Genomic DNA, 144,179 nt, shown 5'->3' with positions numbered 1-144,179 from the left:
GTTCTTAGCGACAAAGTGCTGAACCTAACAAACATGGAAGTGGATTCATATAGAGACTGCAGGAGACTACAGATATTCTGATTAAAAAAAAAGAACTCTTCAGAAGCCTCAAGGTCAAAACGTGTGTTTTAATTGGAGTGGTAGCAGCCCTACGGTTTGCCCACTCTCATTGGGTCAGTACCCGGGTGCCATGAACTCCCTTCTGATGAGCGTGTGTTTTGGAAAACTCGGCACGCAGTAAGGTCATTCTTTCTAGTGTGGCTCTATCATATAACCTTTCATGCATGAGAAATCCAATACATCATCTCTTCTCTGAGGCATGTACCCCCGAGTGTGTGCATACCTACCTTCCAAGAGATTCTGGGATTGCTGGTGCAAGATTCTAGTAAAAAACCAATCATCTGCTTAACACACTACTTGTTCAGTCAAAATACAGGTTAATGTCTTGTCCTTGGCCCTGGTCTTGTGAGCAGCTGATTTTGGCAACAGAAGAGGACACGCAGGTCTAAATTTTCCTCACTTAACTTAGGCAACCACATCACAGGTATGAGTTAGGTCTGTATCATGTACCCATGTATGGACTGCCTGTATGGATAATGCATAGACATTTGCAGAGATCGGCTCCACCCACTGGAGATCCACACATGGGCCACCATGGCATTCCAGTTTTCATGAATTTATACAACAGCAGCTTCAAAACGTCAATGCAGGATTCCTAAGCTGGACACAGATTCCACAAATAGTCACAGAAGGCCAACCCACAGAGCCCAATGGATATTTCCCAGCTGCTGGAGCCAGCGGGGTCCCCCGCTGCGGTCTCTGCCTGTCTCAGCAGCTGGGAAGGAGCTTCCTGCTGCTTCAGGGGCAATTGGTCCCTTTTTCCACTTTTAGAATGGAAAGAATGAAAGATCCCTTGAACATTCTCACTATCTGAGAAGGGTCCCCAGCCACCAATACTGCAAGGAGGCAGTAGGTCTTACTCTTTGGGTGAAGAACCAACAAGGACCTTCTGTTATATTGTGCTGCTTTGATTTGATTTAATGGCAACACAAAAAGAAAAATGGAAGGGAAAAAAGAGGGTGAATACTGATGGTACTATAGAGGAGCTAACACCTACATTCAAGCATCCTAACAAGTTGAGCGAATTGAATAAACCATTTTTTATGACAATCATGAGTCAAATCCTGGAAAAGCACATTAGCAGATATATTTATGCCAGCATAAAGATGTAAGTAAAATCACTTTGTGTTATTACCATAACGTTGCATTTGAAGTGAAGTAGTTAGAAATCAACTTTCAAAAATTAACCCAGTTATTCTTAATGGCAATTATGGCTTTTTGCAACCACAGTCACATAAGTCATCTTAGAAATAGAAATATTTCTAATTAGCAAACTGGTAATAAAAGACTTTGTGTGTTAGGTTAGTGCCTGGAAGTGTGTCTGTCTCTCAGCTCTGAGAAGACTTTGCCTTGCCCCATTAGCTTCCAGAATGATTGCATGTAGTAGCTTGCCAGGAGATTTGCTCTACGTACAGTTGTACAAGTGCTTCTGTACTCTAGAAAACAAGAAATGACAGGAATATGTTGTAAAAATGTGTCCTCTCTGCTGGGAGGTTTTTTATTACACATATATTTAGTCCAAATAATTTTAAACTTACATTTCCACCAAGGCTCATCTTTGCTTTAACAAGTGGTTTTTATTAACTGGAATGATGGGGTTTTAGTTTTGAACTGAAATCTCTTTTTTGTGTTTTCAAAAGGGCATATATCCGAAGGCTTATTTTTAAAGCTGAAATGTAATATGTTTCAAAAGCAGTTGTGAACTCTTTTTCTGTAATTGAAAAAATACACGAGTTAGGCTTTAAGGTGTGAAGAAGGACACAGCTACTATCTGTGCTGACTCAGGCCAACTTGCCTCCATGCTGGTGTGACCTTCAAAGAGAGTTAGAAAAATCACTTGAGGAGAAGAGAATTGCTTGCTAAAAATGTGAATCAAAACTTTTCATCACTGCATGCAAAGTATCAAGTGTAATCCATGTTATCGTTTTGATCTTCATGTAGCTTTGTTCTAATATTAGCAATATAGTCTGACTACATCAGGATCCTGAAAGAATACTTTTGGTTTACAGTTGGAAATTATGCAGTAATAAATTCTTCTTTCTTGAATATATAATAAGAAGCAAGTGTCATTGCAACTACGTTACTATAACACGGCACACTTTTGATTCTGTCTGGCTCTATGTTGGTAATACCCAGATCCAAATGTATATTTTTCTCTATGCCTAAATAGTACTTAGGGATCAGAATGGCCCTAATATTGTGTCCAGTTGTGGCCCCTCAGTTCCAGCAGGACAGGGAACTGCTGCAGAGAGTCCAGCGCAGCCACCAAGATGCTGCAGGGAGTGGAGCATCTCCCGTGTGAGGAAAGGCTGAGGGAGCTGGGGCTCTGGAGCTGGACAAGAGGAGACTGAGGGGGGACTCATTCATGTTTACAGATATCTAAAGGGTGAGTGTCAGGAGGATGGAGCCAGGCTCTTCTAGGTGACAACCAATGGTAGGACAAGGGGTAATGGGTTCAAACTGGAACACAGGAGGTTCCATTTAAATTTGAGAAGAAACTTCTTCTCCGTGAGGGTGTCAGAGCCTGGCCCAGGCTGCCCAGGGGATTGTGGAGTCTCCTTCTCTGCAGACATTCCAACCCGCCTGGACACCTTCCTGTGTAACCTCATCTGGGTGTTCCTGCTCCATGGGGGGATTGCACTGGATGAGCTTTCCAGGTCCCTTCCAACCCCTGACACTCTGGGATTCTGGGATAATGATCTGGATGGTCACAGGAATAAGTAAAACACCTTTATTGGTCAGACCACAGCTTTGATCAGTTTTCCATGTGTTATCCACACTGACTATGTTCAAAGGATGAATATGGCTTTATGTTCCAGTATTGTCCCTGCGGGTCCCCAGGTCAGCCAAGAATGACAGCTAGAGAGCTTTGCCAGTCTGAAATGGCTTTAGGTGAATTTCCTGCCCATGCTCATCTTAGCTTGATTTAACTTGGTCAAAGTCAACCGTTTCACTGATAAGCAGTTTACAGAAGAAATGTGTGCAAATGACGCAAATGTACAGTTTTGAGTAGTGTATTCATTAGGGAATGGTCATCTATTTTGACAAGTTAAGTAGGTTATCTGTAGAATTTTTACTGAGAGGGTAAATTATTTAATTTCCTTAAAGGAATAAGATGATGTATCAGTTAGCATTGTTGGCAAATATGCTTAAAAATAGACATCTAATTGATGATTGCCTGTATCTTATTCCAGACATGCTGGAGAGAAGGGATAGAGCAGCTGCAGTTCCCAAAAACTTCTTCTCAGCCATGGCCCATGGTGTCCCAGTGTGTAGGGTACATCTTGTGGGCAGTTACTTGTCCACATGTCCTGCGTCTACAGGTGCCGTGATACTGTGCCACACGTGAGGGGCTCTGGGCATGGGAGGCAGGTGATCTGCTGCTCAGCTGCAGGCCGTTTAGAGCTGACCTCAGGGACAACAGCGGGCATGTTTGGGATTGCTTCTTTTTGTTATACTTCGTGTAGTATTTTACCTAAGCTTTAAAGTGACTGTTCTTCTCTACTGAGCACTCTTTATGTAGCTCCTTGCACTATTTACCTAACGCGCTGCCTCCTGATTGTTGTAATTCCCATCTGCCATGCCTGTACCTGTTTGTTCCTGCAGGGAACCAAGGAAGGCACCGAGAGGCTAGAACAAGCACTGTGATTGTCCCACTTGCCTTTCACAATCTCCTAGTTTTCAGGGGTCATTACTGATCTTTCACAGATATTTTGGTACAGCTCTTATCTTATCGTGCTGGAAAAATGGGGCATTGAAATTCCCAGACGCTTCACTACTAGTGTGCATTGTTGTTGGACTTTTACAGTTCCAACGAAGGAAAACCAAGAAAGATCACATTACTTATGTACTCCAGAAACAACACAAACTTAGACACTTGTGTGACCAGGACCCCAAGTGATTCCTCCAAGTAAGCAATAAGGAAGGATGTCATCATCATCATCATCATCGTGCTGTACCTAAGACCACACCATCTGTTTCCTCAGATTCATACTCCATAATCTAACGATCAACGTGCATTTATCATTTTGCTAAGTTGTCTGGACAGCTGAGTGAGTGACATAATATATCCCTGCCAAACCCCTTTCCTGATGTTGGACTATTTTGTTTCGTAGTACCTTTTATTATTTTGACTTCTGTTTTCTGCTTATAATAGAGAATTGACAAAGTCAATTCGCTAAAGAACTGTTATGAATGTCGGGTTCCAGCAGACTGGCGAGCTGCATTAAAGTTGTATAAAGCAGTTGTTTACTCAGCAGCTAAAGAGCAGGATCGCTTGCTGGGTAAAATTTGTTCTTTTTCATTGATTGCTCTGCAAGAGAACGGTGCTGTTGTGTTTCATAAGCGGAGTTCTGCAGATAGTATAAACTTCATTTTGTGAAGCTGTATACAAGTAGTTTTTTCCGCAGTCCATTCCTCTCAAAATGTTCCTGCAATCATCTTTTCACGATCTCGTTTTAGCCCAGTGTCGCCCTCATCTATCATTCAGCATAAGCTATGTGTCCTGATGACACTTTCCAAACTGTTGCCCCTCCGTTTCTGCAGTGATGCAACAGCAGTGCACATCTTACGTGTACCTTCACACACTCCTCTTGCAGGTATTTGTTAAACTTTGGACACACTTGTGCTGTCCTTTGGGCTTTTTCTTCCCCATGGAAGAGGCATTACAGAACCTTCCAATGTCAGGTTGGAAGCAGAGAACTTCATAATCTCCTAATAATTTGGAATTCTACCTTCTTACCTGATACAGCTGTACAGAAACCAGTGCAGACAGCATCTTCAGCGGTAGGTGGTTCTGTACCCCCTCGCTAAACTACTATCTTGGTCATATGTTGCCAGTCTATGGGAGTCAGAGGCCAGAAGTATGTGAAGCTGCCATGGTGATGCCTTGCAACCTCCCGGTAAACCCTGCCATTTAAGCCAGATTTTGGTACACTTGATCAAAAAGGCATGCAAGTCTTGAACTTTCTTCTCCCTGATTGTCCTTGTTCATAATTCGGGCCAGAAGCACTGGCTGGTGGCAAACTGTTCTGACCATACAGGCATAGCTTCTGTTCTCACCTCAGATGGAAGAGTCTGAAACCACCTGCGGTCAGTAGCACAGGATCCATGGTGCAAACCTTTGAGCTGCGCAGGAATCTGATGGCTGTGCGCAGTACCTGACTGCCTCTAAGATCTGTGTCATTCCAGATCAGAACGGCTTTTATTAGTATGTGCTGGTTTGCCAGACAGAAAAAGGTGATTCACTTGGATTGTGAGGAGAACTACAGCTCTTCTGTAATGAATTCATTATTAACACAGTGAGAGACAGAACCAGGCAGTTTCAAATTCACAAATCATCTGTCTTTTTACTAATATCTGTGTTTCTTGGCACCCCGAGAGCAGGCCCTGTCCCCCCAGAGAGGCTGTTTCATAGTGCTCAATAATGCATCTGTTATTATGAAAAAGATGTTGAGACTTTTGAACACAGCAGCTCAGCTGAAGCAGCTGTTGCTTCAGAAACGGCAAAAGCAGAAAAAGTACATTTAAAATTTTAAAATATATGCTCCCATGTGGTCTATTTCTCCGCCAAAAAGGGGCCTTTGCATTGCAGCTGCCACCTGTCTGCGGTGGGGAAGCTTTCCGAAAGCTTTTCCTGGAGCTGCGCTTGGCTGCCCCATTGAGCCCGCAGCCAAAACCAACTGTTAAAAACCATTGTAAAGAGTGAATTCAGCTATCCCTCCCTGCTTCGATTTCTCATGACCCTGATCTTCCCCGGGGGCTGGCAGCTGGAGTGAGAAACATGGTCAATCTTGACCAATGAAAAGCCCAACAGTCACCAGAAACAAATGTAATTACCTGGCTGACGACAGGTATTTTATCCCAAGTGCCACAGGAAATAGCAGTTGTGATTGCACAGACAAACGGAGTGTTGGTGAGCACGGCAGCGGTCTGGGTGTCAGCCGGGGCTGATCCTCACCCTGCAAAGGGAGCTGCTGTAGGCGTCTGTCGCCGGTGAGCGGCTCTGCCTGGTTGACTATGACAGCACACTAAGGCTGGTTAACAATTTCCTTGAAGGGTGTCAGGAGAGAATCCTGTAGATAAGCTGTGTACATTTTGCAAAGACTGTATGTTATTTTACACAAGCTAACTGCCATGTTTTATACCTACCGCTGCTGTTTCTGAATGGCAGATATTTACCATTTAGATTCTGCCTCTCTCTTCAACCCACTTTCTCATATGAAGTAACACCACGCTCCTTCGTGAACACAGTGCACTCAGCTGTGGCTTTTAAGGAGCGGTGAAAAGCAGTTCTGTAGGAAGTCTTGTTTTCAAAGCTGTTTTATATAAGATTTTATATCTAGCTTCTTTAAGTATGGAGTGGAAAAACTGACCCATCATTCATGCCGTAGTTCCCTTTCTCTGTGTTTTGAAAGTGTAAATCAAAGGTAAGAGTTATACAAATAAAACCCAGCAAGTGCCTGTTAACACAGAGAGCGTCAGAATTCTGGATTTGCCACACTGATGTGCGGAGACCCATGGGAGTAATGTAGATTTTAATGCATTTCTAGTAATTTCTAGGATTCAGGAGCAAGTATCCTGTCCCTATTGCATATTATTTTGTTTCTCTTCCTTGACTTCTCCAATTAACACACATCGCCGTGCTTGAAGTTACGGCTTTTATAGACCCATGTGGCTTTATACTGACACAAATTGCAGCTCAAAGGAAAAGTTAGGGAAAGGAAAATTTATAGCTCAGCTCAGTACTCATGCCAAAATCTAAAAATGGTTTCAGACAGCTCCTTCAATAATTGTACTTCGAACAGCACACTCGGGTTCTCAGGCCAGACATGTTAGGCATTCTTGTACTTCCCCAAACTCTGTGGAAATAAATTAAGTTTAAAAAAAAATCATAAGCAATTATTGGGGGAGATGCTGGACAATTTTCATCCAGTCTCAGAGCTGCCAGTTCTTACAACATTGAGATTTAAAAAAATAATTCCAGCTCCTAGAGCATGAGTTACAATAGATTCCCAGTTCTTATTTTATTTTTTAAAGGTAACTTCCTTGTCTTTCCGTGGAAAGAAAAATGTAAACGGGAGCCCTTAAGGCTAAAGAAGTTGAAAGCAAATTTCATAGTACTGTTCCAGACCTGCGTTGCTTAAAGTTAACTCCTTCATTTTGGGAACCTGACTCATGACGCTACAGCTGTGCAAACACTGCTGTCTGGCTTAAGGTAACAGGGACTCTTCCCACATCAACACTGCTAAATAGGATAATATGTTGTAGACAGAAGTAATGCCCAAACTGAAGTGTTTTTACTGCAGATTCTAGTGACGTTTATGAGAAGAAAACCAAACCTATATAATTCTGTACGAATACATACAATTTCTTGCAATTGCCCTCAAAAGAATATTTTTAAAAATCCTCTAAACAGGTCAGACAGTTGATGTTCCAGAAGATATTACAGGCAAAAAGAAATCTGTGGTGGTTTAAGACCTTCTGCCCATTGAAAGGGCTTGAGTTACATTTCTAGACAAACATCCCGTGTCGCTACAAACAAATCTTATAACATTAAAGCACATGGCATTTTTGTGTCTCAAATTACACAGGAGTATTGTTATCTTACCAATAGGAATCATATGGAGACTTAGTGTAGATTATTTCACTACTGTTACTAGTTTTGATTAGGTAAGCAAATGATGGGTGTTATTAATGACGGAAGAAATGAATTAGCTGTGGAAGAAAGGTCTGTTTGGAATATCTCTGCATTTAATGGAGCTGCACAGGCTGCATTGTGGGAAGATGGTAAAATGCAGTTTCCAGGACAGGTTGATGTCTGCAGGATCATATAGGCAGCCCATAGCAGGTGTATGTTTCATTCTATCCGTGCTTCGGCTTGTCACAGCCACACTGACATTGCGGAAAAGCATTGGAGAGAGTTTCTTTTTCTGCCTAATCCCTTCTAATATTAATCTATGTTAATACCATGTATTTATGGATTTGAAACATGGGTTCTGAGGTGCTATGTAGCTCTGGCTCTCCACTTTCTCTGCTTCTTATGATATTTATTTTTACAGGTGTGTATCTATTCATACAGACATATAAATATTTATGACATATAAATATTTATGAATACAGAAATATGTAGGTCTGTATATATATCTATAAATATGTCTGTATGTATACATTTCACTGCTGTGTGGTTAGATCAAAAGTACCTGGATACATACCTATATGATTTTTGCATGTTGTGTACACATCTTTCCTTACAAAGGAATGATATCCAGCCATACGTTTGTGTATGCACAGACACTAAGAATGTTGCAAAATTAGGTACCATAATTTTAAAAATAAACTGTAGACAAGTCAGACCGCTGTCCTAAATATTTTTTTATAAAATCTAAATACCTTTGTGCAAAAAATTATTTTGCCATTGCTGTAGAGATTTATGCATAGGCTTAAGTCAATAAACTGCGGATAATCTCATTATGATCAGTGGATTGCTACCAGGATTTAGTTAAATGGGAACCCAAGTCTTTCTGGAATTAGGAATATATATCGAATTATAAAGAACAGACATTTATTTGGAGGGATGTGCACCATACTGAGAATATTTGGTCATATTTTAGCAAAATTTGATCCTTTTTCTATGTGGCATTTAAATCCATTGGAAAATGGCCTTACAGTTGAAACCCTGGCATAACTCTAATGCATCGTGTAATTGTTCGTTCTAGTTAAAACCGAGAGTTGGGAGGGTTATTTTGTTTTGTGTTTTGCCTGAGGATTGTCTAGGACTTAATCAGACTTGCTGGTTTATTTCCATATCAAAGTAGTAAATATTTTATTAACAAATGTCTGCTTCAAAACTTCCATTTGGATACCAGCCCTGAATACAAAGTCTTATAACAGAATAAGAATTCTGTACCGCAATTATGATTGTCATTGTTCTCAGACAGGAACCCACCAGTGCCCCACATATGGATGTTCTTACATATTTCCTCCAAGGAATAATTGCAAAACAATTAGATGGAGTTCAGAGTTGAAAACTGATAAATCGCTCTTGTCGACATTTTCCATCAGTGGTTGATTTATGATATGACCTCGTACTGTAATGACACAGGGATTCTAGTTTGTAATCATCTGTACAGTAGAACTCAACAGAATGGGAAAGCAAAAAAGCACTTTGAGATGAGCTGCTGAACTGTGCTGAAGGAGAACAGACCATAGACAATCCCTCAAACATTGCAGAACGGGGTTTTACAAGACAACATGCGGAAGAACTGTTTGTGTTCCAGTAAAATGGATGATAAGGTAAAAATTCAGTTACATATTATTAATAGTTGTGGTCCATAGTGGTAATTTCAATAAGAAGTACAGGATCTAGCAGAACTGGGATACTCTGGGATAGCTGATCTTACTAGTTTTACAGCCTTACTACCCCCCTGCGTGTGGTGTACACGGGAGCACAGCTCTGGTGTTGGGAGGCTGTCTCAACCAGCCTTCCAGATCAATTCCTTTTCAGAGGTGATTTTCCTCTCTGAAAACAAAGCAGCATCCCCTGAAGAAAAAATGTGGAGCCACCTCAGTTAGAGATTGCAATGGCCAGTTAAGTCATTTATTTCAAGCTTCTGAATAGAAGCTGATTTCATTCTCTGTGAATGGAGATTGATTCAATATAATTATCCTCTCTAAAGCTTTAAACAAACCAGCTTTAAATATTTTAAGTGATGTGGCTTTTATAACTTCCTTTGGACAATATTTTCATTGTCTAATAGATCTCACTCTGAATTTTCTTCTGATATCCTGCCTAAACTACTTAACCACATATCATTATCTCTGATTCTACTTAGTTGAAATTCCTTGTAACAAGCCCCGTCAATTACTGTCGCTGGAGCTGCTGCTTTCAATGTTTCAGCAGAGATCATACAGCTAAAATCTTTCATTGAAGAAGGCATTCTCATAGGTGTTAAGGCATTTGGCCTTAAAATATATATATATATATATATATATATATTTCACAGATCATCTCGATTTCTAAGCATATAAAATAATCCTTAATTAAATTATAAGGACACTGTTCTTTATAAGCAATGCCAAAGTGAAATTTGATCTAATGATAAGGAAGATATGCTCGTCTGGTAGCACTGTGGGTTGGGGTGGCCAGTGGGAAAACCTCCTGCTGGCTATTGCAGCATTTGTCACCAAGTGCCATGATTCTTTTATTGTGCTCTGACAAGTCCAGTAATGCCTTCCTATGGAATACTTCCTTATGAATACTTTACTGTTAAACTAAATCAGTTGCACATCCTGTTCAAGAGATTATCTCGAGGGCATGTGGCTAAAATGGTTAAATTACTCAGTATAAGAAATGACTGATTTGCTGAGGAGTGAGCAGTTAGATAGCGGTGTAGGACAGGAGACAAATGGCTGATTATGTGAGGAAATGCACTTTTAGTGCAATGTTTAAGGAGCCAAGACAGTGGAGCAGCCTGTTTATTTCCAGGCAGTTTCAACTCACTCAGCAAGAAGAATGAGTTTAGGTCCACCCTTCTTCAATCCATTAAATGTAAGAGATATAAGAATGTATGTAGTCCCATGTAACGCAAAATAATAAAAATAGTATTTTGAAGATTCTTGCTTGCTACTGAGAAAATAAGAGAGCACACTAATCACTTAAGAAGTATTTTTTGCTACTACTACATACAGGCCTTCTCACATCCCAGCCTTATATTCCCATTGATAAAACGAGCTCTCTTTATTGTGTGTCCCACTGCTGCCAGTCAGACGATTTCTGTGTCACGTGTCCCTTGAAACTCAAGTCCCTTCAATTTTAAAGCTTCACATCTGTTTCTGAGTCTTAGAGTATTTGAACTAAACCACTGAATTAGTGTTTGCCTTGAAAAAAGCTTTTGTAATAGTGTGAATGAAGAGTCTTTACTCAGTGTTTAAAGAACAACAGGCAGTGTAACAGATTGTATTTCTACCTTCCATAGCAGGCAAAATTGTGAAGTTCAAAAGTCAGAGGACAGAGAGAGCTGCACGTATCGTCTTTAAAAACTGATTATCTTGTGTTTGGCTCATGGTGGCTTTAACAGCTGGGGCTGGCAGAGGCGGCAGCATGGGGACTGCATGGGGACTGCACACCTCACAGTACCAGCGCTCTGTTACAGCTTTTCACTGGGGAGGTGCTAGTGTAACACTATTATGTTAACCATAGCAACGACACATGGAAGGCTGGCTGACGCCAGAACACTGTGAAGTGTAAAAACGGGTCAAAGTACTTCTCTTCCATTATATATATTCCCAGGGTGGAGGCGAGGAGGAGAGCATAAACAAACGAACGCTTGTGCTCAGCAATGTAGAGTTAGCGTAGTCTCAGGGAGGACAATGAGAGGCAGAGAGGGAGTCTGACCGCACGCTGAGCTGCTGTCCTACCCAACAGCCAAGTCAGCTGGGGCAGGGAATACACAAAGCCTCTTTCTTCAGTTGTTTGAGGTCTTTTGCATTGTAATACGCCCCGATAACCTGTCTAAGACCTTGTGCTACTGTCCAACAGAACCGACTAACTCTGTATTAGCAAGCAGTTTAGAATAGAAAAAAGACTTCTAAAAGAAACATCAAAATTATACTGTCTTCATGCAAAATACTCTGGCTTTGCGGGCCAAGTGTAAGGCCCTGTAACGATCCATAGAACAAACAACAGAATTGTAAATAACTGACTGAAAGGACAAAGCTGACTACAAATAACATCACAAGAATAAAAGGGACACTGCTATAATTCTTCCTCCTGGCTTTTTTTCTACCTATCCTGCCACATGGAGGGAGAATTAATATATGCACACCCTCCACGTTGCTTCAGCGCTGCGCTTCCATACACAAAGCAGCTGAAATGCAGATCGTATATATTTTGCTTCTGCTGGCAGCTCCTCACATCCCATCAAAGGCTAGTAAGGCATTTTGAATGCTTCATCTCGTTTGTTATCTTCCTGAAGGCATTATCATTCCAGTCAGATGGACACTGAATTCAGCCACCTCGCAGGTCACCCAGCACTTACAGCCGTGCTAGCAGGGAAAGCACATCCAGAATTATTGTCCCCCTGCAAGTTCTTCCTCCTGTTGCTGTCTCCACAGACGTAAACTCCTTTAGAGACTCTGTGTAGCGTATTTTTATTGAAAGAGTTAAAGTAAAATTGTCGGGTCAGCTGTTTGTCTTTCCCGGTCCTTGCTGTAAGGGTGGCCTTAGCACACTGGGAAGGCAAGGGCTCACTCATTTTACATGCTGCGCACACAGGCTGTGTTAAGTAGGCTCCATCTGACAGCATGCAAACACTTGGATTTACACATAGCTAATGCTCCACCACAGTATATGGGCCTCTTCTTCTGATAGCTGCTGCAGAACAGCGCCTGCAAGAGCACGGTATGACCACTCACGGACTAAAGCTGCCCACTGCAGGGTTGCCATGCCGAGCTTCAGGCTGTTCTTTTTCAGCACCGGCATCCATCCTGACTGCACAGCAGGCTTTAAAAGGGTGTAGAAATTGGTACCAGTCTTCCTAAGATGCCATGCCTGTAGGATTATTTATTAAAGGATTTATGTCTTGTTAATGATCTCAGAACCACCCACGGGTTGTTGTGTTTTAGATCTGTACTTGTAAATCGATTATTAGGAAGTAACACAAGAGATTTGTTCCAGTGAAGCACTATTTTCTCTTTAATTAATACAGAAGTTTCAGGGGAAGACACTCTCATATCTGTCTCCTTGAGGGGAGAGTGAATCTTCACCCCAGCATCAGGGAACTTTAAAACATAAGCACTCTTTGGTCCATGTGTATTATATTTGCAAGTGTAGGCAATCCTGGTGATTTGTTGCTGGGATTCTTTGTTCCTCATCCTCAAAGATGGCAGTGAGCTTCACAGATTTGGACAAAACAGAGCTCAGGGGCAACAAAAGTGTCTGAGCAAAGAAAAAGGTTTGTGAGGGTGAGACTCGATAGTGGACCAGGTAGATGTCACGCTGCTTTCATGTGGTAGGCTCACTGTGAGGAACGGCACTGGTAATTGTGTCTTGAGGCTGATTAGAGAAAAATAAGAGATCACTGCTCTGTGGATCTTGCTGTAAGATAACAGCGTGATCATTAGGCACCCTTCACAGCCTAAAAGTGTGACAAGGATTCAAATTCAGGTCAAAGAAGCCAATGCTACAAGCAAAGTCCTAGATCAATGGAGACTTATAAAAGATCCAGCTCTGGTGGACTAGAGGGGACTCCCGTGCCTTTTGCTTGGTAGATATTTATGAGAAATTAATCTCCTTGGGTGCTGCAGTGAATTTTACTAGAGGCCATAGCTGGACCCTGCCACAGATGTGTGACTTAGCATGCTCTAAGGCCATGTTTTTCCACACTATTTGGACTAGGAACCTGGCAGGATCACACAGGGACTCCCTTTGAAGACCTTGGCAAATTCTCCTCCCAGACAGAAATCTAATGAGAACCGTACCTTTCTTCAGGTGCTTAGTTTACACAGGTTGCAATCAGCTTTTAGCTGCTAAATAACTGCCCTCTCAAAGAGATCTCTGAGACGACCCATCATGGCTACAGTAAAAGAGACAGAGGATTCAAGTATTAGGACAAATCAGTTTTCATGTAGTGAAATATATGTCTGGTGAACTATATGTTTGGCAGACACTTCTGTGTAGTTAGTAAAAGTAAGAGATTTAAACCAAGGTTTTGGAGGTGGTAACGCTGTGTTCTTCATTTTCTGGGGATCCAACTTGAGACATCTGAGCTAATGCTTCTGCTTTGCAGATGTGGCAAGATCTCTGTTGCATTGACATCTGTTCCGAGTCGAAATGTGCTATACATTGTAGTTGCTTTGAAAATCCAAGCACTATGCTTCCTAAATGAGGCAACCAAAACACCACAGCACATTTGGCAGTTATGGAAGACTCATGGATCTGATGAGGTGCAGCAGGGAATGCAGGAGGTTGTGCACTGAAGGAAGGGAACAACACAAAATAGTAAGCATTGTCTGTTCTGGTACAGGCATATGGCTGTATAATGAGTCTGATGTTAATACAGACAATTGCAGTGGAAACCTTAATTCTGGTACCTCCTAGTTGTTGAATCCTTACTTCACAAACTTAATGTCCTTTTGTATATAAGTTTTGGGAAACTCAACATCATTAAATTGCAAAGCAGAACTGTCTGAAGGTAGGAGCTAATTGCGTCAGGCACTGTGCAAACCTATCAACAGGGATGGACCGAGGGTCCCGGGCCAAAGAGTTTGTAATTTAAATAGGACACGTACTTGATGGGTGGATCTGAAAAGCATCTGAGAGGTGCTGAAAGAAAAATGTATCTCTGAGATATATTATAGTGATCTCTCCTGTCTCACGTCTAACATAAAATGCAGCAATTAATTAATAGTGGTAGAAGATGTTCATACATTGTTCAGCGCCAGTTTTGTGCTGACACTGAAGAGGTTAAAGATCCTTTAATCATCACAAGACAGCATCCCTTTCTACAGTCATATTTTCTTTAATAAAAACTATTTGTATCATATTGGAAAGAAAAAATCACCTCCTACTAGTTCCCTGGAAGCAGGCAATAACGTACCATAGGGTGCCTGCTACAGGGGGCTCTGAGCCTGGAGCCACCCAAAATTCAATACAACTGTCCTACTAATAGCTTTGAAACCAAAGATTCTTGAGAGCATCTTAAGTTTCCCTGTGAAATCCTGCCGTGCCTTTCCTGCCCAACCAAAACAACAAAGCACGAGTCCGTACAAGTCAAAGAGCTGCAGGAGAACCTGGTGCAAGTTGAAAAACAAAAAGCCCAATGTTGGTGGGCTTTGGAGCTGGACTATTGCGAACTCTGTGGAAATCTAACAAAGCAACCCCCTAGCGTTCACATAGGACGTGTAAACAGAGAGCCATGGCTGCTGCGGTTGGCCTGGCTTGCTTCTGTGGAGCTGATATTGCTTTAGCCAGACCACATGCACGACGAGGTAAAACATTTATTTGTCTTTCCTCAGCCTTGCTTCTTTCAGAATTAAGTGCAACGTGAAGCTCAGCTTTGGGGAGGTGATGGACAGAGCTGCATGCAGGCTGCTTTCTCCGGTGTACTCACCTTTTAGCAACAGAAGTAGTAAAAATTAATGATATTTGTATTACTCTTCTTCCCCTAATCCTTCTTGCCCCAGCTTTATGCCTCTTCAGTGAAAGGTCAGGCTTCTAAAGCATGATTTACAATATGCACCCATACAAAAAGAGGAGCAAAACCACACAGATCCCGGATGCTAAAAATATGCTCATCTGTTAACTGTGCATTCCTCTTGTGTGCAATACATACCCCTTGCTGAGGTCTTGTATCTTGCTTTATGATGTATCTTTGATGGAAAGAGCTCAGAGGAGCAAATGAAGGAACTAAGATCCTGATAATGTTCTTCTACAGGACAACTAATGAGATGGAGCCTTAATTAAGATCCTTAAAATGAGAGAAATACTTCAAGAGTACAGCTTGGGAGGGTATAGGTTGAATATCTCCAGATTCCCATGGATCTGCTGGAGGAGATCTATGTGCTTTGCTGCTGCTTCCCTGATAGCGCGGAACAGCTTAGGCCTCAGGCAATATTCTCCTGCTGCTCTCAAATCTCCACTTTTAACAGTCCCACAATCGGGTGCAGTTCAGAACAAAAGTCCTGTTAGGCCATAATAGCATTTCACGGCGACCCATGAAAGCGCAGGACTGCAGCAGACTGCCCCAAGGCACAGGTTAGATAATCGGTACACTGAACGTTCAGCAATAACAAAACTGAGTGCATGTAAAATGCGGACATTTCACTTCTCACAGAGTGCAGCATTGCTTGAGGCTCGGTCAGACCAAACCCCTGGATGTGGACACGGTGACTAATGTATTTAATGCTCAGCAGTTCACCTCTGGAACAGCTTGAAAATGGAGAAGTGTTAAGGAAGGGTGCCACTCTGCTTTCTTTCACCATCATCCTCTGTAGGAACATTCCCTTATCCTGAAAGCCCTGAGTGATCTGTAAGACAAAACTATGGGCAGACGTGTGTGGAAGAGTAACCGCTGCTACTGAAGCTTCTGCAAACACCCGGGACGTGGGCAGGAAAGCTCCCCTGCCCCTCTGTGCGGGCAGGAGTCAGTAAAGACAAAGCTGTTGCTCGCACACAGGCTGTGTCGCCATGAACCAACCTGTGTGCTTTGCACTCACATTCATTAGGTTTAGTGACATTGTGTAATATTCTTAGTGTGTAATAAAACACTTCAGTTTTCCAACTTTGTATCCACTGAGGCATTTAAAAATCCTGTTAATTTATCTCTAGTCATTTGCAGGGACATTTTAATGGAAGAAGAGACATTATTATAGATTTCTTTACCTCTAACCACAGGGAAGCAGGGCACCCACTGGCAAAAAACAAAGCCAGAAACAAGAGAAAGATTCTCTAGGGGACCAGGAACATACAGTTCTGCCTAGAGATAATATTTTTTATTTAAAGGCGTTATTGTCTAGATTTTCCAACTGAGGCTTCTGCTGTGTGAGAATGGGCCGCGTATTGTGTCGGTTTGGTTTTTCGCTGTTGTTTTCCCAGGGACGTTTGGCGTCCTAAAGGAATATGCAAACTACAGATGGTGCCCAAGGCCAGGAAATGTGGAATGTGTCTGGGAGCGCCACAAGCGGAGCGCCGGAAAGCCTCCTCGCCTGCTTGCGCGGGCCAGCCCAGCAATGCGGGGTACACAGACCCTTTACTCCTATCGTGTTGTATTGAACTGTTTGCTGAAACACTGTGCATTTTCCTTTTCTTTCGCTCTGTCACTCAAAAAATCCAAACATTTAAAAGCCCACTTTTAATAGTGGAATGTGAGGCACATTCTTGTCCTGGCTGACAGAACAATGTCTGTGCCATGGGGGATTGCTGAGGCAATTCTTTATTGACCCTGAGTAATTCGGGAAGCTTATTGTATAAAATTCCAGTGAACGGTATTGTGTCAAAACTATGCTTAATTTAATGTCTAATTTAATTAACTTTTGTGCTCCCTCTGCTAAAGAATACTACCATGGAAGATCACCTCCCGGGATATAGCCAATGCATTTCATGGGTTACACTCTCTCCGGTGCTTTAAGCTCTTTTTAAACCGTTTTTTGGGGTTTTAATGTAAGAGTTTTTGCATACACTTAGAGCTCTCTTTTAAGCAGTGGTTTCTCATATTGTTGATGAAAATTAAGAGTTACTGTGTCGTCTTTGATATTTATTTCTTACTTTCGCTTTCACGTGTCAAAAAAAAGAGTGTATTGTCTAAATGAAGACATCACAATGCTAGTAAGTGCAGGGGAACTAGTTGTGGTTGTCTGTGGTCCCATTGACCATCTCCTCTGTGCCAGGTTCATCTGCACCACGGCTGCAGCAAAACAAACACACACAGCTGACCGGTACATACGTGCCTTATCTTGTAAGAAATATTGAGATTACGTAGAAAAGAAACACTTTGGATCAAGATGGACGCATCAGCTATTCATTATTTTGAAGAAACTAAATTCTGAAAAATACATGGAGTTTTCTCTAAAAGTTGTTTCAAAATTTTCAATCAGATTTTTCTAAGGTGAGACGTATCCACATGGAACGTTCAGACACTTTAATACCTAGTTGTTTCTGTTTCATTAAAGAATCTGTTGGAATGGACAAAATAGTCACCTATCATCACAAACCCTCTTTCAGAACCCTTAGTCTATAATGGTATATAGCCTATACCATTATGCAAGGCACCAGCTTATTTATTCTTCATCAGCTGCAGCGACAGTGATTCATGGCTAAAAAAGGTCAAACAGGGCTTGTGATGTGATCCAAGCATAGATATTTTTCAAAATGTATATATTCGACTTCAGAAGACGTTGAAGCTGTACAATATTGCTTGCATATGGTTGAACACCTATGTGTTCAACGCAATGAAAGAAGAAGCGAGTGATTTACATGCAGTTAGATCATGAGGTTGCTGATGTAGCAACGGCATTCCCGTATCTTGAAGATGTACAACTTCTGGAGTACAAGTAATCAAATTTACTGGATAATTCAATTCAGATGTTTCATGGTTACTGGAAAACAAACAAAGACCACAAACGGAGAGAGAGGCCTAAATATCCTTTAATGATTTATTAGGAAAACTTTCAGCCTACGTAAGTGGTCCTATAAAATTGACTTAATAACTGAGATACAGAACACAGTAAAATCAGACATTTTTGTCTTAGAGTTCAGTGTAACCATACCCTACAGCGACATTCGGAAAGCTCAAGCAGATGTTCTTTAAATAAATTGTTTCATGAAACATGCCGCTGTCTTCTTTTGAGAGGAAATATCTTTTCGGTTGGGCTGTAATGGAGATACTTCAGTAGATGGCAGAAAGAAAACTATAACCATATTGATGAAAGCAGACATTTGTAGTTCTAAAGCAAGAATAATAACAGATCTGAAGACCTTAGTGAGATTACATTATTCCTTTGTCAGTGTGGACGACTGTGACTGCATGACCAGAGCAATGTTCCCAAACAGCAGCCCGCCCGCGGTGACCCCGGGCTGGAGAAACCCTCGAGCGCAAAACCTGAAGTCACAAAGTAGCCTGGGCAAAACTCTTGGCTTTTAATGGGGATTTTGATTTAACGAATTAATCGGCTCTTCAGATCCTTAAAGATCTTACCGTGCTGAAATGAACAACTAATATTTTAAGCAATTGGATCTCAGTCAACTGATTTCTTTGCTACCCTAATGTTCAGCTCCCTTGAGAAAGACTCTTCTGTGACGTGTCCTATGGGAATGGACAGTCTTCTGGGTGTATGCACATGAAAATATTGTGATTAGACACTGAAAGACATAGTAATATTAATCACTATTAGTAAAGGATCCTCTGCTAGGCTGGAAATGTGGGGAATACTCAATTTACTCATCAAAAGAGGACATTCACAATTATGATTAAGCAGAACATAAACATGGATAATTTGGTGTCAGGTTGCCTATAAAACAGGTGATATCACTAAGAAAACTCATTGTCTTGATATGTATAAGAAAGTGATAGATAAGAGCTATGTTATCAGAAATTTATTTTCCCTTTACAGTACCAATAACTTAATTAGTACTTCAAACATACAGAACTACTTATCTCATTTTTCAGTATACACTACAGTTTATAACAGCTATCTGCATATACCCCTGGATACACCTCTGTATCTTCTTCATGTATTAGTCCTTAGACAGTTCTTGCTGAAAATGTCTTGACATTGGGACTGTCCTTTGCCTGTAAGCGTGCAAATTTCCATTTGATTTTGGTTATAAAAAAAGCACCAAGATGGCTTAGAGTGCTGACTTATTTTATATAGAGGCTGCAATCAAAGAAAGCGATAGAAAACCATTTTAGAGCCTTGCAGAGAGCAGCAGCCACAGCGTGCTGCAATCATTTTCTCTGACATTTGGTGTTACCAGTTTTTGAAACAGGTGAAGCCCACCCTGGTGCGGGAGGCAGTGGAGCTCCTGCTCTTCTGCATTAACTGGTTCTGCGTGAAAGCCCCAGTTGAACAGCATTACAAGAGACTCAGTGCGTTATCTTGGCCCAGCACAGCACAGGTATTGATGGCACCAGCAGTGAGCAATGTGCTTGGACTGGCGAGGAGACCACACAGAGGCTGTGTGAACACACAGATTGATTGCCCTTAAAATATTGTGTATGGAGCACAAAGAGGCTGTGGTTACAATTCCTAGTGTGTTGGTTCACATAATGTGTCTGAGTGGGAACATGTGGCTCTAGTGTTCAAGAAGTTGTGCCTGCACATTCTTTTTATTATTCCAATGTACAATCTCCTGTTTGCTTATGCTCTATATGATTTCCCTCTGTATCTTTAGTTGGAGTGAACAAGCTAAAACTCCTTGCCATTTAGCTGGGATCTAGTCGTCGTTTCTGCCTCAGGGATATTTTATATTTGGTAACTGAAAAAGTTTTCAGCTCCAGGAAACCTATTCAGTGATGTCTCTGTCTGTGATGTAGGAGCATAGACACGGCTTGAATATAAAACCAGGGGATTCCACTGGAAACAGTTGTTGTGATAGGTGTAGAATGGGTCAGTAAATTGCCATCAGCACCAAGGCTGCCCCTGGCAAGCTGCTGGAAATAAGGCGAGAAACAAGCATCTATCAAACCCTGAATTCTTATAATGAAGGCACTTCATACAAGTATTGGTATTTGCTTTTTACTTGAGAGATGAATAGAAATTACTTGCTTGAGTTCATCAGGAATGCATGTTATAAATGATGTACCAAACACCTGCATCTGTGCTCAGTTTTGTAGTCCTGTATATTTCAGTGGAGTTATTAATAAATGGGGCCTTTTCTAGCAGAAAAAAATTCCACAGATCCTTTTTTTAAGTAGATGCAGTAATTCAAGTGAAGGCAATTTCAAAGACACCCCCAATTCTTGTGTATAATGTCACTGATAAATGGTACATTTGTATTTGATCTTTTGAAAACAACTTATGAGAAAAAGTTCAGAAAGCTCAAAAGAGTCTCAAATTGTTTCTTCCAGAAAGAATCCCGCCGGTTTGGGGGAGTTGTGTGCTCAGTCCTCAGCGTCAGACATCTCTTTTATGTGTTTGGCAAATCGTTGCCTTCCTTTTTCTTTTTGATTTGATTAATTAGACCACAACGAAGACATTGGAATAAAACGGACTGGTTACTTCTTCCTTTGTTTGAAAAATAAACATCTGGTTTGAGATCACATTTTTCCACTGGAGTGCATGAGAATATACTTCCATGGGGCTTGAGTTTTGAAGATTTATTTGCAAAATGTCAAACATATTTTGGTTTAGCTTTTTAAATTTACAGTTATTATTTCTTTTTTATTAATCTTTATTGTTTGAACCATGCTCATATTCTTTTGAATATGCTGTTTAGCAGCTTCCAGCTACTGAGCCCTCTGTTAATAGGATGATGAGAAACTTGTCAAATCCATGAGGAAAAAAGAAAGGAAACTTACTCTTTTCTTTCAGCAATTTTAAATCTTTCCACCTCATGCCACACAACTTGTCCAATTGTTGAAGAGTTCTGAGACTTAACCACGCGGAATTGTGAAAATATATGGGGTGAGACTATTACAAAGTGATGACAGCAGATTCCCAATTTTGTCATTCATTATATTTCTTGTCTTTATGAACAGCTTGAGGTAAGCTGATCTTTGTGGTTGGTATATTCATGGTTAACATGTTGCTGTATTTCTTGAGACATGTGTACTCTGCAAAATATTTTCACCAGTGGAAGCGCCTGTCTGAACTGAATAAAATAGGGATAATTTAGGGCATGCAGAGCCCATGCAGAAATCTCCCTTCCTCTCTTCTGCATCCGCACATGGAGTGAGCCACGTGTCGAACCGGGCAAACGAGTTTGCTGATGCTCCGTCTGCTCTGTCTGCAGGCCTGCTGGGTGAAACGGGGAGAGGCGGAGTGAAAACACACGTTTACATTGTTCACCTGTTTTATCTGCTCTGTGAGTCAGACTAATTCAACATTGTCACTTACGGAGTCGGAGAGGAGCTAATGGGAAAGCCTCACCCGTGCTCCTTGACATGCCATTTGCACTCCACAGTAACGCAACAACTTCAGTATTTGTTGATAATCAAAGTAGTTCTCCAAAGTCTCCTTCCAAATGCTCTTTGCTTGCTAGATTACACCTTAGCATTGAATGATAACCTGTGATCAAATACCGAAATAACAGTTGAGAATGGGGTTGAAGTCAGCTCTCCATTGTTGGTGTGTTCTTCTATTATAAGACTTTTTATGGATTTTATGGTATGTGGCAAGTGTTTCCACATTAACATTTAAATACTTAACTTCCTATCTCTGTAGTTTAATCTTATTGTTATATCTTTCAGCCTTTCATGACATAACAGTTATCTGATAAATGCACAGTTCTCTTTTTCCTTTGAAGTAGTGAATTATTACACAGTATGGACTAAATTATCTGTAGAATCTATGCATCTACACTTTAGACCACAAAATCCAAACAGTGTGAAAATTCGTGTTTCCTATAACATCTCAAAATCCAAATATTCTGAAATAAAGGAACAAAAAACCAAAAAAGGAAGGTGTTTTGCCAGCCAGAAGGCTAAATGAGGGAGGGGTGTTGTCTGAAGACGTATGAACCCTGTAATTCTGCGTGTGGCTCCTGTTAGTTGTTTCCTCACAGGGCATCATCAAACTCTGTGATATTCACAGGGGGTGCAGAGACAATAGTTTTGAAACAACTAGCAATACCTCCACTGTGCTCTTCAGCCTCCTGTTTGGGAAAAGTGTTCTGTCTGCATTGAGCATAATGGTTCAGGTTTCCTTAATGAATATCTCCAGCAGACTGCTCTGCTCTTCTTGTGCTGGGCGAGTGTTTAGAAGCTTATGGTCCATGGCCAGTTCCTAGTAACTTTTTCCACTCGGGTGGTGCCCTGAGGAAATGTGTGATTCAGCCATTCCAATTATCTTTTAATTATTAATTTCTCCTCTACATTTATATTTCATTGAACTGCAGAAAATCTCTAGTCACCACAGTGCCACTTCCATCTCTTAACAGCCTGGAGTATTTATTAAACTCATTAAGCTCCGGTCTCAGTAGCTAATTACAACAAACGTATGTTTATGGAAACAAATCTAGCCATGAAGATTAAATTTAAATGAGTGCTAAAAACTCCTTGCCTTCGGAAATTTTTGTTTTTCCTCTTTTTAATTTGTCATGCTGATTTGTAAAGCTTCCTAATTATTCTGGTAACATTAGCACTGTTGATAATAACAGACACTGTTTGGCTTGGAGAAGTGCCAGCATTCTAAGTACACATCTAATTTGTCCAGACAGTTTTAAAGTCTCTTGAATTTAAATTATAAGTTTAACCTGAAGAGTTACAACAGCTAATTACAGATTAAAATTTGGAATGAGAAGTTTTCAAACAAAATGAACTACTAAAATTCTTTGAAGTTGAGGGCACTGAACAAGTTCTACCCCTTTTGTATAACGAATGTCACCAACCTATGTCTTTGAGCAGGGCTCTGAGAGGATGGAGCATGTGGCCTTGGTGCTATTTCAAGGTTTCAACAGACCTTGTGTAGCTGATTTGGAGGCCACCGCCAGACCTAAACCTGCATGTTATATTTACCAGGGTAGAAAAACACTTTGCCATTGCTGGAGGCTCTTCTGGAATGCTGTCCCTTTTAGACCTGAAGGACCATCTTCCTCTCCAGCAACTATAGATATACTACTGGGATGAGCTCTTCAGGTGGCGATAGTGGCAACCTAGAGTAGTCTTCAGTCTCAGGGAGTATTCTAGAATAGCCTTCTAGAATAGTCTTCAATCTTAGGAATCATTCTAGAGTAGGCTTCAGTCTTGCACTGTCTTCCACAACAAAATCCTCAGTAATGTATTTTTTCAGCAAAGTCTTCCTGTGAAACAAGAAAAGGGTGTTCGGGCTGCCATAGCAAGTGTTAGCTACTTGAATACTAAGTCTTACTCACCAAGAGTGATTGTCTTCATTTCTACTTAGGAGCCTTTCTGTCCTCAGAAGTCCCAATGGACCCATGCAGTGACTTTGTCTTCTACATTTCATGTCCATTGAGTTCAGTAAATGACCTGGAAGGAGCTAGAGAAGAGCGTGTAAGCTGAAGAGAGGCACGCGGAGCTTCGCTGCTGGCATCTGCTGCGTGGAATTACAGGTTTCCTGGAGAAGGGAATTTGCCTTGACTTGCTTCTTGGCTGTGATGGAAACAGGATATAAGATGCTATGATGGTGTAGAATAGAAGAATTTCTTTATGCATATACTAGGCTTAGCATATCCTTTGGATGTGTGTAGCAAGCTCCACCGTTTCCACACTGACTGCTCTTCAGGCCAGAGCATGCAGAGGGACTCGATGCTAAAGTCACCAGATAAGTGCTTCGGGGTTTGTGACTGCCTGAATCCAACCATTTTAATTTAGAAAAATTGCTTGGCATTATTTTCATACTGTTTTAGAAATATTTATGGGTGTGCTTTAGTTAGGTTACTTAGATAAGTTTGGAGTTGAGCAAGGAGTGTCCCTCTAGCACTGGATGCCTTCATGAGGCAGATTTTAGGGAAAAAGTAGCCCTATTTTTTTTTTCCAAAGAAACAGGAGTCAGCTAAGATACCACAGCTTGACAGCCTTGAGTGTACGCTGCCAAATGAAGTCAGAATTTGTCGTAGAGTGCTCCTCTAACTGCCGGTGGGTGAGGGTGCCGTGGCGCTGGGCAGGGGGCGCGCGGGCCTGCAGACAGCACGGCTTTTGGACGAGCGGTTGTTCGGCCATCCTGGAGGTTCATGTTGGGCTAACTGTTCCAAATGAGGTTATTTCCTCGAGTATACTGAAATGTTCATAGTACATTGCTGAGGGTAGAATTACTTCATCTTTTCACTTCCCAGTTTTATAGTTCGAGGCAGGGAATGTGCGAATGTACATTCTGGAGTTCCGAGCACTTCGGTTACTGAATACAAAGCACCGTCTTTCCTCATCTGAGGACTGCAGAGCCTGTTCAAACTACAAATTTATTGGAGTGCATTTCAAAAAGTGCTTAAAATCTGTGGTCAAGGTCAAGATTTTTAGTGTACAAGAATCAAACACATCTATTAGACTGTAAAGAAAACAGCTCACTGGCCTTTTAATATTTCAAGGAGTATCTCTGTCTTGAACACCAGCACTTCTTTCTGTCCCTCTACAGACAGGGATGGACAATGACATATTTTTCTAATCTCTCTGCACTGAGCACTCAGGGCAACAAAATAGCATTGTCCATTTCAAGCATCTATGAATTTGGTTCTTTTTTTTCTTTGAGCTGGTATGAATGATATTTTAAGATGTATTTCTAATGATACTACTAAGCATATCAAATGAAATTTGTGCTTACGCAGATTACTTAGGACTGCATCTGACTTTTTACAGGTACGTCCTCTTTTTCTATCTGGATACTTTGTCCAGGAAGAACGGAGGTAATGTGATGCCTGTTCAGGACTCTGATGAGGGCTATATGCAGACATATCTACTGCATACGGTCAGATCTACGCTACAGTGTATGAACACTGGATGCCGTGCATTCAGGGTGCAGAGGATCTAATGTGTGTGCACTGAATAGGTGACCTGTGTTTGCACAGTAAATCCAATTGACTCTGAACTTACTGTACGTGTATAAATCAAGGACGCATCCCAGACACATTAGTCTCACTGCATTTCATTTCGTCTGGGAAAACATGGACAGAAATATAGTAGCCTTAAGCTTCCTACATTCCACGCTCCACACACACATGTAGTAGGTTGATGTCTTGAACCCTCAGTCTGTCTTGGGCTTTCCATTATTGTTGATACAACACATAAATCTCAGGTTGTGTTCCCCTGACTTTGCAGGTAGTTGCAATTTTTCTATAGGCCCAACAGTCTTTAAATCCTTTGAGTCACTTATTAGACTTCTAGGTAAGAAATAGCAGACACCCTTTGATTTAGCTCTGAGGATGGTTCAGTAGAAATCCCTTCTCTTTGTGATGCCCTGGTACCTGACAACCCACTCCAAGTGATTTTTGCAGATGTAGGCATTGTTCTCTTTGTTTAATGGTCTCTGTTGTTTTCTTAGCCAGGTTACTTTGGTATTTATTAGTTGGGAGTTGTAAGTAGTTCAGTTAATCTAACACTTGATCAGCAATTTCAAATCAACGTTTGAGAGGGAAGGTGCCCTAAGGCAGTTGATATTTATTCTGGTCAGGTAATTCCTTTCTAGGCTGTTTAAACGGCACCATGTTTTCTAAGGCGACACAACTTAGGGAGGGAGTCGGCAGAAATCTGCCTTTCTGTTTCTTTAAAAGTTTAACTAAGTAGAATGCGTAGTGTCATAATAATAATCAAGTATTAAGATGGGCAGATAGCAGCATAATTGGGAGTATGCAACCTTGAAATATAAAGTCTAGGCATCTGGTAAGGATTAGATTTGCTGGTTATACAAAATAATGAAGATATAAACCATTTTGACAGACCTGATAGGGAGAAGAAAGATGAATACATTACCATTTAGGCTGCTCTTGTAGCACTAAGAAATCCTGTAGCATTTTCCACTTAAAATATGTCAACATCAAAAGCGAAACATGTGGCTCTCAAGGAAAAGTTCTCATATTTACATGTATCACCCATTGCTAAATTCTCCCTCAAGCATTTTAAGTATTTTATTTCTCTGTGGAGGAAACATCAACTCTACTGCTCTTACTTGGATTATACAAGGCTTCTTTTCTCCACTCGGAGTTTTGGAGTACGAGTAAGTCTGACTTAGTATTCCAAAGAAGTCCAATAGTCATGAAGCTCCATAGCAGAGTTGCTTCCGGGCAGCTCATAAGGAAGAAGTTAGAATAATCTCACTGAAATATGAAAAACTGAGCCATAATAAAAGCACTGTGATAATTCAGGGGCTAGCATGTATAAGCTACGCTTGTAGTTAATAAACAACCAAGCTTTAATCACTGCGAGTAGATTGCTCCCTTTACACCTATAAAAAAGTGCTTTGAAAGTTAAGCAGCACAGGCACTTAGTGCAACTCTGACATTACACAAGTTATAGCTTGGCATGTTTATCAACAAGGTAAAGCCAGAACACAAGCCTTCATTCTCCCTTTTCTTTCTCCTCCCCAGAACACCAACCTGCACACTACCAAAGCCTTAAGCTCTGTTTAGTCAACTGTTAGAGCAGGTTTTTCCTGGGCCCGGTAAGGCAAGTGGCTGCAGCTCCAGAATAAAGTGGGAAACTGAAGAAAGCTTTCCATTTCAAACATCTTTCAGTGAGGAATTAGTTTTAAAAGACATACAACAATAAGCTATGAAATCAGTCCAGACACCGTAATTCAGGGATAGACGGTGCTCTGAAACTGGCAGGCGTCCAGGCCAGAGCCAGGTGCCTGGTTTGGATTAGATTCAAGTGGCCTTAGGCCACCTACGGAGCTTTCAGGTAAAATCTGGAAGCCGCTCACCTCGATCTGCCCTACCTTCTTTCTATTTCAGGTACTTGTGAAGGGTTCCCAGATGGCTGGCGCTCTTCCAAAGCAATATGCTTTCAGATTGCGTTGTCTCTATACTGGGATGAGGCAGCTTTCAGAAAAAATGTATCTGGAAAACAGAGACTTAATAAACTGCCTGTTTTCCTCAGCTTGCAATGAGAAAATTTTACCCCTGAGAACAGTATTTATACGTTCCTGCTCTTGACACCCTTAGTGTGTGGTTGCAAATGAGCAAGACAGCATGTATATATGATCAAATGGACACAAAAGGAAGATCCTGAAAAAAATAATCTTGCAGCTTTGACTGTTACAGGTCATAAAAAATAAAAGTACTTTGTCAATCTGATTAGTATTTTATCTGTTACATTTTTTTGTTTACTTTTAATTCCACTTCATTCTGGATCTTAAAAATAGGCCAGGGTAACTCAGGTTGTAGAATAGTTTTTGCTTGACCATGGCTAAGTCCTGTTGGCTAAGTCTCTTATTGTAATATACCTAAAAATCACTTCTGCTGTGACTCTCCCTTTCCGTGTCTGCTCCATACGCGATTCCTTCCGTAGTCCCTGCAAGAGCCCGTGCCCACCGCAGGGCACACTGTGCCGCGGGAGCTCCAGCTCCGCGCTGCGGGGCAGCGGGCAGCGCTGAACTCAGCGCGTTTCTTCTGCTAAATGCGATTCAGTGAAGTCATCCTGCCAGCATGGCTGAAAAATAATCAGGTTACTCCCAAATCAGTTTCAGTTTCGGGTTATGAAGCTCCAGCACAATGTTACAGTGTCTGCATTACCAGGAAGGTTTAAATCTCATTTAAATCCAAGCTAAAAAAAAATGCTTCTCTCATTAAAAGTAAAGTGATTGAAAAGGCCATGAAATCACTTTTGTTAATGTTACACTCCTGAAGAGTTCATCCATGGAGCAACACAAGAGCACTTCCACAGTATGTTGTAGTTCTTAAAGGAGAGGAAGGGAAGGGTTTTGATTCTAAGGCACCTCCCAGCGAACATGAACATACCCGGCGTTAGGCTCCTGTGTAAGGGTTTGCCAAGTAGAGCTGCAACTGCATGACTTTGATTTTCATAAATATTCTATTCTACATTTCTCTTATTGTAATATGCCTAAAAATCACTCGTGCTGTAGCTCTCCCAGCTACCTTTACGCGCCTGCTCCACTAGAGCTCGTCTTAATCTTAAGTTCAGAATTGCAACCATAAAGGTAAGATGCTACCTGTACTGAATTCAGCTAAAGAGGGGCTGGAAATTCCAACGTTACAGGCATACAGCCTAAAATGATTTAATTCAGTTTTCTTCCCAACATCCAGCTCTATTGAAATCAGACAAAAATCAAACCATTTCCACTCAATATGCACACAGAGGAAGATATTATTGAACGTTGTCACGGCAACCAGTGCAACACTGAGTTTGTAAAACAACTGACTCCTCAACATGCTGAAATCCCTTTGGAAATCACCACCACGGTCAGGCAATCATGTTGTTTGCAAATTAGGGATGCAAAGAAGGCTGTGGTTAATTAAAAGCTGTGAGCTGAGCTTTTGGGATAGGGACTCGTTTTCTGTTCTGCATGTGTTCAGGACCTGGCTCGGGGGGTCCTGTACACTTACTGCTACTATATTTTTCATCTTTTTTCATCATCTTTTGGCAAGAAAAATAGTGGCAAAAATGTCCTTATTCACAGAAAGTAAAAGGTGGGTCATGAACGCCTTGTTTTTCTGGGGAAGGAGTATAAAGCAAGTTAAATATTTAGAGTTAATACCCTTACACAAAACTGTGAAGTGATTGCTCGCTGCCATTGTGGTGCAAAATAGCCTACAAGAAGTGAGAGTCTTGGTCCTCAAAAAACACAGCTTTGCAATGTCTAACACAAACCCCACTCTTGTTATCGTACAAGAGTTTGAGGTCTTTCAGTACACAGCAAATAGAATATCTATGCAGATTTATGAGACAACGCCTTCTTTGTATAGTATTGCAGGGTGCTGTAAGCCCTTTCTTATAGAAGCAAATATGGAACAGCTCCATAATTCTGTGGGAGACGTTTTCCTGTTTGATTGCCAAGCTGTAGTTAAAATTCCCACCGAGAAGTCCGTCTTGAGTAAGAGAGAGATGAAGGTGGTGGGGCTGGGCAGACAACTACGAAGGGAGGATGAACACGCTGAACCAGCAGCTAAAGCGCCCAGTTTTCATAGGAAACGGGAAAACAAAGTATTTGTGGATATTCTGCAACTGCTACACCAAAGGACTGAAAAGGCTCCTGGACGACTTTGCAATCTAAGTTCCCAGCGAGAAGGCTGAAGTAACAAAGGCTCATTGATGTGAAAAGAGGGGGAAGTTTTTAATAGAGGAATCCCAGGAGCCAGCCAAAGCAGCATTATCTTGTATTAAAAAAATCTGCAAATAATGAAATTCAGAGGAGAGAGAAGCCAATTTTCTTCTTTGCTTGGCCCATGAAATTAGTAGCAAATAAAAGAAGAAACACATGTAAAAAGACCTGGAGACTAAATCTTCCCAGCAACACTCTTTGCAGGGCGTGTTGTTCAAAAGAGTACAGGGGCTGATGGTCAGAAATGCTGAGCAGGTTGGGTTCCCCTTGGTCTCAAGTGGAGCTGTGAAATAATGAACTCCCCAGAGCGCATTTGAGATTCTCACACCAGAGCTCAGCCTCCCACCCTGAAACTAACTGGATACAAGCAGGAAAATCATCATCAGAGATCTTATCTTCCAAAGCAATCCAAACTGCTGCTAGCAGTTGTGGGAACCACTCACATCCATGGAGTTACCTTTCCCTTCGAGAAACAGAATGAAAAAGCAAGATAATATGTCAGGCTCGGATGAGGTGAAGCAGCACTACTAGGAGTATGGGAGAAAAAACCTTTGAGCCTCTGTTGGACGAAACAAGTATTTTATATTTTGTTTACAGAGATGAAAAGAAGCAGCAATAAGAAATGAATGAGGTGCTATTTCATCCCAATGCCATTTGTTCTGGAGGGGGGGGGAGTAACCTCATACATTCCTATCATGGAAGACAGAGGTTGAAACCTCCATAAGGATTTTCTTTCTTGGCCTGGTTTATCCTTTTCTGGGGCGCAGATGCTGGCTGACTGGAACAGAGACTGGGCTTTCCTTCCTGCACGTGATGCCAGAATATGTCTGAAACCAATACTAGTGTCTCAGAAATCATTTGCAGGGGGTTTAAATGTGTCTTTGTGCCTCTGCGGGCTGCCCAGCCTTGCGGGTGTAGTGCCTTTTCAAAGTGGATCTTTGAACCCGCCGGACTGCACGGTTTCTCCCATGCCATTTTTGATCCATTGTATAAATACAAATTTTGGCACGTGCGCAACATTATAAACGGCATAATTGTTTTTATTAGAGTTCTGTGAGTTTGGAGGTACCTGTGCTTTAATTACACTTGGCAAGTTTCCAGGAAAACTCTTCTAAAATGTAGTGCTTGCAAAGCCCGAGTCGGGCCACCCACAATGGCAGCTTTCATTTCTCTTCTATTAGTGATGGCCATTTTCATTTGATTCTGGTCTGAGTGGGTGACAGAGCCCCCACGTACCGAGCTGCAGCTTCCACCTGCTCCCTTTCCAGCCACCGAGTGTCGGGACAGTGTGGCAGCAACTTGTGACGTTTGGATCCGGGCCGAATGAACGCTGTCCGGGGAGTTCTTAGGTTGTCTATCTCGCTTCCTTGGTCTCCCTTCCCCCTTTTAAAAACTGCTGGTGACACCAGAAATGCAAGTCAGTTAATCTCCTCTCCAATCTAAGCAGTAGCCTCCAGCACTGACCGCAAGAGAAGCGCAGAAGGTTGCTGTGCGAGGTGCCTTTAGTTCCGCTCCTCAGCCCAAAGCTCTTGTGTAGCAGGACACAGCCAGTACAATGGTAACAAGTCAGCAGGATAGCTGGAACTCCATATTCCATGCCAGAAAGTAGGATGTCCAGCTAGCACAAATAAATGTGTAGAACTAATCAAATTAGGATGGACATGCTGTGCAATACAGAGAAATGCATGTAAGCAGAAAATTGTGTTTAATATTTGTAATCAAAAGCATTTATTTGGGACTATAACGGCCCAGCGCTACGTGCAAATTGGGTGAGGAAAAAATGTAAACGTTGTTTCTTTGATTTCGTTGGGAGCTCGGGTACAGCAGGAATGCTGGATCGAGCTGCTTTCCCAGTGGCTGTGATTAAAAAGCGATGTGAAATGAATTTAGGGGCGTATTGACAGAAAATATTACTGTAAACGGTGGTGAAAACCTATTCCACAGAGATTACTCTTTATTACATGGAGTTTGCCAGAATTTATAGGATGCAAACTGAAAACTGTGGGTTTAGAGACTCTTTGAGGAAATAACTTGGGTCCTAACACCACGTTTGGAGGATCCTGCAGAAAGCAGAATTTAATACAGAAACTGGTGAGACAGTGGAATGTTGTTCTGTGAACTTTTAGGCCCTTAAGGAACAGGAATTAATGGAGGAACCACACTAAGTCAACCGGTAGATGTTTTTGCTTCTTATACAGTTTCCATGTCAGCTGAAATATAGTTGCCCATAAACAGAATAACCAGTGACACGCCGTAGGCCATGCCATGTGTCACCGAAGAATGCGATTAGCTGTCATGCAAAAGCAGCTTTACTACAGTAGCTCATATTATAAACTGAACACTGGTTAGAAATGCAGAAAAGTGCTTTTGGGAATGCACTAGGCTGGCATTTTCCACTCCTGAGAATACTGTGGTCAGCTGCAGATTTCATGGAAGTAAACAAGGAAGTCCTCATCACTTCTTTTTATGAGAGTAGCCTTTTAAAATCTGGGGAGGGGGAAGGTTATGGTATAGGAGTGGACTTGCTGCTAGTGGGCATTGCAGTTCAGTCTGGTGCTTTATAAGCCTACCCCGTGGAAGTAAGAGCAAGTGCTCATGCTGTTCCAGCATCGGTCCGTTGGGCTGGGTGGTGTTCCGGCCGTGCCCCTGTGCCACGTGCGAGGTGCTCCCTGCGCCTGGGGTGTAACTCACAAACGCTCTTTGTTCCCAATCTCCTTTGTGCACAAGGGATCTTTCTGGCAGGAAGGACACAGTAGATGATCTTCTCAGGTTCTGTAACTCAGATAGAGGAGCTGTGATCGTTTATGCCAGCTGAAAGGATTTGGCCTTATCCTAAACTGTATGATGTTGAGTGGGTTTAGATAATGTACGCATCTCCATGCAAATGTCATTTGATAGCAGATGAACATATCCCTGCAACTACACTTAATCTATATGAACCCTTCCACAAGTTCATTTTCCACTTGCTGGTGTTTTCTTCATCTAGAGGTTTTGTCCTGCTACAACTGAGTTACAGCTGCTGAACAATTTAGACAAATTATATAAATTAACAAAATGCCTTGAGATCACTGAATGACTAATACCATGCTAAAGAAAAGCTGCCTTAGCAGTTGTGGTACATATGGAGCATAACCAGCGTTGGAGCACAATTTCACTTTGGAGCCTCTTGGAACAAAGATGAACTTGATGTCTTTTGAAAACTACCAGCTCATTCTAAAGACGGGCTTTTTCTTTTGTAAAAGGATTTCCATGAAGACTTCTCCCCAGTGAGTTTCACCCAGTATGTGGTTAATCACCGCTCACTATAAATGAAGGCAAAGGACTTCTGTGTGTCACGAGAGTGAAACATCTTCATGAGGATAAACACAAAGGGACAAGAACATCCAACGTCTTTGCATGTAGACATCAAGACGATGGACACGTTGCATGCAGGTGTGATCTGTCTGGAGCAGGTGGATGAAAAGCCCTGGTGAACCTTGGGCTATGCTCTCCTGAGCCTTGGTGTGGTGATGAAGGTGAAGCTTGCTGCTGGTACAGAGCGTCAACCCCCCTACTTTCTCTTGCAGATACAAGAGAAATCCTGACTTCATGAGTCACGGTACATCATCAGTGATCTCTCTACATTGGAGATCCCTCCCCAGAAGGGTATTGGGTGACAAGCTTCTGCTGGGTCCTCACACTTTCTTGCATTCACCAGTAATGGAGCAGTTTCTCATGTAGGTGGAATGCACTTAAAACAGGTGGATACAAACAAGTAGAGGAAGAAAAAGGTGTACTGAAAACATGACAAAACTGATCAGCGTCAAAACGTGGTAGCAACATCCAACCTGACAGCTTAAGGAGAACAGAGAATAGTGCAGTAACACACTGCAGCATGGGAATGTTTATGGCTGAAGGAATATGTGCTTCCTGGTCATCTGAGGTGGGAATTGCTAGGGAGTGGGGGGAGGAAAAGGCCTCCCTGCATTGTTTGCCACACCGTGGACTGCGGAGCTTTATTTCTCTAATGTTTTGCATGGTAACTATGTTTGCACATGGTAACGAGCTGCCTGCAGGATTCTCTGATGTTTATGACCATCACTGCTGGGATCTTGACTGACTCAGGGAGCAAAGTACGATATTGTCTGAGCATGTTGGCTGGTCAGTGTTGCTGCCTAGAGGCCTGGGAAGGTTGGGATGCCCTGCCTAATGCCAACTCAAATTTGGATGCATGTCATTTATAGTCACACAAAGGAGCATCACTGTTTTTTTTCTTCTTCTTTGATCATACTCAGAAACTATAAATCTCCAGGGTGAAATCTTAACTGCACAGAAATCAAGAGCTGAACTCCCTTCAGTAGTGTTAGGCTTATGGTGAAAGTTGTCTTTTTCTTTCTTAAACAGTTCTTGTAATTGCTAGAGAACTGTATTTATTTCCCTCCCCTCTCAGTAGATAAAATGTCAGTCTGCCCAGTCAGGTCACCTACCGAAAACAGTCAAGTCTCTTCAGGGTGTTGGGGGCCGATAATAAAATGACAGCCCAATAATTGTACATTTTTCTCTTCTTATCAGCAATGCACAGCATGTTTGATGTGTTCTGCTCCACTGGGACCATTGCAAATCTGTACCCAGCTATTTCGTTTGAATATACTCAGTGGGCAGTGAGAGGTACGCTATTCGAAAAAGATCTTGAAAGTTTGTCATGATATTTTCAGCAAGGTGATATTGTGAAACCCGCTGGGAAATAGAGAGGTGAAGGAGAAATTCCACACCTGGGAACTTATTTACTGTTTAAAGGCAGGAAATGCTTTAGAAGGGAGAATATCTCTGATCTGTCTCATGCACTGCCCCAAAGTGGTTACCACAAAACCCGGGTGAAGGAGGTAGATGGAGACGATGACCTGCAGCTCACCTCGGCTTGCGTGGGGCTCCCCAGCCTGTGTGCCAGCTGGAGCACTGAGGCACCTTCCATTGACACAGCTACTGTTTATTTTCATGGTGTGGCGCTCGGACAAGGGAGGTTTTGAGTGACTTTGGACTGAGACATGTACTGCAAAACTGTCTAGCACAAAGGGGAGATCATGAGGTGAGGAACATTTCTCCAAGTGCAGCCAAAACCATTCAGAAACAAGTTCTGTATTGATTTCCAACCTGGGCTGCTCCCATTCACTTCAATACTTAAGTTTCCATACAGATTATTTAGATCTTTGATCCTTTCCTGAAGTTTTCTGTAGAAGGGAAAGTGTAACCCAGTATAATAGACTGAGACCAGAACCTGGTGCTGCATTGGGCTCAACACACGTAAAAGTATGTGTGAAAGGCCGCTCTTTTGTGGACATCAGCATTCAGTATTCAGGAAGTGGTCTTGGCTACCACAGCTGTATTTTCTTCCCAGGCAACCCCATCTTTGATTTGTTTATTTGTTTATTTTCCCATGAAGCTACCTTTAAAAATAATAGAAAGTAACAGCATATTCTCTCCAAGCGAACGGTGTTTTGGAAGCAGGATGGCTGATACAGGACTCCACTCCTCCTCCCAGCATCCTCACGAAAACTCTGGTCCTGTTGACTAAGCCCTGTGGGTCAGCCCCCCGTTTTTGCGCTCCCCTTGCCCCAGTGAAGGTCCCCGCGTCTCTCTGCAGGTCCCCACAGGTGTGCCGGCACCGCCGCTGCCTTTGCTCGGCCCAGCCGCTTCTCCGCTTCCCCCGCGGGCCGGGGGGGCCGCACGCCACCCCCTTTCCCAGGTGCCTCCCCGCCCGCGAGTCCCGGCCCCGGCCCGGCCCCACCGCCTCCCCATTGGTCCCGCCCGCTCCGCTCCGCGTCGCCCCTCGGGCGGCGGCCGCGCCGAGACGCGGCGCCGGAGGCAGCGCTGCCCGCGGCGGCGGCTTAAAGCGTGCGCGCCGGCGGCGGCGAGGGCGCGCTCACCTGGGCGCCGCTCCATGGGCTCCGCCGCCGCGCACGGCGGGGCTGCGGCGCTGCGGGCCGGCCGGCGGGGCAGAGCCCAGGTGACCATGCGGGGGATCCAGGCTCGCCCGCCGCACGCTTCGGGGAGCAGGTAGCACACCAGGTGCACGGCGGAACATGGACTGTCTCCTGCTTGTCGTCTGGACTTTACCTGTTGCGATTCTCAGCGGCAGCTCCATGCAATTCCCGACCTTCCCGTGGCTTGGAAGCGCTGTAAAGGCAGGTCGAGAGCACTTTATTTTGCAGTCACCTAGTGTACTTTCATACCAGGTTACTGCACGGTTTCTGGTGCCTTGTGTGCCTTGTCTTTCTGCCTTCCCGTGTCAAGTACATCTCGCCCAATACTCCTTTTCTCTCTCTCTTTTTTTTCTTTTCTTTTGCAGACCCTTCAGCTGTGCTGCCTCTGTTGCATGTCTCATGCAGCAACTTTAACCAGTGACAGCATCAATGAATTGAATCATGGTTTGTATAGCTCTTTCTGTGTCTGTGTATATGAACATTTGCATGGATGCTTTTTTTTTTTGTTCTATTTTGTTTTTGGTGGATTGAGCATTTAAAGGGAAGAAACCACAGTGTTTGGGGAACATGAAGTGAAAGCAAGTTGGCTGCTGTAAAATACCTAATCATGAGCAGAGATTAACTTGTTAAGCCCTGTGTGGAAAAGCTAACAGGAGCAATATGTAACAGCAAACCAAATGAATGAGATGGTGAATTCGTCTGTATTTACCTGAGCGATTAGAAAGATGAATGTGCATGTAGCCGCAACAACAAAACCTTGTGTGTCTGTTAATGAGACTGAAGTAGTGAAAAGACTTGGGTGGGAGAGCGGAAGAAGCCGTGCAATGCAGGTTAAGGGAAAACAAACCTGGAGAGCAAGGAGAGCTCAGGAGCTGTTTGTTCCCGGGTTGCAGAGACTAACACTTGAATGCTGATGACTTTGGGAAGTTTGAAGTGCAGTATGTGCTTTTTATTGGGTGCGAATGGAAACAAAGTACAATAGAGCAGCACACCAGGGTGCAGAAAGGAAAACCCTCTGGCACCCTGTCTGCTCGCTGGGGGATTCCCTCTCTCCAGCAGCTGCTTGCATTTTTTGGCCACCAGCCTACTTAGCGTCCTCAACTTCTGCGGTTGATTAACACCACTTGAGGAAAGTGAAAGCTCTTGATGTATTGTTTCCACTAAGGAAAAACAACCTATCACTGGTTATGTTTTCAGCTTAATGTGTGTCCAATAAAGCCTATTCAGGCAAAGAGATTGATAGTTTTAGCAACATCTGTTACAACACAAGGAGGAAGGGCTTTTCTTCTTTTTAATGGTGTTATTTCAGTTTAGGAAGAGAAATGCATTGTTTTGCTGTCAAATGCATGGACATGTTTAAGTGTTCACAGAAGAATACAGCTCAAAAATGAAATGGGGTTGGGAAGCAGTTTATTCAGTGTAATTGCTCATAACCAGGAATAGGTGCAAAGGTCCTAGTTCAGCAAACAGCTAAAATTCAGACCCAGCTTCCAGGATGCAAGTAATCCCTGTAGGGCTGGATCAACAGCACTGCTAATGTATTTCAATCTAGGCACCTGCTTATAGAGCCAGCAGAATCATGGCCTCTCTATTTTCCTCTCTTAGGTGGTTGTGAGTAGATCTTGGTCTTCTCACCAATAGTTTTGTAATTTTTCACATATTTTATCCAAAACAATAAACTTCTTTGACATGCAATTAGCAATGGCTGACTAAAGGTTATTAGGTAGGATGTAATCTCTTTCTGCTGAAGGTCAGTTACAATTTGAAACCCAGTCTAATCAAGTCACTACAAAGAGATGAGGTCTCAGTTAAGGCATTAATAAATTAATCCTTTAATCCATTTGAACAAGTGGTACAGTTCTATGGAGTCTCAGTCATGGTTACCCCTACAGTGATATAATATTTGCTGCATTCTTAGGAAGGAAAAAACTTCTCCGACCAGAGCGGCCTTCACATTTGACAGCAATTAATACAGGGGGAGGGGAAAAGTCTACAGATCTGCTGGTGATGACAAACGTCTTCAGAAGAGCGATTGTGGGAATGTTCACAGCTATGCTGGCCGGTCTGTGCCTCTCAGTGGGGCAGAAAGGAAACAAACACTGCTTGAGAGCCTGGGTGACTTGCAGGGCTGAATTCATGCAGTCAGTCTATACACACATGGCCTGCAGGGCTTTCAGGCTGCCCCCGAAATGAGGGGACGGTTCATGCCATAGTGAGAGCCTGATGCTTACTGTGTAAAAATGATGCTTGCCTTATTTTTTGGATACAAAACCTGATAGCTGACTTTTTATCCTTACAGATTATGTGTTTGTGACACCTGTCAAAGTGGATTCCAGTGGATCATACATTTCACATGATGTTTTGCACAGTACTAGGAGAAAGAGATCAACTCAGAGTTCAAAGAGTTCCTTGCACTACAAATTTTCAGCATTTGGACAGGAACTTCACTTAGAACTTAAACCTTCGACCATTTTAAGCAACAGTTTTGTTGTCCAGGTACTTGGGAAAGATGGAGTCTCAGATTCTCAGGAACATGAAATTGAGCAGTGTTTCTACCAGGGATTTATAAGGAACGATAGCACCTCTTCGGTAGCAATATCTACATGTGTAGGCTTGGTAAGTGTTTATTTACAACAAATCAGCATTCAAAGTATTTTCATATGTGGAATAGTAGCTGAAGGTATGTCCTTCATATAATATTCAAGATACCATACACCATTTGGTGATATTTCCTAGTACTGCTAGTTGCCATTGCATTTTAACAAGCGGTTTAGTTGTAGCCGATGAACCGCATCACACCCTTTGTATTTTTTGATCACAGTCTTTCAGGAAACAAACAGGAGGCTGGCTGGTAGCTCTAGTAATTATCGCATAGCAGTTTTTATTTGTTATAGTTTGTGATGGTTCATACATCTTTGCTTGCTCTTAAGTAAATGTTCTTCCTGCCTTTGTGAACTTCTATGAATAAAGAAAAAAAGATCAATCCATAAGCTTATGAGAAAAAAAATACACCTGGGTTTGTCAGTTCCTTTAGGGAAGGGTGAATTTCCTAACTCAGCGGGAGTTGTGAACCAGTTTCTCTTAGATTTCTTTGACAATTCCAGCCTGATTTGGGTTTATAAGTTTTGATTAGTTGATCTCTTCTGAATGTTTTAAATATTATCATTGCATATTTTCCACTTATGGTTGTTATCCAACTTCATGAAAAATTATCACTCGCAAATGATTTTCTTCAAAATCCATTTGACGGTGCTCATTGCCTGCAGAGAAGTCTTTACTGAGTCATCTACAGAATTCATAGTTATTGATGGTTTTTAGGCTTTAAGCCCTTGCACTTGCAAAGCAGCCTCCTATGGATGCAGATTAAAGCAGTGACATCTAAGTGTTGGGTGTATGAAGCTATTTATCTGTATGCTTTGTGGTTTAGGTCCAGAGGATATGTTGGGTTGCCCTCTCGAAGTCTGTTTTGCAAAGGTACTTGTCCATAAGGGCTATTAAACTGTGTGATGGGACTGAAAAAGGAGCACTTGAGACACCCAGTGTTTCCTTTGAAATACTAATCAGTGACTGGAGAAGAGGATGGTTCGTTAGGAAGAGCTGTTGAGCACTAATAACTGCTTGAAGTAGTCTGGCTTGTATTTTGAATGCTCTATTTTTTTTCTCAGCAAGTCAGAGGAATTAGTGTCTTACAGTTCATTGGAACAGTTGCAGATGTGACTTTGGAGCTGGACTGAAGTTGTTGTTGTGTTTGTAGTGCTGAGCTGTTAACATCGAATGTGCTCAGTGGTTTATGCGGAAGGTTCGTTTCACAACTGCTGGCGTTTACCATATTTACCCAGAAAACAAAACCAGAAAACCAACAGTTTTATTGTGGTGTTTGTCTTTTCCTCGAAGAGAAGTGCTCTACTCTACAGACGCCAGTTGCAGTTTGGGCGAGCTCCCCTGTTGGGTCACGGTTTGGTTTTTAACTTGCTTTCTGAGCTGAGTGGAGCTAGGCTTGTCAGGTCTTGTCTGGAGAAGGAAGGTTCAAGTCTGCCTCAGGTCACAGAGACACAGAATGTGGTGATCTCAGCTGAGGCTGAAATGGATCTTTTACCACTGTCTCGACATAGAGGTTGTTATGACTGGTAAACCTCACTTAGAAAAGATACAACAACTGATCAAAAGAGAAGAAATATTGTGGCATGAACAAATTTATTATGGCAGAACCTTCTTCAGTACCAAGATTGTGACCAATTAGAATTTCTTTCTCTTTAATCAGTTCCAAGTTTCAATAGATTTCACTTTAAATTGTTATTTTAAACTGGCAAATGAAGTAAACCTTTACTTATAATAACCTCCTGCAGAGCAGGTATCACAAAGTATAATTGTTCCTTTCTTCCTATCCATTTATTAATGTCAGTGCACCTAATGAATCCCAGGCAAATTATCAAGAGGATTCTTAGTCTGAGTTTGCGAGGCTGCATTCTTAAAAATGTGTCGTCAGCTGTCTGCAACAACAACCACGTCATTTTCGCTGTGATCCAAATTCAGTAATCATATGTTAAGTCTGGATGCTGTGCTCTCATCAAGAGAGCCTTGTGAATAGCTTCTATATCCTCTTTGCACCAACTGCTTTTGTCACTTGGTTACCCTTCTTTCCTATTTGCTTTGTTCACTGCAATTAAACCGAAAGTGGTGTTTCTTCTATATGGTTGGTAGCACTAATCTTTCCATTGTTCCTTTCATTAGCAATAGCTTCTCTACAACAAAACTGCAGTGACCCATTCTTTCAAGCCTGGAACACCACAATGTGATTTGGAAGCAATTGCATTTCAATAGACTACAGGGACTCTTTGATCTAATTTTTTGGATGACCTAGAGTATTCAGTCATTCAGCTGTCTGTTATCTGCCATTGCCTGCAGAGCAGACTTTTGAGAGAGTCTATGTGAAACGGTTTGTTAGGCAGGATGACCTTAACACTGGAAAGGAGCAAGAATTTGTTGCTTTGGTATAGATCTATTAAGAGATGTGTGTATCTTAGTTGTGTCTTTATAGCTCAGTTGACAGTAAGGCCCCACATTTTTATGCTAATTTGTTGATTTGAGAGCAAATGTTTTAATCAGTCAACATAATTTTCCTGATGTGCCAGAAGGCAAAACTGGATCTATGCTCTTTATCTGAATATGCACTCTAATACATTGAGTTAGCATTCTAGGAGAATGTGGATGAGTTTACTATGAGTAGTGTCTCTTGCCTTTTCATCATCCAGGTTTTTAGGTGCTTTGATTTTTCAACAGAAAACTTACTTTCTTCTGTCTCCTGCCCTTTCCAGCTTAAGCCACCATCAGTTACCGTCATTTACTTGCTGGAGCATCTGTTATGCAGCAAGAAAGTTGTGATTTATTTATTTATTATTATTATATATTTTTCGTAGTGAAATTAACTTGTATGCAAAAAACCTTGTTTAGATCTTCCTAAGTGTCTGTTTCATCGTCAGGCATTGAGTAGCAGCATCATACTTGCTTAGTGATGAGAGTGTGACAGATTGATTAAAATTCAGGTTTATGTTCTACGTCACATAGATTTATTTTTTTCAGTCATTTTATCAAAATGCTCACAGACCAATGTACTTTGTGCACATTCAGAAAAATGTGTTCCTGACTGAAGAATATGATACGTTCCCTCCAAAGAAATTGTGATGTACCTTTTTCATTTTCATGGATTTTGTTAATACATTCTCACTCTCAGGAGAGGGGACTTTTACAACTTTGGGTCAATGAGGCTATTTATGTGAGTAAATACAAAACTGGTTTCTATCTTCTTAGTGTGACTCAAAGAGAAATGAAGGCAAAATCTTCAACCTTTCTCCACTGATATTCCTTATTACTTTTAATGAAACTCTTCTGTTACTCAACATGACTTCTTGGAGCTTCCTTCAGTCCCTGTGCTCTCTCAATGGATGTGTCCATGCCACTGGTTTGCCTCGTGCTTCATCCTCTCTTTACATTCTCCAGTTCAAGCTGCTCATTCTGCCTAAATTATTTCTTTTTCCAAACTCCTAACTTGAGCTAATTCTTACTTATTCTAATTATAAGTTTTATTACTATTATTATTTAGTAATATATTATTACTTACAATGGCCTTTAGCTATGTAATTGGGAGGCAGACTGTGCCAACTCCACAGAATGCAGGGGTTTTTCAGTTTTGCTGAGGGATACGGTGCTGCCCACTGTTGGAATAACAAATAGTTTTTAGGACTCGCTCAGTGTGGCTGTATCTGTTCCTACCTCATCCACACGTTGTGCTATCTCATCTGCGTTAAAAAGAGATATCTGTTGTAGAGTCACCATCTTTAACTCCACTTTCATGATCAGATTGTCTCTAAAAGCCTTACTACTGTATTCCTAGTCTGTATATACACTGTGGTGTTTGTCTCGCTATATGCTACTTTTTGTTTCCGTTCTGTCTCCTTATGTGCTGCTTGTGTTAGGTCAATTTATACCTAATCTCTTGTACAAAGTGAGTTGTTTGCAGTCACACAGTAAATCAGGGCAGAATACAAGAGAACTCCTGAGCTGTCAGTGGTCCGGTTGTGTTCTAATTTATAACTGCATTTAGGAGCAGAAGTCACATTCCCCTTGTGAACAAGAACTCTCTCTTGCAAAGTCAAACCAGTTTACACTATAGCCCAATACACAACATAGAAAACAGTCAACATAATGCATGAGTAGTTTACTGTATAGCATTTGTGGGGATGTTGCTGGTATTTGCTGGAGGAGGCAGGTCAGGGTACATAACAAGTACAAAACGTGTACCCAGAGGAAAGAAATGCACATACAACATAAAGGAACCCATCACATCGTGAACAGTTCAGGTCCTTTAAAGCCATATGATCCACAGTTTTATTGTTGAGGCCAAATTCAGGCCTAAGCAAACGCACTAGTGCAGAGACCTGAGAGGCTGCACCTGGGCCATTCCCCCCCTTTTATTGACGTACCTCGGTTGGGAGAGTGGAGTCAGCTTCATGCACCAGCTAGTGCCCTCCTTTGTTTTCCATAATATGTGACTGAATCTTTCATTATAAGGGGCCTCTTTCTCTTGTCTCAAGTTCTGATATGTTTGTTGGTGTCTAGTCAAGGGAAGAGAAAGAGGAGGGAAGGGTGAATCATGTTACACTCACTGAGCTGTCAGAGGAGGCTGCGACTGGAGAAAGGGTTAGATGCAGCACTGAGAGATAGACAGAGATGCATTAATTCAATGGAGGTTGTGTGTGCATGTCTGAGGGCAGTACTTTGCTCAAAGTATCAAAGAAGCCACAAAATTAAAGCTTCTTAATGCAGTCTGGCCACCTAAGAGGCAGGCAAGGCAACTCGTGTACCCATTCTTTGTAGTCATTTAATTGCACCCTGTATTAGCGTTATTTAAGTTCATGCTAACAACAGCCTCTTATTCCTAGAGCTCACACTTCAAGTCCAATTAAATATGTTGAGACAAATCCCAGGGTTCTTATGCAGACAAGCTCCCATCAAACTCGGTGAGCCAGGCTGCTGGTAAGAGTACAAAATAATTGCTGTTTGCAATGAGGTTCCTTTAGAAACCTACGGCTGGAAAAATAGGACAAAATCTGGCCCAGTGGGACCTTGAAGAGAAACTGGTGATGTGACTCATTCTCAAAGCTATTTTTAGTCCATCCACAAGTCAATATACAAATCCTACATTTTCTGCCATTATACCAGCACAACAGGAACAGCATCTGGCACGTGAGTTCTTTGGCTTTCTTCACACACCATTGCATCTCCATCCTTTATAAAAGACAGACTGCGTTTTAAAGGATCATCATTTTGTCCACTGTTTTGATGGACATTTTGCCATTATTCACTCCATAATATGGTAAATATAACATGAAGAAAAGTCTTTCCAGGAAAATGAGGTGACGGTGGGGAAAAAGCTGTATTCTTTCAGATATTTTTACATTATACTAGACAAACAGAAGACAGTGTTTCTGGTCTCAGCCTTAAATTGACTGCTGATGGGGAATGAATTGTGTGATTAGATTATTGATTGCCCTTCTCCATATCTGTCTGATAAGCTTTCTGTTTAACTCCGGCTTTAGCTCTGCAAGACAAAGCCACTGTTATCCCAGGCATTTTGACCTGGCTGATTCCTCATGGGCAAGAAATGGAAAAGAGGATTAATGATGGAGAAATAATCTGGGAAAAGTAATCGAGGTTGCATTTCTTCCAATTTTCATGTTGAAAACTCTGGACCCCTTGAACCTACATAGAGGAAATGTTGTGTCGCTGAGGGCACTTTGGCTCCGTCAGCCTGACACGGTGGGCTGTGGCCGTGGAACAGCTCTCAGGAGTGCCCAAGGAGCTGCTTCTCTCGGTCGTTGTTGCTCAGTGGGCAGTACGAGCATTGAAATTGTTTGTGGGTGCGTTTCGGACCAAAGTTCAGGCTGTTGGAGCAGTGCTGCTTGCAGCCTTAAAGCAGCTCCAGGAACAGGAAGCCATCCCGTTGCACACAGATAGGCAGTTCATCCTGGCCGTTTCTTGTTAAGCAGCAGTCCCATCATAACTTCTAAAGCAATTAGTAGACTCTATACTTGAAACATAAGCATTTTTCTTGCTTTGACAAAGTCTTTCCACAGAGCTTAGTTCCCACACTTTCCCTCGTCCATTAGAGAGACGCTTATAGTCAAATGCCCTCCTAAGGGTCAGGAGAGGATGACCTGTCTGTGCAGACTTGACCTCTTCATAACAGGATGTCTTTGATGTAAATGAGGATTTTTATTTTAAGTGCCACTATTTTCATTTGGACCATACCATCTCTGCTGCCAAGATGCAGCATGTTATCTTCTTCACAGCTGCAAACTGCTGAACAGCCAAAATATTTCTCTTTTGAGATGCAGATTCTAATAACTAATAGCTGCTTTTGGTCAATAATAATTCACCTAAGCAAGGTTTTATTTCTGTCTTTTTCCCCTTTTTCCTCCGCTTCAGAAGTGGTTGAGGGAGATACCAGGTTTGCAGACCTGGACTGGAAAGGCTTTTGTTTACCCAAAACACAATGACAGTCTGTGGAACTGTAGTTCAAGTCCAGGTCCAGCAGCCCAGCCCTGGCAGCGGAGTGAGTGGAAAGCACAGGAGTGCTTTGGTTGTGCCCTGGCCCTGCCAGAGTCCATTAATCTCTGCAGACAGTGGTAGCAAAACTGTTCTGAAGCTTTTTTTTAAATTTTCTTCTTTATTTTTTAACATTTTCTTCTCCACCAGCTCACTTTCCTTTTGGCCTCTCTGGACATCACTAGTGTGGACGGCCACTGCGAGTTTGTTACCAGCTCCATAATTCCCTCGGTCATTTTGGCACCTACAGTTTGTGGTTGTCACAGTTATGTTTAAGTCTACAAAATATTCAACATGATGGTTTTGAGTTTGCAACTTTTAGGGAAGGGTTTGTGTTTCTGATGCCCAGCGTATCTCATACTCTTCAAAAGAGACGGTATTTTGGTCATGGGACTGCTATCCAGTAGTGCCCACAGTGAGAGGAGGACAGAGGTCTATAGGCTGTTCTCAGGGTCAGTGCTTTTGAGATTTGCAGGACATGGATGGGGGCAAGATAAAAGCTGGGGCCATACTAAACAGGCATCCAGAGCTAGGAGGCCTACAATATACTGCTCAATCGTTTAAGACAATTTCAGAGCTATTTGCAACTGATTTTGTTCTCTCCTGCGCAGGAGTGATGACTTACAGATTTATAGCTCTCTAAGGATTTTCTAGAAAATATCTCCTTTCTGTTTTGCAAGCTGCAGTGTCCAGGGATAACCTGACAGTGGCCCCATTAAGGTGAGCAGCCTTTTTAGTGACCAGAAGTGTTCCCTCTGTCTCAACTCCTGCTCGCACACAGCAGGTGTGAACTCTGTGTGCCTCACTGGGGATGGTCTCTGCTCAGTGAGCTGGCAGGAAAGGGTTAAACTGGGTTATCTCTGCGGTGAGAGCTGGCAAGGGACCTGCAGTGAGTTACACTGGCTGGAGCTCAGTCTCCAGTATCTTTTTTTTTTCTAAAAACCACTCATTTTGTGTTAGGAAGGCTCTGACTAGCCCTTAAATGGTATCTGAATTGAACTTTAATGGATAATTACATTACAAACAAGGTTTTCCTCTGTCTTTTTGATCATGTCACTGGGAGCAGAAATGTTGGTTCTTTCTTGCCTTTTCTTATCCCATTTTAATCCTAATTCTGTTGCTGCAGGTCTACCATAAATTACAGTATGCTAAAGGAATTTCCTATTGATTTGCTCTGACAGGGATTTGACCAGCTATGTGAATAGCTGATGGAAGCAGAACTTATCTTTGGTTCAGACAGTAGAGCACTGAGTAAAGCTTCGAGGTAAACATTTACAGAAGAAACCTGCAATCATAATGCCTTGCAGCTCAGCACAGTTTACAAACATGTATTAATTAAGCTTCAATACTGGCTTTACTGTGTGTTAGATGAGAACAGCATCCTGGCTCATAATAGGTTGACATCAGTAACCTTTTATTGTTTATCGTGCTCGGAAGTCACTGAGAATGAGGGTGAAGAAATGTCAAATAATCAGGTCATATGCAAGTGAATGAGTCTTGATGGTTGAAGCTCAGTACCGTGGGAACCATTATTGTCCGGAGTAATTTCTGGAACATGCAAGTCAATTTCTTTTAACAATGTTAGTTCATAAGCTAGGGAAAACTACAAACAAGTCATACAGTCAGATGGAAATCCTTTTCCTGAATCTTATATCTGACTGCCCAGCTAGTTCCTGCCAAAAATTAGTCAAAGAAAAGTCTGATGGCAAGGATAATGGGTCTTGAAGTTATTCTTACTGGAATAACAAGGTCCAGCACAAACTTGCTTAGTAGAAGAGGAAGCTGAGGCAATAAAGTGATATTTATTTGCACAGACAATCGGGTGTTGCCTTTTCACTCTTCGCGGCATTAGCGTTTCTAGCTGCCCCTCTATGTACACAGCACGCTCACGGCTTCACTCTTTGAGGACTGCGTCCTTGCTGCTCACAGTGGGATCCCTTGAATGCCTGTGCCTGCCTGCCTAATGTATGTTAATTGAAGGACTTTTGTGTCTCAACATCTTTATTAATATTAATGGCTGAGATTTTTAATGGACCTATACAAAATATGCTTGACCTAGCTTGAGCCCTCACTTTTGTTTTTATACTCTGCAGCACAGTGTGGCTTCCAACTAATTTAAGAACGTAATATTATATTCTGTGGCAGAATACACAAACTAATGAAACATGGATTATTCTTCAGATCTGCAGTTTCTTTGCCATGAGAGATAAAATTTATATAACACCAGAATATAATTAGTTTGTGTTTTTTTTTTCAAGTAATGAAATGAGAAACAGATTTCCTTTTTCTTCATGCAAATTATTGCACTTCAGTGAAAAGAGGGAGCATTTAGAAATAATTCTATGTTGAGCAGGCTTGTATTATGCCACACACTCATCTTTAAGTTTTAAAAATTAGGCTGGGCTAAACCTCAATAAATATTTCAAGTTAATATTCTAACTGAAGCGTAAGGCGGTGCTCTAAGGGGTAGGTATCAATGCCATAGCACAGTGTCAGACAAGAAAGCTGAAACTTTTCTAAGAATGTGGCTCCTCAGTTTCCCTTCATGTTAACAGCTGACAGAAAGTTATGCTCTTTGTTTTGGTAGATGCAAGTATAACTTAAAGACTAAAATACCAGTCTTGGGATAGGGCCGAGATAAATGTTTTGCAGCCCACTGTGGACGATTACAGTACTTTTCATTATTATTACGATTGTGTGCCATAGATGCCTGTGAAATCAATGTAGAGACCAGCCTACCACGACAGTTTCTCCAGCCTCCAATGTTTTAATGTGTCTCTTGATGCTAGAAGCCATGCTGAAGACCATATGGGTATTTTTTGCACTCTAAACGTCACGTACAGATGATTGGATTGTTATCCTACCTCTAACAGCAAAAAGCCTGAGCAAAGGGATGGAAAAAGGGCAATTTCTAGGCTGAGGCACAAGTGAGCAGCTGATTCCTGCAGCACAGTATTTCCCCCTCACATTGACAAGTGTTTGCTGGTTTATGGGCTTCATCTGAAGCTTGTGGTGAGTTTTATGTTGACTGGTTTGGATCAGAACTTGCCCTCAGGAGAGATCTCTTTCCTTCCTCCCTACATCATTTTGGCCTGAGTCAGGCGCCACACCATTCTTTGGGACACATTACTACAGTTACTGTCTGGTTTAGAAAGACATATTTCAAATGGAGAGTGACCACTTGCTCATCAAGAAGGTGAAGCATGTCTGTTTCTACTGGCAGACCCCAAAACACATCTTGAGGTGGAGGAAATGGCTTACTTGAAGAGCAGAGAAACCCATCTGCAGGCTGCCCCATGCTCTTCTCCTGGGCTGCTCGCACCAAAACAACCAGGACTGAAATGCAACAGGAGTTCAGGTGGTGTCCCATAGAACCAGCTGCTGCTACTGCTGCTAGAAAATGCACCAGAGTGCTTGGTGTCCAGTGCCTGCAGCTGCCCAATGTGTTTCAGTGTACTAGCGCCAACTCTACTCATTCTGCCATGTTGCCACAGTGTTATGACAATGGAGAAGTAAAGGCCACCACAAATACAAATTCGAAAGTAAATGTGAAGAGGTGACTTGACCCAGTCCCACTCAAGTCCTGATAAAGCCAAGTCTGGCACTGGGAGTTAAAGAGGAAAGTAGCTTTTGAGGCTTGTTTCCCTTGAAAGACAGGAGATGGGCTTCACAGTTTTTGATCTACCAAAATGTGCAAGGATATTGAAGTGGAGAAATGAACTTAACAGCAGAGTATTTCTTCATTTCAATATCTCTTGTCATCCTGGGAACAACCTGTAGGAGGCAAGGCACCATTCATCTCCTGCTCTTGGTAGGAGAGCCGAGTAACTGCAGAGATGGGAACATGTAGTCTGTTACAAAAACAGTGAATGGCTTCTGTTTGCTGTGATCCCTCTGCTCACCAGAGTGTGCTGGGTGGTCACTTCCACTGCCCGAGGCACAGAGTCCTGTGGGTCTCGGTTAATGAAGACCATGCGTCAACCCAAGTACGGGGTGGGAGCTGTGACAGAGCAGCATACAGTTGGTGCCAGGTGTCATTGAACATCAGACTGACGGTATGGTGACAAAGGCTGGCGTTCTCCACCAGCCTGTGTGACAGATGAAATACCAGTGAAAGGGCAATTCAGACCAGAAGCCAAATCAGAGTGGCTGATGACCCTGGGCAGTTGAAGCTGGGAACAGAAATGTGTCAGACTTTGGTCTTGGCCGATGAATATTACACCAGCTCTATTTACAGGTTCTCCTTGGGTTATAGTACCATGGGAAGTTTATTTTTGTTGTCATTTTCTAAGCATTTCTTGAAAACTAGCTTTCTGGTGTGCAGAACAGCACTGCAACACTAAATTAGTTGGGAATAGCTTGAGGGCTGAGAGGATAGTATATTTTTTTTTTGTTGTGGCTTTTCACATGGTTTATTTAATAATTTTTAAGATTGCAGTTTGGGAAAGTCAGGAACATGCTCTAGTGTGAGAAACAAAACAGAAGGAGATTTATTCACCCAGAATGGAGGTCTGTCTCTGCAAAGCAGCGTCTGCGCACAGCAAAGGTCGCTGTGCCTCCACAGCCCCGCGCCTGTGTTGGGTTTAACAGAAGACGTGGGGGGTTTCCATGTGGGGCTGCCTCCTGCTCTGGGTGGTGCCCATGTGTTCCAAAATGCCCCCATGGATGTGCCGTGTGCCCTTAATGGCAGCTTAGCCTCTGCACCCAAGCTTTTGCATTTTACTTGCTGATAAAAAGTAAGATAAGTTTATATATACGTGCATACGTATCTATACAATGCGCTGAATTGGTGCCAATCCTTTAATCTTCATTTTACAAAGGACAGTGCAATTCAGTGTCAACTTTCTGTGAAATATTAGTATATTTGTGTTTCCGTGAATTTGCACAAGGCAGTCAGTGCTTTCGAGGTGGTGTTTCTTCTGCCATTCAATGACTGTATTATGCACTAGCAAAACAGTAATTATCATTTAAATCAACTTTTTTGTGTTTCTTCCAGGAAGGGACTTAAATTTTAAAGAAAAGTTTGATGTGATGTTTCTCTGGTTTTTGTAGTAAGTGATGGACGTAGGGTTATCGCAAAAAATGATAATGTTGAGGATGTATAGCAGTCTTGCATGACTTCCATCATATGTTAATATACGTTAAGGGAATAAGTCAGTATAAATCAAACTATCTTACAAAATCTATTTGCTCTTGAAAAAAAAACAAGTTTATTTGGGATTGGTGAAATTTGTGAGAATTAGTATAAATAATTTGAAAAACAATGAAAGTTCAGTGTTCTATTCTTGTCCTTTTGGGGGTTCGGTGGAGGTGTATGAAGAGGCGCTCTGGCCAGGCGTGGGCAGATGTGGAATCTTGGGCTGAGACCATTCCAGCAGGGTGTGGGGTGCACGCTAAACCCTCTCTTATCTTGCCGGGGCTCTGGTGCACACCAGCTCTGCACAGCAAGGTGTTTGATTGATTCATAGCAACTGATGGGCTGTTTAAAATTACAAAGCTTTCAACTTCCTTGCTCCTGACAGATAAAGAGGGTGGGCATTTCCTGATTATATGGTATACATGCAGAATATTCAAGTTCCCTATGGTGCTATTTGTGACTAATTTACTTCCATTAACACAGCTGGTTTTAGGCTGTGGGAGGAGTGTGCAGCGTAACACGCTGTGAAGAGAGGAAATGTTTCACAACCAGAGGTCCTTCTGCCTTTTCCTCTGTTTACGTTACCACCTGGAAAGAAGAAAAGGTGGAGCGAGTGACTGATGATCCAGATAGGCTGCTGGAACAGTCACAGCTTTAGCCATGGCACGTGAAGCTGGGCAAACTCACACTGAGAAGGGGCCGGATTGCGCTTTGACTCCTGGAGGCACATGCAGGAAAATGTGTGGGCACAAATAGGCCCTGACTACCGTTGTGCCAGTCTTGTGGCAGGCAGTGCCTCCTCAGTGGCCAGCGAGCACCCAGGTTATTTTATGGGAGAAGTCAGGGACACCCTCAAGCCAGGGGCTTGAGGGCAGGTTCCGACAATGAAGTTAGAATCTGAGAATGGTCCATCAGTGGCTGTGCAAGCAACACGGAGCTTCAGAGAGACTCGGAATGGGAGGACAAATCATCAACAAAGATGATTAAGGGAGTGGAGCACCTCCCTTATGAGGAAAGGCTGAGGGAGCTGGGTCTCTTTAGTTTGGAGAAGAGGAGACTGAGAGGTGACCTAATTAATGTTTATAAATATATAAAGGGTGAGTGCCATGAGGATGGAGCCAGGCTCTTCTCGGTGGCAAACAATGAGAGAACAAGGGGTAATGGGATCAAGCTGGAACACAAGAGGTTCCACTTAAATTTGAGAAGAAACTTCTTCCCAGTGAGGGTGGCAGAGCCTGGAACAGGCTGCCCAGGGGGGTTGTGGAGTCTCCTTCTGTGCAGACATTCCAACCCGCCTGGACACCTTCCTGTGTAACCTCATCTGGGTGTTCCTGCTCCAGCAGGGGGATTGGACTAGATGATCTTTTGAGGTCCCTTCCAATCCCAAACATACTATGATACTGTGATACTGTGACCACAGACAAATTATCTGTTGTTTGTGGGAGCTGGTGCACTTTGATGCACTGCTGGTTTGACTCATGCAGCACTTCTCAGCAGACCAGATGCGCCCTGCTTTCTCAGGAAGGGTGCAAGGTGTGAGAGCGACCGAGCTGTGCAGCACTGCTCTCAAGTCGTGCCCGATGCACACGGAACAGCCGCTGCCCGCGCTGTGGCTGCGAGCAAACTCAGGTCCTGTGTTCCGCGGTGTCGGGACAGAGCAGAGGCCACAGTGGGGCCCTGGGACTGGGAACTGCAGGTGAGGTTGAAGTGTCTGTATTTCACACGGGTCCCTGGTGTCCCAGAGCCCTCACAGCACATTCCTCTTCTTGGAGCCTTTTGCTTAACCTATGTTTAACCTGATCTTTGCTTAGCCTACTCTGCAGTAGATTCATTGCAGAAAGAAGGTCAGGCTGCTGAGGAAATTTTGCATCCTAAATGTTCTCCTGTTGTTGTTGTTATTTTTGTGTTTTGTTTGTTTGTTTTTTAACCATCCTTTTGTAAGTTTGCCGCGTGCTGAGCTCTCAACAAACGCCATATAATTGTGACTTCCTTTACTGTATTATTATTTCAATAAGAAGGTCTATAGTGTTTAACATAGTGGCAACATCTGTGGCAATAGATGTTTAGATTTCTTGGACAAGTAAGTTTAAGGTAAAGAATAGTTCATAGAAGAAAAAGTTGCTTTCAGGCACAACCTTCCCTTTGTCGTTCTATCTTTCCCATTTCTTGAGATTTCAGAGATCATCACAGGGTTATTTTGATCTTCAGTGCTGCACAGACTGTATTTTGAGAGCCTAATATGTAAGGTAGTGCACTGAAAACACTGCTGTGCAGATGCTTTCGTGAAGGAATATTGTGAAGGCAGGTTTCATGGTCATAAATGGTGCCTACAAAGATGAGGCTTTTTCATGACGTGGAATATAGATGTAAGTTACTACATTTATCTTAGCAAACAGCTCACTGCTTATTTAAATGTCCATTGTAAACTAAGATCTGGATGCAAGGATGTTTGTAGGGTTATCTAAATGCTTAACAGAGCTGCTGTTGTAGAGGTTTCTTAATGTTATGAAAACCAGAAAATCGTGAGGTCTTATTTTAACTCAGTGGATCTTTAGATGCTGCTGCCCTGTTTATAGTTTAATAGTATGAATTGCATTCAAGGTTTTACTGATTTTCCATGTAGTGGGGGGAAAAAAGGTGATTTAGACACACCTAAGCTGCCGCCCTATTTCAGAGAGGTGATTACAGCAAAGGAAGAGAAGACGCAATTTATTCTTTCCTGCTCCTCCTTTCACAGTGATGCTGAGCAATCCCACGTTCCGCATGGGCAGTGGAAAACAGTGTTACAGCAAGGGAGTTCCGAGTTATGAGCAAACTTCTCTGACCCCAGTGAATGCGACTGCAGGTTTCTGGGTCACTCCCCCTGTAACGCTGTTGTTCCTGTGAATGGGGTCACCCAGCAGTGATGTGACAGGGGACAGCCCGTGGGCAGAGCCATGTCTGAGGAACGTGTCTCGGAGTCCTGCTCGGTGCCACCATCCTGCCTGTGCTGCGCCGCCCGTGCTTGGCGCGGCTGGCGCTGTGTCACAGTCAGGCTACTGAGTGCAGCCCCAGCCTTCGGGATGTTGGTTTGTAGCGAGGAAGATGGAGACGTTTTAATAGAACAACCCAACTGGGGTCAAATGTGAGCCTTCGAAAGTCTCTCTTGAGCATTTACTGGGTTGAGTACAAAAGCCTGCCTATAAAACTGAGAAATAAGGAACAGGCTGAATTGCTGAAAACCAGGGAGTTTAATCCAGATAACCCAGGCGCCAGCCCAACATTCTCACTTGTGGGCCATCTTTGCTTCTTGTTTTCCATTCCCTTAATGGCCTAAGCTCTTTTGTTCCCCTCCCTTTCTCCTTCCCACATAGATATTTCAGCATATGTATATGTCTGTGTATGTGGAATATCAGCAAAGCTGATACTTTGCTCCCTACAGAGTTCCTTGTGACCACTCTCTCATGTAACTAATCCATAGCAATGTATACTCCAACAAGGAAAATTAAAAGGTTGGGAACCACTGACCTAACTTCTTAGTAAGCAATACAGCTGGCAATCAGATGTAACCCGAGCTCCTCGTTATTGGAGCTGCCCGAGCTATTCATAGCAAAGGAAAATTGCTATGGGAATTGAGCTGGATTTATTTTGTTTGAATGCAAATTATCCCAGGTCAGACAGGCTCAGATCTTCTGCCCCCTCACATTCATTTGCATCAGCTCTACCAGGCTGAAGCTTTTATCTGGGGGATCTTCGCTGGGAAAAGTGGGTATGGGTGGCGAACCGCTGCTGTCTAGACCTTTTGCTTTGGGGCTTGGAGGCGATCAATGTAAGTCACTCTGAACCCAAGAGCTCTGAACAGAGGGGAGGGTCGACCTTCGGCCAGCCCTGTGTGGTGTCCAAGAGCGCTGGGTGTCTCTGTGTTGGCTGCAGCTTCAGCAGGCTGTTTTGTAAGGGAGAGCGAGCCTTACAGACTTATCTACCACTCTCACTCATGATATAGAATGTTCTGAAGGCTCCAGCTGCCAAGGTCCCATCATCACAGGAAAAGCTGTGTTTTCACTAGAAAAACCCCCCAAGTTTGATTTTAGTACAAATGATCATGAAGGGTAAAAAAAAACCTCTTAAAAAGGCAGTTGAGAAGGGTTTGAGAAATCAGAAAGAAAATAAAACACCAAAGCCCTTCAGTGTTATTTTAAAAAATCTCATAATTTATAGTGTTGTTTCCTGCAAGGCCTGATTCATGACTTTTAATGTTTGCAGTTGCATGTCTGATAAGGAAGAATGTTCCTGATCAGAAACACTCAAGCAAGCATCTGTTAATGCTAAGTACCTATGGAAAAGAATTTCCAAGTGCTGATTTTGGTTATCTATCATCAGTTATTTTTTTAACTATTCATTTTCTGTATCACTATGCCATAATCTCGTTGGTTTAGCCTTTATCACAAGTACGGGAGTGGGAGGTTCATTAAGTAGGCATATTCTTTCCCCAGAATATTAGTACATCTGAATTCCATCCACATAAAATCGATTAACTGTACACTAAGGAGGAGGAGAATCTTGCCAGAACGTTTTCATTGCACCTAATCCTTTGAGCAGCATGAATAATTCAAAGCAAGCCACCCTTAGGGTGAAATTCTGCCCTGTCCAAAGGCCTGGTAAAGATCTAGGCATCTTGAAGTCACATTTCAGAGATTTAAGAGGAACGTAAATGGTGCTTTTATTTTGTGCTGTTGCACAGAATAAGAAGGCAGAGAGGCCTGCGCTTTCTGTGATTCAGCATTTCCACGAGGTGACCTCTTGTCACGCTCTAAGGATGCTCTTAAGCCGTGCACTGGGTTCCATGGGCACTAGATTAGGTGACCGACTGAACTACCTTCCGAGGTTGGTTTTTACTCTCGATTTACCGTAAGTAACAAATCAACTGTAAGACAGCACGTGAGGAGGAGTGGGCTGCCTCTTTTTAGGAAAAGTGAAGCATAAATATGTTCATAGAACAACCCCGCTGGTTTCTGTTCACTTTGGGATGGATTTCAGAACCGTCGTAACTAGTAAAATGTCTAGATTTTATCTTGCAGTTGCAGGGATTTGCTTAAACAGGCCATACCCAAGCGCTTATACAGCTACCAAGCCTAAATTGGAGCTGTTGGTTTTAGTTAATTGCTTTCCAGAACCATTATAGCAAACCATACTGATGGAATCATTAAAGAAGTGATCTTGACTGCAACTTGGTAAACGTTTGGCACTTAACTGAAATATTATTAGTGTATAGTTATATATATATATATAGTTATATAGTGTATAGTTAGTGGCATAACGCTGTAATTTTTCTCCTGTTCATTTATCGCACCTACTCCTGCTTTTGTTAAAAAGAAAAGACAAAACACACACAAAAAGTGCAGTGAGGGAGCTCACATACTGACAAGCAGGGATTTAATCTGTGGCAAAGCAATCAAATTTGTGTTAGTTCTAGAATATCTCATTACCCTGCAATAAATACCAATTTAATACATTTAAATACCAATGTGACTGGTTCAATTACCTTAAGTGGAGGAACAAATAAGAATATTTCCTTATTTGCCATATGTTGACAGAGGGTTTCATAAAAATGTTTTAAACAAGTTCAGTCAACTGCAGAAATACAAAGGCACTATTCAGAGATAACACTGTCTTTGTTCATATGGGAATAATTAAAGACATGAAATTTGGTTACCTTGTTTTAATAATTGCTGAACGTTCTGCATAGCACTTCTTTTGAGCAACTGAACAGAGTCGTCTTTCATTACTAACTCAGCCTGGCAATTTAAAAATCGCTCTCTCCTCCTGTCAGATCCTCAGATAGTAAAATGCTGTGTTGTTAAGAACTCTTAACGTTTTACCTTTGTGAGAAATCTGTATTATGTTAGAAAAGAGAATCAACTGAGTTATTTTTGTCACTTAGGATCTAAAGGAAGAGATGATCTGCCATACAATTCTCAAGGCAGAATAGACAACCAGTGATTCTAATGCTTCTGTCACGATAAAAATATTTTAGTGTGTGTGAAGGCTATTAACTGACCCTAAACATTTGCTGTGGTGCTGAGCCAGATATTCCAATCTGGTGAAAACCAGTGAAGGTCTGCTGAGGTTATTTTCATCAGCCAAGGACCTGGTCCAGTAAAACATGACATTTTACTTGCCTGACTCCGCACTAGTCATCGGGAACTGCCCGTGTACAGACTCAATGCTATTCTGAAGGATGGCTGAACTTCTTTGGCAGACGTAAAAACCAGGGAAAAGTTTAGTTAACTTAAATTCTGCCTTTCATTTAGTGTGTTTGCATGCCTTCGTGCTGCCTGCTTTGGGAGAGGATCAAATGTGAACATGCTCCAAGTTTTACTCATGGGATTTCTGACTACAATAATACATGTGTATTATTGGAAACCTCATGAGAGTCCATTCTCACTAGTTTCCCAGAACATTTTCTTTCCCAAGTTGGTATAAATGCACTCTGGAAATACTTGCAGAGACAACGTTCAGCTCAATGGGAGCTCCTGGGTGCTTAACACTCTTTAAAAGTGTTTATTTAACCACCTGTGTATGGGTTTAGGGTCCAGACCTTTCACTTTTGTTGGAGATTCATGGATTGTGTCCCTGTCCCTGTGCTTGGGAAGCCGGGTTAGTTGACCCAGCGCTGCAGTAACGTGGGCACAGGGGGCCAAGTGCCCGCCTGGGGGAACAGAAGCAACATACGGAGGCAAAATCTGCCTCAGCTCTTTAGCTGCTGCTGTCCCGTTTGCAGTCACCACCCAGGCAAGGGGCTGTAGGTCACAGCGGAGACGGAATGAACTTCTTTAATTACCGTGATTTACTGCCTTTGGTTTGGCTGTTTGCTCATGATGCTTCCCAAGAGTAAAGATATCTTTCACCTCAGCAACCCTTTCTGCAGTTTCTGCTCCTTCTTTCTGCTTCGCCAGATATGTTGCTTGCCATTTCTTTTTTTTTTCTACCTAATTTTACATCTTTATTTGCTCATTTTGATTATATTTTCCAGAGCATTGACATTTTGACCCTAACCTGAGAGGTGCTCAATAACCCATCTCTCAGAAAGTCAGTTAGTTGTATCAGGTATCTCCAGTTCCAGGTCAGGCTGTACTATACTGCTGGCTATAATTCTTGGAAGTAGTTTTGCTTATGACTTTAGCAAGGTTATAGTCTCACATATTTTTCAGACTACCAACTTAACCCATCCCAAGAGGTGAGTCTACTTCATTACACGTTCTCTAAGGAAACAATAATTTATTTAAACTGCTTACATGAGACAGGATTGCTTTGAACAGCCTCATACTAGTATTGGTTGAGTATCTCTGCTTTGGAGGAAAGAGGAACCCATAAGATGAGTGTTGACAAACTTAACAGGACCTTATTCTCCTTGTTATTCTGTGGCATGTGTGAGAAAACGGTAACTTTACCCTGTTTACCAGGATTGACCCCAAACCCATTCTAAACAGCCAGCACTTTTCCTGCTGTCTTGACAGGGTTTTGTATCAGGCTGCTGGTAGATGCACAGTGCGCAGCCATCTCCACATGCGTTTCTCTCAGTATGCATTTGGAACAGATCTGAAATCACTGTTTCTATTCTCCAAGCTTCTATCCGTGGACTAGATGTTACAAAATACCATGTAGACACATAAATGTGATGTTGTGCTTGGGCTAATAACCCAAACTCTCAGCAGCTGCGTTGCTTCTGGTTTGAGCTGGCTTGCCACCAGCTGCCTTGGCGCACGTGCAGAGTGAATGAACGGCTGATCGCAACATGAAGATCACTTGTGTACTTTGTGAAGGCACTACCATTATCTGCTTATAACGCCTGAAGAAAGCGCCCCATCTCCCCATAGCCTAGGGTGGAATCTGAGCAGAGGTACAGGAGTTATGGGGAGACCTCTCCCTTCTTCTAGCACACAGTGCGGTATGCTGGTACTTGAAAATTGCCATCTGCCCAATTCTAGATGCCAGTCAGGGCCCAAAGGCAACTTTTGTCAGGTAGCTCTAAGTTGTGTGAGTAGCTTCATGTTCTATGATCTGTATCATACTCCCTTTCTGCTTCTAAGATGCTCATTATTCCAGTGTGTGAAATATTCTGGCAGACAAAGCCCCAGGTGGGACATCTGAGCTACAGGAGCCTCTCCTCCAGCAGTGGAGTTCTTGGGTGGCAGAGACGGGTCTGTTGTGTTTCCTTTATGATGCCAAAGTGCCAGAGACTTAGCAGAGCATCAGGGCGGAAAGAGGGAGTTTGATTAAAATGGACTGCAGCTATGATAACTTCATGAGACCTCACTGCAAAGTGAATGAGGAAAGACTCCGATATGCTGGGACATGACATGGTCCCAACAATATTGTGATGTGAATACTAGATACATAGACATCTTTGACCTCAGATACTTTGAAATAGCCAGCAACTGTAGTTCTTAGGTCATTAGTTCTTCTTATTTTTTGTATTTCAAGGAAGTTCTTAATTTACGTTTTTATTAGTTTCAAGTAGAACTAAAACCTGTACTTTATGTGTCTGTACTTTACGTGCTGTAACTCTCGTCAAGATGTGTTCGAATCAATGATTTGTGTTTTTTAGGAGCTGGACAGTTGGGAAATATCTCAACAGAAGTCTTTGATCAATGTCCACTGCAGTCTGTGGGAAGCTTTATGCCAATTTCAGTTGGCGTTTTGTCAAGTCTTTTATAACTTTGCATGAATATTTGGAACTATTTTAATGGATGTGAAACTACATTTAACTCCTCCTCTTGAGAGATTTTTCATCTTGAGTACATGCACACCCATCTGATCATACAGACTTCATTGATTTCTGTGGCCATTGTTTTAGCTGCCATCAGTTAAGGCACAGTGTTTCGTTTAACACCCAGTTTTAGGTATATACTCATAACATTGAATAAAGTACTCTAGATATAAGTAGTATTCCTTAGACAATACATGCAAACTTCATAGTGCTTTAGTTGAGATAGTACCATCTTCCTACAAACTGTAATTTAACTTTGCTTTAATGAGTATTAAGTAGTTATGTTTAGCAGAGACATTGCAATTCAGTTTTTCATGTGTTTTAATTCTCAGTTTCACTTCATTGTGCTTCTTACCTCATTATTTGCATCTGGTTTATGAAACCCTTGTAACTTAAATATGCATATGGCCAAGCTGTTGCCTTTAATTTAATTAGCATGTAATGAAAATGCCTTGTATGCAGAGAACCCACAGTCATGAGACTCTTCCTGTTTAGAGCAAGAGTTTGTCTGCTATCTCAAACTTGGTTTTGTTAAAATATAGGCATGAAATGTAAGTTCTGAAAATCCTTCACTTGCTTTCACCGCTGTCTTTTGGAGATGCTGAAACCTCGAGGTGAATTAGGTTTACAGGCTGGTGAGCTGCCAAAGGCTGCACTCAGAGTCTAAGAACTCAGGGGGCAAATGGGAGCAGCCTTTGTGCTGTCCCAGTCAGAGGCCAATGAGACCTGTTGGAAGCAGGTATGTTAGAGCATGGCTCTCAAAACCATTCCATGTGGGTCTGAAGTCAGTGGGAGATTTACCTGGTTTTGTGTAGTTAAGGTGACATCTCAGTGGTTTAAAAAATTCTCTCATTTTTCAGTTTATAGCCTAATTTCAATTTTAAAAAGTTCTTGGAGTAGATATGTTGTTATTTCCCTTGTCCAGATTTCATTTTGCGACACACCAACAGACCAACTGTCTTACCTTGGTGATAACACCCTGATACTGAGGAATTTCCCAGAGACATATTGGATCTGAAAATTCCTTTAGCCCAAAGCTAAGCAAACATTTAATAACAAATAATAAGTGGGAGGAATGTGGCCTTCTCATTTCTTCTCAACTTTTCTGCAAACAAACTGCAAGTTCCTCTAATTTAGTGATTCAGAAATATTTGCTAGCCACACAGCTCAACGTATGCCTTTCTGTCTCCTTTCCAAAGGCGTGGAACATCCCTTACAGGACAGCAAATATGTGTTGTGAGGGAAGAACAAATTCCAGCTGAGCAATCTCTTGGGTTTTCCTTCCCACCATATTCTCACAATTACTACTATTATTAGTGAGAGCCACAGCGGGAGGGAGAGGGAATAGACAGGAGTCCCTGGTCTTTTTCATGCTGTGTTGTCTAGACTTAGTAAAAATGTTAGATTTTTGTCATCCCTCTTTCTCTCATGCTGTTATAGTTGCAGAGAATCTGAAATTAAAATGGAGTTTTGACCTACCTGACCCTCTCCTTGGTGGGTCCCAAACCCATCAAATGAACGGAAAGACATGATTGAGTTCTGATTCAGGGAAAATCACGCATATACTTAAAGCTGTGAGAGCACTCAGAAAACCAAATGCATACATTTCTGTGACAATTTTTGACAGTATTTGTTCACCTCCTGTAATATTTGAGCCAGATAAACGTATTTTATCTAGCTCACAATCACAGAGATGGTTCATGTATTTATAGAAAAAATACTTAAACAAACAAACAAACCAGTTCAAATGAACCAAACCAACCCAAATGAACCAAACCAAGACAAAAAGACAAAACCAAAGTGAAAAACCCCCAACACAGTCCCCAGGCTCTAGACCAGCCAAAATCTGGCCTTCAACAAACCAGAGTTTCTTAGCAGTATAGAATTAGTAAGGATTATTCTGTGCTAGCATCGTGCCCCTGTGCGCTGGCATTTCTGAGCTGGCCTGTGTGCCAGCCACCGTGGCCATAGCTGTAGCCCAACTTTGCTGCACCTAAGGCTAAAGTTCAAGAACCTACAAGAACAGTTCATGGCCAATGCTGCCCAGAGGTCTGCACCTCTGTTAGAAGCCAGGGCAGCATTCTCAGCGTTACTTTGAAGCTACTAATGTGAATGTGAATCCTTGAATCCATCTTGTAGCTGGAATAAATGGCAAATGATGGGTGGCTGAGTGAGTGTTGAGACCGTTCTGTGGCAATCCCCCTTTCTTCTTGACAACTTCATAAAACTGGATGTTATCAAATAAAGGCAGCTCTCCTGGAGAGAACGTTTTTGAATTTGGAGAATGTGTCTGATGTAGAACTCAAAGGGAAAAAGTCTGATTGGAAATTTAAGGTCATTGGTGCTGGAAAATAGAGTGCAGTTGTAAGGCCTCCATCGCTAGAGGCTGCGTGGAGGTGCAGCAGCATACGTGCAGAGCGGAGCCCAGAATTGGCTTCGCTTCCTCCCACCCCCCAATTCTCATCCCACCCTTATAATGTTAAATAAAGGAGGAACATTTAGGGCTGAAACTTGGTGTACATCAGGGACAGTTTCTTACAGCAAAAATGTAGAAACCCCTTTGTTTCATATGGTTTGAATCATTTACAAAATGAATCCTACAGGAATAGTTTCAGATGGTGAAACCTTTAAAATGGGGAAATAAAAACCAGATTCGCTATGTTTTTGTTCTCCGGCTGAGAAAAGAAGTCGTTTAGCAGTGTCCAGTTATCAGGGCACTCTAGTAGATAAAGATTGCATCTCAGAACCATTTTAAATTGTGTGATGACACACATCATAGGGATTAAAATATTAGTCTTCTTCCTTAAAGGAAAGTACTTCGTCATGACCAAATGTGATCTGACATTTGAAATATGCCAACTTATTGCAGTGAGCAGGCAAGTTAAATTCTTGTCAATTATTTAAAGCCTGTTTCTTATTGACAGAGCCAGTTTTAACCTTCATATAGAATGTTAGGTAGATATAGGCTGAGACAAGTAATTATGAATTCATGCTGAAGAAAGGAGAGGGAGCAAATTGATAATCAGAATATCATCTGTGTTTGTTTTCATATTGTTTTTCAGGAGGCAATTAGACCCTCCCAATTCATAATATGGAATCTCTTCTATTCTCAAAATTAAGATGACAGTATGATTTGACGAGTGCTGTTATTAGGCCCCTGTGAAAGATGCCCAGATTAGGGGGTGCTGCGAAGATACCTTTGAGTTGGAAAGACAGAAGTGAGTTTCCATGGAAAGGACATAATGGATGATTACAGACTGCTGAGGACCTGTACATCTCTGAGAAATCTTTTCAGCCAGAATAGACTTAGAGTCAGTTTTACCATTAGCTTAGTAAACCGTTAAAGATGTGAAGATTTAATGTGTAACTTCTATTTTCACTTGCTTTTAATTTTCTGTTTAGTTTCCTCATGGGAAACAGTTCTGAAAGTGCAGAGAATTCCACAAGTCCCTAAGAAATTCAGTGCTTACGTTAGGTATTCAAACTCCTCTGTTTCTGATACCCTTGGCATTTGGTCCTTGGCGGTCAGGCTCAAGGAAAGCATCCGTTTCAGAAGGGCCCAGGGGATACATGTCCAATGGGTGCATTTTCAAAGAGGTGGAATCATGATCTGGGAGGACTTAAGATGTCGGGCAGGATGGTTTGCAATTGACATTTCTTTGTCTGCACATATTTTTCTGGAGCATGAGAGATCTGTAGTCCTCGTGGGATGTCAATTTTGGCAGGAGGGTGTTGGCATATGGTAGAGTCTCACTCATCCAAACCAAAAATCTGTATCTAGTATTACGTGTATATATAATGTAATAGAATTACCTGATGAAACTTCTTCTTGGTTTTTGACTTTGTGAAAAAGGGTGTTTATTACAACATGTTTTACAAAACCAAGAAATGAAATAAAATCATAACTGATTAATGAGCTGCATGGAAATACTTCCTCAGTGCCACCCACATTTCCCTGGCCCTGATCCTGGAAACACTTCATCACATGTGCAGTATTATGCACAGATACTATGTGAAAAATACAGCATAGTTTTCCCATACTTACTTCTGTCTTTCAGGGATCCAAGAAGGAAAACAATCAGATACTTGCTTTCACTGATCAGTTTTCTCTTGTAGGAGAGCATAGATTTTAAATTGCCTTTATGATGATTAAGTTGCGGTGAGTTGATTACTGAGTGATAGTATTAAAATGTTCAGACGCTTCAAGTGTGTGCTGCTGCACCATAATCTGCTCACGTTTCTGCTTAGAGTGAGCCTGTCTGGGGTTCTCATCTGAAAATACTTCGTGCTGCAAAAAGCCTGAATCTTAATTCAAACAGTTAATTTTACTAATATATGCATTTATTAGAAGTTGCATTTTCCAAAAGAATTTTCTTTTTGTATGAGACTGTATATCCTGCGCACAAACACACAAACAAATCTACATTGTGAAGAATGGATTAATATTGCTTATTAACTTATTCATGCACCTGTGCAAAGGTGCTATGCTGCCAGTTCTACAATGTTCTCATTCTGTGTGTTACCAAACACGAAACCTGGTCACCTGCAAAGTGAAACAATACACACTTCAATTGTGAAAACTATCTGGGTTATATCTTGAGTAAATGTAACTTAGAGGAGCACAATTCAATGTCTGGGCTTTGAAGGGAACTCCCTTGAAGAGCTAGCATGTTCCAGCTCCCAGCCTTGACAGTCTTTTCTCTAATTTGTGGTGATGTTTCTTTTTTTAGTCAGGTTTGATAAGGACACAGAAGATCGAGTTCCTTATATCTCCATTACCTCAGCAGCTAGCACAGGAGCACAACTACACGTCACCTGCTGGACACCATCCTCACGTGTTGTACAAACGAACCGCAGAAGAGAAGGTGCACCGGTACACAGTAGAGTCCAATCCCAAATACTTTTCTTTTGGTCATCACAGAATTCCCAGTGCCCACACGTATCATGCTCAAGCGAACGGTTACCACCACGGAAGGTTTCAAAAGCAACATTTTTGTGGACGTCGCAAGAAATGTATGTAAGGAAACTTTCACTCCTTGTTTGATAGAGGCTCTTAGAGACTATGTGGTGATTCTGAGGTGTGCTTCATTGTCATGGTTGTGATGGAGACATCCTACGTTTAAATTACACATTTCTAAAGTGAAATAGACATGAGAAAATTCCTTTAAGTTGATGTGATTATCTGTTTTATTAAGCCATCAGAATCAACGCTTAGTTTTCTCATTTTCTACCTAGATTAAAAGATCCCTTGCCTGATTTTCTTGACATTCATGTAGTTTTCAGTAAGGAATTCTGGTTTAGACTGCTGCTTTTGCACAGTGATGGATGCCAAGTCCCTGAAATGCTCTCTGTTAGTTTGAGGAAATATAACTAATTAGGCTTGAAGATGGAGAAAATGTCTTCCGAATCATTAATTTCTGACAGGACAGAGAATAAATCTTTCAGAACTCACCATGTGATAATGAAATTTTTGGTAACTGACATCTTCAAAAAGAACCTCCCATGTAAATTGTTTAAACAAGGTTTCGGAGCCACCTCTTAAAAAGCATATTGGAATATATTATCTTGCCAAGGTCTATTCTGAGTCCTTCATTAGACCCAAGGAATCTTGCTTGGGTGTGTGTCTCCTTTCTGTACTGACGGTGGACATCTGTTGTGGAAAGGAGGTTTTTTACCAACTGCTGTGTAAGTAGCACGTGTCAAACCCCTCAGGAAGTTATCAAAAGGAAGGAAAAGAAGTTGATATTCTGTTAAAAATTCTGTGTATATTTTTTTGCCACAGATGCTACTGTTTTATTAGATTAATTCCTTATTTTAAGCAGCTGATTGCATACGAATGTGGTTCTCCCATTTCCTTCTCTCCCTGTAGCCACTCTGCCCTCAGGAATGCATCAGGTCTTTTTTAATAAATATACAAGAACTTGGCCATAAGTATTAAATCACATACTGTAAAAATAAGCTGATGCTCTAAACCTGTGATACTACATTTGCTGATGAAACTGTTGATGGGCAATCTGAACTCTTTCCAAACTGAGTTTTATTTCCTTCTAGATGCACCCAAGCCACCCACAGAAGAGACGTACATTCGCTCGGATGAGTATGGGGCTTCTGCAAGGTACAAAAGATCGTCTGCTAAAATGCAGAAAAATGGAAGTCTAAATGTTGAAACCCTTGTTGTGGCAGATAAAAAAATGTTGGAGAAACATGGCAAGGAAAATGTAACAACGTACATCTTAACAGTTATGAATATGGTAAGATGTGGTGTAACCGCAATATGTTTTGCCTATGGAATATTGTTATGTCAGAATAGGATCTTTCATTAGACAGAGAGTAATACCAAAAAGAGCAGGGGCACCTTATGCAAGCCTTTCTTCAAGCTTCATTGAATGTATTACTGGCATCAAAAAATGCTCTTTAAAGATACATCCCCATGTTATCATAGCTCTGGCAATAGTACCGTAGGTTAAAAAAACCCCCCAAAACAAAAAAAACACTATTCTCAAATATTTCCTGTGTAGTACAAAAAAGGCAGATACTGTGGAATTGAGGCTTTAATTCCATTTAGTATCATGAAGCTTAGTCAGTTTTGCCTGCTGTCACTCCTTGAAATGAAAATTATTTGAGACGACAGAAATTTATTTTGAGAAAAATCGTATAATTTCACTAGAAAGATGTTTTCCGTTGTGGCTTTGCTCTTTAGTTCAGCATTACAAAACCTGAACTTTGAACTTGATTATACTTGATCCAGGAGAGCAAGGCCAGAGCAAAGCCCATTAAAATCAATATAAGGTCTTCAGGCTTTTTGAATAAGTATTTTGGTTTGGGACATAGTTCTTCTGGGTTAAGCTCTTTTGGATTAATCCTATAAGGTATATAACTCCATTAATTTGTATGGAAAATTGAAGCCCAATGCAATAACTCAATAGGCTAAAGAAAAATACATGTAGATGATATTTCCTCTTCCATAATCATTGCAGGTGTCTAGTCTGTTTAAAGATGGAACAATTGGAAGTGATATAAACATTATTGTTGTGAGCCTTCTTCTTTTGGAACAAGAGCCTGTAAGTTGTGTCGGAATGTTTGTGTGGTATGGGCTTCATTTGCTTCTGTTCACAGGGAGCACCGAGTGTCCCCCTGTTATGTGCATGAACTTCCATTAGAGGTTTCTTAAGATGTAAAGCATGACAAGAAGATTAAAATCACAAAACCCTCCAAAATCACAAAACCCTCCAAAATCACACTTTTCTGCATTTCAGTGCTTCTCGGGTTTTGATACTGGAATCTTCATTTCATATAAATGTTCTTTAGAAACACTGAAATGCTTCTGGTAAGATAAAACCTAACAATTTCCAGCATTTTCGTGAAGAGAAATGGCTGGAATGAGAAATGTACTATTTAAATAGATAAAATATTTTGAACAGGGCTTTCCAGGATGTGATGATCAGAAGGGGGAAGGAGTAAAAAAACCCGAACTGAAGATAGAGTGTGACAAAAGGTGGAGGAGGAGCCGTTTCTTTTGGCAAGGGTGCTGAGACAAAAGATGAAAAGTAATGTGTGATGAGTTGAGCTACTTGGACAATACTTTTCCTCCACTGAAATCTCCAAACATTTTAATCACAAGGTTGGAAATGGTTTAGTGTTTGGCTTTGTCAGGAATCAAATGTATTTGTAGGCTGTAATTCCAACCACTGACTTCGAAAATATCTGAGAGAGGTGAGGTTTTATTTTACAATTGTAAAAGATTTACTCATCACTTGAATTGATCATCACAGATAGTTAACATGGGAATGCAGAAGTTTATGTAGAATAAATATGAAAAAGTAACCCCTTTTCCCTAACTGACTCTTATTCTTACAATCACCTTTCTCAAGACTGATGGAAGCACCCTGTTTCTGTGTCTGAAATACCTACAGGGCGGATTACTGATTAACCACCATGCAGACCAGTCGCTGAACAGCTTCTGTCAATGGCAATCTGCGCTGGTTGGGAAGAACGGCAAGCGCCACGACCACGCCATCCTGCTTACGGGTTTTGATATCTGCTCTTGGAAAAACGAGCCCTGTGATACCTTAGGTATGGGATGAAAACACATTCTAAAAAACTTTCAGATAGCAACAGCAGCATCTTAATTAATAGATATTGAAATGTTTTCAAATTAAAAAGCCCAGTTTTGCACATAATGTTACCCTTCTCGAAGAGGAAAGAACAGTAGTATTTGTACTACTTTGCCTTTGACGTACCTAGCAGAGAGAGAGTATTACTGGTGTCATTGCCCCAGAAGTGGTAAAATAAGCTATGTGATGTAATCCTTCTGGATTGTCACCTCTTCAAGGAATATTTTTGATTTTGAGAATATTTCTGAACCACTCTTTTTTTTATTTTTTAAATTTTTGTGAGTAGGTGCCCTTTTGGAATGGGATTCCTCCCTAACTTGGGAGAATTAAAGGCATGAGGCGGGGAAAGAATAGTCTTTACAAGTAAAGTGTATTTTGGGAGGTTAGGTTTGATTTATACTTCTCATACAGGAGTCCCTTTATTGTCACCTGAAAGTGTACTGTAATTGTTCCATGATAAACCTGATGAAGTAGACAACCATCCTCATGCACCGCAATAGACTGACTTATTAGGACCAGTGGAGATGATATATGTGTTCGGAATTCTGTAGAGGAACAAGCTAATCTACTGCGTCCTTCCCTCAGGATTTGCACCCATCAGTGGCATGTGCAGCAAATACCGTAGTTGCACCATTAATGAAGATACAGGCCTTGGACTGGCTTTTACAATTGCTCATGAATCTGGACACAAGTAAGTTTCAGGAGTCTTACATGCTCCTTCTATAAATAAATATGTAAGTGAATGGAAACATTGCACCAGTTAATATAAATTAAATATGGGTTGTTTATAGAGAGCTATATAATGATTAGCATATAGACAGCAATCCAGTTGATGCATTTGCCTTATTAAATGTTGTCTCTACAACAATCATAAAAAGAACTACTGTGGGATTTTATTGATTTTACTGTCATAGACAGAGGGACCTTATTCTGATTGAGGTACCTTACAGCTTTCTAATTTGATGGGAAACTATAGGCGATTTGAGGGCAAAGAAAGTCAAGACTGTTCCCTCAGAGGTGTGTCCTTCAGCGTGAAATGGTGAATCACCTGCCCAGGCTGCTTTCCTTTTCTTTTTTGACATTTTATATGTTCCAGATGATAACCAGAACAAACACTAAAGCTGACAGCAGTAATCTCTAAGCTTCTCACACTGCTGCCATGTTCTGGTAGACAAATTGCTTCTAGTATCAGTGTGGTTGCTCCAGAAAGAGAAAAGGACTCTGCAGCTTACGGGTTGGAGCAGTGATCTCTGAGTCTCCTTGAGGTCCCTTTCCCAGCAGGATCTGGGAGCCATTCGTGACATGTCCTTCTTGGTTCCCTCTACCTATATAATGCATGATTTGGCTAAAAATATCCTTTGTGGTGATTTCTGCCTTTCTGTAACTATATCCATTGGATTTCCATTTTATTTCTGTGGTAAGAAGACTGTAATTTTCCTAAGAGCCTGCTGTGTCTCAAACCAAATCTGTAATAATCTTCCATGGAGCTTTAGCTTTTCTCTGACTTGTTGAATTAAACCTAAAGAAGATGATTAGGTTTTGCTCTCCTGTTTTTTTTTTTTTCCCCAAATACTTCTGAATTACTTTTTCCCAACTATTGGCATGGCTCAGATTTTCAGATTTAGCATAGCTGAAGCTGCAGTCTGCCTGACCGCTGCCTCTATAGAAGCGTAGATTATCTATGTGGTACAAGCCTGAAATCAAGAGTCGGATAAAACATGGGCACAGGATCTTTATTTTGTGCAGCAACATGACTGCACAAAATATCTTTGAAAAGCAGCGGTACTGTATTCTGCTGTTTGATCAAGGCATGAATCCTTCCGATTCTGCATGACTGAATCAGGACTATTTAGTTTTCATTGTACAAATATGCTCTACAGTATATACTATGACCTAATGTCTACATGAGTGACCCTTTCACAGGTTTCTGTACATCTGAAGGCAAACAAGGAATTAAAGAATAATCCAGCTACCAGTAGAGCCCGTGGGAATTGTGCCAACACTTTCAATGGGACCAAATATGTAAAATATGTAGTGGCAGATCATCCCATCACGCGAATGCAGTCTCACTGACCTCAGTACATTTCTAATGCTCTTCGATCAGTATTAGGAGAGAATCAGGCCATTAGCTTGTTTTTAAAGAATTATCCCATTTAGTCTCCTTCCTGTTTATTTTCTTATTTGCTTTGACCGAATGTGCTTGGAAATATTTTACTTTTTTAATCTTTTTTTTTCTACCACTGCCTTTGATTCTCATGTGATTCTTCAGCCTTTCTTTGGGATACTTCCATACTATGTCCGATAACATGAATCTTACCTCCTGGAAAAAATCTGTGCCAGATACAACATGTCTTTATTACAATCTGTTTGTGTCCATGTTCTTAAGACAATTTACTATGTGAGGAAAGACAACAGATTTTGGTCTGTGTGACACAGAGATTCCTGGAAGAAAAAGCTCTGTGCCAGCCTCAGGGGTGCTGAGCTCTGCTGGGAATATATTAACCTAAGGATTTCGTAGTAGGAGAATATTGCATACTGTATAGGTCACACTCGGTGATCCACCGAGTAGCTTCAGTTTTACGTTTTTATGGTTTTCTTTAAGTCGTTTGTGTTTTTACCTGAAAGCTTAACAGGAGTTCAGAGCCCGCTGTGTCAGTGGCCGTATAAACTGTGCGTTCTTCGGCTGCAATGCACGTGAATAAAGTTATTATTTTATAACTGATTCTAACATACCAGCTCCGTTGGGACTTCTTTTGTCCATTTATAGAAGGAGCCATATACTTTAGCAAGTTTGGAGCCTCAGCTGGTCGCAATGCATGTAGTAACCCTGATGAGCCTGCAATGATTTATAAAAGTGGAGGATTGAGTCCAGTAAATCAGATATTCCCTGCATGTGCACAGATTACATCCATAAAGTCGCCAATGTGCTACAACGTCGAAGTAACAGATTATGAAATTTCTATTCAAAACGCATTGAAATCCACAGATGTCCTGTACAGTGAGTAAATATAAAACCGTGAAAGGAAAAAGACTGAAAATTAGCTTTATTATATCCATAAGCTCCACCTAATTTATAATTTTTAACATGGTTTTTATTAATGCTTGTTATTCTTTATATTATCCTCACACCTCCCCTAGGGAAAGCAGACTTTGCAGACCGAGCAAAGCACCCAATAAGGGGCAATATTCCCACTGAAGTGGTTACAGTCTAGACAAAGTGAGTGACAGTGTCTAACAAAGGAAAAGAAAGTGATTTGCCTGAGATAACATAGCAAGTTGGTGGCTAAAATGAGGAGAAGAATCATATTTTTATATTCATACCTTGTATTGGATTCGTTCAATGCCCCTTCTTTTGTTACAGATTGAATGAACCTATGTAGTGCTTCCTCCTATGAGGACCACAGTTACCTGCTATTCTTACAGCTGTGTGACACTGATATTCCCCTGGGTTCTGATCTCCGCAGCTTTCACGTTAACAAGTGTTATCGCTAGGCAAAGAAAGGCTCAGACTGCATGCGTGTTTCGAGCTGGTAGAGTTATAGGCAAGTTCAAGTGTGACTGAAGATTTGACCCACTACTTCCATCCATCTCACCACCACAAAACATTTCTCCTTCAGGAACGATAAATGGTTAAACTGCAAAACTTCTGATGTGCTTACGTATCAGTGTTTTGTCAGTAGCTCCCGTTGCAGAGCTCCTGTGCAAAGTATGGGTCTTTCTGGAAAACTGACTATCTTCTTCTCATCAGATAAGTGTATGATGACAATAGAATTTGAGTGCTGTTAATTGGAGCTTGTTTCATACTAACAGTCATTTGTATAGCGCATATGTCTTCATCCCTTTGTATTGAAAGGGATGAGTTCCACGTTCCCCGTGGAGTTCAAGCGTAGAGCTGTCACCCAGAAAGTGTTTCTTTTGCCCCAAATTTTGTCTCGTTTGTGATTAATCTAGATTTTCACTCTCACACCTGGTTCTCTTTTCAGCTTTGGTATGATTCATGATGGAGAAGGAAATCCTTGTAGGAAAGCTGAGGGTAATATTATGTCTCCCACACTCACAGGGAACAATGGAGTGTTTTCTTGGTCTGTATGCAGCAGGCAGTATCTCAACAAATTTCTCAGGTAGGTCAGATGTAAATCTGGGCTGGTGCCAGGGAATGTATCTTTATTAAATGGGCTTGAATTCTTGAACAGACATAAAAATTAGTTAAGTGTGAAATTCACCTCTTTTAACATGTGCTCAAACCAACGTACTATTTAAGCCCACACACTTGGACTTAGGAAGCATAGAGGTGGTATGGCATGTAAGTGGTTTTGTCCTGCCTCGTTTCAGGAGTGAATTTCACCCTCCGTGAATATCCTACAGTAATGGCTGGCATATCATTCTTTCCCAGGCATTCCTGTCAGCAGCTGAGTTTAGCAGAGAATTAGTAGGAAGTGAACACAAAAGAGGGCAGACACAGCGGTACCAAAGTCATTACAAAATGTGAATTAACATTAGTGGCCTTGCTCACTGGAATTTCTCTCCTGATCTAGCTCATGTCGTAAGGACATTTTACACTTTTCATAGACTCGTTCTGGGGGTTGTGAGGGAAGAGGGAAAAAGACAAAGGTGCCAATTATTTCTCCAGCGTGTTGGCACAATTCAATGATACTTTTAAAGGAGCTGGTTTTTGGTCTATGTTTAATGTCATCAGAATTGCAGTCCTTTCCTGTACAACTTTCCTTTTATTTTGTTTGTCATACATGGGTAGACTATACATGATTATTAAAAAATGGGTAGGCAGTACTAACAGCCAGACTCGATACAAGCCGTTTAGATGTTAATTCCTTAGAGTGAGAATTGAGTAACTAGATAGTTCTGTGGATCTGATCCTTGAACTCCCAGTTAGTATCTTAGAGCAGTGGCCAGAAGAGGTGGCGCAGTTCTGGTGATGTTTTTCTCCTGCAATGATGCAATATATTCTGAATACACAAACCAATTGTAAACTAAAAAGTCACATAAGACCTCCAAGCAGCAATATGTCCCGAGACACTGACGCTCGCAAGGTAAATCGGGCATGGAGTGGCCTTCTGCATACATGGGTTCTCAAGCACATACGAATGAAAGAAAACTAGACCATGGGGGTACCTTTTGTCTTAAGGTGGATACAGGCAACCCAAAGCACGCAAGCTGCTGCCGCTGTCTATTTGTCAGTCCACACAATGCAAATGCCAAAATGAGACAGTGTGCCTGTTGAGTCCTTGTTTTGGGAATACATTTAAGGGAAAGAAGCAGACCAGATCACCTTGCTCTTGGTTACACAAGATTAAAGGGAGGAAAAGAATTTGACATCATTCTTTCTTGTTGTCACAACAGTCCTAAAGCCTGGAAATTCCTGCTTCCTTTAAAGCTTCGCAGGTCAGGCTGCCACCAGGATTTCAAGATCTTTAGGCTCCTGCAAGCAGATATTCTCATTTCAGTGCATATCTCTAAAGCTAGTTAAAGGTATTGTATGCCATATGATGTGGTTTTGCTGGTCTGTAACAAATTTAAATATTTTTATACGAAGATCATAATCATGATTAATATACATTCTCATTATAGTACAGCTCAAGCTGCCTGCCTGATTGATGAACCGAAGCAAACAGGACAGTACAAATACCCTGACAAGCTGCCAGGGCAGATCTATGATGCTGATACCCAGTGCAAATGGCAATTTGGAATGAAAGCAAAACTGTGCAACCTCAGCTTTGTAAAGGTACCTACTGATACACTTTTGAAAAGTTAGAATTACACTAAGTAAGTGCAAGTCATATGGCGTTCTTCAGAGGTCTGGGCTATTTCTCTACCTTATCTCACTTGGCAATTAGCTTTGAAGGCACTGGCCTCTTTTGGGGCATGTCCCAGGGGAGCTGCAGAAGGAAATGTGCTCTTTGCAGGAGGCATAAGGAGTGCAGCTGAACACATGAGAGCCGTGAGCCCTTCCCTGTTATGCCAAGGGAAAGGAGCAGGCACTAGAGCTTTGATCCAAACTTGTGTGGGGTAAGGACAAAGTTTCTTAAGATTTTGGTTGATCTTACGCATTGACTGCAAAGTCTGGAAAAGATCTATAGGGTTGTTTTAGAACAATAAAAACAGAACTTACACCTGTGACTTTGTGACGAGGGATTGATTTAAATTAACCCATTACTTTAGTGACTGCTGCACTCCTGGCTGATCTCCTCAGAGAAGACATTTTACTAAATAATCTGGAGTGTTCATTCTGAAAAGAAGTATTATCATTTCTTTTACTGCTGTTACTATCCTGGACTATTTTGATTGATTTTATACTAACCACATTTATCAGGTGATGGCAGCTCTGTTGCTTCTACACCTAATAACCAAAGAAGAAAGAGTGAACAGCACTGTGAAGGGACTGTTTCCAGATATCTCCTGTGTTTCAGAAAATCTGGTATCTCCACAGCATTATAGTCACTGTAGACATCAAAATTTTAGCCTTAAACTTCTTAACACAGTTTTTATTCTATTATAGTCTCACACTCAAAGTAGATTTTAAGAAATATATAGTGAAATGGTGTATAACCATGAAGGCGATATACAAGATGTGGCTGTGCTATGAATCTTAAGCTGTGGATTTTCTAAAATCAGAAAAGTTTATATGGGTTTTATGGTAGCAAAGGTTTATATCATTTTTTACTCTTTCTAAACACCAGGAAAGAATGGCAATTATGTGTGTTATAGCGAGTACTCTTTTCTTTTCAGGATATATGCAAATCTCTCTGGTGTCACAAAGTGGGTCACAGGTGCGAGACAAAGTTCATGCCAGCAGCGGAAGGAACAGCTTGTGGAATAAGCATGGTAAGTCTTTTTATAAAGGGGACAATGTCATTCTAACTTGGTTTTAGACTTTATGGGGTCAAATACCAGCTCCTGTCAAAACTGGTGTTACCCAGATCCCTCCGGGTTTGCTCTCACGGAGTTCTGGATTGCTCTGTAAGAGACCGAATTGTGATGCATAGTCAGGACTGGTCCTTATAGTGGCATCTATGTGATGGCAGGGAGTGATGCCTCTCCCATCGACCTGTGCAATAAAATATATCTGGTAAATCTAAATCAGTAAGAAAATTAATTAATTATAATAGAAGTTAGATGAAGGCTTGAAATCCCACTGCAATATGAACATTCCTTAAGCCGTAATATTTGCTATACAAAGGCCACCATGTCTATTATGGTCAGTAATCAGTACCGAAAGAGCATGGTTATTGGTTTTAGCTGAACCTTCTAATTCACAGTCATCTACACTTACCCAAAATATTTTATTTTGCTGTAATGTTTCTTCCAGTAGAATATTGGTTTGATTTTCAAGTTACTGACAAATGTTCTATTTTGTTGTGTTTTTTTTTTTTTTCTCTTTGTGTAGCATTTCATAATTAAATTTTAAAAGGGAGGAATTGTAGCAGAATATTAGTGGGCTATTTTTACATTACGTGGGAAGTTTCGAGGTTCTGACAGCACAGGACCAGAAGTTAATATGGGGAAGATTAAGCCAAAAAGATACTCTCCAAGAGAACAGAATTGAAAATTTGTACCTCAGAGATCTTCAACTCAGAACTTGGACACATTTTAGGACATTACTTGTCTGTACTGTTGTGTGGGTCCGTGTCCTACTTCAGGTCCTTGTTCCACTGCGAACTCTCCTTGAGTTCAGTGGGTGACCTCATGTTTATTAGAGTTAAGCACTGGAGATTTTGAATGTAGACCTTTTGTTTTGTGCATCTAGTAGGTGCCCCTAACTCTGGGATATCTTTGGCATTCTTTTGGCAGTGGTGTCGAAGAGGACAGTGTGTCAAGTACGGTGATCACGGACCCAAGCCCGTGAACGGCCAGTGGTCTGCCTGGTCCGAGTGGTCAGAATGCACTCGCACTTGTGGAGGTGGGGTCACATATCAAGAAAGACACTGCAATAATCCAAAGTAAGACATAGATATGAAAAGGTATTATTTTACTATTAACTATTCGAATTTATGGAACAAAGAACATACCAGAGTCCATTTCTGTAGGGAAATAGTATGTGTGAAAATGTTTCTAAGGCATTTCTTTCATGTCCAGTATGACCAGTCAGTAGCTGAAGGACAGAAATCTGTCCCGATCCTAGAAAGCAGTGACTGTCTGAAGATTGCTACAGCACTAGAACTTTTACAGCCCGGCCTTCTCAGTTTATTTTGTGACCCTACGGTTTATCAAATACCTACAGAAGTTACAAAACGCCACACAGACATGCACACCTAATAACTTAAGAGCAAGGGAAAAAAAGTCTTAAAAGCTATTAAGACTTCTGATGAGATTGTATTATCCAGGACAATAAATGAAAAATGTTTAAAGTCAATATCAAAATGGTTGCAGACAGATGTCTCTGTATGTCTGTCATGTTCTTTGCGTTCTTTTATGTTTCACAGGTCAGAATAAAGGTGCTGAACCCTAGAATTTTATGCTAACTCATGAAACATTTCTGGTATTTTCCTCTAGGGAACGTGTTATCACTGTAAATCCTACTATTCCTTACAATACTGTTTTGAAGTAGAGGTAAAGCGTTATCTGACCAGCGTCTTTCCCGAGTATTCAATTAACTTCAACCTACAAGGCAAAAGGATTTCACTGTTTTATTTCATACACAACTTCAACAGGCATAGACACATGTATTCCTCATCGCACACAATAAAACCAGCATTTACATGGCAGTAATAAAACCAGAGAAAATATGACACAGTTTATATGAGGCTGTAAAGAGGCCTCACACCTACTATACAGTGCTGCAGTAATAACAGCCACGCTTCATATACTATGTTATAGGAAAATGTGAATTAGTTAAAATAGTCTTTATTACCCTCAGTCAAGACAATTTTTGCAGATCCACAGCAGAGCATTTTCTCAACCTTTTCTGTTGTTTCTCAGTGTATTTTGATAAATAAAATTACCTGGATAGTTTCCTTTATTAAACTATTTAGCAAGAGAATGCAGAGTCTGCATTACAAGTCATATGTATATTTTGGTCTTCCTGCTCTGGTCGCTGTTTTGCCTGCTAAATCTGTGTGTATGCACACTGTTCTCTGCATTTATTCGTAAGCCTTCCCTTGCACTCCCTGTGTGACAGAACAGTGTCCAGTGATCAAAAAGTTTCAGTTTGGTGCACTGATTTCAAATGGTCTCCAAAGAGAAGCTCTTTGACATGAGTGTCCATCACTGTAGCATTTTGCATTTAAAACTGGCATTCAGAATTATTTGTCTGTTGTAATTAAAGTAAGACTTGATCCAAGACTTGATGTAACCAAGTAAGAAAGACTCGATACCAAAACTGTGTCACGTTAATACTAAATTTAATTTCATTATGTTAGTGATAATTCAGTTAGAGCAAAGAGAAGATGCTTTAAGTCTGTTGGAGTGATGAAATGACAGGACTGTAAATAAGTGGTGTGTGGAAATGCACCCAAGTAGCTGCATTTCCCATCATAGCATTTTTATATAATGTGGATTCATTAGAAAAATGATACTACCCATTTTCAATGTTACACCACATAGAATGATTTATAACCTGGTCACTGCTCACTGTTCACCTCTATAAATACACAGAAACTAAGAATAATGATGCCTTTCTTTTTGAACTCCTGAAATATATTTCAGATGTTTATATGTTTCAGTGCATATCTATATATTATTTCAAATAGAAGAGATTTATTTCACTTTCCCTAATCCAGATTTGTGCAGGAGCTAATGTTTATTTTGTTCAAAAGCTTGATGATTTGGGATAGCAAAATTTTGAGAACGACAAAGAATAAAATGTGTTTCTGTAGGAGATGAGGACAAGGGGCACAGGTCTCTGAAGCAGTGACTGAGCTCTGAAATGAGGTTGTTAAATAAGCAGTCCATTTTTCACAGAAACTGACTCCTTATGAACATTGAGGGCGATTTCTATGTTTCCAGTGATTTTAAAGGTGACGCATCTAATTAGGAGCTTAAAGACAGGTGAAGAACACAAGTTCCGGCTACTGCTTATGAAAATCTCATTGCCTGTGTTTGCATGTGAAATTCTTCTCTTGCAAATAATATCCAAGCAATTCACATCCCTTTCTCGTGACCGGTCCCGAACAGCTCTGCAAACGGCTTCTGAGTTACCACCTCGCTGAGGGATGAATCTGCACTAACACACACCTGGGAGCTCAGCTGAGGAACATACAACAACGCAGATTTGCTAAAATCATTACGTTTCTGTACATTGTCACAGTGTAATTTCTTGGATCTGGTTTTCATACATCACGACATTTTACAGTTGAGGTACCTTTCCAAGATAGAAATAGATTGCATAATTTAATAGTTTAGCTGGGAAAGAACGTGAAGAGTGCCCGAGAGATTTAAATTAATACCGAAATCATATCTGTGGGACTGCGTCCTGCCCACTTCACAATAGCGCATTGTTCAGCAAGAGCAGAGTGGAGTTTTAGGCATGTATGCAATCAAATTGCTTGAACACATCTTTCCAATCTTTTGTGTACAACAAAAATTTCAGACAATGCAGATGAAAACTGATATGAATTAATTATGCTGTTTAAAATACTGATTAAAAATTAAGACCATGAAAAACCTTGTAGGCCTTTCAAAATCACGCGGAATAAAATAGTCCAGCTTTGTGATGCTATGATAATATGGTCATAACATGAGCAGAAGTGTTATCACTTGAATCTAATGATTACAAAACATGAAGAAATAGGAGTCAAGGATTTTGGAGACTAATTCCTTTTGTAATGCAAGAAATACTTTCCTTGATCAGATTAATTCCAGCATTTCTCACTGTGTTGCGTTGCAGTGAACATCCATAATACCTTTGCCATAACACCTGGTGTCACTGTAGCTAGTAGGTGACCTCAAGAAAAGACGCTGAAGTTGTGGGTGTTTTGTTGTGGGTTTTCTGTTGTTTCCTTGATTTTTTTTTTTGCATTTTGGTTTGGTTTGTTGTTATTGTTGTTTTCCACAACACATTTTGCTGTGTTTTAAATAGAGCAACAAGGTGTGTTTCCACCTCTTCCTTTCGAAGACTGTTTTGTAGCCCAGAATTCTGAAAAAGCCAGATATTACATACATTCAAAGCTGCTTCAGAACATAAAAAACAAGCCCCATCATGGTCAGAGGGTTAGACATATGAGGGCTAAAATTTTTAATAAAGCGAACAGAAAAAGCACTGGGATTTTCTCCTCCGTGTTGCACCAAGCTGTCTCCATATTGTTCCAGTCAGATGCATGTTAAGAGAAGATGCATGGGATACTTGCTGTGGGGAATAATTATAACATAGTGTTTAGGGTTTTAAATATATAAGTCCAGGCTAAATTGTTGCATCTGTATATTTTATAGTGTTGTTAATAGTTATCGTTAGTTAATATTATATTATTATTGTTGGGTAGTCTATTTTTTCCTTTATGTGTGTGTAACACGGGCAAGCTGTCCACTGCAAGATCATGGCGTGTCTTCCAAGCATGTGTATTCCCTAAGCTGTTAACAGTCATTATGTAAATGTATGCAAATGCAGCAGTGTTACATTTCTTTCCATATGATGAAAAGAAAAAAGTATAGTATGGCAAAGAGTGCTCCAAATTCGATGTTTTGAAGGTTTGGCACAGTACTCGCAGGTGTATACCTGAACATTGTGAAACCACAGAAATAACACCCATGAATTCCTATGTAGATCCATAAGGAATACAGAAGTGAGTGAATACATCTCTCAGCAGCTTGTGAGACCTCTCGGTCACTTTGAAAAGAGCAAGTTGTACATTTTACATTGCTTTGCAGCCGTGTGCATAGACCAAACAGTTTAAAACTATTATCCTGATAAGGTACTATTAGTAGCAAAGTAATAGGATATGGTCTTTTAATTCTGGCCAAAATTAAAGAAAATGCCCCGGTAGGGTTTGCTGAAGTGGATGTGACATGTTTAAAGCTCTCCATGAATTCCAAAACACAGAACAACTCTGCGTAGTTCTTGTTTCCTTTGACTGGTTAAAAGAACATTTGTTCAAAATGCTTTACAAAACAAATGAGCAAGCAAATGTAATTATTCATTCTGTTGATGTTTGATCGGTGTTTTGTTATAATTTATTAACTCTTATTGTGATAGGTAATTCTTTGCACATGTTCATTCCTGGGTTACAGCAGAGTGAAAATGGCTGCGTAACAGGATTGAAACCAGGCAATACAGAATAGCCCTATAAACTTAAATTACTGAAAACACGCCTCACCTCTAGACAGTTGCATCTTTGCTGAGTTTGCAGTGATGCAAGCAGATGATTCATGGCAACTGCTTTGCTTGGTTTTAGAAACCATGAAAATTAATGGCCCATTTAAGAAATACTGATGTCCTAAGACAACACGCCCTCTCCTTTTCTCTGTATTCTCATACACGTGTAACACACCAATCACATAGAAAGTAGGTTTTGCCAAATAATTGTTTTGTATTTTCTTTTGTAGGCCACAGTACGGGGGTAAATTCTGCCAGGGTTCCAGCCGTGTTTATCAGCTGTGCAACAAGCAGCCGTGTCCAGCGGATAGCTTGGACTTCCGTGCTCAGCAGTGTGCGGAATACAACAGCAAACCCTTCCGAGGCTGGTACTACAAGTGGAAGCCGTACACTAAAGTGGAAGGTAATTCTGCCACGGCTCTCATGGGCAAAAGCCATTGCAGGAAGCGAGCTACGAGCTGTAATTCATCCATACTCTTTGGGCAAATACCACCCTGATGTAAGCAAACAGAAACTCAGTCGGCTTGTTTGAGACGTGTTTGCTTTCCAGCGTAGTTGAATCCGGCCTCCTGTGCGATACTGCCTGTATGAACACGCAGAGTGGATTTCAGTTGTGAGTTTAAGTCTTTCTCCCTAGCGTGACTCCCTGGCTGTTGCTACCCCCTCTTTCATTTTATGTTACATATCAGTTAGTGTAAAACCAAAACAAAACAATTTCCATGGCTTCTTCATCATGGGCAATGTGAGCTCCCGCAATAACACTGCTGAAATCCTCCTTCCTGCGGAATGTTCTCAGATTTTGACAGGTAACAATAAATCAACCTGTTGACTTTTTTGCTGGTATAGTCCCATGAGAATTGGAAAAACAAACCATGTACTGGCATAAATTTTTTAAGTCATCCTTTACTAAGAGATCTTTATAAAGTTCAAGTCTCAACAACTATTTATTTTGTACAAGCAAAGTTCATTTTTACTATACGTATCTTAATTTGGCAGATATTTGGAATCAGCATTCATTTTTATCAGATACAGCAAATGTTTTCTGCAGTTTGAAAGCAGAGTTTGTAGCTGCAATTGCTACTGCTTGAGTAGAAGTGGCTGGATTATGTCACATTGGTAGCAGCTTCCTTTAGTGCCTGTTCAAATGTGCTTGTGATGGTGAGTGTGTCATTATATACAGATATAACCATACAGGTAACTTTCATTCATAGCCTGATTACATTTTCTTCAAAACTCTTTGCAGACATTTTTGTGGGTATTTAGAAACCTATGTCCTAATAGCCAATGTGAAGAGAGGAAAGAGGAAATACGGTTTCACAGCATGAACAGTGGAGGTTGTATAATAGGGAAAATAAGCAAAACATACCATCCATATAGAAGAAGAAATTTGATTGGCAATGGTTGGGATTTTTTTTAGACAAAAAGTGCTTTTGTTAGGGGAAAATCTGAGCCCAGTCCTAGATTTCAGGTGAGCCGATCATTTGTGTCGTCTTATATAACTAAAAATTAAATAAAATTATTGCAATCTCCCATTTCTCATAATAAAAATGAAATTGGAAACCACAGAACAGTGGAACTAAAATCAGGGCCACATCAGCAGAGCTAATGCAACGTGCATGCTTTCACACTGGTTTTGAGTTCTAATTTCTATGTGTGGACAGTCAAAGCCACATGTTCTTTAAAAATAGCATAATATAAGCTACTGTATTTGACTATATTTCTTCCCATCTTGGGGTCCTAATATCACAGAATCCCAGAGTGTCAGGGGTTGGAGGGACCTGCAAAGCTCATCCAGTGCAATCCCCCCATGGAGCAGGAACACCCAGATGAGGTTACACAGGAAGGTGTCCAGGCGGGTTGGAATGTCTGCACAGAAGGAGACTCCACAACCCCCCTGGGCAGCCTGGGCCAGGCTCTGACACCCTCACTGGGAAGAAGTTTCATCACACACAATTCATGCTTGTGGCTTATTGTATAGGATGCAGGAAGAAACAATAGCAGGGTGCTAAACCAACCAACCAACCAACCAAACAACCAAACAACCAAACAACCAACACAATAAGTGTGCTGCAGGTCTGCTCATTCTTCCTTTTTTCTTTTCTTTTTTTTTTCCAGAGGAAGACAGATGTAAATTGTACTGCACAGCTGAAGACTTTGACTTTTTCTTTGCAATGTCCAGCAAAGTGAAGGATGGAACTCTGTGTTCTCCAAATAAATATGATGTTTGCATTGATGGAATATGTGAAGTAAGATGAAATTAAGTTTCTTACAATCCTAATGTCAATTTTTTTTATGTGAGCAATTGACTCCTTTATGGAAAATGCAGCTGTTTCTTCAAATTCCCTTGTGTCTGAGTCCTTCACTTGTGCCTTTTGGTTGCAGCAAGTAGGGTGTGATCATGGACTTGGTTCCAAAGCTGTATTGGATGCTTGTGGAGTTTGTAAAGGAGATAATTCAACGTGCAAGTTCTTTAAAGGCCAATACTTGATCCAGCACAAAGCTAATGGTAAGGAAAGCTGTTCCACATGATCATCAACTCATTGCTCTGCCGTACCCCTTCTAATATATATGGCTCCTTGCTCATTAGGGCAGTGGCTAAAAGTCCAGATGTGAACTGAAAATCACAGGGAGAGTGAGAGGAGAGTTCACAGTTTCCCTGTTTCCTGGTAACAGGAAAGCTATGACCATAAGTCTTGATTAGCTCATTTGCAAGCATTCCTCTTGTTTCTTAAGCCACGTTTTCCCTTTACGTGTGAATTTCCTCTTAAAAGAGATTTTAGGGTTCAGGCAAGTGAAAAAATAGCTGTCAGCAGCTCTGACTGGAATGGGCTTGTAGAAGATATAAAAAGCAACACACAGCATAATGCCAAACATGACAGTATTTCCATGTCCGATTTCAAATGAAGTTGCCTGGAAGCTGTCCAGCTGATGCAGTGGATGATCCAGTAACTGGGAGGTGGACTTTGCTTTAGTGGACTGTCACAGGCTTCTTGTGAAATAATCTCACTGTGCTGCAGTTTCTCAGGCATGAAATGCAGATAATGTTTCTTTACCCATGGGGGTACCTTGAGGATCCATTTACCGTTGATTACAAGACAAGTCAATACTACAGTGATATAGGCCAGGAAATTGTTTAGGATATAATTGTTTAGGATATAATAATACCCTTACTTCTCAGTGAGGGTGACAGAGCACTGGCCCAGGCTGCCCAGGGGGGTTGTGGAGTCTCCTTCTCTGCAGACATTCCAACCCGCCTGGACACCTTCCTGTGTAACCTCATCTGGGTGTTCCTGCTCCAGCAGGGGGATTGGACTGGATGATCTTTTGAGGTCCCTTCCAATCCCAAACATACTGTGATACTGTGAAGACAGAGGTACAATGCTAGAAAAATAATCTAAAGGGAATGCTCTGCAACACTAGCTGTGTGCGGTGTAAAATGGCGATGGTCAGCGGTATCTCATCTGGCTGTGGGATGAGTGAGGTTTTTCCATGCTCAGAGTGGCTCACAGAAGGGGGATCCAGTGGAGTATGGGAATTCGGGAAAGCTCTCTGCACCCCAGTGCATCTCACCCCAAAAGCCTTGTCCATGATGTAGTACCTTCCAACTACTGTAGGGCACTACAGGGAAAACATGGTAAAACAATTACAGTGAAACAACCATTAGTCTGTTCTGCATTTTTCTCAGGTGAACTTGCTTTTTCTTGTCTTTAATCACAAAGAAAAATTCCAGAAATTGAAGTACCTCTGAGTTACTCTGATTACAGGCTGCGTAAGGGGGTTGAAATCAGGACTGGTTTCTCCTTGTGAAAATGAAGTAACTTGGGTGGATCAGAACAGCTGTCTGCAATAACTGCGATGTTTTCACATTGGCTCAGAAGTGATAGACCAGCTCTGTCTGTACACCAACTGCAAAAATGTTGCTTGCTTCTTTCATTTCAGACTACTACGCCGTGGTCACTGTTCCAGCAGGAGCACGCAGCATATGGCTCCACGAAATGGAAATCTCCACCAGCTACCTTGCCGTGCGCAACCTCAGCAAGAAGTACTATCTGACAGGAGACTGGACAATTGACTGGCCAGGAAAGTTCTCTTTTGCTGGAACAGTTTTTGATTATCAACGCTCTTTTAACCATCCAGAGAGTCTCTACGCAGCCGGACCGACTAATGAGACGCTGGTCTTTGAAGTAAGCTTTCTTCTGTTTATTCTTCCCTTGATGTCTATTACAGAATTAGTAACGACAGCTTTAGCTCTGCACCGTAGCTCTCAGCAAGATTAAAGAATAGCGTTGAGTCACCATAGTATTCAGACTTAATTGTGTGGTCATGCTAGATTGAAAGGCCTTTCACCAGTTTATCAAGGTCTGAAGTTCAGTAAGCTGTCACAAATTCAGTGAAAAGGAAAGTGCCTTAAACACACCATATAGCATTATTTCTCAGTTGCTGCACAGTGGTAATAGAGATTATAAACACGTCCCATAAATGGTACACAATAAAATCTGGGGATGTAAAAATGGAATGTAACATCATGGCAAGGCTTAATGGTAACAGTTTCAAATAATGCTGCTGAAACAGCAGGTGCATGGAGCCCCTTTTACATCTGCCTGGGGACACAAGTGGTCAACGAACCTCACATAGGCTGCTCTGTAATTTCTGTTGATTCAGCTTCATTTGGCATAGGATCTCAAATAATACACTTCGTATATGTTTATCTTCCAGTCAGATTTGTGTCACCTGCTCTGTATGCTAGGTGTACTGTATGGAAAATATAGTTACTAGGAAGCAAATTTGGTACCTACATGGTTTGTTCCAATTTTGCAATCGGCCACTAATACTTCTAAGAAAAATCCCTTTCTGCATTAGGTGACTTTACTAGATTTTCTTTCAAAATGCATCAGGACATCTGAGGGTCCATTTCTGGCTGAATCGCCAAAGTCGTTGCTCCCTGTTAGCTGCATTAGTTTCCTGCTTTGTTAGAAAGCTCTAGCCAGTCTTTGGCTTTGTATCTCCTCTGTGACGCCTGTTTGATGAACCTTTCCCCCTGTGAAGGAAGGAGCCCTCCCCAGAAGGGATTCCATCCCTTCCCACACCTTCCAGTACAGGGTTTATTTGGAATACTGAAGAGCCTTGCTGCTACTCATACTGAGTAATGTACTTAAACCTAGCTTTAAGAGCCACTGAAGTTCATGGACCGTGAACACATGTTAAAGTGCTTTAGGGTGAACACATGTTTTAGAACGACAGTTTCTCGTCGGCTAAGGGCGTGTATTTTCACAAATGACTATCATGATTGCAAAGCCTTTTAAAAAGCTGAAGAATTTTCATTTTGGGTATGTGCATTAATAGGGAAGCTTTAGGCCAGGGAAGAGTTTGGTCTACAACTCACAGACTTCCCTGCAAATCATCCCCAAAATGACCTTACACCAAAGAAACAAGCACTCTTATAAATACTATGAACTAAGCTGAACTCTCAGGAATCTTGTCATAATACAAAGTAGATTGAACTGTATTATTATAGAGCTAAAGTATGAATAATAAATGGCCTGCAAGATGACTTACTTGGCTGCATGTCCTGCACATACTTTGCAGAAAAAAGATTAAAGAAAAATGTTTTAATGCCAAATAACTCTTCTATTTTCATCCTATCAAATTATGCTAAAGAGTTTTATTAAGATTTAACATTTCACTGGAGGCTATTGCTCCTTCGAGAGCTTATTTAAACTTCCCTTGTATTTTTATTGAAATACCTCCACCACTGGCCTTGGTAACTAGGGATTCTAATGAGTGAAAATGTTGCAGTTACGTATTCCCCAATTATATAGATATATATCTATGAGCTGCAGTTAAGGTTTTTTTCCTTTCAATAATTTAACCAACATTCAACAAGCTGAATTCTGAAAAAGTGCAAAATTTTGAGTGTTCAGAGATCTGCATTATTTGTGATTTACCAGTTACTCTTAAGCAGCAAAAATGCCAAAGAAAACAAAAGAAATGTGCTTTTATGAGAAAACACACATATTGCTGAAGGTTACAATAAACCAAATCCGACTTCAAGTGGCAGGAACTGACAGGAGGCTGTAAGGAGAGATTGTTTGCCATGCTTCATGGTAACGTTGTGTTTATCTGTGATTTTCAAAGCAGCATACAAACAAAGTCCTACCAGCAATTTAGTATCCAATTAAGTTGCTTTGCAATAAGATAAGGCTTTCCAGGGTTTAGACCTCAACTTGCTCCTGTAATCTACACGTATTTTTTTTTCTTCATTTTTTAATTAGGTTCTATTCAAAATAGAGTTAATACTTCTATTCTAGATGAGTGTTTTTCCAGTGCGAGCCCTTGTAAAAATGCGCACTGTAGGTATCGAGGAATGGAATGAACTGCAGGCATAAATGGAGGAACTTTTATTATTCCGTTGGGCAGAAAATACAAGGTTTTGTAGGTGTATTTATCGCTATTCTACTATGATCTGAAAGACAGATTAACACACCTCGTGCCTGTTTAATTTCATGTTCATGGATTTGCTGGCCGTCAGTGCGGTGACTCGGGCAGGCCGGGTTGGGGCTGTTTGTCAGCGCGGCTCAGCCCGTGGGGATCCAGCAGGTTGGGGTTGTGTGTGACCAGAGCTCCTGGCCAGCCTGTGCTCAGGCGATCTGCCTTCAAACGCACTCACCCACCAAATGTGATCCTGGAGGAGACATCTGCAGCATGAGTTAGGAGAGGAGGAGACCCAAGTGAGGAAAAACAAACCCAACACAACACACACACACCCCAACACACCAACCAAACAACAAAACCTTGTATGTCAGTTCAGCTTGCAGTTCCATGAAAAGTTTTGTATTTATAGCTTATTGTACAGTATCTTCCTACACATCTGTTTTTCTGTCAGGTTTTTCAATAGTTCAGCTGAGCTTGTATCTTTTAATCAGGTTTTGCTTAGAAATGCATAAGAGACAAGAAAGAAACTGATAAAGAACTTTTTTTATTTACCCTGGAATGTCACAAAAGAGAAATAACACATATATATATTTACGTGTATTAAATGTATGTAATTTTGGGAATAAGTCATACCAAAGAAGACAAAGGGCAGTGAATCTGTAATTTAACTAGCTTGTGGGACTAAAAATACAAACTGCAATGGCCAAATGTTTTCTGAGGAGGAGACGAATTCTGTGAGAAGAATGTGGAATTAGGAGGACTAGTGTTTCCTCACCACAACTACTGGAAGTGTAAATGCATGATGAGATGTCAGAATTCATCAGAACCCTTTCTGAATTGTTCAAGAACTAATTTCAGAGGTGGAGGGAAGGCGAAGGAGGTGACCCAGTAACCCAGTGCCTTCAGGATTTGTGTCTCTGCATCCTTCTGAAGCTGCAGTTAGTATTATTGATACTTTGGTGATTGCGGGTATGTAGAAACAAATAAAAGCTGAAGTGAAAAATATTATTGAATTCAGAAAGCAGTTCCCACAATGGTCAGATTTGGCTAGATGAAATAACAGACAACGGGGTAGACATATGATAGCTAAATGATAATCTAGGATCAGAAATTAATACCATGTTTTTAAAGTGTGGTTTCTGTAGCATAATTGTCTCATCTTAAATGGGAACATGCTAGATTGTTTTTAAGGTAGTTGAATATATTCAGCTCATTTGTCTGTCATTTGGTCATAGGTAATCTAAGGTCAGCACTTTCAATTTAAAGACCTTGCCAGTGTTTTTCTGTTAACTGAAAAATGTTTAACTTCAGGAGAAACAAACAGTAAATTCATGATTCATTTATTTAGCTTTGCAAATAAGGGCTGCTGGTGAGAACCTCCAACTGCTGAGAACACTGCTCTGTGGGCTTGAAAAATAGTGCATGACCAGGGATTGCCAGACCAACTTAAAGACACAGGAGTTCAGTAATTTGGTTTTCCAGTCTGTCAATAAATGGCTGGAGAAGTGACTGATTTGAAAACTCAAAGCCACTTTGAGAAAGCACTGGGAAGTTTTTCAGATGGAGGGCCAGTGCCCTTGCTGAAGTTCGTCTCAAACGTGGTGAAATGTTGAATCAAGGAATTGTGAAAAAATATTGTTTCTTTACATAGAGCAGCAAGTGTCAGATGGAAGGATGGTTTGCAGAAAGACGGACGTGCACTGAAAGAGAAGGAGAATGGAGCTTCAAAATAGGAATAGGTCTAAAAGCAATAAATCACTTCCTCTTTATCAATAGGGGAAAAAAGAGAAAGGAGGCCAGGTGGAATGGCTTTGCTGATGATCTCGCTGCCGCTGGGAGGAAGCCAAGCTGCAGTTAAAGCATTACATTTATTATTAGCTACTAGATCATAAATTTGTACTGATTTCCCCTAAAGAGAAAGTCAGCTAAAGAGAGGTAAGATGCGCTTACAAGATACAGATGTTGATTCAGTAGAGCGGATAAAGGGGTTCTCCTGTAGTTAGGAGAGATTAGCTGGACAGTATCCCTGATGGTTGTACATTTAATACATTTAGAGAAGATAAATTTGAAACAGCTGAAGCAGATATGAGATCATACAGGACCTTTCTAGGATACTTTTTTTTCCTTTTAATGACCTTTCTTCAAAAACAATAGTTTCCTTTTAGTTAAGATTGTCTTTAAATTGACTGTAGAAATATTGAAGGAATAAAACCCCTTTTGTTTTAAGGTTTGGCTTAAGTAACCAATGGGTAATTCTTCCTTCACTGTTTCTTTCCAACAGGTGTTCTCTCTCTTTCCTTTGAAGCTCCTGGTATTAGGCCCTGTTGAGGATCCCATCCATTAAATGCCCATTCAAGACAACAATCTTGTTTTAAAACTTGTTTTAAACAGGTTTCCACCAGCATCATATGCTTAGATTTACCCTACTGAAAACAGAGTACGTTCATAAAAGTCCATGGAATTAATCTTGAGTTAAGAGAGAGAAAATGGAATCTGACTTAGGATGGTGGATGTTTGTTACACTATTCGTGAAAGCGCATGTAGAGTCATGGAGGATGAAAACTACAGGTCTCCCAGGCATAACACAGGCAGGCACTCCTGTTCCACACGAACTCCTGCCCTACTGGGGTGACTGGTGCCTCACTGCAGACCCCTTCACTGTTACATCCACCTACAGAAACTACCAAAGACTTACAGAGCACGGGGGTGGCCCAGGAAATGTAAAGGCAATCTGAAGACTCAGATCTCAGCTACCATGTTTGATGAGATTCAAAGTTTGGGCCTGTTTTGTAAATTATGCACATGCAGAATGAGTAACGATGAAAATACATGAAGCACATATGGGTCAACAGCAGCTATTCCTTTACCTGGCTTTTTCTCTATGCTCAGCTTCACTCTATACATGATTTGTAAATGCCTGTCAGTCCTTCACAGAGATAATGAGTTATTTTTTCAGCTTGTTCCATGCCAGGCATTAGGATGCTTTCCCGTACCTTGGACAGAACATTACAGGAGAAAGAAGAGTTTATCTTGTGTAAATTAATCTCTTTTAAGTCAGCGTGTTGCAAGTAGTTTCACGTACACATCTTACAATGAAAACCACCTGAAAAGCACAGTCAGTCATAACAAAGCAATGTCGATAGGCTCTTTTAAAATTTTACCTGCAAAATGGTGTATTGTATTGGAAACTTAGGATAGCCGTGGGCAAAAAAACAGTCTCAACAAAGGAGCAGAGGCACAGCTAGTTTAGAAAGTTTATTGGTTTAGCTTTGAAATCAAAATCAGCAGCAAAGGGAAAAGGTTTGGTACGAGGGAGAATTCAATTTATCCATTGTTTTAACGTTTTGTGCCCACAGTTCTTTTTCTTCACAAATAGATGTGGCGGGTTCCAGCCACCGAGTCTGTGGTTTTCAAACTCAAGAAGCTGTAAATTTTATAACTCTGTGCCCTGCGGTCAGAGCTGCTGAGTGTTGTGTCTGAAGTCAGGTGGCTGCTGTGTTCAAGGTAGACATTAAACAGTTCTGTTGAGGAACTGGAAATGTTTAAGGAGGTTGTTTGCCAGCTGTAAATTTGGGAGCAAATGCCAGTTGGCTGAAGAGATGCTGGAATGCATCCAGTTAAGTAGACTAGCACTGGAGGTCTTTCCAAATTTGTAGGTCTGATAAGTTGGCTGTATGTGCAGACCTCCGTTATTGGCTTGTTAAGGAAGGACTTTATAATGAATGTTTGAAAAATCCGATAGAAAACTTTTTATACACTCATTACCTTGGCAAAATTGCAACTTTGCAATAGTATTGCAGTCCTGATGAAAACTTGGTTGAACATTAGATTATACTATTTTTCAGCTGAGTGCCAGGGACTTGAATGTATATGGTTTTGTGCCCGACAATATTTTGTCTCCACTACTTTCCCAGAGTTTGATGTTGCCCTTTTCAGTGTGGCTGGGGTGATACGGGAGGTGACAGAGCTGACCGGGATGCAGCTCTTGCTCTGTTAGCATTCTCTCCGGTGGCTGGGTGGGTGGGAAGGGGCTCTGGCTTTGGCTGCTAATTAGGAACCACAGTGGAACTTTGCTTCTCGTGCCCGTCACCACTGTGCCCGCTCTCCGAAGTGCGAGAAGGGGCTGGGGCCACGCAGTGCAGGTGAGCGTGGCCCGGCCGGGCTGCGTGCAGCTCTCACCCCCAGCCTGCGAGTCTCTACATCCCTGGGTGCTTGTTCTCCGAAGCGATAGATGCGAATGTGTCTTGTTCTGACTCGTCCGAGATCATTTCCTCTTCATTCCTTCGCTCTGCTGAAGCACCAGGAGAATGTTGCTCTAACAGGAGTAAAACTGGTTGCTGCTTTTCCATTCCCATCCTCTCGTGTTCTGAATTCTGTTGTTCAGGATGCATTTGTTCTGTTTCTTGCCTCTACTATAAAAACGTAAAGAGCGCTTTTAGAAAACAAGTGTTCAGTCTAATGCACCGAGATATTTTTATTAGAGAAGTTTTAAGCTTTAATGTTTTTTTTTGGCCGGTGACACAGCAGAGTTTTATGACAGTTGTCAGAATCAAATGAGACAAGGGCTAACCCTTTCACAAGGTCTTGAGGAAAGGACAAAACCTCCTCCTTTTCTGACTCTTGACTTACTAAAAGGCCAGATAGAATTTCAGTCTCTACTTGAAGGAACACAGAGCACCTACTGAAATGGGAAAAAGTGCCTCCCCATAGGACCATGAAAGAGAAATCTGACTTTGTTCATACATTAGCCAGATCTTTTCTAAAAGAAAGGAGAAAATAAAGCTGCTCTTTGACATTGTTTCTGGCTGCTCAAGATGCTGAGATCTGTGCTAATACCTTGGACTCATACACTTTTGAATGAGTAAAAGCAAATTAAAACGTTTTGAGGTCTGCTCTGTAAAAAAGAACCAGAAAAGGAATTGGTTTAATTTAGGAATAGTTTTCCAGGGCTCAGTTCTTGTAAGGGTTAATGCACCGTATTTTTTCCTGAAGCACCTGTTTGGAAACCTTACACATTAGGTATTTGTCTCAATTTGTCCTTAAGAGAAGGACAGTAGAGTGAACACCCATTATTGCAACCTGGTTTTCCTAGAAACTCTAATGCCCATGGACTTGATGTTCAAGATTCAAAGTGACTGTAAACAGCTGTTTTAACAGAGTTGGACTTTTTGATATCAGCAGTTGGACAGCTTTGTAAGAATAAAAATGTGTATTGAAGAACCATTTTCCTTCATCTGGAGGGGCTGTTAAATCTTATGAAACATTTACATCAGATAGTGGTGAATAGTGAAGGAAGAAGAAAGGTCCTGAAAGACGTTCCGTTGGTAACAGCTTGAACAGAGCCCACAAATAGGGCACAGAACCACACATTGATGAATGAGCATAAAACAAACTATGGACATTCTGTGAGCGTGGCAGAGGCTTTCTGGCAAGAAGGTACGAGATGGATCTGTGATCTGTGATCTGTGCAGGGCAGCGCAAGGTTACACAGCAGCCTCAGATCTAACGTCCTATAGTTTCAGAGTGTTTGATTTTAATCCGGTTGTTGTAAAACAGTTGTCATGTAAACAGACATATGTGACTCACCCCTAAAGCAAATACAGAAATACTATTTCTATCAAGAATATTCAGGAAAAATACAGAGGTCAGTAATCACTCTCAAATCCGTTCCTTCCATAATCCCACAGGTACTGTGAGGTGCTCACGAGTTGTGCTTGGATGGGTGAGATGAAAACCTTCACATCAAAGACTTTAATGTATTTATGCTTGGAAGCTCTTCTAATGTGACTCTTCCAATGAAAGGGCACAAACTCTCTAAGTCTTTTGGAAGTACTTTGCCTTTTAGATTTCTAATTCCTATATTCTCAGTTTGGATCATTATTAAGGTCCACTGACTGAAATAAAAACTTTGGCCACTAAGAATGACAAATATAGCATCCATTTTTCTTTCTTCTAGCAAAGCAAACAGTCCGCAGCCCAGCTCCTTCCTGTGTTCAGCGTTATTGAGCTGCAGGTCGTGTAAATTTGGTCTGAATTTTCACTGTCATGGGTAATTTCGTTTTTCCTATAGGTACATTTTCAGAATACTTTAAAACCCTTGGCTGCATTTCAAAGTGTTATTATATTTCTTGGTCTTAAATGACAGAAGTGCAAGTTGGTTGCTATTTTATGAAACCAGTCTATACAGAGTTCAGTTGTACCTACATGGATTGCTTAAGCCCTCACTTAAGGTTAGACAACATGTGAACTTAATTGATATTTTATTAATATTTTGAATGGTATTCATTAACATAGGTTGGAATTGTACTTGAAATGCTAGTGCTTCTCAATAGCATATTTAGGAACCGAGGTTAGCTACACCTGCTCTTTATATTACTAGGACCAGGCTGATATTGGTGAAGAATTAAAACTTAGCAGAGCTCTGTAACTGTAAACTTTGCAATTCTTTTATTAAGCATGACTATAAATGCACTTTGCTGCCAAAAGTAGCTTCTAAAAATGTTTTTAAAGAGAAATTTCTCTCCAAATTGAGTTATATGTCAGATGGTCATGCATCTTGCATTGATTATAGTTCAGACTTGAAATGAATACAGTAAATTCTAGAAAGTAGCCGAAATGAAAACTGCAATATAATTGATCACTAAAGCAGAGACCCGCGAGCCCCAGCTCCCTGAGCTCAATGACACAGATTGTCTTTGCAGTCAGTAGTCACACTTTCTATCATTTTTTTCTACACATTATGCTAAAATAATGAATGAAAGATTTTTTCCAATCCTTTTTCCCTTGTAGCTACTCAGGGACGGATCCCTCCTGGACTGAAGCTGTAGGAGCTTCAGTCATCATGAGAAAAATACCAGCTGAGGGTCTTCCAAACAACATTTCTCACCAATTTGCAGAGAAAAATATTGTTTTACAGGAAAAAATAAATGAACCTGTTTTATACCCTCAGCCTGAAGAAGGGAGGAAGCCATCTCCACGCACCTCTGCTCCCTCCCCGCATCTATACTACTTCTTTGCTCAAGCTTATTTCGGTAGAGCATGAGTCTTGCTTACCTAATCGGCAAAGGGCTCTTTGTCCACAGGAGGCCCTGCAGAAGGACCCCCCCGACTCTGCCTGCTGGATGGGAGGCGGTTTCTTGCCCTCCCTGATCCCTTATGCGCCCCGTTATGGGACACGCTGGGGCGGGCGCTGGCACAGCCCTGCTGGAGCCGGCCCTGCCAAAGCCCAGGGGTGGGCTGGCACCGCCGCCGCGGCACCGCTGCTCTGCCAGGCACTCCAACGCCGTCCGATCTGGCGGAGCGTGGTGCTGAACTGCTGCTCTCTGCTGATACACGCCCTGCAGGTGTTAGTCCGAGCACACGCTTTGCCGTTTAGGAATGACTTTGATGGTTTTTAGTTTATCAAAAAATAGGTCTCCTGCCATTTCTTAAACAAATATGGGGTGTGTAAGTATATTATGTGTCTATTATGTTTAGCTTATCTTCCTTCAGAATAACAGAATCCTTTTCTTCTACTCCCTCCCCCCCCCCCTTTTTTTTAAACAAACCCCAAATACCCCTCTATAGATCCTGTTACAAGGCAAGAATCCTGGGATTGCTTGGGAATATACATTTTCCAAAACCAACCATGAAAACAAGACACCTGTCAGAAAGCACAGCTACTCCTGGGTGACGCTGCAGTCGGAGTGCTCGGCTACTTGTGGTGGTGGTAGGTGACCTTCTGAGGGCTTTTTTGCTTTTTAAAGCATCGCAAACATTTCAGCTGCTTTTAATTTTGCAAATGTGTATCAGTACATACAGGGGGTTACACTGAACACCTGGACCTTATTTTTTAATCTGCCACCTTATAGATGAAGGACCTTTGTGCTTCCTTTGTGGTAAAAATGTCATGGCACTCTCGATTCCTGTCACTTACGGTGACTCGGTCATTTTTCTTTAGGTCAATCCATATGCATATGATATCTTGCTGTTGAAGTAATGCGGGGATTAAATATGTCGTTTGATGTTGTTGTAATTTGAGAACGCAGAAAGATACCAAATAATGAGTAAATTTATCTTATCTGTAGAGAGTAATTGAAGACTAAAATATTATCAAGACCTTTACCGACAGTTGCACCCTGATCCTCTCACTGTTTAATTCAAACTATTGAGTTCTGCCAGGTCAAAGTCTGAAATTCTGTATAAGCTGAGGATTTCTTAGTACCATATTCCTCCAGGTGTTCACTTTGTGCAGACCGTTGCTTTGTTTTTCTAAATCCAGGCTGTTCTGTCAGTGCAAGTAATTCTGGGGTGCAATGAAAGCAGAAAACTGGCATCTGGGGAGTCCTACAAAGAGCTGAGAATTTAAATTTTAGTGGCCTTTAAATTGGAACTGGGTCATATAAATAAGATAATATGATGCAGTTGTCTTTAATATCAAAAATAGGAATGGCTGACCAAGGAAATGCCGTGTTATGCTCCTGTATTGGCAAAAAAGTCCGGGTGAAATCCAGGCATATCTTGCTAGGGTGTTGTCAAACTGTTTATGGAAGAAAGACCCACCAGCAGCACTGCAGATATAAAACACACCACCTGTATTTTTCTTGTTTCCCTTTGAAACAAGTGAAGGTTGCGGCATAGATACAAAGATGATGGAAACAATCCTGTTTCCAAATACGACTTGCTGTGCCCAGTGAACCACATATGAGGTGAATGATACATCTCACAGGATGAATCTATCACATCACTTCATCTCTTAAGGCATTTGTAGTCTTCTCTGTGATGTGTCCTGATGTTGACACTAGATAGAGTTCAGGCACAGGAACCCGTGGAATTCTGAAGCATGTAAAATATACTGTAAAAAGCTGCAGAATGTTCCGTTGCAGTTCACATGTGCATGAGCAGAGCTCCGATCAGGTGCTGCTGGTTTCTGCAAGGAATTAGGATTTGAAGAGTGACGCATTTTTGCTGGGGGAAGATTCTGCAAATATGCTGTTTATAACTAAAATGTTTCATCTGACTTCAATAGTAACTGTGTTACAGAGAAGGAAATTAATGTTAAAAACGTGTTGGCAAATTAAATCCTATTTTATTTAGTTCAAGTCAGTGTAATTGTACGAGGGATGAGCTTGGGCTTGTTGAGTTAAAATTCTTCCCTATTACTTTTTCTCTTATAGTTTGAGTAAACATTTATTTCACTGTATTTCTTTCTCCTGCTTCCATAGGACACATTACAGCCAAAGCAATTTGTTTAGAAGATCATCGTACACGAGTTAATTCCTCCTTTTGTGGCCCAAGGACGAAGCCTTTAAGTGAAACAAAACCATGCAACACTAATCCCTGCCCAGCGTTGTGAGTTCTCTTTCTTTTTTTGTACTTTTTTGCTATGCGTTGCCACAAAAGAATTCCCCTCCGATAGGCACACAGAGGTGTATGGCCGGCTGGATGAACCCGCTTTATTCTGTAATGTAAACCAGTAATTGTTTAACAATGTTAGTTGTGTAGGCTTCTGCCCAAGGATAATAATGAGGCGGTACTTGTAAGGCTGCTGAGCGAGACGTCCCGCGGCGGCTCCGTCACCGCGCGGGGTTAGCTGTGCGCTGAGCAAACCTCAGGCACTTGGAGGCCTGTTCTGCCACCTTTGCTCACCTTGAAGCAATAAGGCCATTTCCCGAGTAAAGTGGCACTCCCCGCATGGAGGCTTGGCCCTGTGGCTCAGATTCCACAGATTAGATGAGCTTAAAAGAATCTTGTGAAGTGTAATTAGTGATTTTTGGACAAAATGCCCCACAGAGTATTATGATACCAAGGCGAGGACTATCTAAACCAAACAAATCATCACTGTATCACACAGTATCACAGTATGTTTGGGATTGGAAGGGACCTCAAAAGATCATCTAGTCCAATCCCCCTGCTGGAGCAGGAACACCCAGGTGAGGTTACACAGGAAGGTGTCCAGGCGGGTTGGAATGTCTGCAGAGAAGGAGATTCCAAAACCCCCCTGGGCAGCCTGGGCCAGGCTCTGACACCCTCACTGAGAAGAAGTTTCTTCCCAAATTTAAGTGGAACCTCTTGTGTTCCAGTTTGAACCCATTACCCCTTGTCCTATCATTGTTTGCCACCGAGAAGAGCCTGGCTCCATCCTAGTGGCACTCACCCTTTATATATTTATATATTTATATATTTATATACTTATATACTTATATACTTATATATAAATATAAGTATATATTTATATATTTATATACTTGTATATAAAGTATAAGTATATATAGTATATAAAGTATAGTATATAAAGTATATAAAGTATATAAAGTATAAGCATACATTTATATACTTATATATATATAAGTATATATTTATATACTTATATACTTATATATAAATATATTTATATATTTATATATTTATAAACATTAATAAGGTCACCCCTCAGTCTCCTCTTCTCCAAACTAAAGAGCCCCAGCTCTCTCAGCCTTTCTTCATAAGGGAGGTGCTCCCAGGAGCAATGCTCCTGGCGCCCACAAAAATAAATATGGTGACATTGGCTATGTGAACAATCTTAATTTCTGAAAAAGAAAAGAAAGGTGAGATGCAAAGGAAGACATTGACGTATAGATAAGCATTTAGAATCCAGCTGGTCTAAATCAACAGAGCTCCTTTAAAAACAAGGGAGTTACACTGATTTATGGTAGCTGTGGTAAGGGTCCTTTGGAAAAAAAATGTTGTGTGCTCACATAATTAAACACAGTATTAAGTGGCTTAGAATATAAAGAGGTAGAGTTAAGGACACATTGGACATCTTCTGCTGTTTTTTTCACTTCTGGATTCCTAAGTTTGCAACCTTAGCATTATTTTAATTTTATATTAGAGATCAGAAAAGCTGTACTTTGTTGGACGAGACATTTTGACTTCCAGATCAGGAGATTTTTCTAAAGATGAAAAATATTAACGTGTTTCAGTGGAAAATAAAGACAGTTGGAGATGCCTTGAAGCGCACAGGCAGCAGAAGGCAGAGGAGATGGAGGAAAGCTCCAGCCCTGGTGTCATCTCTGGGCTTTGCTTTGCGGTCATAAACGCAATGGTCTGTAAAAGCAATTGGCAAAGTGCCGCCGCCCATACTCCATAAAGTACCACATTTAATGAAGTTTAATAGGAAGCATTCCCCATCTCCCCTAGTCTGGAAGAGGATGATGGGGCAAAGCAGAAAGACGTATATGTTCTACAGTGGTTTTGTTTGTACTTAAAAATCCATAGATCGTAATATGTTGAACACACTAGAAAATAGTCCAGTAATAGTTTGGAATTTCCTGCAAAATTTAAAAATTACAGCAGAGTACACAAAATCCAAATGGCAAATTATACACTGTGACCACAAAACAATAGAGAGAAAATTTAAATAACTGTAAGATGTGACGTGGGAGCCCCAAGTTCCTGCTTCAGCAGTTTCTTTAGATTGTGTTTAGCCACATGATTTTCTCAGTATCAATTTTAAGTAATGTTTGTAGCCAAACACAATCTGTTCATATGCGACTTATCTTCTGCCAGAAGTATTTTTATCCAATGAGCGCAGTATCATGTCCACAGAAATGTGTCTGTCATGTTCCCAGGAGCCTTCCTGGGCTGTTGGTGGACACCTTCACTTTGATGCAGCATTGCTATGCTATAGAGCTTCACCAAAATCAGAGTCAGTTCTATTGACCACACACACAATTTCCCATTTCTATTAGCCAGAGATCACGGTGTATTTTGAATATTCACTGATATTGAAAAGGCTGAATTTTGACTCACAGGGAAATGTTTTTATGCTGAAATTGCTCTGATACTCTTAGGTTTACTACTTTAAAACAATTAGTGAGTTGAACCCTAAAATGATTACAGAAAGAAAAACTCTAAAATCCCCGAGCCATCTATAGGGAAAAACAATTCAACTCGCTAATTAGTTATTTTAAAAATCCTTGGGATATATTCATGTATGGAGGATCTATATGTGGGACTGTGTCTTCAGTTAACAGATTGCCGTTCAGCTGAGTGAAACTATGCTAGAATATCTCTGCTGAGTGGTCTGCCCAGAAAGTCATGGCATGTAATACATCCCATAGAACCAAGACTGCCAACAGCAAACAATGTATTACTAAATACCACAGAGGAAACAAAGAATACTTAACAGCCAACAAATAAAGCAAAACAAAATATGGTTAAGAATAATAGGCAAGGGAAGGAGGTGAATAGTAGATGAGACACAAGCGTGTCAGTTTTGTGACATAAAAGAGACTGCAGACTTATAAAGGTCAGAGAGGAATAATTGCTGCATAAGAACAAAGACTTATTAGTCTGAGTAGGAACAAACTACCGTCCCAACAGTAAGAACACAGAGAGGCGGCAGAACTGCACGCTGTTGTTGTTGGATTTCAGAGCTGCCAAATCTGGTCATAATTATTTGGTTATTTGAGCTAATGAAAGATACTCTTGGATCGCAGCCCAGATACTCTTGGAAAATGGCGGTTTACTAGAGGACATTCAAGTAGGTTTATTGCTTTCTCCTCTGCAAGGAGGGGAATGTCCTGGGCAGTTACAGTGAATAAACCGTTAGAATGAACACTTCTGGTTCTCTACCCATCACCATTGTGAGAAACATCCAGGCAAAATAATTAAAGCTTGTAGAATGGGTTAAAACAACAAGTTTTTTCTAGAAGTGTGTATTGCAATACTCCAGATATTTATAAAACAGACGAAAAGGAAACTTCTGTCGTGTTCTGGAATTACATAACTACTGACTATTCACATTAATATGTCTTTGTCCTTAAATTAGCGCTTTTTATATTTCCCACTGCTTTTGGCAGTTGCTGAAGTTACTAGACCGAGAGTTGGGATTTCTTCTGTTCCCAAAGGGATTTTCCCGAAACAGGCTTTTTATATGTTTTTCACAAACAAAAATTAGCTTTGTTTTCAGGCAGACATGAAGAGACAGGCAGTGGGTTTAATTTCACAGTTGAATTTGAGATTAGAACCTTTTAGTGGCAAAGTGCTGATTTAAAATTAAATTCAGTCCTGTCTTTGAATAAGAGTTCTCAACTTGAATAATAATTTAGTCATAATCTCCTTTGTTTCTTCACTTCTGTTTTCCTATCATCTCGTTGTTATTTATGGTGTTCCATTGTAAGCCTGGAGGACAGAGACACTTGGTTGTAGGTTAGCAAAGTGTCCACAAGGTCTGGGGACTGCTCAGTGTGTCAGTAGTAGAAATACTGAGCAGCTATTGGCATTTCAAACATGAGACGTTCACAATAGTTCTTCAGACTTTGTGTAACTTCAGTGCCATGACACGTAACTGAAGGGTGCCTGGGACTGGGGTAGATTTGCCCAACAGCATTTGCTTGTTAAATTTCCTCTCTTTTATTTAGATTCCGCATCATCTCTCTGCCCAATTTATTAGACATTTAAATCCTCCAGACAGGAATGACAGGAGTGCTGATTTTAGAAAGCAAGTTCTTTTAGAGGCCAGTGAGTTTTGACATAAATAGCCCTGGATGGCACCTTGTTGCCAACGCTGGGTGCCCTGTGTAAGTGTAACTGCACACAAATGCATTGGGAGGTGCATGTTCAGCTAAACTGGTCCCAGTCCTTCCCTGCCATGCCCCTTCTTCCCTTATGTCCGCTTAGGTGGATCTTCCTCCTCCACCCTGTCTTATGAGAGGGATGTAAAAAGGAAAAAAATATCATAACAAAGGGCAGAACTTTCCAATAATGAATCTCATGGATTTATTGAACTCCTCTCCATCTATCTGGCTTCTTTGGCCTCAGGCCTGTTAGTGTGTTTAGAGGTCTCTCCAGCAGGTAAAGTGACAGAGGATCGTCCTTCTTCTGTTTTAGAGAGATTTTTTTCAGTTAAAAGCCTAGATGTGGTTAAAAAGGAATGGTGACTTGTTAGCCAGACCCTTAGATCTTCTAGATATCCCACCAGCCTCAACAGCAGCATCTCTCTCAGTCCCTGTGGAATTCCAGATTGGGTTTGCGGGCAAGTCGGTTCTGGTAGATCAGAACTGTACGTAAGTAATACTGGTTTTTCTAGTTGTGTGACTTCTATTTCATCCCTAGCAAAATGCTCCAAGCCTTAAAGATAGCTTATGTAACTGAGGCTTTTTGATTGCTTGAACAGATATCAGTGCACCCGAGAGCAGGCTGAGCAGAGTCCTGAGCGATTCACATTTGATAGGTGGCTCATGTGTATTGGTTTTTCCAAAGCTAAATGGACGTATATTTTTCTCACTTAAGCTGGTCAACAGGTGAATGGAGCGAGTGCAGCAAATCCTGTGGAGGAGGACAACAAAGTCGTCTCGTTCAATGTGTCCAGAAAAGGGCTTTGCAAAGAGAGGAGGCCGTGGCGCACTCGCTGTGTCCCGTCAGCACCCCTGCGCAGGTGCGGCTGTGCAACAGCCACGACTGCCCCCCCGAATGGAGCCTTGGTCTGTGGTCTCAGGTAACCTGGAGAAACACTTACTTGTTTTTTCTGCTGGCACAATGAAAATATTGCCCAAAACTTTGCTCAAAAGGAATAGTGCAAACTTTGTGAAGATCAGCATTTCGCAAGTGTTCATTAAGATGATACATAAGCTATGTATATATTTTAACTCGCCTTCGTAGGTACCAGGACAGGAGCGCTTGCCAGAAGAGGACACATGGTGTCCTTTTTGGTACATACAAGTAGATGGATAATTTTTTCTGGTTTCATAACTTAAGGCTCTGTGCATTCTTCAAAGCCATTAACCTCCCTCTGAGACTACTTCCCACAGCAATATTAACTTCTCTCAGAAATGACAGGCAGTCAAAGGACGAAGAAATAACTGGGGTTAGATTGCATATTAAGGCACACATATGTGTGAATTGTGGGTTGATAAATTTCTGGTTGACGTTCGCTAATCTCTTCTGTATTGTTGCCTTTGTTAGAGCAGCTATTCCCCTGCAGGCAGAGCTCGGCTGCAGTGAGTTGCCATGGGGGGCACAAGGCCCCTGGGCAGACTCTGTGTGCACACACCCTGCTTCATGAACCTCCTGACGTTAAACCAGCCCCAGTTTAACCACACACACGCTTACACAAAACTCATCTCTGCCCTTTTGTCATTACTGTTGATGCCGGTATAAGCTGTTAATGTAAGGATAAATGAGGTACTGGGAAATCTGGGATTTAAGAGAGAGCTTACGGTACACTTATATCAAAAGGAGCTGCATTATTTTTATTCTTCCACCTTCATTTAGTGCCATTCAATGTAGATTTAAATTTACTGGAACACCTATTCCTTGTGTGTACAATTCTTGGTACTGTTACTCTTTAGGCGTCCGAGAACACCTTGACCTAAGCGTTCCCAGCTGAGAAGCGCAGCCGCCTCTCCAGGGCAGCGCGCTGTAGCGTCCCATGGCAGATGAGTAACTACTCCATAGCCCATCCTAACAGCGTTTGAACAGCCAAAAAGTGACTTTTTCTTCCAGTGTATGTGAAGGAAACTTTAGTGTGGCAGGAGATTATAAAAACCAGGTATGATTAGATACTTAGAAAGCAACAGCTGAGTCTTTAAACAAACACATTCAACTTTCCTTCCTCTAAAATTAAAATAATACTAAAAAAAGCTATTTTCCTTCCCTTGAGAACGTGTACAATTCAAGTTGGGATTTTCAAATAAGCCTATAAAAATTAAGTTCACAAGTCCTGCTGAAGTGTAGTGAACCGGCCTATCGCACGAGTTAGTGAGGATGTTAAGAGCTGTTCTATCAGACTCAAAGGAGTTAAGAGGAAAAAAAATGCAAAATAGCCAGCCTTGCTGCACAAATGAGAGGAACTTTTAATGAAAGCAGTTCTGTTTGTTTGGGGGAAAGATTAAAACCACAGCTTTTCAGCATGCAGATGTTTCTGCTGCATCCTCAGTACAACTCTGCTTTCGTTAAACTTCAAAAAAACAGCTGGGATTTAATACAGAGGGTGATAGTGCAGGATTCTGTTTTGGAATGTGCACCTTAATCATTAGTAACAGGGAGGACAATTAGAAAAGGATGCAAGAAGGTGTAAAGCTGGCAGCATTATTTCAGGACTGTTTATTCCTTCATTTCATCAGAAATGGCTCATTTGTGCGTTTTGTTGTACGCTAAGGCAATGAAAACTATTGAATGTCTTTTCAGCTGAACCGAAGTGCAGCAATGTGTGTTTATTCACTGGCAACTTGTCCTAAGCCTCAGTTGTAACCTTGGCAATTGAAATACATCTGGTCAAACTTCTTAACCATTGTCTGTATCAGATTCTGTCCTGTAGCGAGATTCATTTGGTGAAGGATTATGTAGAGATTCCCCAGGTGGTTTTCTCTGCCTCTGGCTCATCCCTCTGGGCCAAGGTGAGGACAAAATAACAAATAGCTGAGAACATCTTGCTGTGGGAGATTGTGCGATGGGAAGTCAGGACCAGCTTTCAACTACACCGTCCAGGGAAAAAAGCGTTTTGCTCACAGTCCAGCTTTCCTCATCTGCGGAAGAGAGAGATTGCTTTTCTGTCCTACATGGGGGCTGGAAGAGTTCACAGTTTAGATTAAGAGAGCACTTAGAACAATGTTTTAGAAGTGACATACAGATGTTACTGTTACTTATTTACCCATAGAATGTCAAGTTTACTTATACTATAATGGGAGCTACACAGTACATTAGCCATAGTTTCTATGCTCTGCTATAAAATACAGATAATGCCAATTTTCATTTCCTCTGGTTCGAATGACTATTTCTTTCCCTCACAGTGCTCCAAGACTTGTGGGAGAGGTGTTAAGAAGCGGGAAGTCTACTGCAAAAGTACCGGTTCTCCCAATGCTAAAATCTTGCCCGAAAGTATGTGCAGCAGAGACCACAAACCCGAATCTCAGCAGACCTGTGTGCTAGGACGCTGCCCCAAAAATGAGCGACTCCAGTGGGTGATCTCTTCCTGGAGTGAGGTAAAGCGCTGCAGCTCCTTGTCGTCTCCCTTGCCTGCCTTTGCTGCCAGCTCTTTACATCCAGATGTGGTTAGATGTACCCTGTATGTTTTTGTTTTTCGGGACTTCCACTGACTTAGATCCATATTTCAGTTTACACATTATGAAACATGCTGTTTGTGGTTTTAGTTATATAATGCTTTTGTAGTTTCGCATCATTTGGGGTCTGTATACGTTCTCCTTTATCTGAAAGGGTTTCTGTAGATTTCAAAGGTGTGCTTTGCTTTTGCAGTGCTCAGCCTCCTGTGGCCCCGGTGTACAAAAGCGAGAACTAAAATGCGTCGAGAAAAGCATCCATGGGAAGTTGATCACCTTTCCTCAGAGAAGATGTAGAAACATCAAGAAACCAAACATTAACTTGGAAGAAGCGTGTAACAAGGGAGCCTGTCCATCACAAACAGTGTACAACATGGTGTCTGGCTGGTATTCCTCACCCTGGCAGCAGGTAGGAATGGAAAACTTTCTCACCTCTCTCTCCCTGTCCAGCTGGCACTTTCTCTAGCACTGTTTCATGTCTTGGCTTTTATGGAGTTTACAAAAGGGGCAAGTTTCTCTACACAGTAGCTCAAGTAGCATCCCCCAGTGCTTTTCACTGCACAGCATTAAAGAACAGAACAACTGTGATGTGCCTGTTGACTCTTGGATGGTGTATCCACCCTAATTAGAAGCCGAGGTTGCAGTACAGGCTTAGAGGGCACCAAACCTAGAAGAGTCCATATCATATGGCCCAGAATGGACACTGTGAGAGTGGCACAAACACCTGGCAGGTGTAAAATCCTGAAGACCACACCACTGTGACTTTAAGCAATGTGAGTCCAAGCTCCCTGCAGTAAAGCCAGCTCCAGCCTTACAGTGAGCTGTAGTCCAACGTTCGATAGTGCAGAGGAGACAACACCAGTACCAACAGCCCACAGGCGTACCCTGCATGTAGCCATTCCCTACAGGTCACACCACTCAGCCACTGAAACATGATGCAGCTGGTCCATCGGGTGCCATTGGTGCAGCTCATTTCTTTTTACTGAAACTGAAGAATGTCACCTAAAAATATTACTCATGCTCAAGAAGCACTACATTCCACACTCATTTTCCAATGCTTGTTTCTCAGTCTTTTTCAAACTGCACTGTGGTTGAACTGTTACATATCTATATGCACAATGTATTTTAGCATCTGCACAGATTGCCTGGAATTCCCTAAATACTATGATTAATTATGGGATCAGTCTGTATTTGTTTCTACATTATTGCAAACAAGCTTCTGTATTTCTGGAACTTATCTGCTTTATGAGTCACATATCAATGACACACACACGCATTTAATAATATCTACATGAAACAATGTATGCCTGACAATTGCAATCAGATGAAAATGATCACATTTATCTTAGAGACAACTTTTCATGAAACACATACAAGTAAAAGGCTTATTCATTTAAAAAATACTTCATAGATCTTGCTGTAAAAGCATAGCGTTTTTCCCCAGATGCTGCCATAACTATGGCTCCTGTGGGAGTTTTCTCTTTGTTCAGACAGCAGGATTGGGCCGAGGGGCTCAGCGTTCAAAATAAATCAGTGCAGACAATCAGGAACAGGTTTTCTAAATTTTTCAGTTTCTGTCCTAATGCCCAAGTAAGGAACCAAATTTTCATCAGAGTCCTTAAATAACTAAACTCAGCGAAGGGAGAACAGATGCACACATCTTTGTGCATCGGTCCTGACGGGGGTTACTGAATGGCAACACACCTAATCCTGACCCCTTTGTCTTTGAAAGCCTCATCCAAAGCCCTTGAAAGTTACTCATCGGCTTTCATGGGCTCCCAGAGAATCTGAGCAGTGAAAGACGACTTTGCTTTGTCCCTTCCTGCAGTGTACAGTGACATGTGGAGGGGGAGTGCAAACCCGGAGCGTGCAGTGCCTGCGCCACGGCAGACCAGCTTCAGGGTGCTCGCCCCATCAGAAACCTGCAGTCCTGAGAGCCTGCAACACCAACTTCTGCCCCCTCCCTGGGAAAAGAGGTAAAACTCAGCTCTGCATGCCACAGCAGCGCTGCTTGCCTAGGACTCCAGATCCAGCACAAATCACCTTTTGCACTTACACCTGCTGAAGATTTATTGTTTGGTGTGTTCCTTACACAAATTAGTTTTTCCCAGACTTTCCAGCTACTCTCTGATGCTACAGCATCTCTCAAAGTGAACACTCTCAAAGCAGACTTGGGAGTGTACGTGAGACAGGAGAGTTTAAAACAGGGATATCTGGTTCTGCATCTTTATGCTATCTTTTTGAACAACACAGGAGCATACTATGCTGCTAATGTTTTATGATTAAAAATAGCAACTTTTGAACTTAGCAGTAAGAACTTGCCCTTTATTGTCAGTCTACCCAAGCTTCAGATGGCACCCATATCCCAGGAGTCAAAAAATGCTTTGTTTAGAATGTGATTGCTCTTCTTATTGCTTCTGATCAGCATATGATGTGAAGTGAAGCTCTGTCCCCACCTGTGGCTGCTCCATCCCTTTCCGCCCCTTCAGTGAGTTTGGAATTCTAGAGGAGCAGGAGGAATCAGATGTTTTGTGTCACTCTGAATGATGGAAGTGAAATGATCTCAGACAGCACAGAGAGAGGTACATTAGCCCCATGCCGTGTATTTGCTCACAAGCTGATCACAGTTTGTGACTTACCTGCAGGAAGAAAGCTCATGGAGGTCCAGGTTTGTCCATTCACTAGTTAGCTCAGTTTGCTAAAACGCTTTACACATTAACTTTCAAAGTACTATACATTAACTGTCTTGTTACCATTTTAAAACTGGGAGCTGAAAGTAACCTCTATGAAACTTAGGCCGGATTGCAGGAGAAGGGGTAAATGGAGTTGGGAACGAAGGGCACACTCTGGCTCTGCATCCCATAAATTGACACCAGCAGCACCCCGACCAGTGCCGGTTCCTGGCACTCACTGTGCACAGAACCCTGTAAAACCCACCCAGCTCCAGTCAGACTGTTCCAGACATGCAGGGTATCAAACTGATACATCAGGGGACCTGAATCCAAACAAGGATATATAGATGAAACAGTCCTAAGAGGGATAAGTAAATAGTTCTGCTGTTTTTATAAGTGAATGTTCTCAACACTTCAAATGAACCTTCCTAAAAAGTGCTGCTGTACGTCAGAGTTTCTGTATTACATTGTTTTCTGTCACGATATAGCAAGCACTTTTCTTTCAGCCCTGCCTTCCTCTGCTATATTTCATGTCTAGAGTAATGTCTGTTATTAATTTTGGCCTTGGCCTGTTTTCCTCTCTCCTCACATCTGCAGGAGCCCATTCCCCTTTATTTTAACTGGGTCGTCAGGCTCTAGAGATCAATTCTCTCTTCACCGCTCTTTAACTTTCTGTCTAAACCAGCGAAAAGAGGGAACCAGCTGTGCTGGAATCACGTTGAAGCAAATCAGTCTCTATTATCAGCCATGCAGCTCCAGCTCAGTGATCACAGTCAAGAAATTATTGTTTCAGGGAGAGTTTACACTTTCCTAGACAAACTGGGTCATTTCCATCCCTCTGTTAGATGCAGTTACGGTCACCATAACTCCTAGTAAATCCAACTGCTTAAAATGAAGGGAAATTTAAACAACATATCAATATTGAGTAAATAAAAATAAGGAACTGATGGCCTGAGCCACAGCCATTGAAGTTTGTGGGACTCTTTGTGTTCACTCCAATGGTCTTTGGCTTAGGTCCCAAGGGTGTTGGCCATACCTCTGTAATGGTAGCACTGCACTCCCATCTTCAAAAGGGACATGGAGATTTATGAACCTTGCCTCCTCCGTGCTTATACAGTCTTTTGTTAAACAAAATTACCCTTCCATGGCAGGAGAGCTTTTTCCTAACTTAATCGGAACAGCTTTCCTCGCTTTGTGCTGAACTCCCCGTTTCGTCCCCTCTGACACCCAGCTGAACACAAGCAGTGCTGCAATGCTCTGCGGGGAAGGGCTGCGGGGGTATTTTCTTTACATACCTTTAGCATCTACAGACAGGCTTTTGTTTTTAAAAACAGAGGAATAAAATGCCATCTTTAAAATATATTATTATTATTAAATTATTTTCTTGTTCATTCAAATAAATTTGAGGTTGACAAAGGTATACAAACCCACCTTTGGGTGGAAAAGGGAATTAAACAAAACCAAGCAAGTAGTGACTAATCAAAAGAAGTTCCTATAGAAGGAGCGAGTGCCTCCCGGCCCACAAGAAGCTGTCAGGGAGGGAGCGTTTATCCTGTGTGGCTCAGCTGATCTGGGAGCACAGGCAACGGTGCCCAGATTGTTTCTCACTGTCTTCCTCTAAATTCCTTTTATTGACCATGTAAACAGTAGTTCTGAGACTGAACTGGAACCTTTTCCCATGCTCACAGGAGAGTGCAGCTTAGCTATAAATTTTGCTGAACCTCATTTAAATGTCTTTACTGCTTTTGCAGACATGGTGAGTTTGTTTATAAATCATCCACATGAATGATCACTTTGCTCTTTTAAAGAAACAGAAAGCATCCACTACAAAACTATAGAGCACAGCAGCTATGAAATGTTTTTAAAGCAACTGGGCTGTATGGAGAAATGGTCTGTACATAAATTTAAGTGAAATAAAATCTTAATTGAAAAATACAGTTTATTTATATTTACAATTAAAAGCTAGGCTTTTCAGAACTAAACATCGTCAGCCTGTCTCTTCTCCCATTGCAGTTAATTAAGATTTCACCAACATGCTATAGTCAAATTCCTAAAAGCCTGATTCATGCCACCAAACTAAAGTCTAAGAAGAGAGATTTCTGGGCCTCCCCGCATAGTCAAACAGGGAAATCAGTCCTTGTGGAAGGTGCTGGGACACGAGCACGTGGCTCAGCACCGTGTGCAGGGCGCTGAGCGTGCTGTGTGCGCACATACCCGGTGCTGGTGCTGCTCTGAGGTGCAGGGGAGCTCCTTGTGGTGCTGATGGCAAGAAACAACCAGCAGCGAGCACGGAGCAGGGTCACCTGGCTTTAGAACAACATTTGTCATCAGAGGTGACAACACAGATGACTTACTACACTGGAAATTCTTCCTGTTTTCCTGAACTTCAAGGTGTGCTCTACCTTTAATTCCTTTAGCCTCTGACCCTCCTGTTATATTAGCTCTGTCTCTATCAAATTAACAAATTAAACATCCCTTAACAAATTAAAAAATGCAACTAGTATTTGTGAGCTGAAAGGTGGTTCTTAGCTCCTCTTTGAATTGAGTCACCCATCGTGTTTTTAGTACTACCAAATGCATACGGGTGTGCAGAACTATTGCCTGACCTGGCGTCTCGATAAACACTGTCTTACCGTGTTGCTTGGCTTTCTTTCCTTCAGACGATCCTTCTTGTGTGGATTTCTTCACGTGGTGTCATCTGGTACCCCAGCATGGTGTCTGTAACCACAAATTTTATGGCAAGCAATGCTGTAAATCATGCACAAAGAAGAACTGATAGCAGTGTGTTATCTGAACCCTTCAGTGACAGCATTCTCTTCTTCAATTTACGTTGGAATTAACTTTGCTTTGAGGCAAGACATGGTGCCACATAAACCACTGATGGAAGAGACATGTTTTCTGAGGGAATGTTTGAGGTGCAGTAATTGTTGGATATGTTGAAAAAGGAATGTTTCTTTTTTTTTCTTCATTTGCTGACCTCGCTAAAGTACAGGGTACTCCAGATCACTTGAACACTGAGACTCGAGGGGCAGTTCTTCGTTCTTTAGACGTGTCGTTTTGCACTGTTGTATGTTTTGAGGAAGAAATTAAGGTAAGGAAGCCTTTTCTGGCTAATTTACCAGAATGCAGAAGAGATGGGGAGCTCAAGGAGGAAGGTTACAGCATGGCAGCACGACAGATCCCGCTACCGAAAGCATTTCCTTTCTTATTTCCTATGGTACTATGGTCCCAGGATAAGAAAGGTGTTCACAGTCTCCCGGAAGGACGCTCGCCCGCGGCTGTTGTTGGAGAACACAACCTCACGCCTGGGGCCGCGAGGAGTCAATGGTGCACTACAGAGATACATGGTGCTTCTCTTAGACTTGCTGCTGGAAAAGCAAGTTTTGAAGAATTCGTTCTCTGCTTTGTGTGGAAACTCAGAGGTGGTTAACGAGCAACTTGAAACGTATTCCTAGAAACATTCACCATTAGAATATTTGGACTTTTAATATTGCTGTGTTACAAGTAAAATAGAATTTCATACTACAACTAACTCAAGGAACTCAGAGTTATTGAGCTCAATGGTTATGTTTTCAACTTTCTAAACACATTAGATATGTAATTTTGTAATTTAAAGTTGATATTTTAAAGTAGTTTTCTCAGAAGCTAGGTTGTTGGAATGCCGAGATACTGAAGAATGTCTTCCTTTCAATATTAAATCTCTCTGCAAATTTGATTCATCCATTACCCAAAGGAAATAGCAAGAATATTGCAGTCCATTAATTCACGCTAAACTTTTCTAAGTAGTTATTTATTCACACAGGTTATATGAAAAAAAAAAGTGGATGATTTATTCTAACTGAATAAAAATCAATTCTATTTTTATACATCCTCCTAATAGTTTTATTTAACTCAGAATGCACCAGCAAACAAAAGAACTGTAAGCATAACGATATTTGTACTCATTCAGTATTGAGATGTTTGGTGACACTATATATCAAATGGTACAACTTAGAAGTTTCTGCATTGAAAGAACACCCGACCCATTTGCCAAACCCATTTGGAGACGGAGCCGCGTCCTGCTGTAATTTCCTATGAGGGGCATATTTATCTAATTCCACCCAATCCCACAACTTTGTTTGATGAATGTAGTTCAGTTTTACTGGTTTTTTAAAGTATCTTTTCAGGGTAAGATTAGCCAGCTCAGCACTAATACCAGACAGTGGGCACTTAAAATTAGCAGTTCCTTTTGAACAATTTAAATTAAAAACATTTATTCTATGTTACTTTAAGAAATGATGATTGGAAACATATCTCAACCTGCACCGCTCTGTCTCAAAATTGGCTATTGTGTAATTATAACCTTTTTTCCTAGGAAAACTATGAGGTTTTTCTTGGTTTGTTTTTGTAATTGTGTCCTTTTTTATTATTTGATGTAAAATAATTAATTTATTAATGCATAGTTTTTCCTTTCTATTTCTTTGCTCACTTGCTTAAGTGACACCTGAGGACAGAAAATGGTAGTGTCACAAAGTATGAATTATGGTGTAAAAAAAGCAAAAAATATAAGTGTAATATTTAATTATTTTATCAGCTTTGTAATAAAGTACTCTAACTGTTTCATTATATTTGGAATTGTAAAATTCAAGAATAAAATATGGAGATTATAAGTAAATATCAAGTAATATAAGTAGTACACGCATTTATTTGCTTTTGTGTTGATTGTCCTATAGTAGCTATTCAACAGCGTGGATATATTGTAGCTGCCTTTCAAGAGCAGAAGATGATTCTCATCTGAATGACCACCCTACCATTGAAGCAACTGGATTGTGCCCATTTCAGACACAAAGAGGCAAAATGGACCTGACTTCATGGGCTTATTTTCATAACAACACAAACGCTAAAATACACAGAAATACAGTTGCAAGACAGAACTGACCTATAGCTCCTCTCACCAAAGAAAGCAGAAACTTGCACATCGCAGAACCAGCGTGATTCTTCCCTGCACGTGTTTCTCTGCAAGGTGGTTTGCAAGATAAGAAGCCTCATTCAACATCGCATGAGGTTTCACAGCTTCTCCCATCTGCCTGGGATACTTGTTGTCCCTAGTAGGGACAACGTAAATTCACTGGATCATTTTATACAGACGTTCTCTAACATATATTGGCCATTTTTCCCTTCATTCACCAACAGTCGGTTCTCTGACGACAGAAGGCAAGATTGGGTAGTGTTGATAGGAAATACTGAGCATGCTTCTGACTTACAGCATCACCCACTAGGCAATAATAAGCAATAGATCAGTCTGCTCGTGAAAGATTCCCAGCAAGCTCTCTTTGAACAAGACTTGGACTAGTGATTTAAATAATTAATATGCCCACACAAGAATTCAGACTCTAAACTACTTTGTGTTCTGGGCTAGAATTTTGGAATTAAGATGAACTGACGGTTGTCAGTGAATTACAGTGTTGGAGATGGATGTTGAAAGAGGAAATATTGCATAAAGATGTGCTATGGTGGGGTTGGATCAGTCCCAAGTCCACAACTGTTTTACTGCTGAGCCCTCACAACACTATTTGGTATACAAAGCTTGGCAGTTTTCTAGAAGTACATTGCTGCAAGGCTCACTTTATAAAGCAGAATGGGCTCTTTTCACAAAGGAATACTCCACTTCCTGTAGTCAGATTTCATCACTCAGGTAAAGGATGCATCTGCCTCAACTCAAACAGATATTTAATGAATGGCTTGATTGTGTAAATCAAACTCAACTATCCCGGATGCCCAGAAGACATGAAATGTTGGAGACAGATGAACAATTCCCTGCATGTGGTTTTACGGTAACATGATCCACATCCCGTATTCCCTTCATTTTTCAACAAATCCTATTCAAAAGCATCAATAAAATAAATAAACATTATTATTTCTATTGTAACAGAAGTCCAACCCTACTGAGTCACTAGGATCCCATTGTGTACAACACTGTGTACACATGTCACCAAAGGCTTACGGTCCCAACGGTACAGCAAGAAACAATGGGAAAAGGCCGTGTTAACAGTGAGCTCATTGTGATGAGCAGAACACGTGCTGCTGGTGGCTCACTGTGTGGACACTGCAGAGCAGTTCAAGTGCAGCTCCATGCAGATAAGAGCTGAAAGAGCCATACTCAAGAGCTTTATCTTGACTCTGTTTGCAAAGCAAACAGGCTCTGGGAGGACAGCAGAGGGGAAAGGCAGCAGGATTTCGCTATGTGCTCAATGCTGAGTCCTAACCAAGGTGGTAATGATCATTCAAAGTACAATATTGTATGAACATCAGCCAAATCAAGCTGACCTTCCTGTCTCCTTCCTTCACACTGTGCACCACTATGAAATACTCTTCACCCCCTGCTCTTCAGAACATATCCGGGTCCAGGCTGGGTTGGAACCCACCCTTCAATGTATGTCACATCCCAAAGTTCGCCTTGCATCTGACAAACACCTGCTCGCGTGGGAACAGGCGGTGATGGACCACAGCAGGGACACAGCGATTCTCAGCCCGAGAACAGCCTTCCAGCAGCCAGCACACAGCGGGCAGGGCTGGGGGCAGCACCGCGCTCGTTTTCCAGGACAGATACCAGCGCAGAAATAGCCTGAATGTCCCAGCTGGGCTGAACTAGAGACAACACTTGTATATCTCAATTCACAATGCAATGTGGTAACATCAAAACCAGTTGTCCTCATGCTCCCTGAAGAAAAGCATCTCTCATGGGACCTATACTTCAAACTACTAAATATTTTATGTACTTTGTGTTCAATAGGAAGAAGTATTCCAGCATGAGCAGAATACATTTCAATTTCTGGATTCTGCCAATGGAGGCAGGAACCTTCAGCTAAGCCCTGACTTCGGGGCTTACTTTCTAAGCACAAAATCAAGCTATTGTCACCACACCTTCCAGCCTTAACACTCTACTGCAACTTAAGACAGACATTTAGTATCCCTTCAGTGACTTAAGCAGCCAAGCATTAATGTATTATAATAATGTTCATTAATCCTTTTGTAATAACATAGGAGAGCTGACATAAAAGCTTATTCAAAAGGAATATGAAATGATTTATAATGGAAATGTTACTCATGGATTTCTTACCTATCGGAAGCAAACATTTCAGAGAAAGAGTACACAATAATTCCCTCTTTGGGATTTTCACCCTGTCATATCACCATAATATCTGAATTAAGTCTGTCTAATAGAATAAACTGAAGGCATTCTCCCCAACGCAGGAATTCCCTACCAACACTCCTGTGCTCCCACAGAAATAATGGCCCTCTGCTAGCTCTACGTGGATTATAGTTGAAGAGATTCAGGATAATGCAGAATTCAAGAGTGGTTACTGTACAAAATGCTTAACCCTGTTTCTAACCTTTCGGCCCTTTCTGACCGGTGGCTCTAGCAGGGTGAGGAGCGGCAGCCGCGCTGCAGGACACGCAGTAATAATAAGCAATAGATATCGTTCATCACGCAGGAAAAGCCGTTCTGGTGCAGCGTGCTGCCCAGAGCACCAGAACTCACGTTTCCATGTTTTATATTCAGTGTAACTATTGAGTAAGTAAAAAGTAATTGAGGTCTCCATTGCCTCAAAATGCATCACCAAAAAAATTGTATTTATAAGCTACCGCACAGAATATATTGTGGCTTTTCTTGTTGGAGGCTTTTGAAAGATGAGGTAAAACTTTTGATTGAAAATGACAGAATAAGCTTTCTATGTATACTTTTACTATCCAAACAGATCACCTCACTGATTTTTCTCCCAAATGATACAAACAGATAAACCCTGCAGAAGGTGTTCATAGGTTATTCACTGTATTAATGATATGTCACTATTTATCCACATGAGCTGAATAAGATTCAATATACAAATCATTATTTCACCCTCCATAAAGATACTCTACTGCCAAGTCCATTAAGGGAATTACAGAACTCACCATTGATAGATATTTTAACTGGATCAGAATATTTCATTTCTAGCCAGAGATTTCCCGTGTCAGCAGCGAGCTCATCACCCCACACTCTATATGATACACAGCAAATACCAAGTCGCCCAGAACTACCACAGCTTACCCAGTCCTGTCTTTGCCGGTGGGCAGGAAAAGTCAACCAACACAGACAATAACAGTTCTCTCCAATTAAATATTGTCTATACAAACTCTATTATTTACCACCATTTAATTTTGAAGGTTTTGGTGTCCACTTCCAAAATACTAGTTGCAAAACCAAAATTGTATATAAACAAACTGAAACGCCTAATTTGAAAAGCATGCAGCTATTGAGACCGTGAGGCGCTGCTGTGATATACGGCTTCTGAATGTGAATTCCTGCTGTGCCTTGTGGCCACTTAACATCTAATGCTGACTTCTTGAATTTTATTTCTCAATTGCAATGAACTTGTGATGAAAATCATGACCTTGTGATAAGCTTGCTGTTGAGATAAGCATGCAGCTTGCTCGCGTGTCAGAAACAGTCCGCTAAGTGGGACTGCACCTATGTTACATCAGCCCCACTGATTCAAGACCATACGAGAGCAGCTCTCAGGTAGCTGATATAAAACACGTAACTCACTAAGACACATTTAACATCTGGGACGCTCATCAGCCATTTCATTTATTCCTTAGCACAGTGATTCTACCCTAGACTGTACATTTGGAGAACCCTGCTGAGTTTCAGCAGCCACGCTGCTGTTCGTCAGGCAGAGCTGAAGGCTCCGAGTCCCTGTGCCACGCTGCGGCTGGTCCTGAGCACAGCCGACAACACTTCATCAGCGCCACAGGTTCAAAGAACTGGTTATATAATGGGTGATGGTTGATTAGTTTGGTTAAATGGTTAATTTTATTTAGGGCAGGCACAACTCACCCCTCGTGCCTGCAGGAAGGCAAATGCAACGGGGCCCTTGTGTTGTCTGGTACTGATAACAGCATCAATCTGCTGAGAGATCGTGACAAAGGGAGATTAAAGGTCTTCTTTTAGTTCAGAGTAAAGATTCCTCTAACAACACCAATTTTGGGATTGGCCACTCAAACTCTTCTTACCCACATTTATACAATACATACTGTATAATTCTTCCAGGCTGTTAACCTAGCTCTTTTTTATATATAAGGAACTTAATTAAGGTAGAAAAAAAACCCCAAAACTATTTCATATATTCTATGTCTCCTTATTCAGTAAACAGCCAGAGTAAATTAGTTCCCCAGCTTCCTCAGTTGCACAATCAAACTTCGCCCAGGAACAGAGTCCTTCAAGAACTGGGTTATTCTTGGTGCTGGTTTTGTAAATGCTCTTCCCTGAACTTCTCATTAACCTTCTGAACCTCATGTCTACTGGATGGACCCCAGCCAGCATCCTTCAGCTCCCAAAGAACTCCTGAAAGGAGAGTTTACACCTCAGTTTCCAAATTGTGTTACTGTGGCATACTAACTATAGAGGAGAGGAAGGCAAACAGTGGATTTGCCTTGTGAAAAACAGCAGTCGATTAAAAAATAAAGTCCCAATAATGTGAGAATCATAGAGCCCTGAAACCTTCAGACGTTTTGGCACGTAGCTCCGTCTCTCTCGGACAATTGTGTCCCTCTTTTCACCGCTTCTCTCCTCCCGTCCCACAGCTCCCCCCGAAGCCACCGGGGGGTGGGAGCAGAGTGGGTTGTGAAGTGTCTTGGGGTAATCTGCTCCGACAGGGAACAGCGCTGATTAAAAGGTACGGCTTTGGAACAGTAAAGCTCCCACTGCCGTCCAAGTACGAGTTGCTGCTTTCTATTTAAACCTTAACAGTCACATCTAATCAGGAGAAAATAAGGACATTTTTATGAATTCCATGAGAAAAATTCCCCTCAGGTGTAGGCTGCGCGGTTTGATCATAATGTTTTAGCGTTTCATATTAATCCCGCAGACTCCGAGCCAAGAATGCGAGCTTTCACGCTCGCCTTACGGCCAGGCAGAAACACTTCGGCAATTTGTTATTATTTCAGCTAAACTTGCAATATGCAAATTAAGATTTATGGCAAACGAAGGCTTAAAACTATGTATCTATCTTCATGTGGAAAAGGTATCGTGTGGTTGCAAGGTGCCAAAAAATACCAGAGCTGGGCAGAGAACAAGCGAATTACAAGTCCCAGAAGGCACTGGAGAGCTGTAAATCAGCATTTTCTGTCCTGATGACAGGAAACAAAGTATTTCACAGTCTGAGATTTTCTGGAAGATATGGAATTGACCCAGCCCTCAGACTAAGTATCTTGTTTCAGTGCTTCCAACTGAAAATTGTTAGTGTCAGCTAAATCCAGGTTTTTCAACAAGGCTAAACTAAAAGAAAAATGGTTTTATGGAATGTAAGTATCCTGTTGAAAACAGAGTGATGGGAAAAAACTGATTAAGTACAGATAACATTTATAGTCCCTACTATTCTCCCACCTTCCCCTTTGTTTCTCCGTGCATAAGAAATTCAGATCATTCCCAGTCGTGTCAATTTGGCTTTGCTGCTATCGCATTAAAGGAGACCATATGCTGCCTATTCCCCACCTCATCTTTCTGGGGTAGCACAGAGTAACACAAACCCTGTAAGAAAGATTGAGAGCTGCTTTAGAAAGATGCGTTCCTGTGTGGTCTTATTCCCCGCTTTGTATTCTGCAGCACTGCAGACAATAGGATGACACACGGACTGGAGATAGATCCATGCATACTTTCCTTCTTCAGTCAGGGTTTCCAACGAAGAGCGTTGGAAAACTGAGACACATGCCCGAAGTTCAGTTCAGCCTGAGCCTTGGGATCCAATTTTCATTTCAATCAGAAATAATTTCCCTTAAGCTAAAGGATTCATAACCATACACTGCATACGAGCCAAACTCAAGCCACATCTGGTAATAAGGAGTTTAACAAAAAGGATTGTGAAGCAAAGAGCACTTTTTTTTTTTTCATAATCTATCCCTTCACATACAAACCACAGTTTCCAGATTCTGGAAGCTGCTTTGCCTCACTCCTCTCCAGCTTACTGGAAGGACAAACTGACTTCAGTTATGAACAGTCCACCTATTCCCTGTTTTTACCTAACTCATGTGAACACTGCAGAGAATTCAAAAATCTGGTGTTGCAAGAAGTCGTTCAAGTGAGGCTTGGGCTTAGTTGATATAAACAATTATGCCTTGAAGAACAAGGTGGTTTAGTCAAAGGGATCTGTGTCCAGTGGGTATGGGGCCGGGTTCCTTGAGCGGCACCGGCCGGTGCCGTGGCTGGGGAGAGGCTGCTCTCCAGTGTGGGACCAGAGAACCGCACAGCAGCGAGAGGTGCCGTTCAGCTAGCGAAAGACTATGTGTGTTCTTAGACAGCCATCTAGTGAGGTGTGCGAGGAATCGAGAGCCAGGCGGAAACACAGTGAACTACAGAGATGGGAGATGCATTACAACTACAGTGCCAAAGTCAGCAATGAATTTCATAGGCTTTCTACCTCATAATAAATACAGTAGGAGAGCAGGAGGACTCTTGAATGACTTAACAGTTGTGGCACAAGATTCTTGATCATTTTACAATTCTAGAAATGAATGTTCAGGTGAGAGTTCAAGTATTAAAAGTGATGTCTGAGGGCTAAGTGATTTCCAAAATTTAGTTTAGAAACAAGTATACGTGTATGCTTTTATATAAATATATATACACACACACGCGTATACGTATACGTGTGTGTATATATATATACACACACGTATATATATATACACACACGTATACGTATACGCGTGTGTGTGTGTATATATATATATATATAAATATATATATGTGTATATATATATTCACCTAACCTTTTTCTTATGTACTCATTTCTAAATCAAAACATTGCTATTCACTGAAAACCCTTATACCATGTAATATAACAGAAGGGGCAGAGTCCAGAGGGAGAGATCCTCAGAGCTGCCCTGGGAATTCACACTTTGCTGGTGTGTTTGTATTCTACCATTTCTGCTAACCTAAATTTGAAGTCTTTAAAGTAAGATAAGAGAACTATAAGTCCAGTTCATATCAGGAATAGCATTTGCATTCAGTGGTTGTGCGTGCTAAATTCCAGCTCTACAAATGGAAAAAAAGCCCTCAACCTAAAGAGTGCACAGAAAAACATTCAGGTATGATTTCTGAGCTTACCTTTGCACATTTATTGAGGGGAGAAGTCCAACAAAGTTACACACTGATGGTCTCACATCTGCGCTAGTGCTCTGGACATTCACAGAGCCGCAGCGTGCAACTTTATCCCCATGATAGAAAGATGCGGAACGTGTGCAAGTGTAATGAAGCTGCCACTTTGCACCTCATCATTCCAGCAGCTGCCCATTAATCACTGCTGGCTAAAATACTTCTTGCTATGAAGACCACTAGATCACACACAAGAAATCTCTGAGATGGTCTCTTTTTATAACTGTGGTTATTGAAAAGAAGAATAAAAATCAGCTGAAATGAAAAATTAAGATGCTATGGAAAATGATATCAAAACCATGGTTCTCCAAAGTTTCACCGACTATTAGTATGTCACAAAATAGCTGCAGGGGAGTAGGTCAAAGAAGAAACAATTACACCCTGCAGATGCTACTCTGTTTGGGATGCTGTAGAACTTCTACTTAGATATTTATTGCCTCCCAAAAATCTCACACAGATAACTGCCATAGCTATGGATCAAGTCATTCCCGAACCATTGCTGCAGCCTTGGACTTACAGTTTCTTTGTTCTTATAGCCTTGCAGTGTTTGTAATCCCCAAGTCAAACAATATAATAATATATTAAAAATAGCTGTAAGTGCACTTTAAATTCCCTTCAGAAACATCAGGTCTGCATGCCTAATTAAATATCCTCGACACACAAAAAATAATTGCAAGGAAAAAGAACTCTCCCTTATGAGGCGCAGACCATTTTAATGAGGTCTCAGTCAATATCTTGCTGGCCTCACATGGCTGAGCTCGGTCACACCGAGATCACACGCTGTGCTCAGGCCTCTCCTCTCCCTTTCGCACTGCTCGCTGCTCTTCTGTCCCAGTTTCTCCCCGTTCCTTAAGAATTTATGGTCATCCAGCCTTCAGAGCTTCAGTTCTGAGACTCCCCAGACATGTGGGGCTCTTGCCATTTACCAGTTTCTTATTTTTTGTACCTGAGGAAGAGCTACCCTGCACATATGGCTTGCTCCTGTGCAGAAGCGGAACATATGCACAAAGGTTCCACACAAGATCTGTGGAGGAGGAGAAATGGTATTTATTTATCCCAGATAAGAGTCACAGCCCCTTTATCCTCCCACAGGCACAAGCAGTTCTTCCATCAGCCCAGCCACTGCAACACAAACTCAGATCTCACTGCCTTCCTTACACGGCAAAAGGACTGAAATCCTGGTGGCAGCTCAGCAGACTCTGAGGGTATCACTGAGGGCATCACTGAGGGCATCACCACCACAACAGATGCTGACAGACACACACTTACACCATCTCCCTCCACAAACCTCAGTTTTCATCTCTTTTGTAGCCAGGGAGGAATTTGTGCCGCGACGCTGTGGTGTTCGGTGACAGGGAGATAAGCACTCCTCAGTCACCCAGTTCCAACCCAAACTTAAGGCTCTGGCATTAAAGAACCAGGACATCTCTAAAGTAGTCTCGTCCACCTCCCTCTTTCCCAGCCATACTTATTAATAGTAAGTACTAAAAGTTATACTCCACGGGAATTGGAATGATATGCATATCCTCTTTGCTCCAACTAGATATTTACAAATACTAGAATTACTTCAGCCTCTTCAGTATAACACATAGTGGTTGCCATAGTTAACAAAGTCCTGCAGTTTGTTCTTGTACGATTTATCCTTTCCTGGTCCTGAGTATATTTAAGTACAAATTTTTGGTTTGATTTTGTGTGTGCGTTTGTACTATGAGTTCAAACATATCCTGTATTAAGTATCACAAGCCAAATACTCATGTTCACCTGGAGCAGACATGTCTAGAGGTCCCTTTCTGAGTATTTGACCTCTGTTCCTGCAAGGTGGCTGAGTGTTGCATGTTTATAGACATCTGCTATGGAGAAACATCTCTCCCCTGAAGCCTGATTCAGGTTTCCCCTCACCACGACCTTATGTTCTGACACAACCTTGTAACTAGAATCACCCCACGAGGTACCAATTAAGAACCATAAGACACTGCAGAGTTCAGGCTTGAAGAAATAATGATGGGAACAACTTCTGAGCCTACATATAGGTCCAGCCATAACCTGCAATTTTGTTCTAGGACTTGGGTTCATTCATTGGACAATTTGTTAAAGACCACTGTCCTGCCATATTCAGTGAAAAGTCGACCCAAGGAATTGAGAGCAGACCAACTTTCTGCGGCCCCTGGAAAAATATCCAACTTCTCATATCAACGACCATTAAGTTGCATCCACCTTTCCATGGTTTGAAAATAAGGGCAGGATTTGAGTGAATATCTCTGTGATCAAGTGTTTAACCTTTAATGACTCGGGGCAAAAATATCTCTCCGGGCTCTTCTAATTTAAAAATAAATGCTACCATTCTCTCTGGTGAACTACCCTGTAAATGGAGATTTGATATCCCCCAAAGCCTCTGGAAAACATTCTAAGTAGACTGGCAAAATTAGAACTATTAATTCTCTCACAGAGGACAATTTGGTGGATTTTTGTTGCTTCCCAGATCTTTAACTACAGAAACATTCCTTTGAAAACTTCATAGACATTTCAAAACACAGAAGTTGGATTATTTTATTGTTTCTATCCCTGATTTACTAACCAGAGTTTTTTTTTATAATTTTTGAAGGCAGGCAAGAACATGAGATTACAGCTGAAGCTGGTGAGAACTTGAAGCATGGAACTACTGAAATGCACCTCTGAAGTCAGAGTAAAGCCATTTACAGGAATAACACTGTACATTGACATAACACTCTCAACATAACTCTCACGGATATGAAATTAAACATTTACCAGAAATTATTTTACTACGCTCTTTAAAAATCTAACCTACAGGATAACCCACAGTACTACGCAAGCTTATGTTTAGATCTCCAATATATTTTATGTAGAAGTTTGTGTTATCCTGTGAACATGAGATACACAACACAGCAAGACAACAAAACCACCTCTCTGTTTTCACAGATTTAGGAGATTTAAAATCCGTGTGTGAAACTTCATAGAAGCAAAAACTTCCCACAGCTCATCCAGAACTTAAAAGAGGTGTTTGCTCATTCTGTTTGATGTTTTACTCTCTTCATGTGAGACAATTCCCTCCACTGATCTCTCCTAGTGGTCTTAATTTCAGAACAGAAGTGTTGTATCACAGAAGCAGACTGCATGGTGAGATAGTAGAGAAACTCTTATGTCATATGGGAAAACTTTGAAAGCAAATTACAGGTGTTTAGAATATTACAAAATGAATGATAAATTCTTCCTTTAAACACTTTTTGGACATTATTAGAAGAAATGCTGTAACCACCATCCCCAGAAGTGTGCTATTCTTGCTATTCAGTGTCAGTAAGACCTGAGATCTCTTTACCTTTTTTGCCCTTGTTCCTGTATCTACACATCCAGAGGGTGCAGAACAAAACTGCACAGAGGTTAACGCTAACAGGCTCTGAAAATATGGGAAGAAGGTCTTGCAGATGTCCCCGACTATGGCTCATTGCTATGTAAGTATAAGAGGAATTGATCAAAGGTCAGTGTGAGATTTGGAAGAGCACATCATGCAACATGGAAAAGGTGTGGAACAACAAGACAACTGTTTAGGTAGATCTCACTGGCTTGCCCTGCTTGCTAGATTAAACTCTGTCCAGGTTAAACCTAAGCAGTATAAAGTCTATGTTACACTGCTCAGAACACACTATAATGGTTGGCTCCTTACAGCTACAGTTACAGGTCTGGAGAGGAGACGGTCAGACAGATCTGGCAAGTCTGTGCTTAAGGTCATTGCCACCTGCAAAGCACAGACCTGAAGCAGCTTTGGCTTAATTCAGATCATGGTAAAATCATCAAGATGGTACATAGGGGAAACCTTGCATGAAGAACGGCACAATTCTTAATTTCACAGAACTAGTAATGATTGTCTATTTCTTTCTGTGATTTCACTGTATTTCTTCTCTCCAGCCTTCTGAAAGCACTGTATAGAAACACATGGCAGAACAGCCACAGTGCCACAAGAAGAAGGATCCTTGCTTCCTTCCATGAGGAAAGTCTGTACATATAGTCCAGTTGCTGCCAGCAAGTGACAAAATTTAATATGGAACCTCTTAACTCTAGTTATACCCATCTATTCTAAACTACCTTTGCCAGTAGCATCCTCTCACAGTTGATATTAATGCCTCACCTGTTCCTTTAATATAGACCTCCAAGAAGATGTTTCATAAGAGTGCCTTTCATAGCATGTAACCAAACTCTCTAACCCCCACTTCACAAACCTGCTTCATTGAACCAGACACTAATCACAATATGTAAGTGAGCAATTGCATGCGTATTGTTTGCATGAAGGTTTTGCACATACGTGGATCTACTCATATGCTTTAAGAAAAAATAGTCCTTCAAGTAAAAACATGAGTATGTCCTTAAAACTGCCCTTCTGAAAATAGCTCAGCCTATTTGTAAGAATTCCTGCAAGTTAGCACATGCTTCATCTTGAGCTCAGAATGTTAGCCAAGTAATAATCAGCACTCAGCAAGAATTAGAAAGCCAGTTTGTCACAGTGAGGTCATGGGGAAGATTATTCCTGCTTTATGTTTCCATTTATAATAAATACTCCATGGCCTGTCATGGAAAGGATGTAGAACATATTTATACTTCCAGCCTCCCTTTTTGCATACAATTCATCAACTTGATCTGGTAAATTCAATAGGATCCTATTCCCTTTTGTCATTTTTTAACATGTCCTCTGGCTCAGAAGAACCAATAATCTCCCTTAGAGTGCAATGGAGATATTGTGTGTCTTTTAGAGTTAATGTAGTACAGATCTAGAATAGCAAAGATATTCAGGTATTTCCTTTAAAGGTAGAACATAACTGTACAAATTTTGCTCTCAGAGTCAAGTCAAACATATGACACATTCACCTCATCTTCAGGCTGCTTATGACTATCTGTTGAGATATGATTCAATTTCACAACTTAATCTTACTTCTATCCAAGTATTTATTGCCAGATAACTGCAGGCTTGGAAAGACATGGCAGCGCAACAGTTGTATCTTCCTCTTTCATAAACAATTAAGGAGAATGCAGTGCTTTCTCACAACAGGAACATTCTTTTCCTCAGGAAATGTGAGTAGTGTCTCCCTACATGGCAATAAGCTATTGGAATAACTCGTGGTAGTCATTCACGAATTAGTACTACCCTAAGCACTCTCGTAAGAACACTCCAGTTGTCTCTGCACGTAGAGGTGCCAAGGAAAATGATGATGAAGTTGGTTACTGCAGAGCTTAATAGGAGTAGTACAGGAAAACACTTTCTGCAGATGGGATTGACTGTTGAAGAAATCAGTAACCCAATTACAGTGTCTCAATAGCCAAGGAAGACAGAGAAACCAACCTAATCTATAGTCAGTGGCTTCCAACATGACATCTCCCATACTCAGATGGTTCAGCAGACGTTAGACATAATATTTCTATGTTCTCACATTCTTTATGGCAAAGGAGCCGGTTATGGTATTTTTATGCAGACTGGAGACTCCTCATACCAGGAAACTCCCTTGAGAATACTAAAGAACAGTATATGCCAACACCAATTCATAATTTTGTGTTGCCAAGTTTGCAAAACAAGTTGGACACTCTGAACATCGAGGCAGCTCTGTGGTCACCATGCAACTTTAGAAATAAAGTAACAAAATTAATCAGATTGAGGAATGTATTATAATTGAAGTCCCAAACCACTGAATTGTTATAAAATGGCAGGAAACAAACCATCCTATTGAAACCTCAGCTGACATGTTATCTCGGAAAGGCTGATACCAAGAAATTGGCCAGGAAACAGAAAACAATATTTATTTACAAGACATAAAAATATATGTTGTATCTATGTCCACTATAAATATATAATAAATATTTTAATGCTTATTGCTGAAGCAAATTGAGTACAGACAGCTATTTCTTTTTATAAAACATATGGAAATGATCATGAATGAATTACTCTTTTCAGAAATGCAGGTATGAAGTTTTGGGGAACTTCCAATCAAACTCCAAAAAATAATTGCTTAGAGAGAAAACAACAATCTTTTCTATGAAGAAAGTTTCTAATCCTATGTTTCTTAATCCTATAATTCTTCCTCAAATGGCTTCCACTGAAGTTTACTGCATAAAGAAGCACTCTCAAGTGAGGGAAAAATAATAATGAAAAAAACTAGTAACATATTTAAGCTTCACAAAGAAACAGATGTTTGTCTTGAGACAGTAAGTGAGATATTTGTCTTGAGACAAACTTGAGAAAGAACCTGCATATGATCCTTTTTTTTACAAGAGCTTAGCAATTGCTGATAGGGTTGTGTGGCATATCACAGCTGAGCTGTTTCTGCATTGATATTCAATGCAGCATTTAATTCTTTCACAAACAGAGCTAACAGAAGAAATCAGTGCACCTATCTTCAAGAGGAAAGAGACAAGGATCTTGGAAACAGGAAGAAGGATCCCACCCCCCAAGGCTGAGAATCTGTTAGAGCCTCATGTAATTTTGTGGAGTTTTCCAGTCAATTCACACAGTTGTTATTTCAGGACAAGAAATCAGAGAAAAGATGAACTGTTGAATGAAGAGTTAAAAGAGAACCAGACTGAGAACAGAGCAGTAGGTTTTGAAAGATGTCAGAATTTGTATTTTTAAGTCTTTAAAAACACCATTTTGCTGTGATGAGCTGAAGATAAGTACCCTCACCCCCAGCCCTTGATCTTGCCTCCAAAACACACACCCCCTCTCAGGTGCAGATCTGGCCTGTCTCTCCCTAAAAGCTCCCGACATCAGCCCCTGGCCATTAGCTCTGGCTGGCTGACTTTACAGTAGCTATATCTCACTTTCTATATCCAGGAACTGTTAGCATTGCGTCATCCAGCTCACTGCACATTTCCATCGTTATTCTAAGCAGGATTCAGTGACATTTTAGTGGTTTTGGTTTGGGTCATTTCAGTTCTCTAACCCAAAGCTGCTGGTAATCTGAACAACAAACTTAGCATATTGATATATACACATACACAGATTTTCACTTTACATGTAAAATACTGGTGTTTATGTCAACAAAGTGTCAAGTGGGCTTAAAACCGCCAGGTTTTGTGAGTGTTTGAGGCTGCAGTGCTTTACAACTACCAGCACAGTGTGTGAAACATTAAGCAGTTAATACTAGGTAACTATCCTTTTCAACCAGCCATTGGGCATTGGGAAAGCACCATTAGCATCTCCATGCTCCAGTTTGTGCGCCTTCTAAAGTAACACCTGCCAATAGGATTGGACCTACTTAGAATTCAGGAAATTCACCTTAAAACCTGTATGTAATCCCAGCTACCTTGCTGAATTCCTTTCCTTCCCCAGGCTAACAAAGTCTCAAAGTATATTGCTGAATAAATCTTAAAGAAAATAACAAAAAGTATCAAGAGGCAATCCAGCTGAAAAAGTACAATGATGATTAAAAAGTTTCAATACAAATAAAGATATGAGCACTGAAGGAAAATAACCCTGAAGCACATTCCTACGTTGTAGGCAACATATCTTCATTTAAAATGGGCTACACGATAAACCTGTCACAAAAGTCTTCTGCAGATCCATGAACAACTATGTGTAAAATACGCGCTATAAAAACCACTGAACACAAATCCAATTCGGTATAACTAAATACTATTTCTTCTTGAAGCAAGCTAGGGTAGCATGGGTGCCACACTCAGTCAAATCTCTGGCACTTAGCAGCACTTAGAGACATACACGATGCAATCTTGGAATCCAGGCAAAGACAGATGGAAATGAACAATAAATGAACGGGTGGCTGGACAGACAAAAAAATCTCTCCCAACATTTTCTCTTCCATCTGCTTCTCCTCGTAACTGTACCTTTACACAATCAATTCAAGCCCCAGATTTCCCTTCCTGACACTGGAAAGAGTACGAAGAGTGTTTATGACAGAGTGGAATGTGTTTAAACACAAAAAAACAAACAGCGAAATTAAAATCTGAAGGTAAGCGCGTGAGAGCAGAGACTCTGAGAAAAGTTTCCTTAAAATAAAACATTCTTGCTATTTCCTTTGTTTTTCCATATTGTTCTTTAATCTTCCTCCTAGAGGGGGATCTGAACAGCAGCAAGAGATAAGCAGAGAAGAGATGAAAGAAGGAAAGATGCAACTTAGAGTAAAATCTGTTTCTTTTTGTCTAAATCTCTGGTATCACCGGCAGCAAAATGGAAAGGCAGTAGGAAACATGCTGGGGTGGGATTTTTGCTGCAAGCTTGTGTCACAAACAGTGCACAGAATACAATCATTTTCATCCTTCCCATCAAGTCGAATGATATTTGACACTTACAAGTTAACATATACCATATTATTTCTAAACACTATGAATCATCTTTCATTTAAATTTATGTTGCTCCTATGAGGCTGAAGAGAAGACAAAAAGTCCAAGTGGTTAAAAGCCATGCAGCTACTGAATGAGCTTTCAGGCTTAATAAGCTACAAGAATCAGTGAATTTCTTTAATGCATTGTATAGAGGAGGAGTGGCACCTGTGATGCTGGGTACCATATCACCACAGATACCTCAAAGGTGCACACGGTTAATATTTTCTCCTGTCATCAAATGGGCAGTGATAGTATGAGACCAAAACTTCCTCTTCCTGTGCACATTAATACTTTGCTACCTAATACAAAGTTAGCTTTTTAAGGAAAAAGTGATAAAGAATACTCTGTGCTGAAGGCACATTTATAACATAGCCTTAGATTACTTTTTCAAACAAAACAGCACCCCAACATGCTGGACTGCAGGACCTGTGACTCACCATCTACTGTAACTATCATTTTCCATTCCCATTTACTAGATTTGAAGAGAGTACAATAAAACCTTTTTTTTCAACAGAATCATCAAATTTACAATCAATCAGTTTTATTGATGCAAAGGACAGAGGGGTTTCTGGTAGCGAAAGAAAACATACAACTCCACCTGAATCTTCCACTAATTTAGATTTCTTGCATGAAAGCAGCAAAGTACTTTGGAGTTGTCCCTGGTGACCAGTTCCTGATGAGAATGGGGTTGGCCTGAAGATCTAACTCAGTGCCATGAAGGACACTATTCTCTGGCACTGACGCTGGCTGCTTTTACGGCAAAGCCATACTGATTTCAAGACCACTCTGTAGTCGAGCACTTCAGAGTGCTGCAAACACTCTGCGAGAGTTGCAGCACTGAATTTTATCAGTTCTGTCAGTTTGATTGGGTTGTATTCTAGCTTCAGAGATGCCAGCTATATAGTAATGTTTTATTGCTTGTAACTCTGACAAAGACTGTTTTATCCAGCCCTAGAAATGTACTTAGAGGGCTGTAAATAAAAAGCGAAATTTCACAGGACTAAGATTCCAGGTCGTGAACAGCAAGATGACACAATCACACTAGAACACTGGTAGCATTTTGTGGCCCCTAGTTAAGCCTTATTGCTGTTTTAGCAATTGAATAATGATGGAGGAAGCTACAGCAACTTTGCCTTGGGTCATGAAGGACATCAGTGCACAGGTACAGAAAAAACCTTTGCACATCCATCTCCCTGCATGTTAGTTCCCTATCTTATGGAACACTTCCTGTTGACTAGCTATAAAATACAGTCTTTTGATTAAATATCAAAAATTAAGTAATTATAAAGACTAATTCTGCTGAGCAGCAACTTTGCGTAATGCACATCATAGCATATACACACAGAGGTGGTGTTTCTGAAGATATGTATTACACTCACCTACATCTAGTGCCTATCTCTACCTCCTAGAACATGGCTTATTTTGCAGAATTGTCTGTGTTCAGTATTGCAGATGACAATATGAACTTAGCTAATGGAGAGTTTACTTCAGCTGACACCATAGAGAGCTCCTCTGAGAGCGAGAGCTGCAGAGCTTGCATTTCTGTGTTGTGTTGAACCTGATCCAACAGCCGTTCTAGCTGATGGAAAGAGTCCTGTTGACTTCAGCACACGTTCTACTAGGCCCCTGGTGCAGTTAGTTGCAGTGACAGCATTTGAATGCTGAAGTTCTTGAACCCTCATGCTACACAAATACTTTACAACTTAAGGAACAGAGCTAGAGAAAGTTATTTTCCCTCCCATTCAGTGCTTGTTTTACAGTCTACCACAAAAACAAAAAGAGGTTTTTTTCCTAACCATTGAGCAGCCCCCTTGTTTTATATCCTTTTGTTCTTGAAAATACAAACAAACAAACCCTCCTCCCCCAAAAATACCCCCAAAACCACCATACAAAAGTACCAGCTGCCCACCTGCATTGTCTCAATATCAAACAGATACTTCAAAGGAACGACTGTCTCAGATTTTCCGATATTTAACAGTTCAGAAGCGGCTTGTGCTGAGAGTTGAAAAGGATCAGCCATTTCATTTTGTGAATTAAAACATCCTAATGAAAACCTCCTTCCATTTCAGGCATGCCCCTATACCACAGAAGGCCACATACGGCCTTGATCATGGAACAAGACAAGTGGTTCTCTCAAGAGACTCATCTGAAAACTCAAAAAACTCATGCTAAATACTTTAAAACTTGCCCAATGCTTTAAAACCAGTTTCAAGAGTCTGATTTCCTCTGCCCTCCACTTGCTTCTAACATCGCTATTGTTTCTAAAATCCACACGATACACGTAGGAATGATTGCTTTCATAACTGTAGTTATCTAGTGTTTTGTCTCACTGTTACTCTCATTAAATATATTAGTTCTCAGCAGAAACTCCTAATGAAAAATTATCAGAAACTGAAGATCCCTAGAAGAAAGGAGACTGTATGTGTAACCGGATTTTCCTCGTTTTCCATGATTTTCTATTTGTAAGTGCCCTCACAATATGATTCACAACTGACACAAGAAATTTAAGTTACTTAATGATCTTGCACTGTATTCTTTGCCCCTTCTAGCAGCCAACCCCTCCCCTCCACTGTTTAGCAGAACAATGCCCACACTTGCTGACCAAGTTGTACCAAGTTACACGCCACTGAGATTCGTAATTTTTGAAAAACCAACCCCAAAACTTCACATAAGATGGCATAATCAGGAGAATGACATATCCTGGAAGCTTGTTTCAAGAGAATGAGGATTACAGGCTACCCATAGAAACAATCTACTTGAGGTATTTCCTAGAGATCCAATCACTGTCAGAGTAAAATTTCCATGTGTGATGCAGATAAATACAGATGGCAACCGAGCTGCAAATTGACCTTGTAGGCTTGGGATAGATTTAGTCACTGCTGCCAAAAAGATTTTCAGGTACATCAGAGATTTGCGCCCAGGGGTCCTCTTCTTACCCAACTAACTTATAATCACAACTGTCAGTTTCAGAACATTTATATGACCCTGTGGAGTGCAATGTGAGTCAACCATCTGAATGTGAAATTCATTAGACAACTGCAGCATGCTCAGTGGGAGCAGATTGCGAGACAACGCTGGTGTATAAGAGAAGATGAAGGATCAGGTTAAAGGGCTCCTGCAGTGGTTTCGCAGGTTTGGGAATAGGTGTGCACACCGTATGTGCCAATGTGCCTTCGCACACACCTCAAAAGAGATCATTGGGATGCTGCGAAAACTTCAGCAGTAACAGAACCTGACACCTGTCTCTTCCAGTGTCAGGGTATAACAATGATTGGACCACGCTTTAATAAGTATTGCCATTTCTTGTTTATCAAGGATATCAGGCTTTGAAAGTACAATTTGCTAGATTATAATTTTGCTGTAAGAGGTGTGAGCAACCCTCCCCACACCACACTACCCGTTACCCACAGCACCCCTTAGCCCATGCCAATCACCCATCTCTAAATCATTCTAATGACATAAAGGGGTTTTGAACACTACTAAATTGTGTCTAGTACAAGCAGGGCTGATTTATTACTCCTCCCCCACTTATACCTGGTTTAGCTTTCACTAGTCCAAAAGGAATCTATCAGCATAGTTAAGGACCTTCTGTAAAGCTGATCCCTTAGGCAATGAGACTCCTTGGCAGGCTTTCACTGAATTATCAGATACATATTTTTTTTCATTTAAGTCTAATTTTACTTCCCACTTCTGTTTTTCCCTCCATAATTTCTTGTTGCTGAGGTGAGCACTTACAGAGAAAAGCAGCACTGCTATTAAAAGAATCAATACTTAAATTGCACAATACTTACATTGCTTCATTCCGCTTGCGTCCTGTGCGCTTCGTCTGCGAGGAATAGTGATCAATTATGAAGATCTGTCAGGTTTGCTATTACATGAGATCATTTATTCTGTTAAGAGGATAAAGCAAAGTCAGCAAGCTAAGAACATATCAAGCCAACTACAGTTTCAAAGCCTACAGTTATAGCCTCTTAGAAAGACAAGTAATTTCCTGTGTGCTAAACACAGAGCTTAAGAACAAAGGGACAGCTCTTCAGCCTGACCATTAAAAAGAAAGTCATCAAGAACTAAAACACAGAACTCAAGAATTTCTGAAAAACTTTCTCTAATAGTGTTTTTACCTAAGGGCTTTCCCTGAAGACCTCCCTTCTGCCCTAAAAACAGTCAACAAGAAGAGCACTTACCAGATTCTTTTTGCACTGGACCAAGAAAGCGCCTCAATTTTCCACAGCTGGCCCAGTTGAGGTTCTCTGGGAATGCCAATCAGGGCACGCAGCTGTGTTCTTCTCTTGCCTCTCTGAGACAATGTCAACTTGAATTTGCCAAAAGTAGCAGATGCCCAAGTGCTCTGTAACAGGTAGAAGAAAAGTTGCAAGTATGAGCAGAATAGGACTTTCAGGTCTCTAAGAGCTTGATATTAGTGTGATTAAGCTCTATTATTGTAATTGAATAGGCTGGCCACCGCATCATTAAACCTGCAAACGCATTTGGTTGCTGACTAACAGTACCCTAGTTCCATATATGTGTGTGCTCAATCCAAGCAAGGGCAAGGTCAAAGACAGATTTTGTTTCTTCATGTTTAATGGTTTTGCTTTTCTTCACAAGATAAAAGACAAAGACAAGAGCAGAATATTTAATAGTGATTTTCAACTAATGCTTTGAAAGGGAATTTCTGAATATTTAAATGTTTCCTCACAGTGGGAATTCTGATATTTATAGCCACTGCAAAAGAAGAATCTTTTACTACTAAACTGGTTGAAACAGAAAGTGAACATAGCACAGAGTCCGGGGGAGATGCCAGCACTGTGAGTGCTCTGCGTAGCTATGGAACAGGCATAGTGCAACTACAGCATGGTCAAGCTATTTTCTATCCTTAGCAAACATCTCATCCTAATTTGGAAAGGACTATGTTGAAGGTAAAAAGTTTTTTCATTCTGCACCTTCCATTCAGCAGTGATTTAAGGGGCTAATTGGTTCCAGCACCTGAGATCTAGACCCTAAATAAAGATAAGCACCTATTACCTCTTGCATCTTGTGCCAGCTGAAGGCCATGTACCTCAGAGGGTGTGAACCCAAACCCTAAGAGGTACAGCCCTCCATATTGAACCCTCTTGCTCTCCAGTTAGAGGAAGCCCAGGTCACACTTGTGTTCACACCTTACAGGCACAAAGGACAGGTATGATTCTGAGAACACGAAGAGGAGCTTGACCCTAGGTACCAAAACTAGTAAGGCTTAAGCTACTTGGACATTCAAAACCCAATATGAGCTACCACTTAACATTTAAAGTCTTGAATCAAATTGCTTCCATTAAAATGCATTAGATGCTAAGTACCTGCTTGGAGGTATACATAATACCACCAAAATCCTTAAGACATTAGCTTCTAAGCTAAAGAATGATGCTTAATACAGGCTTTTAGCTGTCGTTCTGCTTTATGGGGCTCAAGGCAGAAACTACGGTCTGAAACCACACAGACCCGATTCTTCTTCCAGCTCAGCAGGCTCCTGGCTAGACCTACACAATGTAGTCCTGTGCTATTTTCAGGGCCATATTATTTTCTCAGTACAGATTTAAACTCTACAGAATACAGTAGAGATTTTCCAGACATAGTGGTAGGATATATTTAAAGCTGAACTTTTCTAGTTCCTTGTTATTCTCCCATATATCTCATGTACAGCTTTATTTTAAAATGTGAACAATCTTAAAAATATGTATTTGCATATATGAAAGCAGAGTTTGCATCCTGCTATGACTGTTGCCCAATGACATTTGTGTCCCTGTGCCTGTCCTGAGTCTGCTGATATGTTACACAAGCAATGACAAGCTGCAGAGAAACAATTTAGAAGAAAAGCAATACAATTCTAAATGCGTTATGCTTATCTACATTTGTAATTCCAGTCATGGATCCTATCTGTTTGTAAATTTCAAAGCAAAATACCTCTGAACTTGCTAAGTCAGTAAGGATATGCTCATCTTCTTCCTGCATAAAATTAGACTCATACCAGGCAGCTGTGAACTGATTAAAAGAGTCTCTCCAGCAAAATAAAAGAAGATAGGTCTTGTTATAAACTTGGTTGCTGGCTCTTGACAGAGGTAACAATGTAAGGTGCATTGAGATGCTTATGAGATTCTTACTGACTATTACGAGAACTTTAAGAAGTAGTTATATGCTGAAAAGTGACTCTGAATAAATAGCATTGTGAAGTTCCAAATTTATTTTCTCTCAAAGTCTTACAGAATAAATTTCCCACTTTACAGGTAAAGATGCGGCTTCTCTCGCTGACAGCCCTGCAAACTCTGAAAGTCACAGCTGTGTTCTCCTTGACTTGTGCATTTCATTACTGCTCTTTTGAAGTGACGTATTAGTTAAAACTCTATTGTTAATGTAAGAGAGAAAAAAAAATAATCCAAACTACTTCCCGACCACTCTGTTTATTCTACAGGACTAAAGGGTTTCTTACCATATAAAAGGAAAAAGTCACACAGGGAACAGACCTAATGAGTATGAAGGGATGACTGTTCGTGGTTCCATTTTGGCGCAGGAGTGGAAGAACACAGGGACAGGCAGGTGCAAGCAATGACCTCTAAGTTTTCTGAACTCAAAAGGATTTTCTTGCATTCCCCAGCAGCTCACCTTCCAGTCTGGGTTGCTTAGGCTAACATTAAGGAATAAATCCCCCCAAAGTTAAACAACCCTTGCATTCTGACCATGAAAAATATCCTGTTCATGTCCAGTTCAAACTAGAGGTAAAGGCACAATCCTCCTTACTTACACTACTACTGTGAATGGCTCGATAGTAAATCAGTAGTGCAGCAAGTTCAGCCATGACCCAAAGGCAGCAGTGTCCCAGAGCCAGCAGATGAAGGGAGCTTGTGCACCATGCCGGTTCCTTTGCTCAGAGATCACAGCTGGCAGTTTCATTAGCATCAGCCAGTACAGCTGTGCTGCTCACAACAGAAAGCAAACAGCCAGAGCTTATTTCCACACTGTGTCTTTTGTTGGGTTGTGTGAAGTCTCCTCTCACATTGATAGAAATGTGTTTAACACACATGAAGAGCTACGCCAAGTGCCTCTCTGCTGTGCTTACCCCAACAGATTCCTCCACGGAGACAAGTGTTTACAACAGTGATGGCTGCAGTTGCTGTGGGCTATGAAGGAAATCTTCAGATGTTTTTGTGGCTGCTCTGAAGTCTTCCCTGGCGCTAGTGGAACTCCTGTCTGGAAAACCTCCCGCTTCAGCCACATACGTTAGACAATTGGCCTCATGATGCACTAGGAAACTGTGCAACCTGCGGTGCATTTACCCATTTGGCTTCAGACATCAATCTTTTAATGGGCCTTGAATATAAAAGACAACTAGTGACATCCTAAGATTACTATAAAGCTATAACCATAGCTAAGGTGGGGGGGTGGCACAAATCACTCTGAGATTAGATTTCTCTGAATCATAAAGATTCACCATAAAAACCTAGTTATGAGCATCGTTTAAAAAAGAGTTTCAGAGCATGAAATGTTAGAGACATTTGCAATTTTTTTAGAAAAATAGTGACTTGTTGAAGATCAGATTTTAAATCATCCTCTCAAAGCTGTCTGAATACTAATTTCTTGTAGACAGGTCGAGGAGACACATAAAAATGTTAGCAAAATGGGTTTTAGAAGTGTCATGTAACACACCCAGTACTGGAATGTCACGGTCTACTCTCCTCAGAAAGTGATTAGGGTCACAGTGAAAAGACGCTTCATTTTGAAAGATGTAGATAGATGCCTATAGACAGTTTAGAAAATTTTTAGTATCTCATTCTTGTCAAAATCCTTTAAATCTGATTTTAAGATCTCTGAATTTAATAAGGATCTTGGTGAAGTACCAGGGGAGAAAAATCTCGGAAAGGAAAGGAAAGGCAAAAGGGAAATTATAGAGAAAATGGGAAAATCAAGGGAGAAAGAGAAGAATAAGTTTATAGAGGTAGGTAGAATATAAAAAACCACAAATTATCTCTTTGTTAGGGGTATGTTACCTGTAGAACCCAAAGACTGTACTTACTCTTACTCTCTAAGCTGTATCTTTAAAGCTACTTGATCTGTGAGCTGAGTTTGGCAAGGCAGAGGAGAAAGGATTAGGTTTGATTCCCTTTAATCATAAATCTAGTTTATCACCCTTTCATATAGTGTCTTGGGCCATATATTATTTTCAGCATCTTTGCTTTCTCAGATTGCTATGAATAAAGGATATTGTCTAAAGCTTGGACATTGTATGGCGCTAGAAAAGAAAACAAAAGTCTTTGCATCTCATTGCTTTCAAGTCTCAATAAATTCAAGGTACCTGGATGGCTTTTTGTCTTGAATTTACAGCTCTGGTGATGGACATCTTCAGGGTACGTTCGGACATCAAGAGAAGGTTTTGCTTCAAAAAAGCTTTCTTTTAGGAACATCAAGGTCAAAATTAACGATTTGGGATCCAGTCTGGAAAAAAGAGATATAAGTGTGAAGTGAACCTTTAATGGTCTGTAAGGAGGAGTAACATTGCTTAGAAGAGCTTTTATAGCACTGCACTTCCTACCACTTCAATAATAATAATAATAATAATAACAACAACAACAAACAGTAACAATGCCAACCTCTTAGATTTTAATTTCCATCAGCAGCACTCAAGTAATTATTTTCATTTCTTATCTTAAAGCAATTGTTAACAAAGAAAGAAATGTGATAATGTGGTGTTTTCTGCTATCTGTGTTTTTAAGCAATGTAGCAGGACCCGTTTTGTCTCCTCTGCTGAGGCAGAGAAGGACCAAATAGCAGCTAAAACTCTTTTTGAGCAACCACATTTTAGACAGATAACTATAATTTCCTTAAAGGTGAAGTGGGGATCATGTCATGGCCACACAGGATATCTGGCTCCTTCGGGCAGAAAAAGAATGTGTTTGTTGCATTTAAAAGCCCCACCATTTCTGCTTTCAAATATACGCCAGAAGACCAGCGTTAGGCCACATTAGTATGGCATGTTATTGACGGTTGATGCTACCTATCTGTTCAAGCCAGACAGTTAAAAACCAGATTATATGATTTTTAAGAAAAACAATGAAATAGAAGTCTTAAAGTGCTCATGAGTCTGAGTGAGCTTCATTTTTTTCCTCCTACAGCCAACAGAAAATGATCATGCCACATGGAATTAATCCAGGTCAGGATGGTGCAGCTGAGAAGCTAGAGGACAATTCATGCTCAGAAAAGACTCTCTGTTTTCATGTTGTGTTTAATGAGCCTTTTGGTTGAAATATTTGTTATCATTTACTTCATTTCCAGGAAAAGATGAATATGGCTCCTGTATTTTTGAGCCTCTCCAAGATAATTACGGAGATTCGATAGTTTCTACCTTCTGTACCTATGTTCTGTAGGTCTGCATTCACTTTCTCATTGGCGAGGTTTGAAAAGAAACAATCAGGATATTCACACAGGTCAGGTTTCCCTGAAGAGACCTCGCTTCTCATACTGCTGTTCTTTCTGCTAATCCAAACGTAGAGATGAATAGTAACAATTCATTTCAGCTATATATTATTAATTTTAAGCAGCCTAATTTTTCTTTCAGCCACTTTATATTACCCACATGTAATGACCCCTGCCCACATAAATCAGCCAGGAAGATTTAATTTGCTTACTGATGAATCCAGTTCTGTTCCTTTCCATCCTCTTCCTGCACAACTCTGAACATATCACTCAGATTTTTCTTGGTCTCCTGGAAGAAGTAATGCAGAACTAAAGCCTTCCGTGACACTTGGAAAGTTGCCCTTCAGCTCCCAAATGCTGACTAGTAACTGCAGGAATCTCAAGTGTTTCTCTCAATTGTATTCAGTGGTACTATGCTAGATTATGCTTGATTTTTGTAATGTCCATTTTGGTTAAATGAGGTGATAATTAAACACAGTCTATGGAACAGAAAGTGTTATTCAAAACTAACCAGCAAAGGTCACAGAATAAATACAATGACAACTTGCTAAGAAAAGAGATCATCCAAAGTCTTGACTTGGTGTTATTTCAAATCCCAAGACACAAGAGTTTTTATTCCTGAGCAATTCCTTTGTTGTTTGGGGATTTCTGTGTATTGCTCGGCTTCAGTTCCTGTCAAAGCCATCCAATCAACTCTGCTGACTGCTTGGTGAAATTCCCTTCTACACTTGGGTCGCTGTGTACTGAAGAAGGAAGTTATCTGCACTATTAAACCTTTGACTTCTTGCCTTTTGAAGAGATCATTTTGCATTTCGCTATGGCAGAGCTGTAATTAGATCTGTTAATTAAGGACAGAATGAACTTTTCAAAAACTCTAAACCCCTTTGCATTTTTGATAAGTTTGCTTAGGTTGTTACTGACCTTCATACAGGGTCTGCCACTGCTTATTAATTGTTCAATTTTCATTAGGCATGCTGATGAATGTGCTAGCCTTTGCAATAAATAAAAGGTAGCTTCATTTATAAACAGATATTTACCAGTCTACAGTGAAATTATCTGCTTTCCTAGAACACATTTAATTCAACATGTTTTGATAACAGTAATTGGTAGTATCTAAAACCCAACCCAAACAGATAAACATAATGACTCCCTGGTTCAGAGACTGGATTAACTGTGCAAACTGAGCTAGGACACTAATCTTAAAAGCACTGAACTAAATGGCTATAACGGCTGGTTATTCGTGGTATTTTTACCGAAATTCATGGTATTTTTACCGAAATGCTTTCAAAATGTGTTTCCCAGAGAAGAATCAACCCTCCTTACAGAAGAAGCAGGTCAGACTGGGGAAATAGAGAGGTAAGTGGATGAAGAAGAGGATCATCTTTCATGCCTAAGGGAAACGAAACTCTGAAGCACTAGCAAGCAACCTGCTTTTTTCTTTGCTAGTGATAAATATGTGGCCATATTTTATTATGTGACCCATCCAGGGACTCCACAGAATAACCCACAAAGGAGGTTGTGAGGCAAAAAATGGGAATCTGTTCCAAACTCCCTTGAAATCAAAGGCTACCAGGAATCTGAAGAATTCTTTCAGATTGACTAAGAGCCCCACATCTGAAAGAAACATGAGGTATCTATCCCGTTTGATTACTCTAGTAGAATTTGTACCCACATTGTTGAAATTGGACCTTTGGCTACTCCCACCTCTTGCCTCTTGGAAGGATCATCAGAAAACCTCCTCCTGGTGAACGAGGTATTTAATTACCCATGGCCATCACCATGCAGAGTTAACAATCACCACCTTCTGACCCAGCGCACTCATGTATGTAACTTTAGTCCCAGTTTCAGTGCCAGAACTCTACACTGCGCAACAAACTGTGAAAATAATAGAGAGTGACTGAAGTCCTGGTTCAGGCAGAGGTACATGGCAAAAGTCACCCTTAATTCCCACACAGTCCCTGCCAGACTTCAGAGATCCACGGCCGAACGCTCTGCACTGCTCTTATCTGGACTCACCACATACATAATGCAATGCTGCTGTGGCCAGTGCTGATTTTGTAGCTGTTTCCGTGTTTGCCTTGAAGAAAGAGCACATATGATTCACGTTTTGCTAGGAAGTTTATTAAGCATCTCTTCCCAAGGACTGGATAATTAGATAACTATCATGTTGTCGGTATTATTACTGATGAAATGCTACCTAAATTTCATTAGGGATGGTCCACGTGGGTTTTGAAAGCTGATGAAGTGCACTGCTCTGAGCTGTGTGTGTAGTGCCAGGGGTTCCCTGTCCTCTGACCACCTCAAAGCGTGTGGTCACTGCTGCTTGGTTTGATGCCAGTTCTTCAAGTGTCGAGTGTTGCTTTCAAGATTCCCACTGCAAGCAGCAGGGCTGATGCCTGACTTGCCAGGGTGATTTCAGGCAGTCATGAAAGTGCTGCTTTTCAAAGGCCGGTGCTTTGGGAGCATTCTCCCCCACTGTAGGAATATTTTGCTAGTGGTACACCTAGCTGCTAATGGGACTTACAGTGGGACTTCAGAGACAATAGGCAAATTCATTTTCTGGGTACTAATAAGTATGTCTTCCCAGAAAACAAGTTTCAACAGACCCTTTATGTGGGACTCAGTGATATGTGCGTGATTATCTGCTGACACTGGAAAAGAGACCTAAGCCAGTTTTCGGTGTTCAAGTAACCTGTCTGCTGCTAACCCTGATCTGTCCACAGATGTTCCTGGCAAGTCTACTGAGAATCAATTCCTTTTCTTTTGAAATTGGGTATGATTGCATGCCTGGCTTTGCTTTTCCCTGCAATGAAAAAGCAAGAGGAATATCTGAAAGCTTTCTCCCTTACAGACAGAAAAATGACATTCTATCTTCAGCACAGGGTGGGCATGCTTCATCTGATATTCGAGACACAGACTAATGCATCTTATGCAGTGTTGTTGATTTAAGTGAAGACCAACACCCTAGAAATACAGTTGTTGCTGCACCAGAAAATGGGGCATGAAATAGAGGCTGCATATCAGTCTTTTTAATAATGATCTCCTCTGAGCAGTATTAACGAGCTGGAAGAGAGGAATTATGGTTGAGCAGAATTTCTTCCCCTTGAACTTGGAATAGCAGCAGGACATGAAGGAGCTGTAATAGAATGTTATTTTACAAGAAGTAAATAATGTAACAGAGTCTATAAGGATGTCAGCAGGAGAGTTAGAACTGTCATAGCGTAATCCTGACTTGAGCAGCAATGTGTGAAAAAGTGGCCTGCAGCAGTTTTTCCAGTACTTCAATAATTCCTGCTTTCTCACTGATCTTTGTTTACTCTACTTACCTTGTCAAAAAAATGTTTTACCTCGTGTTCAAATGCGAGTTAAAAGAGGAAAATGTATTCCCAGAAATCCCAACTTTTCAAGCATACACATTTTCTTTGCTTTTTCAGTTGTTGTTATGGAAAAGGTGGAAAATTTGTATTCCCTTCACTTAATAAACATAAAGATTAATAAAACCATAAATAAAAGGAAGCCTGTATCTTTTTTGCTTATTTTTCCTTCCAACTAATGAATAATTCAAAAAATTGGCAGTATTACCCTTCACATCCTTGTGATATGATGGTGTTTTTTTCCAAAGAGTTCTCAAGTATAAGCTCAGGCGGTTCATGAAACTACACAGTTATTGTTATTGGAATACAACAGCATCTTCCAAGCCACTGCAGCACCTTTTTATCACTACAGAAGCAAGGCTGAGAGGACAAGTTTGCAACTAAATAAAATGCCAAGTATTAAACTGAAACTACAAAAAGAGGCGGTGGAGAGGGGACAGGACACAGTCTCTTTTTTATTATTTCTGTTTTCATACGACATCTCTTTAAATTTTCTTAAACCGTTATTACAGGAATGTAGTAAAGACTGAGGGACAAACTAAACCAAACTTTCAGGATGGCTTTGCTTCTGCCTTGACACCGTGCACTGAATTCAGAGTACATACCCCTAGAAGAAAACTCTCACAAGCTCTCCTTGGCACAAATTCAGTCTGACTTGCAGGAGGACTCAAGCACCTCTGCTTTCCAAAAAGCATTGCTTCTCTTGCTACTTGTCTAACTGGGACTCCTGCAGAACTCAAGATCCTATGCAATGTTCTCACCCCATCCTAGTGACATCCTCAGGAATACTATGCCATGCTTTTAATTCAAATTGTGCTGGCTTCTCTAAGTTTGAGACAGACCTTTAACATCAGTTTAGTGTAATGTGTTTGTATGGAATATTTGTCTTGCTTTTCAGGAAATACATTAAAAACCTTTCACTGAGAATATGAGATATTGCATTGTCCTTGAAATTCTGTTAGGTCCTTCAAAGCCATTTAATCTCAATTAAAGCAAAGCATACAAGATAAGGTGCTCTGAAGATGCATTAAAGCGTGTTATAGTGCCAAGCCTCCGTGCACTTTGACACATCCTAAAAGCACTGTGGCGTTGGTTTAAAGGTACAGTTCAAAAATCTCCTGGTGACCCATTATCCATGGATCATTAGCGTAATTCAGAACTATTACAGTGTATTGTGCCAATGCGTGCTAACAAGAACTGTTAATGTATGAAGTCTTGACATGATAGATTGTAATGCCTCTGGTTCTGTCACGTCAATGGAAGTTTATGCATTAAATAAAACACACCAGGGGATTAGATGGCTAAAGATTGGAAAAGCGCAATAAAGCCTTTTAGTTCAAAATCACCATTTGTAAGCTATGCTGGAACTGCAAAGTCCAGCCAAAAGTTTGACCTCCGATGGACAGTCAGAAATGTATGTGAAATGAGTTCAGTGTTGTCGGTACAGTCCTTCCACCACAGGACGGCATCCTTCACATCATCCCTGCTGGCATCCCACCGACTGCCGGCAAAACCAAGGCCAGGCTGCCCTCACAGCTGAGCGAGCACGAGACATTCAGGGTGACACCAGTAAGTTTGTGCCGCTATTGATTTTGCTGCACTAATTCAGAGGATAAACAGAGGACTCCATTCCCCAGAGTTATCAATCTGGCACCTTTCAAGCACATTTAGATTGGCATAGGCTTTTGTTTTCTGTTTTCCTTTTTTCCCTTCCTAATTACGTGTTAAGTGCAGCAGTGTTAACAGATGTCACTAGAATATAATTCCCAAGGATTTCAAGAGCAAATAACACTAGGAAAAAAATTGATTCTCAAAGAAAATATTTAACTATCATGATTGTTTAGAATAAATTATATTACTTTCTTAAATGCCTCTCTCAAATACTGGTTTTAGAGTTATTTTGTCATGAGGTTTTTGCCAAAGTTGCCAGCAGTGTTGAAAGACAACCACACAGGAAGAAGATGGTGCAACATGAGAATTCACCAGCCACGAGGATGAAAGTCATGGGGCCACGGCTTTTACAGCAGTCTAACCTCTGCACCTACAATATGGTACCTATTGCAAAATCCTGTTGTGGCAGAAAAGGTATTTATGTTTATAACATGCTAAAAACCACCACATGAGTACCATGATACCCTGGCTCTATTTTCTTCTTGCTTTTTGGTCTTAGAAAACCATTTTATATTTCTGTCCGCCTAAATTTGTTAACAGTGATGTTTTTTTTAAGCAGCTCACTTACTATGTAAGTCTTTGGTTAATAAATTTACAGTTGGTTTGACTGATAAATTAAAAAAAAAAATGGAGGAACCTGAAGTAATTAAGATACCGGAATACACATTTAGATTCCTACAAAATAATGATCTCAGAAGCACAGAGCTCCCACAGCTTCCAAAGGTGGTGAAAGCTGCAAATAAACATAAATACCTCTCTGAAAGCAGAGCTGTTTTAATGCATCTGCCCACATGTGGATGTACACGCTAAAACTGATGCCTACAAATGTGACCTCAGGCATAATAATAACTGATTAGTAGTCAAACTTCTTTTTGAAGTTCAATACCTCTTTCTTTTACATGAATACACATTGGTAATTTTTAACACGTATCTATTCTGGACATGGCAAAGCAGGTCACAAGCAGACGAGCACGCTTACATGAAAACACTCAACACAGAGTTTTTGTAGTTCATGTACAAGGATTGTATGTTTGTTTAACGCTACTCAGGTCTACTGCCAAAAGTATCACTGATAAGAGTAGAAGAATAATCAGTGAAAACTGAATTCTGTGTATGATGGGAATATCACTGACCCTTATCAGGCACTCTGTTGTTCATCTTCTACCAGAGCGCGGTGCCAGGGGCTGTAACCGCACATGGAGTTCAGACCAGTGTCTGGGAGCTGTGTGCCCATCAACAGCCCGCTGAGACCTGGTCAGAACCAAGCCGGCTTGTCCTGCCCGCTGCAGGATGGAAAAGCAAATGCAGATCTGTCTGCATCTGATCACAGCTTTGTTCACTTTTTTTTTTCCCCTCCAATCTGCCTTTGGGATGAGAAGTGCTAGTTTTGCCCATTCTGGGTATGGTTTCAGGGCGTTACTACCCCACTGGGAGAAATCATGCTAGCACCCTTCCCACCGACATTTGTCCACAGCCCGTGAAGTCCCCAGTACCAAACCAGAAACCGGTCAACACCCACTGCACAACAGCGTCAGCTGAGTGCTGCTGCTCCTTCTGCTCTGTCCCATGGAAAAAGTCCCACGGTGCCAGCAAAACACATCAAAATGTTATAGTTTTACCTTACACTAGTGTATTCTCCTCACTTAGGCCATTGTTTAAAATGTGAACAGAATCCAGGTTTTATCTTATTAGTGAGCTGGTTCAGGCTCGTATTTCCAGTACTTCTGGAACTATTTCAGTGATGAACTGTAGATGGAGTTATTAACACACCAGAAACAACTGAGGAAAAGGAAAAGGCCCTCAACATATTCTTCTCTGAAAAAATTCTAATCTTCACAATTGCTTATTCATTTACTAAAAATAGTATATTTAAAAGCAGAAATGGCACAAGGCTGGATTTATGGAGGCATACAACAGATATGACAAATACCTTGTTTGGAAATGCCACCATTTCTTGTCCACATACCTCCTGCTCCAAACACTTCAGAAATTCTAGACCTACATGAAAAGAACAAAAGCCATAAATGCAACATGAGAAGAACAGGAGAGATCTCAAGATCAAAAATCAACCCATGACAAAACACATTCTTAGAAACACAAATAGCCAAATTTGCTTGATTACATCTCACCTTTGGAGTGGCAATAGCTCCTCCTTGTTCCCCAGAGATCAGGTAACGCCACAGTTCACTCTTTTGGTGTCTCAGCCTTGTTTTCGGCTGAGCTTCATCAGTTTTTGGAGGTGACCAATCGCCAAACCCCCATTGGGCTAGTATAAACAAAACCATCTTCACTTTCCACGACATACCAATTGCCTATTGAAAAATATTAGGGTGACATTCTCTTTCTTTGTAGCAGATCTTCTCTCAGTTGTTATAATACTTGCACATTTCTGAGGAAGCAGAACACTCTGTCAGTGGTGAGTTAAGAAAATCCCCTGGAATTGCATCACAAGCAAGTTTTATTCCTGTTCAGTGATTTATTTAAATGCAGTTATCTCTGAAGGATAAGAAACAAATCCTTGGGGTGTTCACAGAAGCGGCGAGTTAGGGCACAAGGGAATTTTTCACCTTCAGATCGAATTAACTGACTTTATACTAAAATGAGGATGGTCAACCAGGATGGTCAACCAAGCATTTGTTAAAGACTACAGAACATGACTAGTAGAGGAACTCTGCTGACCCAAAGGTTTTCTGAGTAATTTGAAACCTCAGCTGTGGGAGCAAGTGAATTAGCAGAAACTACTGGGGCTGAAAACTAACAGCCAGCCCTAAACAGTATCCTGGAGAGCTGTTTGCTTTTAAGAAACTCCTCACCTCCTCCATCCGTTTTACAAGGGCTTCGGTACGCATTTCCTTATCGCTTTCAGCAATATGAAGCTATCAGTTCGTACAGTTAGGAAAAGCCAGTCTAATCTCTTCTAGCCAGCTGTTCTCAGCAACTGAACGGCCAGGCAAACATGGAAGCGTCTTCTTGCATCAGGAGATTCACAAGGGGACCTCTGGAGCAAGGGGGACACAACAGCAGCACTGCTGACACGCTGTGCTAGGCGGGAGGACACACTGGTGCGTGTTTACGAGACCTTGTACTGCAGCAGAGAGCACATCTGCCACAGAGCCCGGAGACAAGTGGGCCCGTGGGGTCTTCTCCCTTCAGTGAGACGTGATCTGCTCACTCCCCGTCAGCTTAGGGTGATAAGCAAGGGCCAAGGGAAACAATTTGCCCTCTGAACATGAAAGAACATGTTGATCACCTTAGTAAGCCCCTCTTCATAAATACTTCCACTGCTTGCCTAATATCAGACCTTTAATTTACAGCGGAGTATTGGAGGAGGTGGACTAATTCTGAAAACTGCCAACACAGACATTCATTATTGTCCATCAGAGCAAGGTGGTCTTAATAGCTTCCATGTAAGCCTATATAATAGTTAAATATGCAAGTTTTCTTACGCAGATAATGCCACAAGATAAATTGTACACAGAAAATTGTTCACATTTACAGGCAGTACGAAGATCATGATTTTTAGCTGTCTTAAAAGTATGCAAAGTTACAATTTAAAAATGAAATGCTCTGAGAAATGTGTGTTATAATCCTTATGATACTGCAATTGTTTAAACTGAAAAAATCCACACCTAGCAAGACAATAATTTGATGGCTTGCCGAAAGAAAGATGCCATAATAATGTATTCATGATAAGATTGCTCATTAAATGGAAGACCTACTTGAAAAGACGTATGTCTGATTCTCTGTTACCCTAGGGCCACTTAGACTACTCTGATACAACAGCCTTAGATCATCAGTGCTGTTTACGCAGTACAGCAGAAATGGGAGTTCTGGCTAATATTTATATACTTGAGAGTGTATAGCTATTTTTTGATGCATTGTATTAAAAATACCCTGGCATGCTGAACGAGATTTAATAGAACCAATGATCTGGTTATGCTGAGCACTTTTGATTGTTATAAGAATAGCACTGTGTAGCACATTTTCTTGCTAAGGAACACTAGAGGTCTCTCTAAACCTGTTCTCTTTTTATGTCATTTCTCACTCTTGGACTGCTTGTGTATGACTCTTATTTTGGACCATAGTTTCTGTTTATGCTTTAGACAATTTACCTCGTATAACCTGAATGCTAGTGTATAACACCCACTTATTGAATTAATTGTTTAATAGGGCAATTAACTTCAACTATTTCTCTCTATAAGTGCGCAAACGAGATCATTCTCTTCTGTACTATTG

At 41.1% G+C, this 144,179-nt stretch overlaps 1 protein-coding gene and 1 long non-coding RNA gene across 3 annotated transcripts; one reads left to right on the top strand and one right to left on the bottom strand.

Annotated features, from left to right (window-relative positions):
- Positions 1 to 35,561: 35,561 nt before the first annotated feature.
- ADAMTS18 (ADAM metallopeptidase with thrombospondin type 1 motif 18) lies at positions 35,562 to 107,727 on the top strand (the record flags this gene model as incomplete). Of its 2 annotated transcripts, none has more annotated exons than XM_080351927.1 (23): positions 35,562 to 35,663; positions 35,828 to 35,906; positions 37,762 to 38,078; positions 63,184 to 63,466; positions 64,505 to 64,704; positions 65,431 to 65,514; positions 66,367 to 66,526; positions 67,153 to 67,258; positions 70,551 to 70,688; positions 72,154 to 72,307; positions 73,312 to 73,407; positions 74,374 to 74,522; positions 79,060 to 79,232; positions 80,945 to 81,075; positions 81,212 to 81,335; positions 82,769 to 83,013; positions 92,828 to 92,969; positions 94,465 to 94,591; positions 99,515 to 99,719; positions 102,013 to 102,204; positions 102,476 to 102,688; positions 104,108 to 104,255; positions 107,612 to 107,727. In XM_080351927.1, 23 exons carry the CDS (start codon positions 35,562 to 35,564, stop codon positions 107,725 to 107,727), a joined length of 3,684 nt encoding a protein of 1,227 aa, XP_080208053.1. The 2 variants fall into 2 exon arrangements, with proteins under 2 accessions (XP_080208053.1, XP_080208052.1); XM_080351926.1 differs by having other exon boundaries at positions 35,562 to 35,714.
- LOC308044943 lies at positions 94,618 to 142,521 on the bottom strand. Its single transcript, XR_013922695.1, has 6 exons — positions 142,073 to 142,521; positions 133,781 to 133,920; positions 129,645 to 129,808; positions 129,252 to 129,350; positions 107,585 to 107,669; positions 94,618 to 94,700 (listed from the first exon to the last, which is right to left on the bottom strand). It is a non-coding gene; the product is annotated as an uncharacterized lncRNA (long non-coding RNA).
- Between the last annotated feature and the right edge of the window lie 1,658 nt (positions 142,522 to 144,179).

The sequence above is a fragment of the Nesoenas mayeri genome, assembly GCF_963082525.1.
Source record: "Nesoenas mayeri genome assembly, chromosome: 12".
NCBI classification, from domain to species: domain Eukaryota; kingdom Metazoa; phylum Chordata; class Aves; order Columbiformes; family Columbidae; genus Nesoenas; species Nesoenas mayeri.
This window is presented reverse-complemented; position numbering and strand designations above follow the sequence as displayed.